This window comes from Manis pentadactyla, chromosome 13, assembly GCF_030020395.1.
Source record: "Manis pentadactyla isolate mManPen7 chromosome 13, mManPen7.hap1, whole genome shotgun sequence".
NCBI lineage: Eukaryota > Metazoa > Chordata > Mammalia > Pholidota > Manidae > Manis > Manis pentadactyla.
Genome location: NC_080031.1, coordinates 29,723,463 through 29,867,641, shown reverse-complemented (window position 1 = coordinate 29,867,641; position 144,179 = coordinate 29,723,463). Strand labels below are relative to the sequence as shown.

Here is a 144,179-nt window from a genome sequence, read left to right as displayed (position 1 = left end):
TTATGTCCTCTGGCGCCCAGCCTCCAGTGCCTGCTCACTGTTCTTGCTGCCCTGTTTTCCCAGTATCGAGGGCCCTGCACTCTGGCCCGGATGGCGGGGGCTGGGTGCTCGGCAGTCCTGGGCTCCGTCTCCCTCCCGCTCTGCCTGCTCTTCTCCCGCCGGGAGCTGGGGGGAGGGGCGCTCAGCTCCCGCGGGGCCGGGGCTTGTATCTCACCCCCTTCGCGAGGCGCTGGGTTCTCTCAGGTGCGGATGTGGTCTGGATATTGTCCTGTGTCCTCTGGTCTTTATTCTAGGAAGGGTTGTCTTTGTTATATTTTCATAGATATATGTTGTTTTGGGAGGAGATTTCCGCTGCTCTACTCACGCCATCTTCCGCCCCCTCCTCTCCTCTGCCTATTTTTAAATTGTGTTATTTGTTTTTTGTTTGTTGAGGCATGTGAGCTCTTTATATATTCTGGAAATCAAGCCTTTATCGGATGTGTCATTTTCAAATATATTCTCCCATGCTGTAGGGTTCCTTTTCACTCTATTGATGGTGTCTTTTGCTGTACAGAAGCTTTTCAGCTTAATATAGTCCCACTTGTTCATTTTTGCTGTTGTTTTCCTTGCCCGGGGAGATATGTTCAAGAAGAGGTCACTCATGTTTATGTCTAAGAGGTTTTTGCCTATGTTTTCTCCCAAGAGTTTAATGGTTTCATGTCTTACATTCAGGTCTTTCATCCATTTTGAGTTTACTTTTGTATATGAGGTTAGACAATGGTCCAGTTTCATTCTCCTACATGTAGCTGTCCAGTTTTGCCAGCACCACCTGTTGAAGAGACTGTCATTTCGCCATTGTATGTCCATGGCTCCTTTATCAAATATTAATTGACCATATATGTCTGGGTTAATGTCTGGATTCTCTAGTCTGTTCCATTGGTCTGTGGCTCTGCTCTTGTGGCAGTACCAAATTGTCTTGATTACTATGGCTTTATAGTAGAGCTTGAAGTTGGGGAGTGAGATTCCCCCTACTTTATTCTTCTTTCTCAGGATTGATTTGGCTATTCGGGGTCTTTGGTGTTTCCATATGAATTTTTGAATTATTTGTTCCAGTTCATTGAAGAATGTTGCTGGTAGTTTCATAGGGATTGCATCAAATCTGTATATTGCTTTGGGCAGGATGGCCATTTTAACGATATTAATTATTCCTAGCCACGAGCATGGGATGAGTTTCCATTTGTTAGTGTCCCCTTTAATTTCTCTTAAGAGTGACTTGTAGTTTTCAGAGTATAAGTCTTTCACTTCTTTGGTTAGGTTTGTTCCTAGGTCTTTTTTTTTTTTGATGCAATTGTGAATGGAGTTGTTTTCCTGATTTCTCTTTCTGTTGGTTCATTGTTAGTGTATAGGAAAGCCACAGATCGCTGTGTGTTGATTTTGTATCCTGCAACTTTGCTGTATTCTGATATCAGTTCTAGTAGTTTTGGGGTGGAGTCTTTAGGGTTTGTTATGTACAGTATCATGTCATCTGCAAATTGTGACAGTTTAACTTCTTCTTTACCAATCTGGATTCCTTGTATTTCTTTGTTTTGTCTGATTGCTGTGGCTAGGACCTCCAGTACTATGTTAAATAACAGTGGAGAGAGTGGGCATCCCTGTCTAGTTCCTGATCTCAGAGGAAATGCTTTCAGCTTCTCGCTGTTCAATATAATGTTGGCTGTGGGTTTATCACAGATGGCCTTTATTATGTTGAGGTACTTGCCCTCTATTCCCATTTTGCTGAGAGTTTTTATCATGAATGGATGTTGAACTTTGTCAAATGCTTTTTCAGCATCTATGGAGATGATCATGTGGTTTTTGTCTTTCTTTTTGTTGATGTGGTGGATGATGTTGATGGACTTTCGAATGTTGTACCATCCTTGCATCCCTGGGATGAATCCCACTTGGTCATGGTGTATGATCCTTTTGATGTATTTTTGAATTCGGTTTGCTAATATTTTGTTGAATATTTTTGCACCTACATTCATCAGGGATATTGGTCTGTAGTTTTCTTTTTTGGTGGGGTCTTTGCCTGGTTTTGGTGTTAGGGTGATGTTAGCTTCATAGAATGAGTTTGGGAGTATCCCCTCCTCCTCTATTTTTTGGAAAACTCTAAGGAGAATGGGTATTATATCTTCCTGTATGTCTGATAAAATTCCGAGGTAAATCCACCTGGCCTGGGAGTTTTGTTCTTTGGTAGTTTTTTTTATTACTGCTTCAATTTCGTTGCTGGTAATTGGTCTGTTTAGATTTTCTGTTTCTTTCTGGGTCAGTCTTGGAAGGTTGCATTTTTCTAGGAGGTTGTCCATTTCTCCTAGGTTTCCCAGCTTGTTAGCACATAGTTTTCATAGTATTCTCTAATAATTCTTTGTACTATTTCTGTGGGGTCCGTCGTGATTTTTCCTTTCTCGTTTCTGATACTGTTGATTTGTGTTGACTCTCTTTTCTTCTTAATAAGTCTGGCTAGAGGCTTATCTATTTTGTTTATTTTCTTGAAGAACCAGCTCTTGGTTTCATTGATTTTTGCTATTGTTTTATTCTTCTCAATTTTATTTATTTCTTCTCTGATCTTTATTATGTTCCTCCTTCTGCTGACCTTAGGCCTCATGTGTTCTTCTTTTTCCAATTTCGATAATTGTGACATTAGACCATTCATTTGGGATTGTTCTTCCTTTTTTAAATATGCTTGGATTGCTATATACTTTCCTCTTAAGACTGCTTTTGCTGCGTCCCACAGAAGTTGGGGCTTAGTGTTGTTGTTGTCATTTGTTTCCATATATTGCTGGATCTCCATTTTGATTTGGTCATTGATCCATTGATTATTTAGGAGCGTGTTGTTAAGCCTCCATGTGTTTGTGAGCCTCTTTGCTTTCTTTGTACAGTTTATTTCTAGTTTTATGCCTTTGTGGTCTGAAAAGTTGGTTGGTAGGATTTCAATCTTTTGGAATTTTCTGAGGCTCTTTTTGTGGCCTAGTATGTGGTCTATTCTGGAGAATGTTCCATGTGCACTTGAGAAGAATGTATATCCCGCTGCTTTTGGATGTAGAGTTCTATAGATGTCTATTAGGTCCATCTGCTCTACTGTGTTGTTCAGTGCTTCCGTGTCCTTACTTATTTTCTGCCCGGTGGATCTATCCTTTGGGGTGAATGGTGTGTTGAAGTCTCCTAGAATGAATGCATTGTAGTCTATATCCCCCTTTAGTTCTGTTAGTATTTGTTTCACATATGCTGGTGCTCCTGTGTTGGGTGCATATATATTTAGAATGGTTATACCCTGTTGTTGGACTGAGCCCTTTATCATTATGTAGTGTCCTTCTTTATCTCTTGTTACTTTCTTTGTTTTGAAGTCTATTTTGTCTGATATTAGTACTGCAACCCCTGCTTTCTTCTCGCTGTTGTTTGCTTGAAATATGTTTTTCCATCCCTTGACTTTTAGTCTGTGCATGTCTTTGGGTTTGAGGTGAGTTTCTTGTAAGCAGCATATAGATGGGTCTTACTTTTTTATCCATTCTATTACTCTGTGTCTTTTGATTGGTGCATTCAGCCCATTAACATTTGGGGTGACTATTGAAAGATATGTACTTATTGCCATTGCAGACTTTAAATTCGTGGTTACCAAAGGTTCAAGGTTAGCCTCTTTAGTATCTTACTGCCTAACTTAGCTCGCTTATTGAGCTGTTATATATACTGTCTGGAGATTCTTTTCTTCTCTCCCTTCTTATTCCTCCTCCTCGAATCTTCATGTTTTGGGTGTTTTGTGCTGTGCTCTTTCTAGGAGTGCTCCCATCTAGAGCAGTCCCTGTAAGATGTTCTGTAGAGGTGGTTTGTGGGAAGCAAATTCCCTCAGCTTTTGTTTGTCTGGGAATTGTTTAATCCCAGCGTCATATTTGAATGATAGTCATGCTGGATACAGTATCCTTGGTTCAAGGCCCTTCTGTTTCATTGTATTAAATATATCATGCCATTCTCTTCTGGCCTGTAGGGTTTCTGTTGAGAAATCTGATGTTAGCCTGATGGGTTTTCCTTTATAGGTGACCTTTTTCTCTCTAGCTGCCTTAAAACTCTTTCCTTGTCCTTGATCTTTGTCATTTTAATTATTATGTGTCTTGGTGTTGTCCTCCTTGGATCCTTTCTGTTGGGGGTTCTGTGTATTTCCGTGGTCTGTTCGATTATTTCCTCCCCCAGTTTGGGGAAGTTTTCAGCAATTATTTCTTCCAAGATACTTTCCATCTCTTTTCCTCTCTCTTCTTCTTCTGGAACCCCTATAATACGGATATTGTTCCTTTTGGATTGGTCACACAGTTCTCAATATTGTTTCCTTCCTGGAGATCCTTTTATCTCTCTCTATGTCAGCTTCTATGCGTTCCTGTTCTCTGGTTTCAATTCCATCAATGGCCTCTTGCATCCTATCCATTCTGCTTACAAACCCTTCCAGAATTTGTTTCATTTCTGTGATCTCCTTTCTGGCATCTGTGATCTCCCTCCGGACTTCATCCCATTTCTCTGCATCTCTGTCAGCATGTTTATGATTCTTATTTTGAATTCTTTGTCAGGAAGATTGGTTAGGTCTGTCTCCTTCTCTGTTGTTGTCTCTGTGATCTTTGCCTGCCTGTAGCTTTGCCTTTTCATGGTGATAGGAATAGTCTGCAGAACTGGGACGAGTGACGGCTGGAAGAACTTCCCTTCTTGTTGGTTTGTGGCCCTCCTCTCCTGGGAGAACAGCGACCTCTAGTGGCTTGTGCTGCGCAGCTGTGTGCAGACAGGGTTTCTGCTTCCTGCCCGGCTGCTATGGAGTTAATCTCCGCTGTTGCTGTGGGCGTGGCCTGGCTCGGGCAGCTACTCCAAAATGGTGGAGTCGCGTTGGAGGGGGAGTGGCCTGGAGGCTATTTATCTCTGTAAGGGGCCTCCCTGCTCCCTGCAGCCCAGGGGTTAGGGTGCCCAGAGAGCCCCGGATTCCCTACCTCTGGAATAAGTGTCCCGCCCTGCCCCTTTAAGACTTCTAGAAAGCACCCGCCAAAACAAAACAATGACCACAAAAAAAAAAAAAAATTTTTGAATTAAAAAAAAAAAGAAAAAACAAAAGGTGGTCGCTCGTTTTTCTTTATTCTCCGGCGCCAGCCTCAGGCATCTGCTCACCAGTCTTGCTGCCCTGTTTCCCTAGTATTGGGGTCCCTATCCCTTTAAGACTTCCAAAAAGCACTCGCCAAAACAAAACAGCAAAAAAAAAAAATTGGTCGCTCACTTTTCTTATGTCCTCTGGCACCCGGCCTCTGGTGCCCGCTTACTGTTCTTGCTGCCCTGTTTTCCTAGTATCCAGGGTCCCCTGCGCACGCACTGTGTCTGCATTCTGGCCCGGATGGCTGGGGCTGGTTGTTCGGCAGTCCTGGGCTCCGTCTCCCTCCCGCTCTGCCTATTCTTCTCCCGTCAGGAGTTGGGGGGGATGGGCGCTCGGCTCCCACCGGGCCGGGGCTTGTATCTAACCCCCTTCGCGAGGTGCTGGGTTCTCTCAGGTGCAGATGTGGTCTGGATATTGTCCTGTGTCCTCTGGTCATTATTCTAGGAAGAGTTGTCTTTGTTATATTTTCATAGATATATGTGGTTTTGGGAGGAGATTTCCACTGCTCTACTCATGCTGCCATCTTCCGATCCAGCCTCCTAAATTTTAACTATATGCAACAATATTGTGAATTTCACAGATAACATTTTGAGTGAAAGAAATCAGACACAAGATAGTACATATTATGATTCTATTTACATGTGAAGTTCAAAACCTGGCAAAATTAAAATATGCATTGATAGCAATCAGAATAGTAATTAATTACCTTTGGGGTGTTATTACCCCTATGGATGGAGGGAGAACAAGGAAGCCCAAGAAGCTGGACATAGTGGCAGTTGCACAGATAGTACAGATGTCAAAGCTCGTTGAGCTGGATGCTTAAGATTAGTGAATTTTACTGAATATGTTATATCCCAATTAAAAAGTTTCTTAAGAAGAAAATTTTACATGTTTACTACCTGTCTTTTCCAACTTTTCCCCATAAGGATTTTTGTCTTTGTTTAACTATTCTCAGGGTCTAAAACGTCCCTGTCACAGAGGAGGTGCTCAGTGTTGTGTGATCATTGCATTTATGGATGTGCGCCTGCTCAGTTTCCATACTGACAGAGCACCCTCTGGTAGCCACAAACCACACTCGGATGTTTTATCTACTTTCCTTCACTTAAAGATGCCTGTGAGAAGGGAAGCCACACTGGCATCATCCTGAGAGGCAGCAGACAGTTTGTAGCAGTCCCAGGATTTCGGGAACATCCCAGCTTATTTCCAATGAACATGGCTAGATGGCTGTAACTGAAACACACTCACTGTTACGGGAAGCTGAATAAACTTTGGACTGTAATCAAAACAGAGATTGTAATAAGAGTTTAAAAATTAATCTATAAAAAGGAATGAAAGATAAGAGGAAGGGCTGAGTGCATAAGGACCTTGGTGTAGGACAAAGGGGGCATTTTAATTCTGTTGGGGACTTGATGGTTAATTTGAAAAAAAGTACTGGGATAATTGGTTATGAGAGGAAAAATGTTAGTATCCTATTCACATTATGCATAAAAATAAATTCAGGATCAATTAATGATCCAGATATGAGAAAGAAAATGTTAAAGATGTCCGAAGAAAATCTAAGACAGTATACCAAGAACTTTAAGAGTGTGAGAGACATGCCTGAGCAGCATAAGAAATCTAAAAGCCAAAAGAGGAAAAAGGTGGACATATAGTATCATGTAAAAAATTTTTTTAATGTTTAGAATGGTAAAAGACACTATAACAAAGTCAAAATTGCAACCTGGGGGAAATATTGCAGTAAATATAATAGACAAAGACTCAATCTCCTTTGTAAACATAAAAGGGATTTTACAGATTGGTAAGATAATAACTTATTGAAAAATAACAGAAAATTTGAAATATAAAAATGAAAGAATATGGGCAAGATATTGAAAGACAGAGCATGTCTGTAAAGATGGTGAATCTCCCTAGTAGTCAGGAAAGTGTAGATCAAAGCAATTAAAACTATTATTTTATTGATAATATTTTCAAAAATGAATTCACTTTTTCATTTCTTTGGCCCTTAAGGTTTTTAAGGAATTCTCCTTAAACGCCTTTCAAAACATTTACTGAATATTCGGAGGCATAAACTGAAACTGAGTATTTCCTTTGGAAATTGGAGGATGCGTAGTTGAGAATTTCAGGTGAATACTGTAGTTCAGAAACTTCACAAAGAAAAAATATGCTTAAAATATGCTTAAAATATGAATACAATGCCTCACCCACACTCTAATCACTCCTAGCTCCTGGGGCAGAACCCTGTATCTTTGGCTGCTGCTTTTCAATTCTCCAAAATAGACCCCCAGCAACCCACACGCGTTCTTGCTTTTCAAATGTTCTGGTAACAGAATCTTACAGGGATACTCTTCTTCTTTACTTCTTGTTTAAGAAAATGTAGACAAAACTTGTAACTAAAACAAAGAGGACAGCATGTCCTTTCAATCTCCTATCAGAGTATTGTTTAACTAGTCCACCCAAGGATTATTTAATCCTATAGGAGAGTGTATTTTTGTTTGATTTGTAATTAATTCAATATTGATTAAAGGTCTAGACTTAGTGAAGCTACATGTTAATTTATAATTTCTAGCTTGTCACCATTATCAATGATATCTTCCTAGTAGAAAAGATAAGTCCAATAATTACGGTTTTATTGCCTTGTAGGATATTAACCAGTTTTGTGCTGAATTTAAACTTATCCTAACATTCTTTTTTCCAGGGCCTGTACATACGTAGCTTCTCAAATATTCTTTGGACTAGTTCTACCTTCCCTCTGATTCTCTCTCATTAGTGAGTTGCCTAAATCCATATATGAGTCATGATTTTTATTTTTTGAGAACTATACTTTGATACTCTCTTTCTTAACTTAATCCAACTTTCAAAGCATAACTTGATGCTCACTTTTTCCAAAGAAAACTTGCTTAACTGAAGATCTATACCTGCTCCTAACTACTATAGCAGTGTTTTTCAACTTGGAGCTGTAGGGTTTCTTGAAGGTGCCTGGGAAATTGGGAAAGGGAGAAAGATGAGAAGTAGGGAAAAAATATTAATGTTGGTTGAGAAAATACAGTCTACTTTCTGGGTTAAAAGAAATTTTCTTTATAATAAACTAACTTATAAACCTCTGTCCTACAGAAGATGTCAAAAAACTTTATTTGTAAAGGGCCAGATAATAACTAATGTTGGAGTTTGTAGGCTATATGATCTTTGTTGAAACTACTTAACCCTGCCATTGTAACAAGAAATCAACCACAGAGAAAATATAACTCAATGAATGTGATTGTGTTCCAATAAAACTTGATTTATATATGCACGGGCTGGAGTAGGCCTCCTCTAGCACAGGAATAGTCATTCATCTTTGCATTTTCTGTGCCTTAGGCAGTGGCTGGGACAGCATCAGTACTCAGTAACTTATTTTATTTTATTTTATTTTTTGCGTGGGCCTTTTCAGTAGAACCTCCTTTAACCCAGATATTCATAGGTCTCTGTTATGCCTTATTTTTATCTTCATTGCCAGGGAGCATGGGAAAGGGGAAGAATGAGAAGAAACTAAACTTAGATTTTAGTGCAAAGCCTTTGTAGATCCTCCCTTTAAACTCTAGAGCTGTGGTCCCCGGGGCATCATTGTCGGACCCCGCCCTGGAGTTTCTGGCTGAGAAGGTCAGAGGAAGGAGCCAGAGCTCTTCATGTCCAGAGGAGGCTGCTGCTCGTCTGGGGCCGCACTTTGAGAACCCGTGCTCCGGAAGAGGAGCTCCACTACCTCCCTGTATCGCTGAGAAGTTTGGACGCTTGTCTTCTGACTCGGTGGCTTCCATCCTTATTATCAATCCTCCCTCTCCAATCCCATAATTTTTTATCCCAGCCTCATCATCATCCTATCAAACCACTAAAAAAAGATCTGAGATTGTTTTAAACTGAAATAAAAATAAATGTTAAGAGCTTTGTTTTACATTAAGGAATTAGCCTTTAAGAGAGAGTATAGTTTTGTAAGCTAAAAAGTAACACTCTAGGTAGAATTTCAGGATTTACCTAGATGGAAAAGAAGCGATGTCCACTGGAAGTTACACAGTTTTCCAGCCACACCCACCACCTGTGGGTACATCCATCTCAGGGCAGGTATTAGGGTAGTAAAATCCTGCCTGGGTCCTGTTTTGAAATCACCATCGACTGAAATAAACAAGCCTGGAGTTCTGATTTATGTGTGTGGCTCTGTGGTGGTAACTGGGGCTGTAAGACACAAAGCAAAGTCCCATATCCAGGAGTGTGGTCCACAGACAGAGGAGGGGAGCTGAGACACTAGGTGGGGACACCCACGAGGAGGAGGGAGGCTAGGACTTGAAGAAATCAAGGGAGAAGAGAAACGGGAAGCTCCCTGTAGGGAAGAACTAACTGGCAGGAAAGCCAGAGGGACAGGAACAGAAAGAAGGGGAGTGTGGCGACGGAGAAGGGCCCCCTAATGAACTGTTGGAGAAAGCTGAGAAAGGAGGGAGGGATCAGATTGTTAGCCTTATTCTCATCAATGACAAAGAAATTTGACCTTGATTAACTGCACTACAACTTAGTCCTTATCTTGCACATTCTCTACATAGCTACTGGAACAATATTTTTAAATGAAAATGTGGCCATGTTTTGCCCCTGCTCAAATTCTTCAGTTCCTCCTACTGCCCTCACGACTGAATTGGAACCCCTTAGCATAATCCAGGCCCTGTGGTCCTCCGCAGTCCCATCTCGAGAGATAACTCCCTCCCCAACACACACGCACCCACGCACACACACCCCTCTGCTCTGCAGTCCCTTTGGGCTCTGCACATTCTCTGCCCGCTGCCCCCTCCTCACCCCTGGCTTCCTCACCCTCTGTCCTCTCCTCTGATTTAAGACTCCTCTTAGGATTCCTCTGGGAAGCCTGTCCGGACCCACCCCAGGCCCCAGGACTGCACAGTCATCGCTTGATCCCTGTTGGGCTGTTGGAGGCCTTCACAAGGCCCGACCCTTACTCCATTTTGGAGCAAGCTAATTCTCTTCCCTCCACCTGCTTACATATGGCTTTCTCTTGGCTTGCAAAACATTAACCAGACCTTTCTGAGTTTCTTTGAAACTGAAGATAAGGGCACTCTATTCCTGGAATTGAAGTCACCAAAAATAAGGAAGATAGCCTCCCTGAGGCCAGCAAATCGGCCTGCCCCTGACCACCCAGATATTGACTGACTGCTGATGCTTCAGTAGCTCCCTCCTGTGCCCATGAGGGCCCTTTGAGAATGCCCTCACTCTGAATGGCACTTCAGAAATGGTCTTGGATGCTGGTCCCCCATCTTCCTGGACTGCAGGCTTCCTGACTAAAGCAACTTCCCTTTCCACCAATGCTTGTCTCTCGAGTTTTGGCCTTTTGAGTGACGAGCAGCCCAACTTGGGTTTGGAACCAGGCCCTGGACTGGTTGCAGGGCCCAAGGGCAGCTAGCCCAGGACATACCTTTCTCAGTTGATTGTATTTCCCTAGTTTACTTCTTTCTCTCCCTTATGACACTATAGGCCCCTTGAGAACAAGCATTGTATCCCTAGAACCTAAAGATGCACTGAGCACACGTTCAGTATATACTTGTGGAATTAAGCGTTGAGAGAACACTATCTTTTAAAGAAATAACACTTATGGGAATTTATTAAAATTTTAAAACTAAAAATTTTATTCTAGAAATTTGAAAAAATACAGAAGAAAGTAGAAATCATTTGTAATCCCCCTTATCTGAGATAACTCCTTTGAGTTTATGAATTCATTTTTGAGAAAGGGAATACTGTGTCAAAAGTAGAAAGTAGGAAAAAATTGCTGGCAACAATGTGCTGTGCATCGTGCATAGAGAACAGAATTAAAAGATTTGTTAGAAGGGGATTTACATTCCAGGTATAAAGTGATCAATGCATGGATTAGATGAGACTAGACAAAGGAGAGCTAAGATGAAGGTGGTAAGTAATACATGAGATGACAGGACTTGGAAACTGACTCGAGGTGGTGGGGAGTAGATGGTCAGATGAGCTAAAGATTAATAAAATGCTTATTGAATAAATGAAAAATTTTGAGATTGCATGAATGGAGGGATCTTTCCATCACCTATTCCTTCATCAAATATTTTTTGGGCACCTATTTTATGCCAGGCACTGGTCTAGTTACTGGGGTACATTAGTGAACACTGTAAAAAAAACCCTGGGTCTCCTGTAGCTTCAGCTTGTGTGGTGCACACTGTGGTGCTATTGAGAGAAACAGGCAGATTTAGACTGGGAGGCCAATCAAGGAAAGTTAAAAAGTTTGTTAAAGAATTTTTAAAAAGCACATGCATTCTTCTACTTCCTTGAATATAAATATATATGTAATTACAGCAATAAAGCATATTCAGAGTTATCACACAGCAGTGAATGGGGTCTTTTTGGCCAGGGAAATAAGAAGACAGCTGTTTGAAAGACAGATGTAAAAACTCCTAACCATGTAATGCTGGCTTTCAGTTGGTGCCAGATGTGGACAGGCCAAATTCTTTCTTAACGAATATTGGGAATTAGCTTCTCTCCAAAGAGACATCCCCTAATAAAAATTCCATTAATAGTCAATCACTAGGAAAATCATAGAACATTTTAAGAAACTTCTGAAGAAAAGAAACTCTAAATGAATAAAATGACCCAATATGGCTACAGGAGTGGTTCACTTTGTGAATTTACTTTTGAGATCAACATTTATAATTTGTACACTTTTCTGTATATGTATGTTATATATCAGTAAAAATTTTATTCAAAAGCAAAATTGCTCCAGATACAGCTTCTTCTAAAAAGCAAGCATAAAATAAAGCGAACCAAAACAAGAAAATCCTTCTCTCACAAGAACAATTGCTGCCTTAGGGTATGATACTGGAGTAGGCCAGAGACATGCTTTCAAGGCTTTGGACTAAAGTCAGTGAATGTAGACATATCATATTCAAAAATCTATCTCCTTAACTAGGTAGTTGACCACAGGCAAGTTGCTTAAAACTCTCTGAGCTTCATGTAACTCATCTTCAAAGTGGGAATCATAATCAGTCACTATGAGCTTGAACAGGGTAATGTGTATAAAGTGGGTCAGTGCTTGCCATACAGAATGCCCTCCCTAATGCGAAGCTCTCATCTTCTCCAGCGATGTCCCACTTTTACGCCTTCATGAGTGTTCTTAGGTCTAAGATTCCAACAGTCAAAGGGAGATGCTACTCAGTCAGATCTGTCAAAGGATGAAGAGCAGAAGAGGCTGGAAGAGGGGCTAAGGCCAGCCAGGCCCTGGTACTCATGAGTAACGGGGAAATTCTGAAGGGATCCCTGTCATAAGGGAAGCCTAGCCAGACACAGCTGCTAAGATGCCAATGATAATAAGGAAACTTTCTGCTGAAATTACAGGATTTGCTCACTGTGCAGATTTTCCCCACAGAAAAATAGAGGGGTAAGTCAGAGAGCAATATGAAATATCAAAACAGCGGATTTTCCCATGGAATGATTATAGCAGGGAATTTGGGTTTACTTTTTGGTACCAGTCTTACAGGAATGATTGACTGACTCATTAAAATTCAATGAATGCCTGTTTTCAAGTGTGCCATCTTCTGACACAGGATTTTGGGGAATTGAGATATTCTGCTATCAGCAGTATGTGACATTAAATTACTTTTCTTAAAATGGTGTTACCAAGTTTTTCATTTTCATGAATTTGGTGCCTAAGGTAATAGTGATAGAATGTAAAAGGTCATTAGCCCTAAAGCTTCCCTGGTTCCTCTCGCCTTGTCTCAGAGACCCATTCTGGCTTTACCATCCTGACTTTTGGTGTCTTCTTCACTCCACATGTAGCCCAGGCCTAAGGCTATGCTTTGATGTGCTTGTTTGTTGACCTTTGAGATCCCTTCCTCATTACACATAATTGGGTCAGTGTTCCTCCATTAATATCTCATCAATTTGGGATGAGGAGGTTGTGGCTTCCATGAATACCATGTCACCTTAGTCCCATGAAGGTTGCGTTTTTTTCTTTACGTATTTCTTAAATTTAAAGTAATGATACCATCAACCTGTCACTTAAACAAGAGAAAATTTGTTATTTAAAACTACATATGGCATAAATACCAGTGGGATTTTTCATAGAACTAGAACAAATAGTCCTAAAATTTGTATGGATCCATAAAAGACCCAGAACAGTCACATAATCTTGAGAAAGAAGAACAAAGCTGAAGGTATTATGCTCCCTAATCTTAAACTATACCACAAAGGTGTAGTAATCATAACAGTACGGTACCAGACAAAAAGAGATGCATAGATCAATGAACAGAATAGAGAGTAGAGAAATAAACTCACACTTAAATGGTCAATTAACCTATGACAAAGGAGACAAGAATATACAGTGGGTAAAAGACAGTCTCTTCATCAAATAGTGTTGGGAAAAGTGCACAGCTATGTGCACAAGAATGGAACTGGATCACTTTCTTGTACCATATACAAAATAAACTGGAAGTGGATTAAAGAACTAAATGTACAATCTGAAATTATAAAACTCCTAGAAGAAAACATAAGGAGTAAATCTGACAGTGACCTTGCAATTTTTTTTTCTGGATATGTCTCCCCAAGCAAGGGAAACAAAAGCAAAAATAAACAGGGGGGTTTATATCAAACTAAAAAGCTTCCATGCAGAAATGGAAGCCATCAACAAGATGAAAAGACAACCTACTGAATGAAAGAAGACATTTGCAAATGATACATGCCATAAGGGGTTAATATCCAAAATACATGAAAAACTCATAAACAACGCAACACCAAAAAAACAACAAACCAACAACAAATAACCTGTTTAAAAATGAGCAGAGGACCTGAATAGACATTTTTCCAAAGAAGACATACAGATGGCCAACAGACACCTGAAAACATGTTCAACATCACTAATCATCAGGGGAATGCAAATCAAAACCACAAAGAGATATCACCTCACACCAGTCAGAATGGCTAGCATTAAAAAGACAAGAAATAAGTGTTGACAAGGATGTGGAGAAAAGCAATCTTGTGCACTGTTGGTGGGAAGGTAAACTGGTGCAAGCACTATGGAAAGCACCAAGAAGTTTCCTCAAAAAATTAAAAATAGAACTAACATACCATTTGGAAACTGTACTTATGGGTATTTACCCAAAGAAAACAAAAAAGTTATTTCAAAACTGATATATGCACCCCTATGCTTGTTGAAGCATATTTTCAATAGCCAAGATATGGAAGCAATCTAAGTGTCCATCGACATATGATGGGAAAGGAAACTCTGGTACACACACACACACACACACACACACACACACACACACACACTCACACACACACACACACACACACTCACACACTCACACACACTCACACACACACACACACTCACACACTCACACACACTCACACACACACTCACACACTCACACACACACTCACACACACACACACTCACACACACTCACACACACTCACACACACACTCACACACTCACACACACTCACACACAATGACTATTACTCAAGCCATAAAAAAGAATGCCATTTGCAGCAACATGGATGGACCTCATGAGTATTACACTAAGTGAAATAAGTCAGACAAAGCCAATTACTGTATGATTTCACTTATATGTGGAATCTAACAAAACAAATGAACAAACAAACAAACCAGAAAGAGATTCTGTTGGGGAGGAAGAAATTTCCTTTACCCTTCGAGGTGCCAGCTGGTTTAAGAATCAAATTGACATGAGACAGGTTAAAGAGAGAAAAAACAAAGTTTAATTACATTCACACAGGGAATCCAGAGACATTGATTTCAAAGACAATTAGGGGCAATGAGGTACATATACATCATCTTGAACCAAGTAGAAGCAGGTAGGAATCTAAGACTTCAAAGGAAAAGGGAAGCAATTCCAGGAATATGGAAGAGTAAATGCTTGATGAACAAATACTTGATGGGCCACTTGGAAGAAATGGAGCATAGAGAGGAGTGTTAGCCGACTTCCCACCATGCGCAGCCCACACTGTGATGCAGCTGTCTGTGACGAGGGCCCTCCGCCTCCAGTAGTTTCTCCACCTAAATACTTTGTATGCAGCTGTGGGTGGAGGGAAGTCAAAGGCTTTTTTTGAGTGTTTTGGGCCTTGATTGTTTTCAGCTCTGATGGAGTTGTATGCCACAAGGGCATATCCTGGAGCTGCCTGCCTTTGGCCCCTACAATTCATAAATACAGAGAAAAGAGCTGGGGATGACTGAGAGGAGGATTGCAAGGGGAGAGATGAAATAGGTGAGTGAGATTAAGAGGTACAAAGTTCCAGTTAATTTACCACGGGGATAGAAAGTTCAGCACAGGGCATAAAGTCAATAACATTGTAATAACTTTGTATGGTAACAAATAGTAACTACACTTATCTCGGTGAACATTTTGTAATGTATACAATTGCTGAATCAGTAGATTAATATAAACTAATATAAGATTGTGTTACCAATACTTTAATAAAAAAATTAAACTAACACTGAATATTCCTTAAAAACAGAAGATTCTCCAAATGAGATACCATATGTGTCATTGGGTGGTAAGGTTCCAGATTTGGTTCCATAGAACATCTGACCCTGTCTATCCCTGATGCCTTAGGGCCCTGGGATGGCCTATAACCTTAAGGAGACAGATCAGGAAGGGAAAACAGATACAGGAGAGGTGACCCTTAGACTCTGATTCCCTAACCTCAGCATCTCAAGCCCATATATATATATACTGTAGCTACAGAAACAGGTCTGGCACTCAAAAAGTCTTCTCTCTCATCAGTCAGTCTAAGCATATCAGACAATTGCTCTTCCTGTCCTATGGAGATGGGCACAGGGGAGTGAAAGCAGCTCTTGGCTGGAGTTTGGGACTGATTTCTGCCATTGAAACACTGCTTTAACAAACAAAAAAGGTGTAGGTAATTTTGACTGCATGCATAATTCAAAGATCTTGAGTTTGAGGAATCATTACACCCATTAGCTCTATAAGAATAACCAAGTCAACATTAACAGTGACACATGGCATGCTTATGAGAATAAAATGATAAGTGAATGAGAAGCCCTTAATAATTGGATTGCATGGAAGATAGCAATCAGCTCTGTAGTAGCTCCCAAGCTCACATGAGTCAGGATGTAAAGGAACACTTGCCCAGTGGTCTGTGAGGCACATTGTACTTTTGCAGAGAAAAGTGTGAACCCTGCCTTCTCAGCTGCCTACCTTTGCTGTGCTGTGAGTTTATCATCTGTCACAGGCCATCGCCAGGAAGAAGAGGTGTGGAGGTTTGGGGTATGAGTACAGCCATAAGGGAATCTGTTTTGTGCAGAAATTTTCTCAAATATGCGAATTATTCACCTGGGTCCAAGTCCACTCAAATTATAAGCAAGTTCTAAAAGTGTAAGCACATTTTTCTGGAGAGGTTTTAATCACGTTCGTCATGATATTTTTGAAAAGACCCATAATCTGTGAAAGGTTCTGACCCACTACTCCATGTACGTCACCAGAGAGTAGTGTAGAGAAGAAATAGAAAATCATTTTGACAAATCTGAAAAGGTGAGGGAAGAAAAGTGCTTCAGCAGAGTTAAGATCCCCTTCCACTGTCATGGAGGTAAGAAACCAGGAACGGACTATGTTTCTATTCCCATCCACAAGGAAAGCCTGGAAAGTTGTATATATATATAAACAGTGGCATATAATAAAGGGATTTTAAAAGAAGAACAAGTTAGGTCTATGTTGGATGATTTGGAGGCTTTCCTATGACATGCATTAAGTGAGAAAAATAATCAGTATAATTGTATTTTATAGAGGGAATCATGATGAGCTTCCTTCCCCCTCATATATATGTGTGTCTATGTGTATTCATGTGTGTGTGTCCGATACAATATGAGCAAGGAGGGGAAACATATAAGACTATATAGTGGATTATTAATGAAAAGGAACCAGAGAGCAGGATGGGTGAGTGCAGAGAGAGAAAGAGAAGGGGAAGGTACACAAAACTAATGAACAACAAACAACAATAAAAAGAACCTCCGTGTTGAAAAGGAAGGTGTTCATAATAAAAGCTGTATGCATGATGTGAACCTACTTAAAATAAAATTAGCTACCTGTGCAAATATGCAAAAGATATGTATAAAAGAATGTGACTATATAGCGGTTATCTCATAAGTAGAATATTAACTGCTATTTTATTGTATTCATCATATTTTACAAAGTTGATCCCTTTCTGTTTTTCTTATATCTTCTGTAGTTCAAATAATTTATGCTGTCATATATTATTTATATGATCAGAGGGAAAAATATTTCATTGTGATACAAAGAAAACATTTGCTTATTTTTATTTCAGGTGGTAGTTCTCATTCTCAGTGCAACTAATTCCAGTAGCCGTTTAATTAATTACCCTGAGAGATCAGATATAGAAAATCTATAAATTGTGGTTTCTATATCATGCCCTTTATCTGGGCAGATTCTACAAGGATATGATGTGGGTAGGTGTCCGTGTGGGTGGCACCAGTAGAGTGGCTTTGAAGTCAAAAGGAAAGAAACACACTAAATCCACTTCTGCATGTGATCTGTGCTGCAAAGGAGGCAAAACTTCAGCACTAACCATCTTAGGTTTTCAGCTGGAACTGCTTAACAAAAGACAGGCTAACAAGAGAAAAACAGTTTATTAAACATGTAGCACAGATCACATGGGAGAAACCTAAAGGAAAAGTAACTCAGAATGGCAGCTTAGAATTCCAGCTTATAAAGCATCTTGAACAAAGAACAATACATTTGTAGAGAAATGACAAGGCTGAGGAAAGCGGTGTTAGGCTTCCAAGGGTGGCCAGCTGTGGGAAGGAAGCTATTGGAGGAAACTAATGGACTAAGTTTGTAGATTCTTCTGGTGCCTTCCCTGGGCTAACAGTTTGTCTCCGGTTATGAAGAGAATTTCTATCTTCTTTCAGGCAGAAAGGGAGGAGTTTTTCTGCATTTGTTACTTTTTAATTGTCTTCAGATCAAAATGGTTTTTATGTCAAAGAGGCATATTTTAGGGTGACATACTCTGGTTTCCTTCAGTGGATTTAGGCTCTAGGAAAGATGTCAGAATGAGAACCATCTGCTCAGTCACAGATGCTGAAATAAGAAATACAGAGCCTGCTACAGGCTTGAAGAGGTCTTGAAGCCAAGGAGTGGGCTTCATGGGAGTTGTGTTACTGGGACTGGACATGGGAAGACAGGCTGCACTTGGATTAATGAAAAGCTGGACCAGAGTCTTTCCCAAAGCTGGCAAGAATGTGACTGAAAACATGAAGGACTTTGTGGGATTTCCTTGAATTATACCTAGAACGCGGTTGTTTAGACATTGTTGCCACTCACTGTGAGACAGTTATAAGAGGACTTCTAAGTATGATTCATGTGTCCTTTCAGAGCTTATTAATCATCTGATAGACTTGTTATTAAAAAGAAGGAAGTTCTTTGCTATCTCCATAGGGTGGATTTTTTTACGGCCGACTTGGGTGGGAAATCCCAAGAGCTTTTTATTCATAATGAAACTAAGATGTGAAACTTGATCTCATGAATTTCCTTAGTACTAAAGAATGGCCTCTCATCTTTATCTGTATTTGTTTGAAATATGTCAGGTAAACATCTTGTAGCAGATTTTGCAAAGCCACGCCCAAGTGGCTTCATTCCTCTTTGTGGGTGAGGGTGTGGGTGTGGGTGTGGGTTCTTCTTTTTGCCTTTCTTTCCTAGGACTGGCCTCCTTCTCTTCCTCAGGCCATGGGATTCTCCAGGAGGACTCTGCATGTTTGCCTTTTGGTTAAGACCTCAGCGTATCTCAACTTTGGATAAAAGGAGGGCTTCAAGTTGACAAGTCCTCACTCAAATTAAACATGATGTTTCAGTCTTCCAGTGGAGAATAGTCATGGCTCTGCCCAATTTTCTAGTAGAGAATCCTTACCTCCAAATTTTGAATTTCTTTATGTCTTTCAGAGTTCTCTATGGCAATGAAAATGTGGGGAGCTCTTTAGGAATCTACCAGATAATACCTTCTAGGAGTATTTGTTGAAAGTCACCAGAGGGCAAAAAAGGCTTCTTTTTTGTTTGGATAGGAATGGCTCAGGAATTGGTGTGGGAGCATTGAAATAGTTCATAAATTTGCCTGAGATCACCCCTCATTAGAGTACATGCAAAGAAAAGAGACTGCTGCAGAAACACAAACACATCCCTGTGCCAGGACCATGTGTCACTTCCATGTTTTAATTTCAATTCATTTAAAGTCAAATACCTATTTGTTGATCGCCTAGGAGTATTATCCTTTTATGTCCTTCAAAGGCTAAAAAAGGATCCACTATAATTGCTAATTCACAAAATATATATACAGTTGACTCTTGAACGACAACAGGGCTTGGGGTCTGACCCTCTGCACAGTCAAAAATCCACACGTAACTTTTTGACTCCTGCAAAGAGCTCCTGTTGATCAGAAGTGTTAACTGATAACAGTAAATTAACACATATTTTGCATGTAATATGTATCATATGCAGTATTCTTACACTAAAACACTTACGCTAGAGAAGAGAAAATGTTTTTCAAATTGTTGAACATCTCCAAAAGTTTTTCCAATATACTTATTGAAAAAAATCTGCATGTAAGTAGACTTGCACTGTTTAACCAGTGCTGTTCAAGGGTCAACTGTACTTTCTGGAAAAGTGAGACAAAACATTTAGAAAATTATACTTAAAATATATTAATAGTAACAGTAATAATGATGGTATGATAGCACACCTGCTATGTAGAAAAGACCATGTCCGGTAGCCTCATTATGTAGTGTAGGGGTCAAGGACAGACAGGCTGTCCTAAAATATCCCACTTTGGCATATTGATTACTTTGAATTAAAGTGACTGGAGAAATGGCTAGTGCAGGATATAGACACTGACCCTCCTCTGTAGCCTCCCTGAAACCAGGAAAGAAATTTCCTATGTAAAGGGTGCCCTCCCTGTACCAGGAGGTAGAGAGAGAACCTGCTCGCTAGAGGCAGGGAATTCAGAGCCTTAGAAGGCTGCATAAATGCATCTTGTTACTTTTTTACTAATTTACTACCCCAGCCCAAATGTTATTTAGAATTCCTTTCTAACTGAAGCTTCCAAACCTAAGTTTCCTTTGTCTTACCAACTTTTTTATTTGCAGATATATTGTCTCTCTCCCGAATATGTATAAAAACTTCCCACCTTGGTCATTTCTTTGGGTCTCAATTTCATTATTGGGCTCTGTATGTATGTAATGCAACTTGGGTATTTTAATTTTCTCCTGCTGATCTGTCTCATCTCAGTGTGATTCTTAGACTAGAAGAACCTTGAAGCATAGAGGAAAATTCTTCCTCCTTAACAGTAGCATGTATGAATTTCAGTGCAGCCATGCCAGGTATAATGTATTATTTAAAAATTTAACTTCTGAGTTGCGTGGATAGGACATTCAATTTCAGTCATTCTGGCCTTCTGTCTCCTCCAAAGGGATTCACCAGCCGGCTGTCTTCTCAGGTCTGCTGACTGTTGCTTCTGAGGCAAAACTGCTTCAGGGAAGCTAGAGGACCCAGCCCAGGATATCTCACTTCCTCGCTGCAGCCTGTGATGACTTCTGCGGTCCCACCACATCCTTACAGTGTTGCCATGGAGTGGGGCACAGTTTTTCATGGCCCCAAGATCTCATAAATGCTCCCACCCCGCCTGGCATTAGCTCAGTTTAAGGAAAAATCCATCTCTTCTCAAATCGTATCCACTTCAGTGGATTTAGGATCTTAGAAAGAAGTCAGAATGTGAATAATATGCTCAGGGTCACAAATGCCGAGGCAAGACACACAGAGTTGGCTACCTTCTTGAGGTGAGCTGAAGGCAAAGAGAGAAATACAGGGAAAAATAATTCTGTAATTTAAAAATTATCTTGCTTCAGTCTTGAGGAGAACTGGGCAGATTCTCTCTGATTTGTTCTCCTTTCTGCAGCCATTGATTTGTTTTCTCTCCCGGTTGCTCTAACCCACCAATACAGGTGCTCAGCCTTTTGTGAGAATGGCACTGCTTTTTGCTGACTGAGACTAGCCTTCAAGGATCTAAATAATGTCTCTGAAATCCATATCTCTTGGGTTTATGGACATCTTCCAGAAGCTGTGCCTTTTATCAACCCTCTAGTGGGATACCATGTCAGACCAGGCAGAACTGGTGTCATAAGTCACTTACTGATCCAGCAACATAAAGGATAGGCTAAGACAGGACACACATTCTCAGTGGATGTGGTGTCACCCTTGAGGGGAGGAAAATTGGTCATTGGGAGCAAAAATAATCTTACATTTTTAGGTATGATGGACATATATGTATACAGTACATAAACAGATATATAGTTTGTCTCTGGTATTAAAATTTTATGGAGAGACTGTATAGAATGCCTCCTCATGGGGGACAGTAATGAAGGAAATGTGGAGAAGCACAGCTCTAGGTGTCACAAAAGAATCAACATGAACTGACAGGATGCTAATGGGGCAGGCTGAGTGCTGAGCAGCATCACACACTGTCTTATTTAATCCTCCGAATAGTCATTTATGGATGCGGAAAATGAACTTAAGTAACCTGCCCAAAGCCACACAGCCCATAGACAGCATAGCTGAGGTTTGAGGCTAAGTCCGCTTCCCAAGCCTTGCTCTTCTCATCAAACCAGGCTGCAGTAAAAAATCACTTCAGAGATACTTGAGTCATTATCTCTACCCTTGTTGCTGGAGAGCAAAAATGGGAAAATAAACAATTGACTAACAATACCTATGTGTGTGTCATTACATTATCTTTACCTTGCAATATACACAGAGAACATCTGCTTTGCATTTTATGTCTTAGTTTATAGTTGCTTGAAGAGGAGCCATTTGCTGGGGGAAGAAAACAGACAAGAAAAAGAACCATGGCGACCTCTGCCCTTCCTGCTCCCTCCCTCTGCTCCCTCTGGGCCACACCCGGTGTGGCTGCCCTCACTCCCAGACCGGTCGCAGTCCAGGCTTTTTTGCCAATGTTCTGCACCTTCCCCCTTGAGAAGACTCTCTCGGGTTTAGGGAACTCACGGACACAGTTTTGAGCTTAGCACTGGGTTGGAGGGCAACTGGTTCCTGACCAGTTCCTCTGACACTCTCTGCCTCCACAGCCAAGAGGCCACTCCATGTGGGGTCAAGTTCCCATTCATTCAGGAAGCAGGTGGAGGGGACTCCATGATCTGGCTCCACAAAGAACAGCAGCTCCTCTTGATGCTGTTTATGATTCCTTGCTGGGTACAGAGGTACTTGCAGTTGAAAACTGTCATTTAGGTTCACATTTCTTCTGGGTGGAAGAAGTTAGTTGGTGTAACCCAACCAGGGCACGACCAATACACAGGGACAGAGGTAATGGGAGAAGGCAAAGGATGAACATTTATTGTGGACCTATCATATGAAGCTAGGTGCTTTTAATGGATTATGCCACTTATTCTTTACCAAACCTTACTATTATCTCCATTTTATATATGAGGAAAATGAGGTGTGGAAAAATTAACTTGTTTAGGTCCACACAACTGGGTAGGGTGATCCTAAACATTCAGAGGTGCTCTGGGCCAATTCCTGGGGAGACCCGGCAGAAAGGCTTCTTAACAGCAGGCCCAGGGCAAGCAGGGTGCTGGTGCGCAGAAGGTGATTCTCCAGAGAGCACGCTGGTGTCCCCCTAGGGATCTGGATTCACTGACAACGTTCCTAGGACTGTCTGGTGACTCCTGGGCCCCCATAGCAGTAAAGGGGACATGCTGGCTTTAAGTAAAAAGATGAAGGTGTCATAGTATCATTTTTGTAGTATTTGCAGTATTGAGATACCCATAGGGAGAGAGAAATCTGAGGAAAAACCAATGTGACACATGACAAAATGTTGTGTGTTGAAGCAACAAGTCAGGACAGAGTCAGAGACCTCTCCTATGTCTCAGGCAATTCACTTCCTTTTTCGGGGCTCCAATTTCTTTATCCTTAAAAGGAGAAGGTTAGCTAGCTGAAGTTTTCTTCCTGCATGAACACACTGTTGGTGAAAGGGTCAGCTAAGAGATTTCTTTGAATATTTCAGGAGAATTTCTCTTTCTTGGTCCTTGCCAACAACCACGCTTCACTTTGCTGCAGGATCCTCGGGGATGACACATAACTAGCTGGGGAATTATACCAGGCACGCGCCTCCCAATGTCCTAGCGTCTGTCTCAGCAAGGAAACAATGCAACAAAGAAGCTTTGGACTAGAAAATCTGCCTTTTACTTGGGAAACTCCTATCAGCCCAAGTTGTCCCTCTTAGGAGGAATTTTGATCTCAGCTGCTTTCTTTACTTTCACAGACTTTCTTTCCTTTCTTTCCTTTCTTTATCCTTAAAAGGAGAAGGTTAGCTAGCTGAAGTTTTCTTCCTGCATGAACACACGTTGGTGAAAGGGTCAGCTATGTTGTTCTTCACCTAGAGCATTGCTGATGACCCTTTGATTCTCAGCTCCCTCAGTGCATCCCCTGGAAGCTACGTCTCTGCTGGGTTCCTCAACTTCCACTCTGAGCTTAGATCATAATCTTTTTGCAGCTCCTTCTACCACCGGACAGAGGTCTGCCACCCATTCTCATTCCCAATCTCTTTGAAGTGTCTTATCTACGAGTGCAGTAAAGGAAGGAAGATAGCAAATCATTGAACTTTTAAGGAAGTCTGGCATTAAGTTTAATCATTATAACAACTCTTTTAGTTTAATCATTGTAACAACTCTTGAGGTAGTTCCTATTATAATTCCAATTTTGCAAATGAAGAAATTAAGTCTTTAAGAGGTAACATTGGCTGGCAAGCATCACAAAATGATGGGGCTAAAATTCTGACTTCATTCTGACTTGACCCCAGAACATTCTGACTTGACCTCAGAATTTGACCCCAGAAGGTTACAATCACTGCAATGTCCTATGGTTGCCCAAATGGTCCTTGTCTACTCAAACCTGACCTATTTGGGGTATTTGGTGAACCAAGACCCAGAGACCATTAAAATTTGGGCATAGTTTTCTACTTTTAGAAACCTTCCTGTGAGGACATTTTTTCACTTCCTTTGTATATTGGGCAGCTTTTAACGTTTTATATATATTGCATCCTACATTTTCTAGACTTCCCGAAAGTCTTTCAAGAACTGGATTCCTTCCTGCTGTGATTAAAACAGGATCTTTTGTGCTTTCAGGGAGGTTCAGGAGTGCACAGTTGTGTAGTGACGGCCCCCACAAAGGAAGTTCACTACTAATGCTTTGTGGGCCCTATTCTCTAACGCAATTCATTCACACATATTTATTGAGCACCTACTGACTTCGAGGTAGTTTTAGGCACCACATACAAGTGGTGGACAACACAGACAGACCCTGCCCTCAAGGAGCTACATTCTGCTAGTGGAAAGACAGCCCCTCCCACATTTTTTGTTAAATCCCATTCTTCCTGCTTTCTAGCCAAACTGTTATACTCCTGTTATGACTATTGAATTAAAATCAATATATGAATATATTTAACTTATAATTCTTCCATGATATCTTCCTCTTTGTGAACCCTAGAGCCATGCCTGGTTGCAAACTTAGGATGCATATGCCCTCCTGTCAGGCCAAGGGGAAGGGAATGATACCCAGAGTCTGTGCTGATATACATAACACATTGCCTCATTTAGTCATCACAAGGCACAAAGAGGAAAAGGTTATTATCCTCATTTTCAAATGAAATGCCTGAAGGTCCTAGAGGTCAATTCACAGGTCTTGGAAAAGGTAGAGTTTGAAGGTGGGTGCCAGGTACAGTGTGGAGTGCCTTCTTTCCTTCCTATTTAAGAAGGGGATCATAAGCCATAAAAATGCTAAAGGAATTCATGGGAGAACATTTTTAAAAAGATAATCTTAAAATGGGAAGACCTTTCTAAGTAGGCAACAACCTAGAAGCCATTAAAGACCAGTGAATTCTACCATGTGGAAATATTTGTAAAATGTGCATAGGAAATCAACCATAAGTAAAGTCAAAACACAAATAATAAAATTAGAAAAATATTTTTAACTAACATCAAACAAAAATCTAGTTTCCCAAGTATATAAAGGGCTGTTGCAAGTCAATTAAAAAAATATAAAAGGATTGAACCTACATTTCATGAGATGGAAAAATAAGTGGCTCACTTTCATTTTTAATAAGAAAAATGCAAATTAAAACAACACCGAGATGTCCATTTTTAACTTACCAGGTTGGTTAAGTACAAAAAGTTTAATAATACACTGCTGGAATGTGTGTGGAGTAGTAGGTACTCTGATTTATTGTTATTGAGAGTATATATTGGCCCAATTGTTCTGTGAAGTACAATCAGCAATATTTAATAAAATTACAAGCACAAATACAAAAGAAAAAGCAAGAAAGGAATCATTTTCCTGGAGCCCCTTCCTCAGGGAAATGCTGGGAAACAACTGGCATTTCCTAGGCGTGGGAGGTGGGGCAGAGCAATGACTAAATCATAACACACCGTTTTGTGGCCCCATCCCCCCAACTCCACCAGACTGTTCATACAGAATCAGGAGGAGATCCACTGCTTGCACGTCTACCTTTGTGGTTTATTCCTCTTAAATGCTTTAAGTCTTCAAACATTCTCTAGTGACTGAGAGGCAAATTCTGCATTAATGGGACAACCAGGTCATGGTGAAGGAAGCTGAGCTGATAGGAAGATAGAAATTCCAGAGGCAAACTTTTCTTATAATTTAATGTAAGTTAAAAGTCAAAGTGTTGACCTTCATGCTGCTAACTTCAAACAATTTGGAAGGTAGGGAAACCTGCTGCTGGAGTCTCTTTACCCAGCTACACAGTTGAAATTATTAGGCCTCAGATCCTATGGCTAAAGATCCCACATTGCAGGAACAACACATCTAAGTCTGTACAACACATAGAACAAACATCAATGCATCACGATGTTATGAACTTTTCCTTGCTAAACATGAAATCTCTATATCACAGTCCTCTAGAGAGCTAGATTCAGCTTAGAGAGGATTCTTCTATCCTATCAAAAGGACTGTATTTGTCTACCTTTTTAAATTTAATTTTTTTTAAATAGCTTATTTCACCTATAATGAATATAAAGAAATTATTAGGGTAAAAATTCAGGCATTGATCTTTTAAAAATACACTTTCAAGTTTTAAAAAATATTTTAGGTGCTTAGATTTTCCTGTGTAATGGCTTATTTTGTAAAGGCAGGTAGAAGTGGGAGCTTATTTATTTTGAAATAATATACTCCTAGCTGTCTGAGTGATGAGTTCAATGCTAATTGATCCATTGTTGGTCCTAGATAAGACCATGCTTGTGTTTGCATGTTTGTGAGATAAATCAAAGGATGATATCAGCTGTGAGTCACTCAAAGGAGTTAATATTCACAGAGCCTGCCCCAAGAGCTATAAAAAGAGGGACATTTAAGGAACTTGTACTGAAAAGGAACAGGGTAAACTGGGATCAGCCACTCAGAAGTTTAGAATGAAGTTTATTCTACTAATACTGGTCCTGCAAGTCACAGCTTCTGGAGCTGTTCCCCTGACTACCTATAAGAGCCCTGAAGAAAATGACGTAGTATTTGCTCAAGTAAGTATTGACACTGTAGTATTTATCTAGCCTGGTTTTCAAAATTTATTACATTGATCATTTTAATCTTGAAAAGCATTAGCTGAAAACTTGGTTTAAGGGGCCATTTGCTTTTAACCCTGAATTTTTCTTTGCAAAGGAGAATGTAAGAAAAAGGTGTTGGTTTGAAGGAGTATTATAAAATTGGTGAGTGAACCCATTCCTTCTACTAAAATGCTTTGGCCAAAGAGTTTTAGTTCAAAATAACTGGAGCTCTACTTCTGCTATGCTGTTTACCATTAATAATTTAAGGCTGCTAATAATCTGGGATTTGAACAATGGCTTGATTCATGTAACCACTTCACGCTGCCACGATAATTTAAGAATACGCTATACCTTCACTCTTCGCAGATTTTTTGTGAGCTTTCTTTTTTTTTTAAAAAAAAGATATTTTTCATGTCTTTTCTCTAATTATATGAGTTTGTATGACCTCCCCATTTCCTAAGTCTATCTTAACTTTGAATTTGTTGTAAGTTATCCACTGTTTTAAGCTTTGGATTTTTAAGCAAGAAATTTTTACCCAACTTATATTAATAATCTATCCTGACAATAAAGGTTTGCCATGATTTGTTAGATGTTGAAATAGATTTCAAAGAGTAGAAACAAGTTTGAAGAGGTAGAGACATAAAGGTGTTTTCAGTGGGCTTCTAGGAATCAAGTTTGTTATTAGTTTATGACACATATTTGACAGCACAGAAAATTAAGAATTTTTTTCATTATAGTTAATTGTCTGATATCTGATTCAAAAGCAGTAGTGTACAGTTGAGTCAGATATACAGAGTTCCAGCAGAAACCTTTCCATGTATAATAATGAATTACTAACTGATGCTTCCCAGAGGTACTTGGCAAACTTTTATGACCTTGAGATGGAGAAAATTCCAATGACAAGGATGAAAGACAATAGTAACGACATGGAGAATAAAATTCAGGAAATGCAGCAGTTCTTCAGGCTACAAGTGACTGGGAAACTGGACACACCTACTCTGGACGTGATGCACACACCTCGATGCGGAGTGCCTGATGTCCACCATTTCAAGAGAGTATCAGGGGGGCCAGTGTGGAAGAAACGTTTTATCACCTACAGGTAACATTCGAGCTATGGACTAGGTCTGACTTCTAGACACCTGAATTACTTACATATAGCCCTAAATCCAAGTCCTGTGTTAAAATTCATTTTCTTTAGAAGTGGGGATTCTCACTTAAGGGTGAGTTGTTTGGTTTGCCAGTCCAGAGCAGAGTAGGAAGACTGCAAATAAAAGGAGAATGAAGCTAAACCTACACTATATAAGAGACAGGAGAAAGTTATAGAATAGCCAAGATGGGTAAATGCAGAAGTCTGGGAGCAGGGACAAAGGTATAAGGTTCTATGAATGTACATTCTTCACAATGATGACCTATAAACCATGAATGAGAAGAAATCAAATTATATCTAAGGAATGATAAATGATAAATGTTTCTTTAGCTACTGAAGCATTTTTTCTTTATCTGGACTGTTGATTTATGAAATGATTCGTTCTCCACTGAAGCTAGCAGAAATGAAGTATAATAATAAGACAGTTAACACTTGGTTTCCATATATTTTTCTCTTTTTGATTTTGTTGGTAAAGAATCAATAATTACACTCCTGACATGAAGCGTGAAGATGTTGACTATTCCATCCAGAAAGCTTTTCAAGTATGGAGCAATGTGACACCCCTGAAATTCAAAAGAATTTATGCTGGCATTGCTGACATTATGATACGTTTTGCACTTGGAGGTAGAGAACTTGGGCTTACTTCATCTTTATCATTTGTCATGACCTATAGAATGTATCGAAGGGCTAATTTTCTTTCATTTTTAAAAAGCTCATGGAGACTCAAGTCCTTTTGATGGCAGAGGAGGAGTCATAGCCCACGCTTACGGGCCTGGACCAGGCATTGGAGGGGACGCACATTTTGATGAGGCTGAAATCTGGACTAAATACTACAAAGGTGGGCAAATAAACCAAACTACAAAAATACCCTAACAAATTCTAAATTATGTTCCAATTTTGAAAGGCTTCACTCTAAGAAAAGATTATAGGACAGGGAAATTTGTTCTGATTATAATTTCACCACTAAATAAAATGTAACAATTTGTCTGAATTTCACTCCCCAAAAATTGAGTATATTGGACTAGATTATCTCAAAGATCAGTTATAAGACTCCAAAGATGAGCCAGTTTGTCAGTATACACTCAGGAACCTTAAGAACCACAGTATGAGAAGGTAAAAGCTATTATTTAGGTGATCCGTTTTTGACAGTGCAATCCATAAACTCCAGCAAACACAGCTATTATTTCTGTGTATGCCAACAAACCTAAGATAGGGTGGCCATTTGCATGATCCAATGTATTCCTAGCTTCATAGTGACACAGAAAGATGAAATTTTATTACACAGAATTTATGAAGAAACACAAGGTTATATGGTCATGTCTCTTGTGATTCTGGGATAAAAATTTCAAAACACCCAATTTATTATTTAATAATACCTTGTTTGAATTTACAGATGGGCTATAAGTCATCATCCCTTTCAGATAGTTGAGTGATGGGGATAACTAGCTTTCCCTGTTTGGAAGAATGACTATTCACTGGACAATTCCAGCCATTGTATCAGAAGCCTTTCTGATCTTTCTATTTGAAAATTCTAGATTATATGACTGACTCACACAGAAAGTAAATGGAGAGAAAGTTATCAAGAACATGCTGTACTCAACATCCCCTCTGTCTGGCTGATGTTGCACACATTTGAAAACTATATTTTGTAGGCCAGACAGGCTGTTTGTTTTAATCTGGCCTAATGCTTATAAAATTGTTGATTCAGAAGAGAACTTCAGCATTGTCAAGATATAGGATTAAAACCTTGCTCAGTTGCAGTCCTCAACTAGACATGTTAAATTTGCCCAGATATCCAAAGTTATTTGGGACTTATAATCTTTTCATCTGACATGGGAAATTTAGTTGCCCTTAACAAAATGTTTTGGAACTCTAAAGAACCTTAGAAAAATCATTTAATACAGATCTTTATAAATAGAGGAAATTGATACCATGAAAAGTTTAGTAGCTAGCTGGTGGAAAAGGTGGGGCCAGCACATTTCCTAGCTCTTATCTTAACCCAGTGTGTACTTTCTACCTGTCCACGTTGCCTTATTTTTAATTGGCTCAATTCTATGCTTTCAAAAAGCTGAGTGACTTATGAAAATTACACTTAGCCTAAGTTTTACAGTAAACTAGATGAACAATTAGATGGTTACTGATCTCTATTATGGTGTTAGGTGATGGGGGTGTTTGGACAGAGATGAAAATGGCGCAGTCCTACCCTGGAAGAGTACACAATCTAGTGGGAACAGGACATAAACAAAAATCCATTATTTTGAGATGAGGGCCAGTGGTGGTCTTTGGTACAAAGTATTATAGGAAACAGGAATAGGATAAATTTAGGCTTAGGCCAAATTATAAAAGGCTTTGTTTATTCTTCCCTGTCTTAGGCAGAGTGTAGAGAATGCCAGTCTTTGCTTCTTTCTCATAATTTGAGAGAAGTGAAAGCATCTCTGAGTTAGTTGCTGAACCCTATTGTTAGAGGAGGTGCTTGGAGTGTCTCTGCTCCTAGACACCCACAAGGCAGAGAGGCAGACTTTGTTCACACTTGGGTACTGAGAGTATTTCAAGGCTGGGCTCTGTGGCTAAGTGATTTGTGAACTGGCCAAGTCTGTTCTTCTGAGATTCAGTTTTGCCATAGAAAAAGAGAGGCAGAAATGAAGGCATTAGACTAGAACACAGATTAAAAAAAAAGAACAGTCTGGAGTTATTCAAATCTTCCAAGAATTAAGAAATTTGAGAGAATAGATACATCCCCTCTCTGTTACCTACAAAAGTGCATCCTCCAGCACATACAGAAAAAAAATGAACAGGCATGATTATAACTTGATGATGTAACTGTGCAAATTATAAGCACAATCTCTTTGATTTCATTCAGAATCATGTATAGTAAAAGGTTTAGAGTCAAACTTGGATTTGAATCTTTGTTCAAGCACTTAATTTGATCAGTTAATTTTGCTGATACTGTGTCCACATCTGTCAATAGAGAGCATGGTGGCTTCCTTTCAGTTGTATAAGAAATTGACACAATGTGGTACATTTCTCAGTGACTCACAGTACCTGAAGCTTAATATGGCCTTATACTAGGATTTAGTAAAAGATTACCAGAGATTTTTCTATATCCACTGAAGCCCTGATCATGAGTAAATGCAGAATCAAGTGGGGTTGATTTAGAATCAGTGAGAGCTATTCAACATGGCTATGAGTTATTCTAGAAATTTTCACAACAGAATATATTTAATTTGTCTACTAATGCAATGATCCTTAACCAGAGAGAATTTTACCCCAAAAGGGATATGTGGCAATGTGTGGAGACACTTTTTGGTTGACAAAACTGTAGGGGGGTTTGCTTCTTGAATTTAATGTCAAAACCAGATATTTTTAAACATCTATAGTGCACAGGACAGCCCTGACAACAATTATCTGCCTATAATGTCAATAGTGCCAAGGTTGAAAACCCCTGTGCAAGAGGGAGAGGAAATAAGTAAAGGATTCCCAAATATTCCCTTCTGTTATATCAGATTTCAGTGGTGTCAGTGTCCTCTAGATGTTTCACTACTCTTTTCCCTACTTTGCTTGGTTTCCTCTTAGGCACAAACTTGTTCCTAGTTGCTGTTCACGAACTTGGCCATTCCTTGGGTCTTGGCCATTCCAATGACCCAAAAGCCATAATGTTCCCTACCTACCGTTACGTTAACCCCAACACATTTCGCCTCTCTGCGGATGACGTACGTGGCATTCAGTCTCTCTATGGTGAGTCAAATATTGTTACCGTTTTTGCCTTATAAAGATACTCTTCTCTTTTGTGAGTCCCATGAAAACCCTGTGAGGTAGGTAGCACAGATATTTTCTTCAACTTACAGATGAGCAAAAGAGACCTAGTATGTTAATGTCAGAGCATTAAGAAGTTTGTTCTTTCTATCCAACATGCCATTGTCTACTTGAGAAGGTGTGCAAAGAAATAACCTCACTGGAACAACCAGGGTGATCACATTTTTCTCTTCCATGATGTTGCAACCACATGGGGGAAAAAATCTTTATTATATGCTTCCTAAGAATATTATAGAAAGCTTAAATTGTTTTTAATGCATTTTTCATTAAGAAAAATTGAATGTTTAAAAAATGTTTCTTCCTCTTGGGCCATCATGTCATTATTTGTAAGAGTTCAAATTAGGTGGGAAACAAGCAATGAGGTTATTTCTATAATATATAATGGGAGCTAAAATACAGATTTTTTTTTCTAATGTTTCTTGAAATGTATTTTTCAGGGCATCCAGTAAAGAACCAACCCTTGTCAAATCCTGACAATACAGAATCAACTACCTGTGACTCCAGTTTGAGTTTTGATGCTGTCACTACAGTAGGAAATAAAATATATTTTTTTAAAGACAGGTAGGATCTTCTTCTTCATATCTTCATGTCTCACAATACTAAGGGTTCTGTCCTTAGACTTCTTTTTTTTTTGTCAGAGAATAGTGGAAAAGGAAGTAGACGAAAATTGTGAGTAGGAAGTTGGACATGAGTCTGAAGTGGAGAGAGCTTGTAGATTTTGAAGCAAGAGAGCAGTGTGATTATACTTGTGTTTTAACTAGAAAATCGGTGTGTAAAAGATGGATTTGCAGTAGGAATCCGGGTTGGTGAAAAATAAGACAGGAAGCAAAGAAGACAAACTATTTTAATCATAGATTAAAATGGTGAAGCCTGGAGTTGAAGCTCTGACAAAATACCTATTTAAAAGATTTGATCCTTGATTATAAAGAAGAGAATTCTAGGATGACTTATTGTATTTGTCTTAGAAAACAGATTGAAGCAGATATTAGAAGGATAGGGGAGTGGAGAAGATTAGCATTGGGTAGGGAAGACAAACACTCTCCATATTTTTAAACTAAAGTATAACTGACCTACAATATTGTATTAGCTTCATTTGTGCAACATAGTAATTCAGTATTTACATACATTATGAAACGGTCACCACAATAAGTCTAATTACCATCTGTCTCTATACAAAGTCGCTACAATATTATTGCCTATATTTCCTGTGTAGTACATGACATCTCCATGTCTTATTAATTTTAGAACTGGAAGACGGTACCTCTTAATTCCCTTCACCTATTTTGTCTGTCCCCCACACACCTTCCCTTATGACAACTACCAGTTTGTTCTCTGTATCTGTAAGTCTGTTTCTGTTGTTTGTTCATTTGTTTTGTTTTACGTTTTTTGATTCCACATATAAGTAAAATTATGCAGTATTTGTCTTTGTCTTGCTTTAATTAGTGTAATACCCTTGCGGTCCATCCATGTTGCTGCAAATGGCAAGATTTCATTATTTTTATGGCTGAGTAATATTCATTGTGTGTGAGTGTGTGTGTGTGTGTGTGTGTGTGTGTGTACCACAATTTCTTTTCCCATTATCTATCGATGGACACTTAGATTGCTTCCATATCTTGGCTATTGTAAATAATGCTTCAATAAGCATAGGGATGCATATATCTTTTTGAATTTTTTTTCCTTTGGGTAAATATCCAGAAGTATAATTTCCAAATTGTACGGTAGTTCTATTTTTAATTTTTTGAGGAACCTTCTAGTGCTTTCCATAGTGCCCAAACTAATTTACCTTCCCACCAACAGTGCGCAAGAATTGCCTTTTTTCCACATCCTTGTCAACATTTATTTCTTGTCTTTTTAACACTAGCCATTCTGACTGGTGTGAAGTGATATCTCACTGGGGTTTGATTTGCATTTCCCAGTTGATTAGTGATATTGAACATCTTTTTAGGTGTCTATTGGCCATTTGTATGTCTTCTTTGGAAAATGTCTATTCAGCCCTCTGCCCATTTTTAAATAAGATTATTTGTTGTTTTCATGTATTTTGGATATTAACCCCTTTTTGAATGGATCATTTGCAAATATCTTCTTTTATTCAGTAGGTTGCCTTTTCATCTTGTTAACAGCTTCCTTTTCCATGTAGAAGCTTTTTAGCTTGATATAGTCCCACTCATTTATTTTTGCTTTTGCTTCTCTTGCCTGAGGAGACATACCCAGAAAAAAAATTACAAGACCAGTGTCAAAGAGTTTACTGCTTATGTTTTCTTCTAGGAATTTTATGATTTTAGGTTGTGCATTTAGGTTTCTAATCCAGTTTATTTTTTAATGCACTGTTGAATTAGGCTTGCTAACATTTTGTTGAGGATTTTTGCATCTATTAGAGATATTGGTCTTCATCAGAGGTATTTGTCTGTAATTTTCTTTTTTGGTTGTGTCTTTGCCTGGTTTTGGCATCTGGGTAATACTGACCTCATAGAATGAGTTTGGGAGCACCCCTTCCACCTCAATATTTTGGAATAGTTTAAGAAGTATAGATATTAACTCTTCTTTATATGTTTGGTATAATTCTCTTGTGAAACCATCAGGCCTGGACTTTTGTTTTGAGGAGTGTTTTTATTACTGATTCAATTTCATTACTAGTTATTGGTCTGTTCAGATTTTCTATCACTTCCTAATGCAGACTTGGAACACTGTATGCTTCTAGAAATTTGCCCATTTCCTCTGGGTTGTCTTGTTTGCTGGCATATAATTGTTCATAGCAGTCTCTAATGATCCTTGCTATTCCTGTGGTATTGCTTGTGACCTCCCTTTTATTTCTCATTTTATTTGGGCTCTCTCTCTTTTTTTCTTGATGAATCTGACTAAAGATTTATAAATTTTGCTCATCTTTTCAAAGAATAAGCTCTGAATTTTACTAATATTTTCTCTTTGTCTTTATTTCATTTATTTCTGCTCTGATCTTTATTATTTCTTTCCTTGTACTAAATTTGTACTTTGTTATTCTCTTTCTAGTTCCTTTAAGTGTAAGATTAGATTGTTTACTTGAGATTTTTCTTGTTTCTTAAGATGGGCTTGTATCAGTATAAACCTCCCTCTTTGAAACTGCCTTGACTGCGGCCCATAGATTTTGGAACATTGTGTTTTCATTTTCACTTTCATTTGCATCAGGTATTTTTTCATTTCTGTTTGATTTTTTTTCCTTGATCTGTTGGTTGTTTAGTAGTATGTGGTTTAGTTTCCACATTTGTGGTTTTCTTTCAGTTTTCTTCTTGAAATTGATTTCTTGTTTCATTACTCTCAATTTCTGAGATTTAAAAACTGAGATACTTAAGCATAAGTGACTTCCTTTATTTAGATTGCAAAACTGGTGAATAGATTGTGGGGGCAGACTAGAATGTAATCCCTTCATTTAAGCACCAAGGCATTCCCATATATTGATTTGACTGTTAAAATTATTGTTATTATCAAAGAGTTGATTAAGACATTTTCTTGTGGTGCTCCTACAAAGACATCCATGGAACAGAATGTGAAGATAATAGAAGGAAATACTAAATCATTTTATAGATCCTTCTCACTCACAATTCATTGTTTTAAGTCTATAGTGATTTTTAACATGTGTTAAATGTTTTTCATCAGGTTCGTCTGGTGGAAGATTCCAGAGAGTCCAAAGAGCAATGTTAGTCTAATTTCTTCCTTGTGGCCAACATTACCATCTGGCATTCAAGCTGCTTATGAAATTAGAGCCAGAAATAAAGTTTTTGTTTTTAAAGGTAATTCCAATGTAAAGTTTTGGTACTGAGTCAACTTTAGGGAAGAAACTTAATAAGGAAATACTACTGATTTTTATAAACATAAACCAAAAAGGTACTCCAATTTTATTAATGGATCTGAACTATAAGCTCAAATAGGTAATAATAAAACTTTCAGGAAAAGTTTGAAAAATATGAGATAATAGTACTTGAAAAATACACAGAACCATAGGAGGTAGACCATGTTTAAGAAAACAAGAAGCTATACAGTTTGGAACTGTGGGTAAAGAATGAGGTTTGTAGTGAGTAACTATTTCTATTACTTTTTCTATATGATTTCATACAATCATCATTTTCTTTGTCTTCACAGATGATAAGTACTGGTTAATCAGCGATTTAAGACCACAGCCCAAGTATCCCAAGAGCATACATTCTCTGGGCTTTCCTGACTTTGTGAAAAAAATTGATGCAGCTGTTTTTAACCCACTTCACTATAAGACCTACTTCTTTGTAGATAATCAATATTGGAGGTGAGCTTTCATGATTGGCAATTTGACCCCTAAGATATGTGAAACAGTCAGAGAGTGGGGTTTCCAGAAGATAGTTTTTCTATGCATATTCTCAAAGATCCTTGACGTTCCTGGGAGAGAAAACAAGAGAATAAAGGACAGGAATAGTTATTGTCAAAGTAGTTCTTTATCTGGACTTTTAGGTTTTGATTTATGAGATAACACAATTTTTTAAAGGAATGCTTTAAATAAAATGTAATGCTATTAACAATAGTGGAAACACATAGAAAAATAGTGCTATAGATATTTGCACAGTCAGTGTGGAGGATATACAGATTTTCAGATCCTTTCCATAACCATTGGACCCAAGAAGACAAACTAAGGAAAGCATTCTTTGAGTGACAGCAAATCCTGCAGGGTCTTCAGTAACAGGAAGTGAGACAGTCAGACCCCAGACAGGGCTGGGCACTGGCTGAAGTGCTGTAGAGAGGTGAGAAAAGTGCTTGATTAGCAGTCAGGAAGCCTGGGGTTGAATCCTACAGGACCCCGAGTACATCTGTGAACTGTTTAGGTTTTTGGCTTTCTTATCAGCGCAGTTTAAACCCTCTCATGAAGAGCCTTTCAGGAGAGAATACGGTGGTTTCCCTGGTTCATGTAATGAAATATCAAGATTTATGTGATGAAATCCGTTTTCTGATGGAGTTCCTGCTGGTTATTTCCTTGCTTAGGTATGATGAAAAGAAACAATTAATGGACCCTGGTTATCCTAAACTGATTACCACACACTTGCCAGAAACTGGGCCTAAAATTGATGCAGCCTTCTATTATAACAGTAAGTAGATTAGGAAGTTGTGAAGATACTGGAAATTCCTTTGTAAAACACTGAACTGATTATAAAGCCTCCAAGATCAAAGAATAGGATCTGAGTTAGAAAAACAGGACTCTGAAGTTTTCCACAGGGCCACAGAGGGAAAACTCACAAATCTGTACTTGGCTCAAGTAGGTGGGCCAGAAGAATGAGCAAGGTAGGCCCGGTGGTGCTTCTGTAGGGTGGTCCAGCACGTGGGGGCATGTGACTGCTGCCACTTCCATGTGTCTTGAGTCTCTGGAATTTCCAGACACATCAAGCTGCAGAGTGTACGAATGAGCATATAGAAGCCCAGAGTCAAGCAAACTAGTTTCTCACGTGTTTTTGTACCTTGTGTTCACCTTCCTTTCAGCCCCTTCCATCCTTCACGGGCCTCTGTGGCCTGGGGCTGAGGGTGGGATAAGAGAAGCTTGAGTTTGTTTGAGTTTGTGATGCCTTCAAGCAAAGTCAGCCTACGCAGCATTGTTTGACTGGGCTAAGATACTTCATTTTTTATTCCTATCCCCATGTGTTTTTTTCACTTTTGAATCAAAGCCTCTGCATGCCCTACCTAGGCCTAAATCTCCTCTCTCCCCATCTACGTTCTCCACCTGGAGTGTTCCTTTCAAAAACATTTGCATCTTAATAGTCCCTTTAAGACCAAACAACCATATCAATAAAATTAATGAGGAAATTTAATGATGAAAGGATACAACAGACAGCTAGCTATCTGGGGATAGCATACCCAGTCAAAACACCCAATATTTATATTCTTGAATCAGACATTGTCTAATCTAGACCCTCAATAAAAATAGAGATCGATGCTCTCTCTCTCTCTCTCTTTTTTTAAGAGCTACAAGCAGAGATTTAAAGTATTCAATTTGTTTTCATTCTTAGGACACTACTATTTCTTCCAAGGATCGAACATACTTGAATATGATGCCGCATCCCTTCATGTCACCAGAAGGCTGAAAAGCAGTATCATGTTAGGTTGTTAGGAATGGAATAACAAGTGCTGTTTGTTAAATCACTTCGGTTTAATAAGTATTTATTACATACTTGCTATATGCCCAGTGTACCGTTACATAGATGTATCATAAAATCTATAAGCTATAGATGAATGATTCTATAGATAAATGATTATCCAAAACATGTAAGACTTTGCAATTTTGGAAATCATCATTTTTACTTGATTCAATAATTAAGTTTGAAAATGGATTCCTTCAAAGGCCAAGAGAACATCTTGGTTCCTAACATCCTTGGACTGAGGAATTATAATTACTTCTCTGGCTTAGTCAAAATTAAGAACCAATAAGTGTCTTTGACCATTAAATGTTTCAACAAGGGTATCACTAATTCTTTTGGAGTAAAAACAGAATATATCTAGAACTTTAAAAATTATAATTAATGTGAGTAATATGTAAGTAAATTATATAATCATGGTGGTAATTTTATTCTATTGTCAGTTTTGACATATTTAAAAAGTACATATATGTATTTTTTTGCTCAAATAAAACCTTTGAAAGAAAGTGCTTGGATTTTAAGATTTTTTTTATAAAGAAAGAATGTGTATTTTGAAAATAATTCTGGATCTACTACTAAGTAAAAGAGTCTGTATGTGATTAGAAAGGGGTGATTAGAAATATGGCATCTGGGAGAAGGAGAAGATTATATTTGCTTTGGCCACTTGTTTAAGGCCACCTAAACCCTTGGTCTCAAGTCAAGAAAACATTATCCAGGCTACATATGACCAGAAGGAGCACCTATAGTTTATGACCACAGGCTTGGAGAGAGAGAATGAAATGGAATTTCCTGTTCTAATGAAAATCTCCATTGCAGCTCAAGTCACATAACATCAGCCATGTAATTGCTATGTGACCTTGACATGATGTTAAATCTGAGATTCAGTAAATTCAGGAGTAAATATTAGTGGTATCCACTTCATAAATTTATTGTGAAAAAAATGATGCAGGATATATGATGAGCACACCATGCTGGTAGCTTGGCCAGCCTTGCATCAGTTTTCTCCACTACCTTGACGCACATTCTGCCAGTATTTTGGATTCTACAACATATTAAAGCTCTCACTAAAATCTTACAGCTTTGTGTAATGCACATAGTTTTCAATTTATTCACAGACCATCACTAATTGACATACTCAGGTTGCACTTTCAGTTCAGTTGATCCTTTTGACTCAGGGAACGAACTGAAATCAGGAAATCTGAAGATCAGACAGACTCTAGATGGGATAGAGCTCTCTCTGTCTTTCATAGTTTAGACCTACTTTCAAGAGTGTATTCATTCTTCAGTATAATAATCCTAGAGTTATCTTTACAAGCAATAGGGGCCAGTCATCCTTAGGAGAAATGCTTTTTCTCCAAAGGAAACTAGATGCTGGGACTTCCTTCAAAAGGAGAAACATCCGCACAGGGTGGTAATAAAAGAGAACTTAACAGTATCTGAACTGAGTTGTCTTTGCCTTAAGTAATTAAGGAGGAAGCAGTTTCTTTTAATGACTACACTGGAATAAGAGTCCAAAGCACATCCTTCTCTGACACATGAGTGTTCATGAGAAATGCCTTCAAAGGTGTAAAAATGAACCTTCCTCCCTCTACCTCCATATGTGTTATATTTTCAATTTTTTAAATGAATCTTTATAATGTTAACCATGTACAGATACTGTTATAAGTGCTACATACACACAAGAATAGCGTACTTAATCCTCATTACAAACATGAGATATTTTCTACTAGCCTAGAATAAAGACTATAGTAGAACCACCGTAAAAAAGCTTAAAATCAAATTTTGAAAAGATCAAGGTGATCTGCCAACTTAACTGTCTACCAAAACTAAAGTAAACACTTTTTTTAATACCTGAGATTGTATCTGTCACAAGCTCTAGTATCCAGTAAAATGTACCAGACATACCAAAGAAGTAGGAAAATGTGACCCATAATAAAGAGGACAATTAGTTAGTAGAAACCATGCAGAAATGACCAATGATGGAATCAGCAGAAAAAGGACTTTCAGAAGTTTCATTTTAAGAATTTAAAGAGCATAAAACATGGACATAATATGAATAGAAATGGAAGATATGAAAAAAGAAGCAAATGGAACTAGAGCTGAAAAACAAAAATTTCCATTTGATTCACATTCAGAATCGACCATTTCTCGCTTTCTTGCTTACTCATTTTTGTGACTTCATCTATTATTTCTTATACCTTAAGTTCCTTGTTATTACATAGTCTAGATCTGACCACTTAAATATCCAATGACCTTGTGGCTCTAAATCCATTATTTGCTGTTTCTATTGACTGTCAGTCCTAGAGCTGGTTTCCTTGTGTAATAGGTGAACTCTGAGGGCTCAATTTTTTAAAATCTTAATTTGCAGCGATCTTGAGTGTCTAAAGACAACATGCTTTTTTCTTAAGAATATTGGTTAGTGCTTCCATTAGAAGGCAAGGGTTTTTTCCTCATCTGGAGCTATTTTGGTCTCTTTCTAGGATTTGTGGCAGGAGCCTTTAGATGTAGATTCTCCATCTTGCAGATTACTCAAGATTTAATATTCTCAAGGTCCTTCTTAAATTTTTCTTGAAGTATAGTTAATATACAATATCATATTGATTTTAAGTATATAACATAGTGATTTTGACAGTTATTGAACAAAGCAGCAATAGACTCACAGACACTGGGTAGTGACTGCTGGAATCCACGGGCGAGGGGCTGGGGAGAGTGGGTGAAATAGGGGATAATGAGGCACAAAATCTCAAGCTCTTTCTGAGATAAGCATTTGACTTATTTCTCTGTGTGCGTGTGTGTGTGTGTGTTTGTACAGGAGCAGGAATGTCCTGGAGATTTCCATTATCTCATACAAGCTCAGAAAGGCATTTAAAAGCTTTTATTAAAACTGAAGTTGTTTTACAGTGAAAGAACACTTTGTAATACATCAGGAATTACACTGATAGGAGTAAAAGTGTGGCTGCAGAGAGTGAAGGTGTGGCTTGTCTCCTGACCTGTTTCAAATACCTTGGAAAACAGGGTCGTGAGCAGTGACTCATTGTACAGTCTATGATATTGATAAGTTAGACATTTGCACTGTGACACCCTGTGTGACCTTGAGTAAGTTAGTTGACCTCTTTGAATCTCGGGGAAAATAGTATCTGCCTCTTAGGTTTGTTCTGAGGATTAGCAAAAGTGAAGCTCCTGGAACTTCGTAGGTACTCAACTGAAACTTATACCCTCTCATCTCAGCCTCCCTTTGGCCCAGTATTCCCTGGTTTTGCTGCTGTCCTCCCCAATAAGTATGTTCGTACCCCAATAATCACTCTGACTTTCAGGGAAGGTAGAGAGCCCGTGCGGCCCCTCTTGCATTTTCTCCATATTTGCCTCATTCCCAACTACTAAAGACCACCCAAAGTTAGAGATACCGTTCCCTAATTTTTGTCATTACTCTACAGAACTAATTGTTATAAATAATAATGTTTATTACATGCCCGTAAATTTGTATATATTTTTGGTTCTATGAATCAGGCTTGTAGGATAAATATTTTCATTGCCATTATAAGAATGAAGAAGAAAATGCATGAGAAGATTAGCAATTTATTAAATGCCACAGAGCTAGTAAATGCAGACTAAGGTTCTAACTGAGGGTTGTTAAACCCAAACTGCTGTTTCTACTATGCCATTTTGATTCTTTTGGCTGATAATCTTTAACAAAAAGCATGATCTGATACTGTTTGGCCCAATTATTAGGGGCAAGGTAAAGTGGTTAATAAACAACAAGAAAAACCCTGTACCCATAATGTACTTTCTGGAAACAGTCAAGTTGACAGCAAAATATGTTAAGGGAGATGTGAATATAACAGGTCTGAGGAGAAGTTTTTCCACTTAGGCTCTAAGTTTCTGCCTTAGAACAGCATGTTCCCATCTCATAATTGAATAAAATATGGCTTTCAAAAGAAACAAGGATTGTGAAATGGGTTTTGGGCCACAAAGGTATTGGATTGTGTGTTTATGCTCAGTACCCCAGGATAAATTTTGGATTTTTTGACAAGCACTTAGGAATTCATGGTCAACAAGATTTTGCTGATTTTTTTTCAGGAATTGGAACATTGACTAACCTTCATCACAAGGAAGGCTTTGTGGATTTTTTTAATCTTAGGCACATAGTGACTGTTCACAGACATGTGTCTTAACTGGGTCACATCTGGGCAGCAGGAATGAAGGTTGATGGGCAGGAAAGACTTGGCTTAAAAAGGGGAGAGGGAAGTTAGAAGGTCAGAAATTGATGAGAGGTTCCTCCGAAACTGACTATCAGACATTGGGTTAAGAGACATATCCAGGTTAAGAGACATTTCACATTTTTTAAGATTGTGAAAATTTGTGGGAAGTGTTAAATCCAGGCTGAGAGGGTGTTATGGACACATGAAATGTGGGCATTGGAATTAGTCTGCAGAAACTTCATACTCTTGTTTTTGTTTGTTTGGGTTTTGATTGGACAAGATTTGGGTCATCTCCACTACTTACAGTGTATACAGACTTGAACAAATGTTTTAACTTGTCTAAACTTCAAGATTTTCATTGGTGAAATGCTGAAACTGATCTTTACCTTGCAGTGTGGGTATAGAGATTAGACATGCTATACATAACATGCTGACCATAAAGCAGATGACCAATCTAAGTAGTTTCCTCCTTTTTTAGAAGACAGTTCTATGTACATTTGTTGTCTGACTATATTAAATAAACACTATGAGAAGACTTAGAGACATTAATTAAAACTATACAAAATCATGAAAGTTCAGAAACTTGATTTCACTCTTCTCACAGTTTAGTTTTAATGATCTTAGGCATGATCAGAGTAGCTGTCATACCAACACCAGCTCTGTGGGCTTGTGTGAGTTAACTGTACCCTGGTATACATCCAACCCTAATTTTAGCTATTACTACAACATAAAATTTCATTCTGTCATTCTTACATAATGTGACTGAACCAAAGATGTGTCATCATTAATAAATCATGACTCAAAAGAAGATGAGGTGTCTCAGAGCCATGGCAAAGCAGGGCTTCGGACAGTTACCACAGACTTGTCAGAGTGATGAGCATTACTACTGCTTATATGTATTTGAGAAAAAGTAAAGAAACCTAACCCCCCATATAAAGCACTTATAACTCCAAAGTTTAAGTAAAGAATATGTGGATAGTAAAAGAAGGGTTCATTCAACCAAGGACAGATACTTGATACTTTCCTCTATTACAGAGGTGCACAAGCCATGTGTAGAGACAATTTTTCCAGTGAGAAACTATACAGACAATGGCAAGACCATATATAAAAATAGAACTTGGACCCACAGTTTGCAGCACCCTTCCCAGGAAACTAGCCGTATTACCTAGAATAAACAGCCCAGAAAGCCAGCCTGCTCTAAGTCAGGCTTACAGGAAGCCCGAGTATTATCTCTAGTGACAATCCAGGAAGCTAAATGATAACTTCTGTGACAACCAGTCCAAAATGTCCAGGAATTGATTAACAACTGACAGCTTCCCTAATTTTCGTCCTTGTTTCCAACTTAGGGCCAGTCAGAAAAAGCCAAATATACACTCAGGCCAATAGCACAGGGTGCCCTGCTTCTTAGTTCAGAGTTCTTCAAGGTTAGCCCACCTACAGCTTCCCCACACTAACAGCCTCCAAACAGAATCAACAGGAAGGCATCCCTTTGCTCCACTATAAAGTTGTCCACTCCTCTGCCTGCTGCTGAGCCTCTTGCAAAACACAAGTGATGGTGGCTAACTCCCTTGCTACACAGTAAGCTTTGAATAAATAGCTGTTGCTTGTCCCCATTTGGTTGGCCTTCTCTTACTTCCATACCAGGCACAGATCTGCCAGACCACTAAGAAAGGAACTCAACTTTAACTGAAGATTGGTTAGTTTCAGTTTTCCACAATTTCCATGACTCAGTGCCATGCTATGCCTTTTACATCCTGCCTCCCCTTTTCCTGTCTGTAACATCTCTCTCCTCTCTCGATTCTTTTTATTTATATCTTCACTTCTTCAGGTTCCCCTTGCAGTTCAGTTGGATAATTATAATAGCCCTTAAGCCCTCAACTTCACTTCATATTCTAATCCACCTCAATCACTGCTACCAGATACATTTCATAGAAGCATAATTCTGATGTTGTCACTTATCTGACCAAGGACATTAAAAACTGGAAGTTTTGATGGGCACATGCAGGCAATGGAATATATTATTCAGCACTAAAAGGAAATGTACTATTGAGCCATGAAAAGACACAAAGTAAACTTAAATGCATATTATTAAGTAGAAGAAGCCAATCTGAAAAGGCTACATATTGTATGATTAATTACAACCAGACAATATTCTGGAATGGCAACACTATGGAGACAATAAAAAGATCAGTGGTTGCTAGGGGTTGGGGATTTAGAGAGGTAAAGTGACAACTGGTCTTGAGCAAAATCTCAGCAAGTTATTTTGTGGATGTCAACAAATTGATTCTAAAGTTTATATGGAGAAATAATAGATCCAGAATAGCAAACACAATATTGAAGAACAAAACTGGAGGGCAATACCTAACTTCAAGACTTACTATAAAGCTATAGTAATCAAATTAGTGTGGCATTGGCAAAAGAACAGTAGAACAGAATAGAGAGCCCAGAAATAGACCCATGTAAGTAGAGTCAACTGATCTTTGACAAAGGAGGAGAGGCCGTACAATGGAGGGAAGAGAAAATATTGAAGAAATCATGCTGGAACAACTGGAAATGCACATGCAAAAAAATGAATTGAGACATAGACCTTACACTCTTTACAAAAATTTACTGAAAATGATCAGAGATCTCAATGTAAAATGTAAAACTATAAAACTCTTAGAAGGTAACATATGAGAAAACCTACATGACCTTGGATATGGAATGTCTTTTTAGATACAACATTCAAAGGCACCATTCATGAAAGAATTGATATGCTAGATTTCATTAAAATTAAACACTTCTGCTTTGTGAGAGACAATGTCAAAGAGAACAAAAAGACAAATCATAAACTGGGAGAAAATATTGGCAGAAGACACATCTGATAAAGGACTGTTATCTAAAATATACAAAGAACTCTTAAAACTTAACAATAAAGAAAAATACCAATTAAAAAATGGGCCAAAGACGTGAATAGACCCTTCACAAATGAATTTACACAGGTGGCAAATAAGCATATAAAAAGATGTTCCATATCACATGTGGTCAGGGAAATGCCACAAGGTATCCCTACACACCTGTCAGAATGGCCAAAATCTGCAACACAGCCAAAAACAAATGCTGGTGAGTATGTGGAGCAAGAGGAACTGTCATTTGTTGCTGGTGAGAGTGCAATATGGTGCAAAACTAAACATTCTCTTATATAATCCAGCAGTCATGCTCCTTGGTATTTACCCAAAAAAGCCAAAAACTTATGTCCACATGAAAAACTGCACATGGATGTTTATAGCAGCTTTATTCATAACGGGCGAAGCTTGGAAGCATTCAAGATATCCTTCCTCAGGTAAATGAATAAATAAATTGTGGTACATGCAGTCAATAGAATATTATTTAGCACTAAAAAGAAATGAACTTTCAAGCCTTGTAAAGGCACAGAGGAAACTTACATGTATATTACTCAGTGAAAGAAGCAATGGGAGAAAGCTACATACTGTATGCTTCCATCATTATGATATTTGGGAAAAGGCAAAACTGTGGAGACAGTGAACAGATCAGTGGTTGCCAGGGGCTGGGGGAGGGATGGGTGAATAAGAAGAGCACCAAGGATCTTCAGGGCAGTGAAAACACTGTATGATACCATGATGACATACACACATCATTGCACATTTGTCCAAACCCACAGGAAGTACACCACCAAAAGTGAACACAATGTAAACTATGGACTTTGGGTGACTATGATATGTCAATCTAGGTTCACCAGTTGTGACAAATGAATCACTCTGGTGGGGAATGTTGATAATGTGGGAAGCTAAGCATATGTTGGGGCAGTGAGTATCTGGGAATTTACTGCACCTTCCCCTCAATTATGCTATGAAACCAAAACTTCTCTAAACTAGTAGTCTTTTAAAAAGTTAAATGTGAAAAAATGAAGTGCTCCCACTCCCAAAATCCTAGTATCCCAGGGATAGAATATATTGAAGGGAAGCAGTTCAAATATGTTTTAATTTGCACTCCACAGTATAGATATAGGTAATCTATATCTGTGTCTATCTATCATCTATCTATCATTATCTATCTTTCTATCTATCATCATCTGTCTTTTATCTATGATCTATCTATGATCTATCTATCATCATCTATCTATCTATGTATCATCTATCTATCTATCATCTATGTAACATCGATCTGTCATCGTCTATCTACCTACCTACCTATCTGTCATTAATCTATCATCATCTATCTATCTACCTATCTATCTATCTATTATCTATCATCTATCATCTATCATAATCTATCATCTATCTATCTATCTATCATCTGTCATCTATCATCTATCTACCTATCATCCATCTATCTATCTATCTATCTATCTATCATCATCTATCATCTATTTATCATCATCTATCATCTATCTATATCTATCTATCTATCTATCTATCATCTGTCATCTATCTACCTATCATCCATCTATCTATCTATCTATCTATCTATCTATCTATCTATCATCTATCATCATCAATCTATCTATCATCTATCATCTATCTATGTATCATCTATCATCAATCTATCTATCATCTATCTATCTATTATCTATCTATCATCTATCACCATCCATCTATCTACCTATCTATCTATCTATCTATCATCATCTATCATCTATTTATCATCATCTATCTATCATCTATCTATATCTATCTATCTATCTGTCTATCTATCTGTCTATCTATCTATCCTGTAGTTATGTTTTTAAAGATGCTGGCTGGTAGTCACTGAAACAGGCTTTCCCAAACTTGCACTACAGCAAATAAAATGAAAAGAAGAAGAAAGGTTATAACATTGAGAGCAAGGCTGCTTATTTTAGAATGAATTTTTCCAGTTTATAGGGACACTGAAATTTTATGGAAAAAATAATTTAGAAGCCTATCTATATCTTGGGAAACCTGAGGAACTCTGGTCTAAAAGAACTAGAAAGATACTTTGCTTCTCACATGTCTGCTCAGGGGCCAGGACATTTATTTTTCTATCAACTAGAAAATATTGAAAACATATTTCTACCAAATGGGTGTTGATTTGGGAAGAAAGAAATAAAATTGTGACCCTAGATACCCATGCAATATATCTCCCATAAGAGAGATTAACAGAAAAGATGCTCAGACATGCTACGATCAATAAATTTCACTCCTGAACCACCCTTGCAAAAAAATTACATAAAGACACATACAATTGCCAACTGACTCAAAATGAACAATTCCAGGATGTATAAGTCAGGCTCTCAAAAGCTTAACAGAGCTGTCTTTACAGTTTGTCTGGCAAAGTCAGTTTTCTAATTGAAAGACGGCTGTCAGGTGGACTTGGCAATTGGGAGTTATGCTTTGTCCATGCTGTTTCTCACCCCTGCTCCCCTTCTGCTGCCACTCTAATCCTCATCTGAGAAAGAGTTTCTCAAGAAACATTTTTAACCCAATAATCAGAGGGAATATAGTGCCTGTCAGAGTACCACTAAAAACTTTATGTTATTCTGCTTATGCAATTGGAGTACTTATGCCAAGAATATTACAAAATGCTATCCTTCTTTCCATAAAATCAGAGTTGCCTAGAGCTACATAATGGCCATCATCATTGCCAAGGAATTTGCAAGATGAATTTCAACATTTTTACCACTCATGTTGAGTGATCTGAGTTATTATGCTTTTATAAATGAAAAAAGACTGAGCCATCCACGTGCAGATATCGTCAGCTCCTAATTCCCTTCTCTAGTCTAGTTTACCTTCCAAATAAAATGTTTGAAAGTTCCTGTGGCAAACAGTCATGAAAATCAGCATATATGGTCTGATTTCAACCATGAAAAACATACATTAGAAAACTTGTAAGCAATATGTTTTATCCTACAATTTATCCTACGATTCCAAGGGAATATATTGCCTTTTTAGTACTTCTTTCTGGTTGATGAGATTCAGAATTGTGGGGAAAAAAAATAAATGAAAGTTTCTAAATTTCCCTCATGAGTATGATGTGAAAAAATATACAGGTATTAAAATTTATTAGAAAATACAGCATTTTTCTCCTTGGGCATTACTATACATGATTTATTTTCTACTTTCTATATTTATATATTATAAATTTTCTACAATAAAAGTATAAAACCTTATGGAACTATATAAAATTTTATTTAAAATATTTTGTGGAAACGTGGCTGTCCATCACTAATAAAATAAACCAAACATCTTACCTGGAGATCAATGGCCTTCCACAGACAGGCTTCAACCTATCTTTCCACATCTTTATTTTTCATTTTCATCACTACCCTTCATACACTTTTTACTACAGTAAAAATTAACTCCATCATTCTCTGTCAGACTCTTTCTTGACTCTGCATAGTTGTTTATTCTGTCCTAGGATTTTCCTCCATGTCCACACATCTGTGGCTTTTCCTGCAGGCTTTTGCTAAAGCAAACACCTTCCCCTTTGCATAATTCCTGCATGACTTCCTTCTTTATTCCTTATGGAGTCACTTAAGCAAGGGTCACCTCCTCTACTAGATTTATATCCTTCTTTCCTTCCTTCATTCCTTCATTTCATTCTTCCTTCCTTCAGTCCTATTTTTCAATCACTAGTCTGACCACCTTTTCTCTTAATTTCCCCTTGAAATATTATGTCCAAATCTGCACTCGCAGTTTGGGTATTCTGAGACATTTAAGACTAAGACTCAGACACTTGATAAATGAATATATAGTTGAAACAGTGATTTATCAGCTGGTTGTGGCAAGGATCATGTCACGTCTTGTCTGATTAGTCAGAGAGAAGCATGATAAATTGGGAGACAAACGTGAAAAGTTATTATCAGAATGCTCCTTGGATGAGCTGGTGGCTTTTGAATTCAACTTTGGATCTGATTGAATTTAAATTTAATTTCTGTGGAGGTCAGGTTTATATGTCAGATTATATTATAAGGTCAACCATTATCCTACCCTTGTATATATTTTAGCTACATAACAAATGATTGTTCTGTGAAATAATCACTTCCATTTCTATGAGGAAAAAGAATTATCTTACCAGTGTTTGCAGCTCCCCTCTGCATCGTTTACTCTTTCTCTTCCTTCTCTTCCCTTCTCTTCCCCTGCCCTGCTCTCTTCTTCCTTCTTCCCTCCCTTTTCCTTTCCTCCTTCCTTCTTTCACACAGTTACTCTTTATTCTACCTGCTTCTTCTCATTGCATTGCCTTTTAAAATGTAATCTACAAAAGGCAAATCAACTACTTCCATGTATTGTCAGGAAACTCCCTGATTCTACAGTCTTAGTTTGGGAATCCAACAGACATAGGGATGAGGATTTTGAGCATATATGTCTTTAATTATTCTCTTATTAGAGAGACTTAAGATGATGGTTTGAATCTTCAAAGAAAATAAAACTTAAAAAAATTCAGTTGTTGGGATATTTGTCAATCTGACAAATGTAAATTCCCAGATGTAAGATCCAGGGATTTAGAAACATCTGCAAGGATTGTTAATTTTTTACTTCCTTCATCTATTTGACTTTTGCTGAGACTTTCATTCATAATTCGTATATTAATTAATTCTCCAAGCAATTTTGGGGTACCTGTCAAGTGCAAGACACCATTCTAAATATTAGGAGTAGAAAAATAAATGAAACACAGTCCCTGCTTCTAGAACTCACAGTAATACAGAGGAGGCAGGTAGGTGAACCATTGCACCATACGTCAGTGTGAAAATCAGCAACGGAGACAAGCACAAGGTTCCATTAAGAAATAAGTAACGAACTCTTCCTACAGGTCAAGGAAGGTCTTTCAGAAAGGTCTTTGAAGCTGTTTTAAAAGATGACAAAGGTCTGCATTAGCAGACTTTTGAATTTCTTTCAGGAACATGAGCCATTTTGCCAATCACATTTGAACAGCTGAGAAAATAAACCTATCTGTCAGACTTCCCTCTAAACTTTAAATATATTTTTATAAGTTATGATACCAGAGAAAATTTATGAAGGTAAAACCTTAACTTAGAAGGAATTGACAATCGTAGCTGCCACAGCAATTCTGCTTTTACTCTCTAAGTCCCTCCTCTGTCTGACTCCATAGTTCCTTTCAGGAATTCATTTTTGTTCAACCCCTGTTAGCACTCCAACCCCTTAGCCATGCTGACATGAATATAGACAAATATTTCCGCCTTAGACCAATCAAGAGAAGACACAGATTTTTTCCCCCCAAATGAATGTAGAGCACTAGTTTTGAAGGGTCTTTAGACAGAATCTAGTCTAGAAATGGATGTTTCAATTTGACGTATAGTCCCCTGCCAAGTCATTAGGCATCTGTACACCTGCGGTTGCAGAGATCTTACTACCACTGAGCAATCCTCTCACATCTTTTATACATATTGGGTGACATCTGTCTAATGTTTGTAAAGAATGATACAAACAAATAAAGCAAAATGAGAAAATGCAAAAGGGACTGTAAGTCCAGGGAGATGAAATCCAGGGGCAAAATACCTCTAAAAACCTAAATCAGTCAAAGGAGAAATGAAGTTTAAAACCCGTTTATTGCTTACAAACTGCAGTCCAGCGCCGTCTCTCTCCCCTGCTCCAGAAGTAAGCAAACCAGCAAGCACGCCAGCCCCTCCCCTTAACCTCTCAGGTTCAGACACGCCCTCAGTTTCCCAGGTAATTACCCACTGACACGGGGATGAACTTCACCCCTGAGGATATGCAAATGCACTAAAGCCAGGCGAGGTTCTCTGGAAATGTTACAGTTTTACCAACAGGACACAAAGGGGAGCGAGCAAAACTTACATTTATTAACTTCCACTGAGTGCACAGCATTTTTATTCAACACTTTACTTAATTCTCACAGGATGTTCTACTCTTTAGTAAACAAATACACAAGCAAACAAAGGAAAAAAGAAGTGTGGTGTATATAAAGGAAAAACAAAGTGTGGTGAATAAAACTGTTGTGCACTTCACAAATATTTAGTAAGTGTAAATTTTTCTCCTTGGCATTTGGACTTCTTTCGAATTTTCCTTTTTGGCTTTGTTTCTGTAAGGTAAGGGGGGGTAGGTTGGTGGGGGATATTGGGAGGGTGGCAGGTGGCAAGATGACTTACTAGGTCTAACAAAGTTTTGTCCTCTGGGAACGTCCGGGGTCTCTCCTTAAAGCATGTATTATACTTTTGATGAGAGCCGTATATACATGTATTATACGCAATTGATGAGAGCCGTGCTTTGCCCGACAGAGAAGGAAGGAAAGGGAAGGGAAGGCAGCAAAGGAGAGAAGAAAAATGAACTGCATGGGAAGATAATTTAGGGTGGCTTTTTTTAAAACTTCAAAGTGCTGTATCTACTCATTTGAATTGAGGGAGGAGGGAAAGAGATTGAAAGAAAGTAAGAAAAATGTGGAAGATTAACATGGAGGCGAATTTCAGTCCAATGAGCAAAGTTCACTTCAATTCTCCTAGTTTCCATGGAGCAGCTGTTACAGGTCTGTCATCCATTGATGAATTGGGGACAGAATTAAAACCAACCAAAAGAGAATGGATGCACTTCCTTCTTCACAGTCTTTTTTCTGTCCTGCGCATGAGCTTTCCCTCCTCAAGGACTAAGGTATTTCAAATCAGAGACTCAAAGAATGAACTCTTTTACAGTTTAATTCTTGATATTATTTCCTCTGTTTCATAAAATCTAGTAGTTCAGACTATAGCCAAGTATGCACAGCTTTTCACTCATTCACATCTTATTACGTTTGATTTTAAATAAGTTCTCCTTAAAAGAAAACTACATCTAAAAGTTCTGCACAATTCTGACTTATTTACCAGGTCAGCCTACTTCTCCTCTCAAACATACAAACATAAATTGCCTAGTCACTTTTTTTTTCCAGAGTACGGAAAAAAAAAAAGCTGGTTTTCTCCTTACCAGGAGACAGGAAGCATTTCCTGGAGATTAATCACTGTTTTGATTTCCAAAATTGAGAAGGTTGAGAGAAATTAGTAAAGTCGGTTGTATCATCTTACTTTGGATTTGGAATTTTTGGAAATGGTCCTGCCTCCAGTTCAGATGAAAGCAATCATGAGTCAAGCAGCGGGTGATCTGAACATTGTCACCCTATAAAAGTTGGGCTCTAGAGGGTGGACTTAGAAGGTTGGCAGAGAGCAAGGCATTAAGACAACGCAGAACTGAATGAATTCAGTGGCAATGAAGAATCTTCCTATTGCACTGCTGCTGTGTGTGGCAGTGTGCTCAGCCTACCCCTTGGACAGAGGAGCAAAGGACAAGGATGACAGCCTGGACCTTGTTCAGGTAATGAACCCAAACAGCCCTCACATTCACAGGCAGGGTTGGCGGGGAAAGCCAACTCTGCTTTCCATTTGTAAGACTCACCTAGAGTGGTTTAAGTGTACCATGTAGGAATAGTTCAAGGCAGGGCTATAAAGTACTGGATGTTTTCCTAAGATCACAAATGCCCTAGCAGCAGCTGCACTGGCGCTTGAGGTACTTGAATAGCAAGTGGAGAAAATGAGATATATCTTGATTTGGAACCTCTTTAATGCACTGTTAGCCTACTTATATATTTATATTGGTAATGTCATGTTTAGACACAAGGATTTGTCCAGTTTTTTTTCTTAAGCCAGGTTCTGTGGGAGGCATAAAGTGGAAAGCTGAGGGAATTGAAAGATGTTCCTGAAATACACAATTATGCCCAAAGAAATGTTTTGTTTTTCTCTTTTCACGTCACTAGGTATTCTCAATTTTCCACTTTTCATGGCTTTGGTAGTAAACTAAGCCGCAGACATACAAAGATAAAACAAAAGTGAAGGGGAGTCTGTAACTGAAGAGTTAAACAGAATGTGACACTTATTTTAATTTCAGCAAGTTAGAGAAATACCTGAGGTTAACCGAGCAACTGCAATTTACTATAAAAGGCTACAAAATCACAAGAATGACCTAAAAACTATACTTATTACTTCATTAGCAATACCTAGAAAACTATTACAACCTTCCAAAAGATGTGAAGCAGTTTTTTAGAAGAAAGGACAGTAGTCCTGTTGTTAAAAAAATCCAAGAAATGCAGACGTTCCTTGGGCTGGAGGTGACAGGGAAGCTGGACACCGACACTTTGGAAATGATGCGCAAGCCCAGGTGTGGGGTTCCAGATGTCGGTTACTTCAGCATCTTTCCCGGCATGCCGAAGTGGAGGAAATCTCAACTCACTTACAGGTAATGGGGCCAAAGAGGCTTTCGCATAGTACCAAGATTTCGTAAATTACTATCAGAAGAGAAAATTGTTTCTTCTTCAATTTTTCTCTTAAAGGATTGTAGGTTATACACTGGATCTGCCAAAAGATGCTGTTGATTCTGCTATTGAGAAAGCTCTGAAAGTCTGGGAGGAGGTGACTCCACTTACATTCTCCCGGATTTACGAAGGAGAGGCTGACATTATGATCACCTTTGCGGTTAGAGGTAAAAAATACTGCAACAATTACAACACAAAGCATGAAACGCGTCCATCTATCTGGTGGTGTTTTATTAGAAAAGGTTCCAAAGAGATCTTATTACCTACCTCTTTCAAGTGAAACATTTTCTCTCTTAGAACATGGAGACTTTATCCCTTTTGATGGACCTGGGAAAGTTTTGGCTCATGCCTATGCACCTGGGCCAGGGATTTATGGAGATGCTCATTTTGATGATGATGAACAATGGACAGAAGACACATTAGGTGAGTCACACATCTCTCAGAATGATTTTGGTGTTTGTTGTTTTTATATTTGGTAAAGTCTTAACAAAGATTAGTCAAGAAATGGGGTGTTCTGGATTTCCCCATGGGTCAAGGATCAGCAGCATATATGTTTGTTTTAGTCATTATTGAAAATGTTTTCAGTTGTCTAAAGCTTATTCTCTGTCTTGATAAACTCAATGTAGGAAGCATCATAAAGTATTTCTCTGATGAGTTTAGTTCTAAGGTAATCTTAGGACCATAATTAGGAATGATCTCTTATTACATCAAATTGCAGGTATCCATGGGATAGAGTATTGCCTTAAGTCTACATGCTCTGCCCTGGATATTGCTTATACCCAACTAGGGGAAATTTCTCCCAATTACTTCTTTACTCTTCAAAACAGAAATGAGAATTAAATTTCAGATATTTATGTACCTCCTTAGGTTTTTCGGGTAAAATCAACATTTTACTAAGTTAAGACTTTTTATGGACTTGTTCTGAAAGAAAGGACTAAACCCCAGATACAATGTCCAGACATTTTTAGGTAGAAGAATATTTCTCAGTTCATAACTGTATATTTTGAGGAATGGCTTCCAAAGTTTTCAAATAACTGGCTGAAACAAATAATGCTACTTCTGAAATTGAATCGGGATTTATAACCAAAATGCAAACAGAATCTCTGTAGACAGTACACACATGAGGTTTTTAGGTTTTAGGGCTGGATAAAAATCTTTGGATTGATTGAATTAACATATTTCAGGAAAAGTCTCAAATGAGAACTTTACTAGGATCACAAGCTACACTGATATCACTTATAAATTAAAACTGACTTACTTGGTATGTCAAATATAATTACCAAATGACTTCCAATTTCAGCACTTTGTTTTTTTCCTTTTAATAATTGAAGGAAAAAAATCCGAATACAGCTAGTATTTGTGCAGCAAAAATCTCCTTAGTGACACATTTTAATCCAATCTCGCAAATCCTATGATATTATTAATATTTCAGACCCAATATGTACTTAAGAATAATCATGAGGCTAAAAGGTTATGCATGCAATAGTCCAATGTAAAATAACAGGAGTATGATTAAGGATTTCAGAATTGAAATGAATAAACTGTGATTCATTTAACTGATACTGTTACTGGCAAATGTTAATACACTGAAATGTGTTTAGCTTTTCACTGACCAATGAAGAGAAATGTTTACTAATGTGCTAAACAAGTGGGTTCATTCTACTCGAGTACAAGAAAAGGGACCTTGTTTTCATGGGTTAAGAAGCCCGAAGTTAATAGGCTCCTGAGGCTGGAGAAGGGAGGGAGTGCATATGGCTAGACACTGTCTCAAAGATGGATTTCAAGAATAAGTCTTGAAAAATGCTAGTTCTTCATTAAGTGATGGATTAAGTTAATTGATCAATTAACCAAAAAACAAGGCAAAAAAGCCCTATTTGGTCTTGTGAAGTAAACAAATATAATACACAGTTGACCTGTGCAATGTACATATATTTAAGGAATAAGTAACTAGCATTTATGGTTTCTTTAAACAGGGACCAATTTATTCCTCGTTGCTGCCCATGAACTTGGCCATTCCTTGGGTCTCTTTCACTCCTCTGACCCTGAAGCTTTGATGTACCCAGTCTACAACAAATTCACAGACCTGACACAGTTCCATCTTTCTCAAGATGATGTGAATGGCATTCAGTCCCTGTATGGTGAGTGATGCTGGAAAAATGAGGCATTGTAGCCTTGCAGGGCTGGTCTTAGAGAATATTTAAAATGCTGCATAAAGCAATTGCAGTTCAACTCAAAGCAGTTTGAGAATGTTTGGAAAGCATATAAATTGACAGAAGCATCACATTTCTCCTAATGTTTGCATCTGCACATCTATCCCCTTTAGGATCTCCCCCTGATTCCCATGATAACCCGGAAGTACCCACAGAATCTGGGACTCCAGGATCTGCGACACCGGCCATGTGTGATCCTGCTCTGTCCTTCGATGCAATCAGCACTCTGAGGGGGGAAATCCTGTTCTTTAAAGACAGGTCAGACCAGATTATATTGTCCTATCTTTTCTTTTGATATGCAAGGCTTAGAAAGGAAAATGAACAGAAGTGTGACAGATTTTTTAACATTTAAAGCAAACATGCTTTCTCTGAACTTGAAATCATTCAAATCTGGCCCTCCATTTTTCACATTTTCCTAAAATCGCCAAGTTCATTTTCAAAGACTTAAGATGATTTGATTCTTGTCTTCTAATTGTTGTTCCTAAATATCAGAAGCCATGGTTGCTTTTCAAAAGGCACAAGTAGAACTTGAGAATCATTTTATCTTTACCTCCTTTAAAAATGCCACCAGGATAGTTTTACATTTAATCAATTTATTCACTGCTAGATAAATATGCATGTGATAAAACATTCAATAGGAAGAAAGTTAAAAGCAAGTCTCCCTCACATGACTGACCCTTGATTTCTCAGTTCTCCCCAAATTCATCCCCAGTCAAGGATTCTTGTATGTGCTTCCAGGATTGTCATGTGCATATATAACAACATACTTACATAGTATATATACATGCGGACACTTCTGCCTACCTTTTTGAAAATATATGTGATGGCATAACAATATACACAGTTTTGCATGAATTGTAGGGTTTTTTGCACTGCATTGTAAGATAACTTTTCTGTCATAGAAGATGTTACTCTGGAATCTTATGGCAGGAAGTCCAGTGCAGGAAGTCTGAAGATAAAGGAAAGATACTTTCCCAGTGGTGATATACTTGATTTCTGTCTGTCATGGAGCCTAGAGGATGACGGAATGGGGGAATGAGTGAGGCAGGACAATGAGAAAAAATGCTGGAAAAAAGTGAAAACATTTCACTAAAGGTGAAAGATTGCTTCCAACTTCATTTATTTTCATATTTATTTCAGACATTTTTGGCGCAAAACACTCAGGACACCTGAAACTGGATTTTATTTGATCTCTTCATTTTGGCCAAATCTTCCTTCAGGAGTGGATGCTGCATATGAAGTTATTAGCAAGGATACTGTTTTCATTTTTAAAGGTAATTATTATATAATTTCCTTAATTTGTTGACATAAACTCTTTACCTGGAAAATTGAATAGGACTTTAATTTTCTCTACCATGGCACATTTTGTCTACACTATTACTCTGTAATGAAGAAATAACCAGGACTGGTATTATTTTATTTATATTTTATAGATGATAAAAATGAACACAGGAATATAAATTGCTCAGAGTTGTAAATTCCCTTATTTGGTTTATGTTCATTCATTCAATCTGCAAATTTTTGTTAAATGTTTGCCTTGAGATAGTGATTAAATGTAAAATATTGACTTCCCTTGTACTATGAAAATCAAAGGTGCTAAAAAGTATTTCTAAAACCAAAAGACTTAACTGTTAAAAATTTAATGTGACTCTGAATTATTTATTTTAACAGGAAACCAATTCTGGGCCATCAGAGGAAATGAGGTACAAGCAGGGTACCCAAGAAATATCCAAACCCTGGGTTTTCCTCCAACAGTAAGGAAAATAGATGCAGCCACTTCTGATAAGGAAAAGAAGAAAACATACTTCTTTGTCGAGGACAAATACTGGAAGTAAGATGAGTTTGGGATGACTTTGACCCTAATTAGAGAAATTAATTTCTTGCTCTAAGGAAATCCCCTACCTCACTCTTAGCCCTGCTTGCTTCTCAGTAGGAAGAACTGGGCTTTAGACAACTGTGGGGAAGGGTTTACTCTCAAATGCAGCAGTGCCCGAAATCAGGTGCTCCTTAAGCATTCCTGCTTTGGGTGCCACGTGTAACAGGCTGGAGCTTCCCTTGCTGTTGTCCCCCCTGCCCGGACTGCCATCTTCTCTCCCCAAGCTGCCCAAACCCCACCCAACCTTCAAGTCCTGATTAGAGGCTCGCCACCTCCAGAAAGCTCTCCGTGCTGGACTCCAAACCCAACTGCATTTTTCTTTTTTGAAAGAAGCCCTGAGAATCCAGGCCACAATGTAGCATTCTTTCCTCTTTCCTGCTGTCTCCTAGGTCTTCTCATTGTCCCACTGGGCACTTGTCCTCTCTTCCCAATCTTATGATTTTCAAGGGCTTCCCCACTCTTTACCGCAGCTTATTTAAGATGATGAGCAACAGCAGGATGGTTTTATGGTTAGAACCCAGAACTCACTGAGAAGCTGATTCTTGGGCCATCTGCCTGGATTCTGAGTCATCTGGGCAGACTGACTGAGGTCCAGCAGTAAGTCCCAAATGCATGTCCTGTGCTTTGTTTCCCATCCCAACCCCATTTCCTGGGTGGCCGCCATAGGAGATCCGGGTGTGCAGGGTTGGGAAAGCATGTGTGAGCCAAGTATGGTAGAGAACTTGAAATCTGTATTTGAGATGAATGATTGAATTTATTACAAGCATTTGTTCACACTTTCATATCTCTGTAATAGAAAGATGATTAAGACTCTTTCTGTCCAGCCTTAAGAAATATAACAAACAGCGTCTGCTAGATCAGGATGTTGCCTCTGTTCCTGGTGAAGATACAGTGGCGAGAGCTAAGTTTACAGTACTATTAAAGTCGCATATTTCTGTGGTGCTCAACATGTTTGACATGTATCTGCAGCACTTGGAAAGTTTACTAGAACTCCACATTAAGCCCAACATGATTTATGCATTTTGGTAACATGGTCTCTGTACAATTTTGAGTTTTGTTTCTTTAACTTGGTGCAGATTTGATGAAAAGAGATGGTCCATGGAGCCAGGCTTTCCCAAGGAAACAGCAGATGACTTCCCAGGGATTGACACAAAGGTTGATGCCGTTTTTGAAACATTTGGTAAGAAGATACTTATCCTGTCGGCAGTGGGGCACATCAAAGCATTCTATGGTATCACAGGGAAGAGGAGAATTGAAATAATTTTTAATAACAAAATTATTTTAGCCTATTCCCTCCTCTCACCCCCTGCTAAAATTTCAACTTAATTTTATACCAATTATCTGACCACTTCATACAATAAGTGGTGTTGAATCATAAAGATAATTAATTTATCTATATTTTGTTTAATACATGCAGATAAAACCAAAATGCTCATGTCACTACCTTACATCCAGAGCTATTACCTCTCAGATTGCCGTCAGTACAAAAACCCGCACAGGTGGTGGGGCCCAGTTTAATACTGGCTGGCGGGCTTTCTCCTCCACTCCACCCTATTGTGACTCCTAATTTCCAGGGAGATTTTCTCTGTCTTTCCCAAGTAGTCATCCCCAGCGTTGCTCAGTTGCAAATATTTATCTTTCCATGGGCCCAAAGTTAAAAAAAAATGTTGTTTTTTCCCCTACTCAAGGAGAGATGAGTAGAGGCTGATTTTTATTGAAAGATAAACTGAGCACCACAATGGCTGAGCCAGGAAGGATCTGTGGTGTCCTGAAAGAGTCGCTGTGCTTCTCTGAGGCCAGACATGCCCCTCAGGCTGCAATGTGAGGAAGGGGAAGTAGGAGTATGGAAGGGGAAGTAGGAAGAAAAGAAAGAGATCACAGTTGCCAAAGAAGCAGAGAATTTCATCTGACTGGAAGCAAAACAACCTAGTAACTCAGAGTCTGGCTTTGCTATCAGACACAGCAGGCATGGAGCACTGCTTCCAACCCTTTTCTCACTGAGTGACCTTGGACAAGCATCGGAATTGGTCTGAACCTCAACTTGCTCCTCTGTAAAATGGAGTAAGAAATACTTAATCATAGGATTGTTGCAGAAATAAATGGGGAAAAATTCATGTAAAACCCTTAGCATGGTCCCTAGTACATAGTAAAGCTTTATAAACACTTTCTAGATAGGTTTTACTATTGGTCTGAGTTTTGTTGCCAAATTTATTTATTTGAAACAATACCTATTTCCCTTGTCTGTATTTGCAGGTTTTTTCTATTTCTTCAGTGGATCTTCACAGTTGGAGTTTGATCCAAATGCAAAGAAAGTGACACATGTCTTGAAGAGTAACAGCTGGTTTAATTGTTAGAAGAGATGCTTGCTTACATGGCAAAACCTGGGCATTTTAAATGAAGCTGATAATTCTTCACCTAAGGCTTCTGGAATTGAAATGGTTCATTTTCTCCTGCATATGCATGACTGAGAACACACGTGTGCCCTGTACGTCTTGCCAGTCAGCTGCACGTTTCATAGGTATTTAAACGCACTGCTGAGCTTGCCCTTTGGTCACATGGTGTGACCTTCCACAGGAGAAGGGGGAACTCCTCAGGTGCAACAGACAAGTGACTGTACATAGATGATTTGTTTCTTATTTAATAAAGAGGATTTACCAGTTATTTTTTGTTTGCTTCTTTCAAGAACAAGTTGTTCTCACAATCTCAGGCACATTGTGGACCAAGAAAAAGACAGTTTGAGATCCTCAGCCAGTGGTGTTAGGATTAGGGTCTCCATGGCTGGGGCCTCACAATAATCTCATCTAGAATCAAACACAATCTACCACTTGCCCTTCCCAGGTGCCCAACAAACAGAATCCTTAATTCTACCATCCAGACACTATATGTGTTTCTGACCCACCCTGGGAGAAAGGAAAGTTGTCACCATGTAGGGCAGGCTCTGGAAAAATTGTGAAGCAGAATTATAGCAAATCATCTGAGGAAATCAAACCTGTTCCTCATCTTTTCCTTTTACTTATGTATTCCCTCAGTGGAGCCCCTTGGCCTGCCCTAGCAAACAAAATTGATCATATCCACCTATTCACACATGGAAATATCCTCTTGTACTCATTTCCTATCTGTCCATGCTACAAGTCCATGGGCAAATGCTATCCTAAAACAGATTTATTGTCCTTAAGTCACATGTGTACCACAATATCTGCTACACAGAAAGAGTTTATCACACTTTAACTTACTCATTCACTTGAGAATAATTTATTAATCATATTCCATGTGCCAGGCATTTGCTGGGTTGTAGGCATAAGAGCCTGAGAATGTGGACACTCTCTCGCCCTCACTGAGATTATAATCCAGCAAGAAAGAATGCACGTATGCAGATAACAACACACCTGTACATGTCATTGTAAATTTAAGAAGACCTACAGGAAAAAATAGAGTGAGTGGTTTGATAGAACAACAGGAGGATCTATTTTGAAGTAGGTGACTTTGGAAGACCATTTGAGAGAATGGCATTGGAGAGAGATTTGGAGGGGAGGCGTAGAAATTAGGTGAGGAGATGATTGCTTGGACTAAAGGGGTTGCACTGGAGAGACAAGAATAGAATATACATATTATGTATTATATATAATACACACATATTTATGATAGACAACAGGGCTCTATGATATGGAATTAGTGGCTAGAATAATTCCTAGATGGCGTCCTTGAGCTTAAGGACAAATGTCACAAATGGTGACAGCATTTACTGAGATGAGGGAGGCCTGGGAAGCAGTTTTGTGAGGAAATGGTAAATTAGGAAGAACTGCTTAGTTTTGCCAATTTTTGAAATATCTGTGAGCTATCCACATAGGTCATGAGGTAAATGAGTCAGTAACTCAGAAGATAGAGTAGCTAAGTGGCAATGGATGTTAACTAAACTATTGTGGTACTCATTTTGCAATATGCACATATATCAGATTATCAGGTTCTACACCTAAAATTAATACAATTTTGTATGTCAACTATATCTCAATTTTTAAAAAAGAGAAAGATATAAATATGTGGAATTTTTCAGCATTTAGATTATTCTTAAAACCATTAATATGAGAGAGACCACAGAGGAACTGTTAAGATGGAACTGTAACAAACAGCAATATTTTGCCAGGAATTTCTTTACTTTGAAAATTACCTAAATTTATTTGGCTTACTTTTTTAGAAAAGTACTCTATAGCCGTAACACAAATTCAAAAGGTTAAAAAAAAATGCAACGAAAATTTTCCCCTCCCGTTACTACCATCTAATTCCTTTTCTCAGAATCAACCAAATAGATTCTTATAGATTCTTTTAGAGCTATTTTATATACATACAAAGATTAATATCATTTTTTAAAGTAAAACAGTACCATGCAATTTTACATTGCTCTGTTCTTTGCTGTCTCCATTTAATATATCTTGGCAACTATTCTACATTAGTACACGTAGAATTGCTTCAGTCTTTTACTGGCTGATTTTATGAAACAAATGTGTAATATGTTTATTCAATTTTCTATTGATGACTAAATTAATGATGAAGTAAATACATAATCAAAGAAATAAAATTTTTAAATAAAAATGATTAAAATAAATAGAAATGCTATATAAAGATAACAGTAATTTAATAATCTATGAAATATGCATTTGAAAAATATACATATTTAAAATAAAAATAGTAAAAATAAATTGAATAAAATCATGTGCATCAGATTAATTTCAATATCCAGTATATCAGTAGGTTATTTTCAAAATTTTGTTATTTTTCCCAGTGCTATAATGAATGTGTTTGAGCATAATTGCAGATCTGATGAAAATTTTAAACTTCAAAGGCTGAGCAGAAGTGGGGAGCAGGGCGCCTTGTCTATTGGGGTCTCCAACATGTGGGCTATTGGATGTTCTTTTTTTTTGTGAGGGCATCTCTCATATTTATTGATCAAACGGTTGTTAACAACAATAAAATTCTGTATAGGGGACTCAATCCTCAATGCACAATCATTAATCCACCCCAAGCCTAATTTTCGTCAGTCTCCAATCTTCTGAGGCATAACAAACAAGTTCTTACATGGAGAACAAATTCTTACATAGTGAATAAGTTCTTACATGGTGAACAGTACAAGGGCAGCCATCACAGAAACCTTCGGTTTTGCTCATGCATTATGAACTATAAACAGTCAGTTCAAATATGAATACTCATTTGGTTTTTATACTTGATTTATATGTGGATACCACATTTCTCTCTTTATTATTATTATTTTTAATAAAATGCTGAAGTGGTAGGTAGATACAAGATAAAGGTAGAAAACATAGTTTAGTGTTGTAAGAGAGCAAATGTAGATGATCAGGTGTGTGCCTGTAGACTATGTGTTAATCCAAGCTAGACCAGGGCAATAAGACATCCACGTATGCAGAAGATTTCTCTCAGAACAGGGGGGGTGAGGTTCTAAGCCTCACCTCTGTTGATCCCCAATTTCTCACCTGATGACCCCCCCTGCGACTGTGCCTGTCTTAGGTTGTTCCTCCCTTGAGGAATCTTACCCGTCTCTGGCTAACCAGTCATCTTCCGGGGCCATACAGGGAAATGTAAAGTTGGTAAGTGAGAGAGAGGCCTTATTGTTTGAAATAGTTAGCTTTTTATTTCTTTGCATATTTATGTCCTGTAGCTTCTATGCCCAGCATTTGTCTTGAGGTATCTTTACCACTTGGAAGAATTATGATACTCGGTAAATTTGATACGAGGCACGAATTCTATTTAAGGGTTGTAATTAGGAAGGAAGAAGAAAAGCTATAGAAGTAGCAGGCGGCAGAAAACATGGGAAGATTGATTATTTCTTTGACATATCTTCTTGTAGAGTAACTTCAGCATGTATAGGTTTTAAGCTACTACTTGAATTGCGCACACACATTAACATAATAGGAGTATAGTTACATAACCAAAGCATACCTGTAATTACCAGCCATCTCCAGTGAAACCAAGAAAACCAGTTAGGCACCTTAGGCATTTGTGAAAACTTATCTATGATATGGTGGATATTGTCCAACTGAACTTGAACAGTCTGAGAGAAATCAGACAAATTAAAACAACCCATTCCTGGGGAATGTTCACATCCCTTATGTTCTTTTAACAGTAAATAGACTGTAGTTGTAAGATTTTGGAGTGCTACAATTTGCACTTCTCCTAATTCTTGATTGAGTTCCAACAGTATAGATCCAGTCAAATTTGTTGTTTTACTGTATGCACAGGCCAGCTTAGATATCTCCTTCCTCATTACCAAGGCAAGTCCAGGAACTGGTGGGATGAGTGCATCTACAGCTATAGCAGTGCGTGGATCTTTGTTGGGGTTTTTTGATGATCCTCTTCTGGCATGAGTCTTCCCGAGAGTGCTGATGTTGGAAGTTCTTTTTCATAGCGTATCTTAGTTCATTTTCGGGGTAGCCAAATTAGGCTTTGATCCTCTTTATAAACACAAACAGACCCTTTGCCTACACTTTTATATGCCCTTTATACCCTTGTGTAGAACTCATTGGAGGTTACCACACAGGAACTGCCTTTTTTTTTTTTTTGGTATCACTAATCCACACTTACATGACGAATATTATGTTTACTAGGCTCTCCCCTATACCAGGTCTCCCCTATAAACCCCTTTACAGTCACTGTCCATCAGCATAGCAAAATGTTGTAGAATCACTACTTGCCTTCTCTGTGTTGTACAGCCCTCCCTTTTCTCCTACCCCACCATGCATGTTAATCTTAATACCCCCCTACTTCTCCCCCACCCTTATCCCTCCCTACCCACCCATCCTCCCCAGTACCTATCCCTTTGGTACCTGTTAGTTCATTCTTGAGTTCTGTGATTCTGCTGCTGTTTTGTTCCTTCAGTTTTTCCTTTGTTCTTATATTCCACAGATGAGTGAAATCATTTGGTATTTCTCTTTCTCTGCTTGGCTTGTTTCACTGAGCAAAATACCCTCCAGCTCCATCCATGTTGCTGCAAATGGTTGGATTTGCCCTTTTCTTATGGCTGAGTAGTATTCCATTGTGTATATGTACCACATCTTCTTTATCCATTCATCTATCGATGGACATTTAGGTTGCTTCCAATTCTTGGCTATTGTAAATAGTGCTGCGATAAACATAGGGGTGCACTGATCTTTCTCATACTTGATTGCTGCATTCTTAGGGTAAATTCCTAGGAGTGCAATTCCTGGGTCAAATGGTAAGTCTGTTTTGAGCATTTTGATGTACCTCCATACTGCTTTCCACAATGGTTGAACAAGTTTACATTCCCACCAGCAGTGTAGGAGGGTTCCCCTTTCTCCACAGCCTCGCCAACATTTGTTGTTGTTTGTCTTTTGGATGGCAGCCATCCTTACTGGTGTGAGGTGATACCTCATTGTAGTATTAATTTGCATTTCTCTGATAATTAGCGATGTGGAGCATCTTTTCATGTGTCTGTTGGCCATCTGTATTTCTTTTTTGGAGAACCGTCTGTTCAGTTCCTTTGCCCATTTTTTAATTGGGTTATTTGTTTTTTGTTTGTTGAGGCGTGTGAGCTCTTTATATATTCTGGACGTCAAGCCTTTATCGGATGTGTCATTTTCAAAGATATTCTCCCATACTGTAGGGTTTCTTTTTGTTCTATTGATGGTGTCTTTTGCTGTACAGAAGCTTTTCAGCTTAATATAGTCCCACTTGTTCATTTTTGCTGTTGTTTTCCTTGCCCGGGGAGATATGTTCAAGAAGAGGTCACTCATGTTTATGTCTAAGAGGTTTGTGCCTATGTTTTCTTCCAAGAGTTTAATGGTTTCATGACTTACATTCAGGTCTTTGATCCATTTTGAGTTTACTTTTGTATATGGGGTTAGACGATGGTCCAGTTTCATTCTCCTACATGTAGCTGTCCAGTTTTGCCAGCACCATCTGTTGAAGAGACTGTCATTTCGCCATTGTATGTCCATGGCTCCTTTATCAAATATTAATTGACCATATATGTCTGAGATAATGTCTGGATTCTCTAGTCTGTTCCATTGGTCTGTGGCTCTGTTCTTGTGCCAGTACCAAATTGTCTTGATTACTATGGCTTTATAATAGAGCTTGAAGTTGGGGAGTGAGATCCCCCCTACTTTATTCTTCTTTCTCAGGATTGCTTTAGCTATTCGGGGTCTTTGGTGGTTCCATATGAATTTTTGAATTATTTGATCCAGTTCATTGAAGAATGTTGCTGGTAGTTTCATAGGGATTGCATCAAATCTGTATATTGCTTTGGGCAGGATGGCCATTTTGACGATATTAATTCTTCCTAGCCATGAGCATGGGATGCGTTTCCATCTGTTAGTGTCCCCTTTAATTTCTTTTAAGAGTGACTTGTAGTTTTCAGAATATAAGTCTTTCACTTCTTTGGTTAGGTTTATTCCTAGGTATTTTATTTTTTTTGATGCAATTGTGAATGGAGTTGTTTTCCTGATTTCTCTTTCTGTTGGTTCATTGTTGGTATATAGGAAAGCCACAGATTTCTGTGTGTTGATTTTGTATCCTGCAACTTTGCTGTATTCCGATATCAGTTCTAGTAGTTCTGGGGTGGAGTCTTTAGGGTTTTTTATGTACAGTATCATGTCATCTGCAAATAGTGACAGTTTGACTTCTTCTTTGCCAATCTGGATTCCTTGTATTTTTTTGTTTTGTCTGATTGCCGTGGCTAGGACCTCTAGTACAATGTTAAATAACAGTGGGGAGAGTGGGCATCCCTGTCTAGTTCCCGATCTCAGCGGAAATGCTTTCAGCTTCTCGCTATTCAATATAATGTTGGCTGTGGGTTTTTCATAGATGGCCTTTATTATGTTGAGGTACTTGCCCTCTATTCCCATTTTGCTGAGAGTTTTTATCATGAATGGATGTTGAACTTTGTCAAATGCTTTTTCAGCATCTATGGAGATGATCATGTGGTTTTTGTCTTTCTTTTTGTTGATGTGGTGGATGATATTGATGGACTTTCGAATGTTGTGCCATCCTTGCATCCCTGGGATGAATCCCACTTGGTCATGGTGTACGATGGTTTTGATGTATTTTTGAATTCGGTTTGCTAAAATTTTGTTGAGTATTTTTGCGTCTACGTTCATCAGGGATATTGGTCTATAGTTTTCTTTTTTGGTGGTGTCTTTGCCTGGTTTTGGTATTAGGGTGATGTTAGCTTCATAGAATGAGTGTGGGAGTATCCCCTCCTCTTCTATTTCTTGGAAAACTTTAAGGAGAATGGGTATTATGTCTTCCCTGTATGTCTGATAAAATTCCGAGGTAAATCCATCTGGCCCGGGGGTTTTGTTCTTTGGTAGTTTTTTGATTACCGCTTCAATTTCGTTGCTGGTAATTGGTCTGTTTAGATTTTCTGTTTCTTTTTGGGTCAGTCTTGGAAGGTTGTATTTTTCTAGGAAGTTGTCCATTTCTCCTAGGTTTCCCAGCTTGTTAGCATATAGGTTTTCATAGTAGTCTCTAATAATTCTTTGTATTTCTGCGGGATCTGTTGTGATTTTTCCTTTCTCATTTCTGATACTGTTGATTTGTGTTGACTCTCTTTTCCTCTTAATAAGTCTGGCTAGAGGCTTATCTATTTTGTTTATTTTCTCGAAGAACCAGCTCTTGGTTTCATTGATTTTTGCTATTGTTTTATTCTTCTCAATTTTATTTAGTTCTTCTCTGATCTTTATTATGTCCCTCCTTCTGCTGACCTTAGGCCTCATTTGTTCTTCTTTTTCCAATTTTGATAGTTGTGACATTAGACCGTTCATTTGGGATTGCTCTTCCTTTTTTAAATATGCTTGGAGTGCTATATACTTTCCTCTTAAGACTGCTTTTGCTGCGTCCCACAGAAGTTGGGGCTTAGTGTTGTTGTTGTCATTTGTTTCCATATATTGCTGGATCTCCATTTTGATTTGGTCATTGATCCATTGATTATTTAGGAGCGTGTTGTTTAGCCTCCATGTGTTTGTGAGCCTTTTTGCTTTCTTTGAACAGTTTATTTCTAGTTTAATGCCTTTGTGGTCTGAAAAGTTGGTTGGTAGGATTTCAATCTTTTGGAATTTACTGAGGCTCTTTTTGTGTCCTAGTATGTGGTCTATTCTGGAGAATGTTCCATGTGCACTTGAGAAGAACGTGTATCCTGTTGCTTTTGGATGTAGAGTTCTGTAGATGTCTATTAGGTCCATCTGTTCTAGTGTGTTGTTCAGTGCCTCTGTGTCCTTACTTATTTTCTGTCTGGTGGATCTGTCCTTTGGAGTGAGTGGTGTGTTGAAGTCTCCTAAAATGAATGCATTGCATTCTATTTCCTCCTTTAGTTCTGTTAATATTTGTTTCAGGTATGTTGGTGCTCCTGTATTGGGTGCATATATATTTATAATGGTTATATCCTCTTGATGGACTGAGCCCTTTATCATTATGTAATGTCCTTCTTTGTCTTTTGTTACTCTCTTTATTTTGAAGTCTGTTTTGTCTGATACCAGAATTGCAACACCTGCTTTCTTCTCTCTGTTGTTTGCTTGAAATATCTTTTTCCATCCCTTGCCTTTAAGTCTGTGCGCGTCTTTGGGTTTGAGGTGAGTCTCTTGTAAGCAGCATATGGATGGATCTTGCTTTTTTATCCATTCTATTACTCTGTGTCTTTTGATTGGTGCATTCAGTCCATTTACATTTAGGGTGATTATTGAAAGGTATGAATTTATTGCCATTGCAGGCTTTAAGTTTGTGGTTACCAAAGGTTTAGGATTAGCTTCTTTACTGTCTTACTGTCTAACTTAACTCGCTTGTTGAGCTATTATAAACACAATCTGATGATTCTTTATTTCTCTCCCTTCTTATTCCTCCTCCTCCCTTCTTCATATGTTGGGTGTTTTGTTGTGTGCTCTTTTTAGGAGTGCTCCCATCTAGAGCAGTCCCTGTAGGATGCCCTGTAGAGGTGGTTTGTGGGAGGCAAATTCCCTCAACTTTTGCTTGTCTGGGAATTGTTTAATCCCTCCTTCATATTTAAATGATATTCGTGCTGGATACAGTAGTCTTGGTTCGAGGCCCTTCTGTTGCATTGCATTAAGTATATCATGCCATTCTCTTCTGGCCTGTAGGGTTTCTGTTGAGAAGTCTGATGATAGCCTGATGGGTTTTCCTTTGTAGGTAACCTTTTTTTTCTCTCTGGCTGCTTGTAATACTTTGTCCTTGTCTTTGATCTTTGCCATTTTAATTATTATGTGTCTTGGTGTTGCCCTCCTTGGATCCCTTGTCATGGGAGTTCTGTGTACCTCTGTGGTCTGAGAGGCCATTTCTTCCCCTAGTTTGGGGAAATTTTCAGCAATTATTTCTTCAAAGACATTTTCTATCCCCTTTTCTCTCTCTACTTCTTCTGGAATGCCTATGATTCTTATATTATTTCTTTTATATTGATCACTCAGCTCTATTAAAATTCTTTCATTCCTGGAGATCCTTTTATCTCTCTCTGCATCAGCTTCTCTGCGTTCCTGTTCTCTGTTTTCTAGTCCATTAATGGTCTCTTGCATCTCGTCCATTCTGTTTTGAAGTCCTTCCAGAGCTTGTTTTATTTCTGAATTCTCCTTCCTTAGTTCTTGCATATTTCTCTGCAAGTCCATCAGCATGGTTATGACTTTTGTTTTGAATTCTTTTTCAGGTAGACTGGCTAAATCTATCTCCCCAGATTCCTTCTCAGGGGAAGATGTAGCAGATGCCGAAGCTGTCTGGGTTAGTCTTGTCTGGATCATATTTTTTTGCCTTTTCATGTTGACAGGTGCTATTGACTGTCAGCTGGGAGGGCCAAAATTTTCACTTACTACTGGCCTTTCTTTACTGGGGCAACTGCGACCCCTAGTGGCTTGTGTTGGGTAATTGCGTGTAGAGTGGGTCTTTGTGTCTTGCCTGGCCGGGAGGGAGAAATTTCCCTTTCTGTGGGCGGAATTTGTCTCAGGCTGCTTCTCTGCTTTCGCAGCGCCCGGTGGGGTGATGGATGGGGGGGCTGCTTGACTGTTTGCCTCCGTGAGGGGTCTCAGAGCTGTTGCCCAGGGGGTTAGTGCACCCGGTTTTCCCTGTAATTTCCAGCTGCTGTACTGTGACCTGGGTTTTTTCCGTCAAGCTGTTAAGTCCCTGTCCCTTTAAGACTTTCAAAAAGCCCCCGCTTTTCTTTGTCACAGGGGCATCAGCTTCAGCACCCGCTCAGAGGTCTTACTCCCTGTTCTCCCAGTATCCAGGGCCCCCTGGGCATATACTGTGTCTGCGCTCTGGCCCGGATGGCTGGGGCTGGGTGTTCGGCAGTCCTGGGCTCTGTCTCCCTCCCGCTCTGCCTATTGTTCTCCCGCCGGGAGCTGGGGGGAGGGGCGCTCGGGTCCCGCCGGGCCGGGGCTTGTATCTTACCCCTTTCACCAGTCGCTGGGTTCTCGCTGGTGTAGCTGCAGTCTGGCCACTGTCCTGCGTCTTCTGGTCTCTCTTTTAGGGCTAGTTGCGTTTGTTGTATTTTCAAAAGTATATATGTTTTTGGAAGGAGATTCCCACTGTCCTACTCACGCCGCCATGTTGGCTCCGCCTCTCATTGTAGTTTTAATTTGCATTTCTCTGATAATTAGCGATGTGGAGCATCTTTTCATGTGTCTGTTGGCCATCTGTATTTCTTTTTTGGAGAACTGTCTGTTCAGTTCCTCTGCCCATTTTTTAATTGGGTTATTTGTTTTTTGTTTGTTGAGGCATGTGAGCTCTTTATATATTCTGGACGTCAAGCCTTTATCGGATGTGTCATTTTCAAATATATTCTCCCATGCTGTAGGGTTCCTTTTTGTTCTATTGATGGTGTCTTTTGCTGTACAGAAGCTTTTCAGCTTAATATAGTCCCACTTGTTCATTTTTGCTGTTGTTTTCCTTGCCCGGGGAGATATGTTCAAGAAGAGGTCACTCATGTTTATGTCTAAGAGATTTTTGCCTATGTTTTCTTCCAAGAGTTTAATGGTTTCATGACTTACATTCAGGTCTTTGATCCATTTTGAGTTTACTTTTGTATATGGGGTTAGACAATGGTCCAGTTTCATTCTCCTACATGTAGCTGTCCAGTTTTGCCAGCACCATCTGTTGAACAGACTGTCATTTCGCCATTGTATGTCCATGGCTCCTTTATCAAATATTAATTGACCATATATGTCTGGGTTAATGTCTGGATTCTCTAGTCTGTTCCATTGGTCTGTGGCTCTGCTCTTGTGGCAGTACCAAATTGTCTTGATTACTATGGCTTTATAGTAGAGCTTGAAGTTGGGGACTGAGATTCCCCCTACTTTATTCTTCTTTCTCAGGATTGATTTGGCTATTCGGGGTCTTTGGTGTTTCCATATGAATTTTTGAATTATTTGTTCCAGTTCATTGAAGAATGTTGCTGGTAGTTTCATAGGGATTGCATCAAATCTGTATATTGCTTTGGGCAGGATGGCCATTTTGACGATATTAATTCTTCCTAGCCACGAGCATGGGATGAGTTTCCATTTGTTAGTGTCCCCTTTAATTTCTATTAAGAGTGACTTGTAGTTTTCAGAGTATAAGTCTTTCACTTCTTTGGTTAGCTTTGTTCCTAGGTATTTTATTTTTTTTGATGCAATTGTGAATGGAGTTGTTTTACTGATTTCTCTTTCTGTTGGTTCATTGTTAGTGTATAGGAAAGCCACAGATTTCTGTGTGTTGATTTTGTATCCTGCAACTTTGCAGTATTCTGATATCAGTTCTAGTAGTTTTGGGATGGAGTCTTTAGGGTTTGTTATGTACAGTATCATGTCATCTGCAAATTGTGACAGTTTAACTTCTTCTTTACCAATCTGGATTCCTTGTATTTCTTTGTTTTGTCTGATTGCCGTGGCTAGGACCTCCAGTACTATGTTAAATAACAGTGGGGAGAGTGGGCATCCCTTTCTAGTTCCCGATCTCAGAGGAAATTCTTTCAGCTTCTCGCTGTTCAATATAATGTTGGCTGTGGGTTTATCATAGATGGCCTTTATTATGTTGAGTTACTTGCCCTCTATTCCCATTTTGCTGAGAGTTTTTATCATAAATGGATGTTGAACTTTGTCAAATGCTTTTTCAGCATCTATGGAGATGATCATGTGGTTTTTGTCTTTCTTTTTGTTGATGTGGTGGATGATGTTGATGGACTTTCGAATGTTGTACCATCCTCGCATCCCTGGGATGAATCCCACTTGGTCATGGTGTACGATCCTTTTGATGTATTTTTGAATTCGGTTTGCTAATATTTTGTTGAGTATTTTTGCATCTACGTTCATCAGGGATATTGGTCTGTAGTTTTCTTTTTTGGTGGTGTCTTTGCCTGGTTTTGGTATTAGGGTGATGTTAGCTTCATAGAATGAGTTTGGGAGTATCCCCTCCTCCTCTATTTTTTGGAAAACTTTAAGGAGAATGGGTATTATGTCTTCCCTATATGTTTGATAAAATTCCGAGGTAAATCCATCTGGCCCGGGGGTCTTTTTCTTTGGTAGTTTTTTGATTACCGCTTCAATTTCGTTGCGGGTAATTGGTCTGTTTAGATTTTCTGTTTCTTTCTGGGTCAATCTTGGAAGGTTGTATTTTTCTAGGAAGTTGTCCATTTCTCCTAGGTTTCCCAGCTTGTTAGCATATAGGTTTTCATAGTATTCTCTAATAATTCTTTGTATTTCTGCGGGGTCCGTCGTGATTTTTCCTTTCTCGTTTCTGATACTGTTGATTTGTGTTGACTCTCTTTTCTTCTTAATAAGTCTGGCTAGAGGCTTATGTATTTTGTTTATTTTCTCGAAGAACCAGCTCTTGGTTTCATTGATTTTTCTATTGTTTTATTCTTCTCAATTTTATTTATTTCTTCTCTGATCTTTATTATGTCCCTCCTTCTGCTGACTTTAGGCCTCATCTGTTCTTCTTTTTCCAGTTTCGATAATTGTGACATTAGACCATTCATTTGGGATTGTTCTTCCTTTTTTAAATATGCTTGGATTGCTATATACTTTCCTCTTAAGACTGCTTTTGCTGTGTCCCACAGAAGTTGGGGCTTAGTGTTGTTGTTGTCATTTGTTTCCATATATTGCTGGATCTCCATTTGATTTGGTTATTGATCCATTGATTATTTAGGAGCGTGTTGTTAAGCCTCCATGTGTTTGTGAGCCTCTTTGCTTTCTTTGTACAGTTTATTTCTAGTTTTATGCCTTTGTGGTCTGAAAAGTTAGTTGGTAGGATTTCTATCTTTTGGAATTTTCTGAGGCTCTTTTTGTGGCCTATTATGTGGTCTATTCTGGAGAATGTTCCATGTGCACTTGAGAAGAATGTATATCCTGTTGCTTTTGGATGTAGAGTTCTATAGATGTCTATTAGGTCCATCTGCTCTACTGAGTTGTTCAGTGCTTCCGTCAAAAAAGAAAAAAAAAGGCAAAGGCCTTTTGCTCAGCCCTGCATCTTTGCATGTAGACTTGTTGATCATCAAAAGGAATTTTGCTTATGGTGTGATATTTCTGCAAATAGCTCCTCACTGGAAGCTTGCCTCCCATGAGCAGACAGAGAAATACGTATGAGCATAATGCTTGCCCTGTCAGAAACAGAGGATCATGGTGACCAGGCTCAGGTTGACAAGTGCCAACTAACTGAGGACATGGAGTGTCTCAGCTCTCCTCGGACCCTCGCTGGCACCCAGATGCCTGCAGCCTCAGTCACCCCCTAACCTGCTCCTCCTTCTGCTCCCCTTTCCCTAGTGTAAAAGAAGGTTGCAGTCAACCCTGAGGTAACACAGTGCTTTAGGACATCAGTCCACCATCTTCTCATTCTGTTGAATTTCCAGATAAAAGTCACTTTCCTTGCCCCAACACCTCAGGGTAAGTCCCTCGACTTACCGGCATGTCATGCAGTGCGTGGCACAAGCTTGGACTCAGAAACATTACCATATGATCCAGCAATTCCACTTCTGGGCATTCATCCAAAGGAATGAAATCAGTATCTTGAAGAGATCTCTGCACTGCCATGTTCACTGCAACATTATGCACGATAGCCAAGACACAGAAGCAACCAACCTAAGAGTCCACCAACAGACATACATTAAGAAAATGTGGTGTAATACATGGAAATCCCATCATCTGCAACAACATGGATGAACACTGAGGTCATTATGCTAAATGAAATCAACCAGACACAGGAAGTCAAATAGGGCATGATCTCACATGTAAAATGTTTAAAAGTCAAACTCATAAAACGGAGAGTTGGATGGTGGTGGCCACAAGCTTTTGGGGGTGTATTGCCCACTTGAAAGTTGCTGAGGGCAGATCTTAAATGGTCTCAGCAAACACACACACACACACACAAAGGTAACTATGTGAGGTGGCGGACTGGTAATTGGTTTGATTCTAGTAATTATTCCACAATGTATATGTCTACCAAGACATCAAGTTGTACATCTTAAATATATACAATTTTTATTTGTCAATTATGCCTCAATAATGCTGGAAAAAATGTTTTTAAAAAGTAAACAATAAAAATAAGGGCGTTATTGATGCATATTACTTAGAAGTATCACAGGCAGGCAGGCAGGCCTCAGTTTCCGTGCGATCACAGTTCCGGCTCCTGCACTCTGCTCGTGTCTTGCCTCTGTCCTCTGGGCCAGTCTCACCTTCAGGCTGGCTTTCCTCACGGTAGCATGACACCTGCAGCAGTTCCAAGCATCACACTTACATACGGCACCACCCTGACCACCACTCCGCCCTTCCGAGCCTCCCCTCGTTTGGATCATCTCTGATCGTGTGGCCATCCCAGAACAGGCCCCGTGGCCAGGAGGATGGGTCCGTATCACCACAGCCGGGCTGCTCTTCCACAGCAGGGTGCAGGAAATGAGACTGAGGCAGCACTCTGCCCATCCACCACAAAGAGAAGGTGGGAGGTAAAAAAGTAGAAATAAGGCATAGGTACAGATAATTCTCAGTGAAGTTGGGCTGGGAAGAAAGTGAAGCATATTTTTTTGTACTGGAAGACCTGATTCATAGTTTTTATGCATGTCTTTGCCCGTTTGGGAAAAGGAGCTAAACAAGTTTTTATCTATTGAATACCAGTTTTTTGCCTAATCCTCATAATGATTTGGTGGTTTACTGGAGAAATACTAACTTTGCAATAGTCATGTAGCAAACAGCACAGTCAGGATTTCATTTCATACCTTCCTGGTTTCAAAGATCATGTTCTTATTTTGTCTAGGGTAACAGATAATAAATCAGCCTGGATGGCCTTATTAGTTTTGACTCTGTTCTGAAGCAGACGTTCTGTTATGTCATATTGCACCACTGCAAAGGGAGGGGGCTGATCTTCCTTAACCCTGAAATTTAAAATCTCTACAGCCCAAGAGCTAGGGTTTTTCTATTTGCATCTGACATCTGGTCTCTCTAAATTCCCCTGTGCTTTTCCAAATTATAATGGGTGATGAGGAATCTCACACCTGCTACTGTTTCCCTCTGTAAATTTCCCTGAGCAATCTCATTCCAGGACTGGAGTGTGTTTGTGTACTGTCAAACCATTCACCCATTTCTTCACACCAACCAGAGGCTAAGCCAGAGAACAGACCTGTAGCCCATGTCAGTGCTACTCCAGCCCTAATGGTGATGTGATGCTGAATCCCAGAATGATGTTCAAGAACAGTTCAGTTCCTCTTTCCTTGGAAGTGTAGAGTATGTTTGTCTTTACAGGGAGTGATCCAGGACACAAGACTGGGTGGGGGCAGGGGGAGAAGGAAAGCAGAACCCGGGGATCAGACTGCAACTTGGCAATAAACCAACAGAATGGTGGATTTAACTCAGATGAGAAATAAAAAATAAAGAAGTCATTGAACAGATGCATTATAATCCTGGAAGTATTTAAGAAGTCCATCTCCCAAAATCAAGCGACATAGAGATTTGTGATCCCATTGGAAAGAGAAACAGTAGCAAAAGCATCTGAATCTACTCAAATCCATTAGGAAGGATTTGTAAAACAACTTTCTATACAATTGAAGAAGTTGGCATTGATTAATTATGAAAAAGTGTTCTGCTTGCTAACCTGGGATTTGAGTAGAATCATTCAGTCTGCTGTCTCCCTAGTCTTAGTGTTGACATGAATTGATCTATAAGTGCCATAAATAGTAAAAGAGAGCAAAGAAAAGACTGGCAGAGGTAACGGAACAAGATACAGGAAAGAGGAGGAAGGGGTTGGCTCTTTGCAGTGGGTTTAATCAAAAGGTGCAAACTGGAGTGACCTAAGAATGGATGTAACTCGAAATTCATAACTCAAAATTCCTTTAGTTGCTGCTTTATATTATTTTTCCATTTAGATTATGAATGTTAAGTCATGTAATAAAATAGTTCATGTGCATCTGAGTGCATAGGAATATGGTCTATATTAATAAATAATGTAGCCATTTCACAATTCAAGAATATCTGATGACTTGTCCATTAAGTCGTCATTAAGAAATAACTGCAAAAATAAAATAAAATAAACAAAGAAATAACTGCAAAATCTGATACCACTGGGAGGGACATGGGTGACTCATGGAAGAACAGTGTGGAGAACCTCCACACTCCTGGAACAACATGTGATGTGTGAGACCACAGAGAGATCTTGAAAGGCACAGAAGTGTTTTATAGATGTCACAGAATACCAAATCAATATCCCTGACAAGTCCTACATCTGAAAATGACAATTTAAATTACATTTTTCTGTACTTAACCTTGTTTTGGATGTCTTTTCCCACAAGACCTCACAGGTTACCATTTGACTTTGAGGCAGATGAAAAAGTCTTTTTCTCAGTGCTCTCAACCTACATCAGACTTGTGATTAATCGGATTCAGTTTACCTCCTGAGTGATTGATAAACTTATTACAAGAGTTACAACCACAAGACTACAGCTTGCAGAAATTTAAGTCAAAATTGTGCTCTGCTAAGAGCCATTGAAAATCTGTGTGTAACTTTTGACTCCCCAAAAACTTACTAATAGCCTGCTATAGTTACCAAGAATATAAACAGTTGATGAACACATATTTTGTATATGTATTTTATACTGCATTCTTACAATAAAGCTAGAGAAAAAATTTTTTCATCAAATTGTCACAGATCTATAAAAAAAATTTCCAATATACTTACTGAAAAAAATCCACATGTAAATGGACCTGAGCAGTACAAAGCCCTGTTGATCAAAGGTCAACTGTACTGCTGAAACAGTGACTTAATAAAGAGACTAATGGATATCTCCTACCCCACTGCCCTTGAGGTTTATCTCCATGTCAGAGGTATCATCGCCAAACTGTGAGCTCCGCATGGGCAGGATTGCTGGTGGTAGGACGGTTTGGGGCAGGTATCTGCAAACCCTGAGAGATGATCCAATGGTGAGCAGATGACAAGCAGAGAACATAATCTAGATTGGTCATGCAGGAAGTGGGTAGAGAACAAAGAGAAGAGAGGTGCCTGGGGAGAATTCCCATCCAGAGTCCCAGGATTGAGACCAGAGAAGCTGCAGGAGGGCTCACAGGTTAGGGGCCAGCCAAGAGAGCTCCAGCTGGTCTACCTCAGAGGCAAAACCACACTTAACCTTCAGGCAAAGAAAGAGGTGCTGCTGTCGTCTGACTTACCTCCTCACTTAAACACTGACTGATTCGTTCCTTAGATGTTTATTGGATGTTTAAGACTGCTGAACCCTCTGCTAGTAACAAAGATGCTGAAATTCTAGCAGAAGAGAGAAAAGTGAACAGGTAATCAGAATGCAGAGTGGGATATGGGCACTGCTCAGAGCAATCACACAGAGCCAGGGAAATGCAGCAGCTCACCCAGTTTGGGGAGGTTGGGAGGGGTGGGTATTTCAGAGGAAGTACATCTAAGCCAAAACCCACAGGGCAAACCCACAGTGAGTGAGGGAAAGGAGGGATGGTGCTCCCTCCGGGCAGAAAGTGCGCCACACAGAAAGGTCTGAAGGGGCCAGAGTTTGGCATTTCATCTCCTTCACTCCTTGGCATGGCGTCAAGGCCCTTCATCATCCCTACGTGTGCTGAACTCTCTACCTCCTCCACCTCTCATGCTCATGCTGTGGAGGACATATTTGGTACACCAGCTCAGATCATTTTCCCGTCACTAGACATAGCCTCCCAAAGTCCCACTGGATGTGGTGGGCCTACGCACTGTATTTTTACCAGCAGTCCCAAAGTTGTGCCCACAGCTTACTGGATCAGAGAAGAGCACGAGAGTAAGACAGGGTCCATACTCTCTGGAATTAGAAACAACAGATCCAGAAAACATGGTCAAACCATGTGGGGGCCAGGATCTACAAGATCACCTAAGGTTGGAACTGGAATTAAGACCATAGCATGCCAAAGCCCCTCACGGGCCGATTTATGGGGAAGCATCACCCCTGAAGCAAACTAGTTTACAGAAAGAGAAAACAGCAAATATTCAGGCTAAGGCTGAGAACATGAAGGAGACAGAGACACAGAGAGAGCCTATAGTCTTCTCATATCTCAGGAAGGCTGTCCTGAGACTGGATTCCATGAGATCCCCCAAATTCTTCTTTATAAACCCACTTTAATTAACCTCCCAACAAAATGATACTTGGGAGTGGGTTGGCAAGCTACAGGCCTTAGGAGGATATGTGGAATTGGCTGTGGGGTCCCAGCAGGGTAAAGGAAAATTCCATGTCAAGGTGAAGCCAGTAGTCCATGGAGAGAGGAGAAAAAGCAGCTGGTTCAGTTGCTCTCTGTGTTAACCTGTGTCCCGAAACTCAAGCCATCGGCTCCCTGATGGCTAAGTTCTAGGGTCTTGAAAGGAAAAGTAAATGTGTCTGAAGGTGTTTTCTCCTTGTCAGCTACAGTCTACCAGAAGAGGGACATACTACAGTCCAGGTTTCCTTACTGAAAATAAGGGAAAACAGCAAATAACTCTGTTGGCACACACCATTACTGCCCGTTTTTCACATTCAGACTATGAAAATGCTTCCAGAAATTAATCGTGTACCTGGCTGAACTGCAACAGTTCAATGCTCTGCCCTACTCGGTGCTAACAGGAATGGTGATCTTCTGAGTGGTGAGAAACAGGATAGGGGCAGTTGAGAAAAGCTGGTGGAGGAGGTGGTGGAATCTAACTCTACCTGCCCCACGCATCCCTTCAAACCACTTCTCGTTATTGGATTCTGTGAGATTCTTCAGTTTCTTTAAAATAAACTTCTCTTTAACTCAATTTGTCATTCTTTCCAATCAAATGGTTCCTAACAAAAGCAAACAGGCCTTTCTCCCAGTTGAATTTGCTCTGGAAGACTGAACTCGGGCTACTTCCTCTGGGACACATTCTTTGACCTCTGCACCCTGCCCCTTGGCTGCATTCAACCTCCCTCTTGTGGGCACCCATTAATACGCAACACACTGTAACTATCCTTGTAAATATGTCCCACATTGGACTGTTCCCAGTGCCCAGCACTGTGTCTGCCACTTAATCATTGCTTATTAAGCTTTTATTGGATGAATGAATGAATGAATGAATGGTCTGGGAAGGAAGCAATGCCTGATCCTAGAAGTGAAGGACCAGTATGAGTCTAGCAGGCTCAGGACAGAGAGGAGGGAATAGTACATGGAATGGCATGAAAACATGAGAGAATGTATCATATATGGGGAGGCACAAAGAGTTGATTTGACTACAGTGAAGAAAAGATTTTTTTTCTGAGTTATATTGTGGTAGGAAGAATATTAAGTATTCAGTTTGTTAACTCTATAATGAAGAACCTTAACTTTCATTTAATAAATGTAGCAACTGAAGAAACAATCCCCAAGCATATTTATGAATTCAGTTAGTCCACGAGTAACTCAGCAATAATTCATTTTGGAAGTAGGCAGGTTAAAAACAATACATGAAATGATAAACTTACTCAACTAGCAGGCATTACTTGCTGCACACAAATTTCTTAAACATCTCTGAAGTAGATTAAAAGTGCTTCAGAGAGGGGCAAAGAATATAGAAGATCCAGATCTGTTGTTTAATCCCTGTTGGTCAGTAGAAAAAAGCTGCTTTGGAGGAAAATTCCACCTTGATATATGGTCCTGGTAAATGACAGGCCACAGAATAACAGCTGATTCTTAACATAACAAAATTTATCAATAAAAGCTCCCAGCATGATTAACAGGAAAATGGGTTCCACTTCCCTAAGATAAAACTAAAGGTGAGTATGTATGACACATGACTTCTTGGCCATAATTTATGCAACTAAGAAATTTGCCACCTTCACATTTATTCTTAGAATCACATTTAGCTCGTGGCAATGAAGGTGATGATGATGACACAACACCTCACTGCATGGCTGCTTTTTGGACCAGTTTCCAAAATTAATAAAGGAGGTAACTCACTTTGTTGATTCATGATGTGCATTTATCCAAAAATTATACTCCCATTGATCTGCTTTGCTTCATCACTTAATAACAATTTCCTCAAGAATTATACTTAATTTACCTTATAGGTATTATTTACTGTCAGTATTTAGAATATTGATACATTTTCATTGGGACTCATAATTCCAATAGTTCCAAAAATTTTGCTTCTAATAAAGTAACACAAATGAAAATTTACAGGCTTGATTTCCTCATCTTCAATTTAAGAAGGTTAAAGTAGGTGATTTGGGGTCTTTTCACTCCAAGAGGAATTAATACTCATTAAACAGCTTTTAGGAGGCAAACGTGATGCATATTGTATTTGGGGATTTAACTATCCCCAAAACTGTCATGGCAGATTTTAATATTATTTTTTCTATTTTACATGTGAGAAAATGAAATATCACAGGGGTGAACATGCCTAACGTTACAGGTCTAAAAAGTTACAAAATTGAGTTTCAAATAAAAATCTGCTTACACAAAAGTTAGGCTTCTTTCACATCAGAATGCAATTTCTGGTTCTATATTCTGTTTCTTTGTACAAATAATAATTCTACTGTTGCAATCAAGCTTCCTGGAGTATCAATCAATGGATGTAGATTAAATCTGCATGCATGTATACTATTTTGGTTAATATTCTAGGGAAAAATTTATCACTTTGAGAAAATACTAAGTATATATCCAAAAAGATGGGTCTCATGTCTATGAACCCTTGCTTATCTTGTATTTTTATGTAGTTATTGATTATGGAGACAGTCTTAAAGGTCAGGAGGTAATGATAATATGCAGTCATTCAGTTTACAAAGTGCCTGTCAGTCCAATTATATCATAAACAAACAGGCTAGACATTAGTATTTCCTCTTTGCAGATGATAACATCCAAGAGTGTGATAACATCTGAGATTGCTCAGCTATGATTCAAACATACTTCATTTAATTCAGAATTATGGACTTTCTACTATTCCCTTTGGAGGGTACTTGAAAGAAAATTCTCCTACACATCTGCTTCCAAAGTAAAGCACAAGGCAACTATTCTCACTCACAGTCATTAGAAGGCCACTGTTTGGGGCTTAAATCTCCACTCTGCCATCTACTGGTGTCTTGGAAAAGGTAATGTCTGAGTTTCCATTTTTCCTCGCCTACACTGCGGAAGGATCCAGCCTCCCTAGGCCCACCTCACAGTCACCCCAGGAACTTCCAGGTCGCTGGAAGTGGAGCATGGGTGCATGTCTGGTGGGAACTGCCCAAATGCTCCTCTTCCCAGTTTAGGAAACTGCTCCTCTCTCATGCTTCCCTCAAATTTTCTTCCTTCCCTCTCTTAGTTTAAGGCACCTAGCATAACCTCCTCAGGTGATCTTAGGTTTTCCCAGGGGTTGGGAAGAAATAAAGCCTTTCATCAAGTATTGAGTGTAGTCCTGAACACAATTCTGAAACTAGGGAACACAGAGTTCTTGGAAATGTCAGGAGAAATTATGGAGCAAAAAACACAGTTTTACATCTCAATAATATTATCCTATGACATATACTTTGAATAGAATTGTATGTATATTTTCTTTTACAGGCACTACATTAAGTATATTTATGTAGTGTAGTTATATAGATAGGTATATTTACAGATATTGAATCATGAGTGTATCTATAGAAAAATAATATGCAATAGACACAGGTGCCTTTTTATACAGAGTCTGTGCTAACCCCTCAGCAAAAACCAGTATATAAATTTGTTCTTACACCTTTGAAGGCAGGGCCCTGAGGGAGATGAGAAACAGAGGACTCTGGGGGATTTGAGGCACTTTATGACCTTAGGGTAAGCTCTAGGGAGGAAAACGGCCCAAACTCTAGTTATACAGCTTTTAGGACAGAGCTCTCTAAGAGGTTCTGGCTCTTATCCCTGGAGATTCCTCTAAAAATCATTATTTCCAATTTATTCTCTGTGTACACATTCTCCTACTTCTTTTGAAAGTTGTTTGGCTTGGGAATCTGGTTTCCTTTCCTAAACCATGGAGGGAAACCAGGCTTATGCCTAGGGGGAGGGCACTGTCTTTTGTGAGCTTCTATACGAAATCCATGCCCAGCACAGGCCTCCATAGAATCTGGTGGGATATGATAGGTTATGGCTCTCTCTGTAATTCACCTTACACTGAATTTAGTTGGTAGAAGGCAAATAAAAATAAAAACAATAAAGTTAACTCTACTTTTAACACTTTGTGCCAGAAACTGTTCTAATTCCATATGATTTATTTGGAAAATAATAATACATATAATAATAATAATAACCCCAACTTCAAAGACCACTCATATGAAATAGGGAAAGATAAGTTGGCTTCCTTTTCAACAGATCTTTAAATTATTTCATGAGGCAATTCAAAGACTTGGTAACTTAGCCCCCTTTCTGCAATGGAATGAATCTCCTGAAGTCTCTACACTGTAATGCATGATTCTGAAATTGACTAGCTGCATATCCTTACAACCATGCCAAATCCCTACTAATACTCATGGTTTGGTGTACAGAATGGTTTGAGAGACCTTCACTTCCATTGGCTCCTACAACCGAACAAAACACTCGCCAAGGGGGGCTTATTGAAGGACTGTCCAAACAATTGTCCACACAGCTCCTCCAGTCCCTCTCCTCTTACTTCCCCAAGGATGCCCAGCTGACGTCACTCATGCCAATATGACAAGATCTGAACCGGAAATAAAAGAGGCATGCTTATATGAATAGCAAAAGGAGACTTTGATTAAATCTGTTTTGGTCATGAGTAGATTGCTTGATTAATTGGCAGGAAAGTACATACTTGTATTTTGAATCTTAATTTTCCTTCTTGTCTTCTTTAATAATTTTGGAAATACGTGCCTCTATAAATATTCATTGGTATAATATAAATTATGCCTAAGATTTCAACAGCTACCTGAAGAAATGATAATTTATACAAGAATCAGGCTGCATTCATTTCATGAGAGAATCGTCTTTCAAGAGCAAAACTGGTCTGATTATTTTATTTCCTAGCAATTAGACAGATGCTTTGTATATCGTACCTGTAAAGTCTGTGGGAATGAGTTAAGTCTACATGTATTCAATTTTTTATACAAAATTTAGGGGACTTGTTAACTAATATGTCCTTGTCCATATATACTATGGCAACCTGATCATTTAAATTTCTTTAGGAGGTCACTATGATTCCTTCATTTCAGGAATTCAGTGCTCATAGTGGCTATGTTTCCTTCTGTGCTTGCCAATTGAAAGAACTCTCTCTAAAAGAAGAAACATTTACCCTAAAAAATGTGCCACTTTCTCTACTCTACTGAATTTAACCTAATATTTTCCATATCAAGCAAATTTGTACAAAGCTGGTCAGTCCTGGAATATGGACAGTGACACAACACAAATGAAACACCAGCCCTCCTTCCAGCAAATTACATTTCATTAGGAGAGTAAAGTCGAGGTAAAGGAAATATGAAAAGTGCTTTAAGAAAGTGTAATGTTCTATGAAAATTCAGAGTAGAACTATCTCACATATGGAAGAAAGCAAAAAGTTTGTGAATGAAGTAACATTGAAACTGGACCTTGAAGAATGAGTAGAATTGTATTAAGTAGAAACAGAGAGGATTAAAAAGTATGACAAAGTAGGGGAACACGTGCAAGTCACATTTCGGAAATAATGTAATCTTTGTTTGGAAGGGTAGGGAGTGGAACTTGGAAGTCTTATTTAGGCCTGATGAGGCAGTTCTTGAGTGCTACAATTAGTTTATATTTGCTCTGGTGGATAATGGAAAGCACTAAAGGATTTTATTGAGAAAGAAAATTAAAAACATTTTTTGTCTGTGCGCCAGTTATGCATTAATATATTGTACATGTATAATTTTATTTCAGTCTCAGAAAAACCACCTAACACAGGTGCTATATTATTTCCATATTTTAGATGAGAAAAATCAAGATATAAAAATATTGAGCAATTGACAGAGTGGGCATTTGAACCCAAGCCTGTGATTTAGGAAGCACTGTGCTCAGGAAGAAGTAGGAAGGTGAGGAGTAAAAGTCCTGATTCAGGAGCTAAGATGGCAGTGTGAGTACGGCAGCAGAAATCTCCTCCCAAAACCATATATATTTTTGAAAATACAACAAATACAACTATTCCTAAAAGAGAGACCAGAAGATACAGTACAACAGCCAGGCGACATCTACATCTGCGAGAACCCAGTGCCTCATGAAGGGGGTAAGATACAAGCCACGGCCCGGTGGGACCTGAGCGCCCCCCATCCCCAGCTCACCAGTGGGAGGAGAGGAGTCGGAGCAAGGAGGGAGAGGGAGCCCAGGACTGCTAAATACCCAGCCCCAGCCATCTGCACCGGGAGCGCAGACATACACTGCATGGTGTGCTGGATATTAGACAAACGGAAAAGTAAAATCTGTGAGTGGGTCCCCGCAGCCGGCTCCCCTGGGACAAAAGAAAAGCGAGTGTTTTTGAAAGTCTTAAAGGGACAGGAGCCTCACAGCAGGATGGAAGTGTTCCGGCACACTCAGCCCAGCAGGCTGGGAACCCTGAGGAACTCCAGGTGCCCCAGCCCCCTGGGAGGCAGCGCAGCTCTGAAGCCCCTCACAGCAATAAACAGGCTCCCATTCATTCCCCCTCTGGTACAGCCCCTCCATAGCAGGGGAGCAGCCTGGGAGCAGCTGCACCCACAGTAGCTGCCCAGAGCCTCCTCCACAGCTGCCCAGGCCAGACTCAGAGGCCCCGTTGGCAGGTAGCTGCCCAGCACAGACACAGGAAGCCGGAACAAGGTGCGAAGGGTTGCCGTTCTCGCAGGAGAGCACACCTGGTGCGCCTGCCACTCCCTGCAGGGCTCTGGGCTGCCCTGACCACAGCGGCTCAGGAAATAAAACCGGAAGCTGCTTCGGGTGTACGGGTAACTGACAGAGGCAGTGGACAAGGGCAAGCCGACCAGCAAGCAGGAAGAGAATTTTTTCTCCCAGCTGACACACGTGCCAACTGCCTACGACTAACTCTATCACCACGAAACGGCAAAAAAATTTGGTCCAGTCCAGAATTACCAGATAACCCTCAAGAGGCGGCCTGGGGAAATAGATTTAACCAATCTTCCTGAAAAAGAATTCAAAATAAAGGTCATAACCATGCTGATGGACCTGCAGAGAAATATGCAAGAGCTAAAGGATCAAGTTAGGAGGGAGAATACAGAAATAAAACAATCTCTGGAAGAACTTAAGAGCAGATTGGATGAGGTGCAAGAGGCCGTTAATGGAATAGAAATCAGAGAACAGGAACACAGAGAAGCTGACACAGAGAGAGATAAAAGGATCTCCAGGAATGAAACAATATTAAGAGAACTGTGTGACCAATCCAAACAGAACAATATTCGCATTATAGGGGTACTAGAAGAAGAAGAGAGAGAAAAAGGGATAGAAAGTGTCTTTGAAGAAATAATTGCTGAAAACTTCTCCAAACTGGGGAAGGAAATAGTCTCTCACACCATGGAAATCCACAGATCTCCCAACACAAGGGACCCAAGGAGGACAACACCAAGACATATAATAATTGAAATGGCAAAAGATCAAAAGCAAGGACAGAGTACTAAAGGCAGCCAGAGAGAGAAAAAAGGTCACCTACAAAGGAAAACCCATCAGGCTATCATCAGACTTCTCAACAGAAACCTTATAGGCCAGAAGAGAATGGCATGATATATTTAATGCAATGAAATAGAAGGGCCTTGAACCAAGAATATCCAGCACGATTATCATTTCAATATGAAGGAAGGATTAAACAATTCCCAGACAAGCAAAAGTTGAGGGAATTTGCCTCCTACAAACCACGTCTACAGGGTATTTTAGAGGGACTGCCCTAGATGGAAGCACTCCTAAGGCTACATAGATGTCACCAGAGAAAATAAAATCACAGCAAAGGAAGCAAAGCAGACCAACCAAATACTAACTAAAGGCAAAAAATAAAAACAACTACTCACAAAAGCAGTCAAAGGAAACACAAAAGAGCACAGAATAAAACACCTAACATATAAAGAATGGAGGAGGAAGAATAAGGAGGGAGAGAAATAAAGAATCATCAGACTGTGTTTATAATAGCTTAATAAGTGAGTTAAATTAGATGGTTAGATAGTAAAGAAGCTACCCTTGAACCTTTGGTAACCACGAATCTAAAGCTTGCAATAGCAATAAGTACATATCTTTCAATAATCACTGTAATGTAAATGGACTGAGTGCACCAATCAAAAGATACAGAGTAATAGAATGGATAAAAAAGCAAAACCCATCTATATGCTGCTTACAAGAGACTCACATCAAACTCAAAGACATATACAGAATGAAAGTCAAGGGCTGAAAAAGATATTTCATGCAACAATAGGAAGAAAAAAGGAGGTGTTTCAGTATAGTGTCAGACAAAATAAGACTTCAAAACAAAGAAAGTAACAAGAGATAAAGAAGGACATTACATAATGATAAATGGGTCAGTGCAACAAGAGGATATAACTATTATAAATATCTATGCACCCAGTACAGAAGCACCAACATATGTGAACAAATACTAACAGAATTAAAGGAGGAAATAGAATGCAATGCATTCATTTTAGGAGACTTCAACACACCACTCACTCCAAAGGACAGACCCACCAGAAAAAATAAGTAAGGACACAGAGGCACTGAAAAACACACTAGAACAGATGGACCTAACAGACATCTACAGAACTCTACACCCAAAAGCAGCAGGATACACATTCTTCTCAAATGCACATGGAACATTTTCCAAAATAGACCACATACTAGGCCACAAGAAGAGCCTCAGTAAATTCAAAAAAATTGAAATTCTACCAACCAACTTATCAGACCACAAAGGTATAAAACTAGAAATAAATCATACAAAGAAAACAAAAAGGCTCACAAACACATGGAGGCTTAACAACATGCTCCTAAGTAATCAATGGATCAATGACCAAATTAAAATAGAGATCAAGCAATATATGGAGACAAATGACAATAGCACAAAGCCCCAAATTCTGTGGGACACAGCGAAGGCAGTTCTAAGAGGAAAGTTTATAGCAATTCAGACCTATTTAAAGAAGGAAGAACAGTCCCAAATGAATAGTCTAAAGTCACAATTATTGAAATTGGAAAAAGAAGAACAAATTAGGCCCAAAGCAAGCAGAAGGAGGGACATAGTAAAGATCAGAGAAGAAATAAATAAAACCTAGAAGAATAAAACAATAGAAAAAATCAATGAAACCAAGAGCTGGTTCTTTAAGAAAATAAACAAAATAGATAAGCCCTGAGCCAGACTTATTAGGAGAAAAAGAGAATCTATACACATCAACAGAATCAGAAATGAGAAAGGAAAAATCATGATGGACCCCACAGAAATACAAAGAATCATTAAAGAATACTATGAGAATCTATATGCTAACAAGCTGGAAAACATAGAAGAAATGGACAACTTCCTAGAAAAATACAACCTTCCAAGACTGACCAAGAAGAAACAGAAAATCTAAACAAACCAATTACCAGCAATGAAATTGAATCAGTAATAAAAAAACTACCCAAGAGCAAAACCCCCGGGCCAGATGGATTTACCACGGAATTTTATCAGACATACAGAGAAGACATAATACCCATTCACCCTAAAGTTTTCCAAAAAATAGAGGAGGAGGGGATACTCCCAAACTCATTCTATGAAGCTAACATCACCCTAATACCAAAACCAGGCAAAGACCCCACCAAAAAAGAAAACTACAGACCAATATCCCTGATGAACACAGATGCAAAAATACTCAACAAAATATTAGCAAACTGAATTCAAAAATACATCAAGAGGACCATACACCATGACCAAGTGGGATTTATCTCAGGTATGCAAGGATGGTACAACATTCGAAAGTCCATCAACATCATCCACCACATCAACAAAAAGGACAAAAACCACATGATCATCTCCATAGATGCTGGAAAAGCATTCGACAAAATTCAACATCCATTCATGATAAAAACTCTCAACAAAATGGGTATAGAGGGCAAGTACCTCAACATAATAAAGGCCATATATGACAAACCCACAGCCAACATCATACTTAACAGTGAGAAGCTGAAAGCTTTTCCTCTAAGATCGGGAACAATACAGGGCTGCCCACTCTCTCCACTGTTATTCAACATAGTACTGGAGGTCCTAGCCATGGCAATTAGACAGAACAAAGAAATACAAGGCATCCAGATTGGTAAAGAAGTCAAACTGTCACTATTTGCAGATGACATGATATTGTACATAAAAAACCCTAAAGACTCCACTCCAAAACTACTAGAACTAATACTGGAATTCAGCAAAGTATCAGGATACAAAATTAATACACATAAGTCTGTTGCTTTCCTATACACTAACAATGAACTAGCAGAAAGAGAAATCAGGAAAACAATTCATTCACAATTGCATCAAAAAGAATAAAATACCTAGGAATAAACCTAACCAAGGAAGTAAACAACCTATGCCCTGAAAACTACAAGATGCTCTTGAGAGAAATTAAAGAAGATACCAATAAATGGAAATACATCCTGTGCTCATGGATAGAAAGAATTAATACTGCCAAAATGGCCATCCTGCCTACAGCAATCTACAGATTCAATGCAATTCCTATCAAAATACCTATAGCATTCTTCAGTGAACTAGAGAAAATCATTCTAAAATTCATATGGAACCACAAAAGACCCTGAATAGCCAAAGCAATCCTGAGAAGGAAGAATAAAGCATGGGGGATTACACTCCCCAACTTCTAGTTCTACTACAAAGCCACAGTAATCAAGACCATTTGGTACTGGCACAAGAACAGAGCCACAGATCAGTGGAACAGAATAGAGAGCCTTGATATAAACACAACCATATATGGTCAATTAATATATGATCAAGGAGCCATGGACATACAATGGGGAAATGACAGCCTCTTCCACAACTGATGTTGGCAAAACTGGACAGCTACATGCAAGAGAATGAAACTGGATTATTGTTTAACCCCATACACAAAAGTAAATTCGAAATGGATCAAAGACCTGAATGTAATTCATGAAACCATAAAACTCTTAGAAGACAATGTAGGCAAAAATCTCCTGAAAATAAACATGAGCAACTTCTTCCTGAACACATCTCCTCGAGCAAGGGAAACAAAAAATCAACACGTGGGACTACATCAAACTAAAAAGTTTCTGTACGGCAAAGGACACCATCAACAGAACAAGAAGGCATCCTACAGTATGGGAGAATATATTTGCAAATGACATATCCCACAAAGGGTTAACATCCAAAATATATAAAGAACTCACATGCTTCAACATCCAAAAAGCAAATAATCTGATTAAAAAATGGGCAGAGGGTCTGAACAGACAACTGTCCAAAGAAGAAATTTAGATGGCCAACAGGCACATGAAAAGATGGTCTGCATCACTAATCATCAGGGAAATGCAAATTAAAACCACAATGAGATATCATCTCACACCAGTAAGGATGGCCAGCATCGAAAAGACTAAGAACAACAAATGCTGGCGAGGATACGGAGAAAGGGGCACCCTCCTACACTGATGGTGGGAAGGTAAGCTAGTTCAACCATTTTGGAAAGCAGTATGGTGGTTCCTCAAAAAACTAAAAATAGAAATACCATTTGACCCGGAAATCCCACTCCTTGGAATTTACCCAAAGAATACAAGTTCTCAGATTTAAAAGGACATATACACCCCTATGTTTATCGCAGCACTATTTACAATAGCCAAGATATGGAAGCAACCTAAGTGTCCATCAGTAGATGAATGGATAAAGAAGATGTGGTACATATACACAATGGAATACTATCAGCCATAAGAAAGAAACAAATCCTACCATTTGCAACAACATGGATGGAGCTGGAGGATATTATGCTCAGCGAAATAAGCCTGGAGGAGAAGGACAAGTGCCAAATAATTTCCCTCATTTGTGGAGTATAAGAACAAAGCAAAACTGAAGGAACAAAAAAGCAGCAGACTCACAGACTCCAAGAAGGAACTAGTGGTTACCAAAGGGGAGGCGTGTGGGAGGGCGGGTCAGGAGGGAGAAGGGGATTGAAGGATATTAGTTTAGTACACATGGTGTGGGGAAATCATGAGGAAAACAGTGCAGCACAGAGAAGTGGATCTGTGGTATCTTGCTGCACTGATGGACAGTGACTGCTTTGGGGTATGGGTGGGGACTTGATAATAAGGGTAAATAAAGTAACCACATTGTTTTTTCATGAGAAACCTTCATAAGAGTATATATCAATCATACCTTAAATTTAAAAAAAAGTAAAAGTCATGGTGGAAAAGTTCCTTCTCAGAAAAAAAATAAAAGAACAAATTAAAACAAACAAATTTCCCTTGATCCACTAAGCTGTCACCTCATTTCTTAGGTCCCCTACTCAGAAGCTCTCCTACGAGTCACCAGCAATTTCTGTTTCCTTGGTCTCACCTCCTGCTCACCGCTCAACCTGGTCTGATGCGGCTTTTACCTAAATTATTGTTGGCTCTGAGCAAGTTCAACAATTTCTGCGCACCAGCGTCCAATAAACACGTCACTGTGACCACCTCAGCCTCTCGGCAACACTGGAGCTGCTTTTCTTCTTTGGGAACGGCAGTTAAGAACCAGGGCTGACTAGCTGAGTGCCCGTGAGCAGATCATTTAAGCTCGCTTTGCCTTGGTTTTCTCGAATCCTGCCCCTGGGTGGCTGTGAGAAGGAAATTCGGGGTATGTGTAATCCTCTTCGCAGACCCTCCCTTTATTTAGCTCCTGTTTAACGCGATCTTGTGGTTTCCCTCCTACCTCACTGGTTATTTTTCTCAGTTGGTTTGCTGTCTCATCCTCCTGTTCCCAGCCTCTTTATGCTGGAATGGCCCAGGCTTTGCCCAAGAGCCAACTTGAGAGCTTCAGTTTAATGTCCAAATCATGGCTCCCCGTTTCCACCCCTGAGAAGCTAGTGTCTTCCTAGGATTCCCCCCTCAGGACACTGCATCACAACATGCCCGGGTGGTCACTGTTACAAAGTCCAGACTAGACCTGATTTCTTCCATTTCGCTTCACCTCCACTACTGCCACTTAGTCCCAGCCACCATCTCTTGCTACTATAGCAGCCTTCTACCTTGCTTCCTGCTTCCTGACTTGCCTTTCACAGTCCATCCAGTTTTAAAAACAAACCACATCACATCACTCCCTGATTACAGCCACTATCGCTGTGTAGCAGCCACACGAGCCTGCTCTGTTCTGAACCCATCCCCACCTTTGATCTTTGCAGGGAGCCTCTGTCAGGAACAGTCTTTTCTCAGCTCTCCTAAGCTGGTTTGTTTTTATTCTTCAGGTCCCAATTCAAATGACACATCCCCAGAGTGGTTCTCCCTAACTACTTTAAAGTTGGCCTCTTTTATTTCAACTTTTTTATTTCCTTCAGACCTGCACACCTCTCACACTGTGCAGACATGGAGTTCGCCTCTTTGTGATCTCTTTCTCTCAACATAATGCCAGCTTCCTGAGAGCAGGGCTCTCTTTCACTGCTCCATCCCTGTCACCTGGCACAGTGCCTAGTGCTCATAATCCTCTCAGTAAGTGATAAAATCACAGTAGTCAGGACACTGAACACAGGGCATAATAAACATGTGCTGAATGAACACAACCAGGTAAGTCTGATCTGCCTATCACAACCCCCTTTGCAGGATGGCTCAGCTGCACCACCAGCTCTGCAGCCCTCAGCTGACCAAGCCAGGCAGAGGGAGGCACGCCCGCCTCAGCTTGCACAGCACCCTGTGCACAGTCTGATTTTCCCAGAATACACAATTTTGTAACCCTCAGTGACCTGTCTCCCCTCTAGACTGAATTCCAAGAACAGATTGATTCTATCAGCTTTCTACACTAATGATGGCAGGAGATGCTAAATAAACATTTGAGCAAAGTCTGATGCTCTCAAACAACTCTGAAAAACATTTCAGGTAGGTTAAACACATTATGAAGCCAGCAAAATGGATAATGAGCTAGAGAGTTAAGGCCTATTTTACATGGGATGGTCAAGAAGGACTCCCTGGGTCCCTGGAGCCTCAGAATGAATATGATGAGTCGCCCTTGGGAAGATCCATGGAAAGAGCATTTGAGGTAATGGGGAGCCAAGGCCTGGAATCAGGAATGAGCTCAGCGCGTGATAAGTGCAGACAGAAGAGCAGACGAGCAGACTGCGGGGCTGGAATAGAAAAAAGGAAGATCAGGCAAGAGCTCAGGTGGCCGGGGAGGTGACAGAGGGGCAGGTACAGATGGGCCTGGAGTGTGGGGTAGAGGTGGAATCAGCCAGCAGGTACTAGCGTTCATATTTTACAGCTCAAGACAACTAAAGCAAGCAGCCCAGAACCACACAGCCAGTCAGGGGCAGAGCTGGGGCTTCAAATCCAAGCAGTCTGACTATCCCATATACTTGTATGTTTTTTACATACTGTACATATGTACATATGACAGTGTATCTTGGTGTGGAGGGTTCAGCAGTCAGTTCTCAAAACACTCTGTGTTTATGTATATTATTGTCTGTATAAAGAAAGCAAAATTCCCTTACATAAAACTGTGATCCCAAATCTGCATTTCTTCAGGCCTTTATAAAGCTCTCCAAGTATTAAATAATTATGCAAATTTCAGTCAACACTTTCCATTTTATGTATATGTTCATTTTATGTAGTTCATTTATATAATTCCTTTGTTAAAATCTTCCATAACCACTTAGAACCTCACCCCCCTCCCCGTTTTGAGAGAAATCTTCTGCATCCGTGTTTTGTTGCCCTTGTCTAGCTTGGATTAATACTTAGTCTATAGGCACAGACCTGATCATCTACATTTGCCCTCTTACAGCACTAAATTAGGTTTTCTACCTTTATCTTTCATCTACCTACCACTTCAGCATTTTATTTAAAAATAATAGTAATAATAATAAGGGCCACCCGGCAGCAGCGGAAGCCAAAGAAGGTGTGACATGGCCATGAACACCACCTGAGGCAGAGGGAGAGGTCATCCCTACTTCTCCCCTCCTGCTATTCGCCGACCTCCCAGCAGGATCTGAACCCAGCCAGAAGCCAGCTGACAAACAGACGTCAGACACTGCCGCCTGTCACGGTCACAGCCTGGCCACAACAAAAACAGCGGAGACAAGAGAAAGGAATCTGGGAGCAAAGAGGCACAACGTAGAAAACTGTTTAAACATGTGAGTACTGAAAGAATAAGTTTGGATCAAAGCAGGAGTTTCAAGGAGGGGATGGTCATTACTACTACATATAGGATAAAGGTCAAAAGGAGGAGCAAACACACAGAAAATCACTGGTATTCTTCACTTGAGTGGCACAGAAAGCTAAATGGAGGTTTAAAGAGAAGTGCACGTATATGGAGGTGGTGGGCAGAACTGGACCTCTGGCCGCAAGAAAAAAATGATCAGCACTGTGAAAAGGCTACTGTGGGTAAGCTGGGGTTCCTATGGCCAGGATCCTCACTGAACTGAAACCACCTGATGATGTAACTGCCCTGTTGTTAGCCCACACTTTAGGCAAAAAGCTATTACTGCTCTATATAGAGAGCTCAGCCTAGTGCTCTGGGTGGAGGCAGAGACGCTAGTGCTCCACCTACCGCAGGAGAACAAGCGGGTAATAGACTCTTTCACCCCAAAGAAAGTTTAGCGTTCAATTTCTTTGGTCACATTGAATCCATAGCAGGCCCAAAGAGGACAGGAAAACAGATCTCTTGACAGCAGCGCTCGGTACCAGATGTTGCGAAAAGCTCGCAAGCAGTCTCCCGGCGCTGGGACAGGCGCGTCTGTGCAGTCCCCGTAGGAGGCCAGGGGCCGATCCCGGGCCTTCCTGCGGCCCGAGGGGCCTCGGTGGCAGAGGCCTGGGCCGGGCGCCCGTCGGCTTCCCAGAGGCCTACCCTGCAGGCCCGGAGGGTCGCAGGCGGGAACGTGCACCCTCCCAGCTCACCTGCAGCAGCCTGCGCAGCAGGGGGCGGGCACCGCGCCGCAGGGCCGCCTGGGCAGCCAAGGTCGCCGAGCGCGGACTCCGCCTTCCTGCGTAGAGACGCGGGCGGCCAGCGGCCCCTGCGCCCCGCCCACGCCACAGGCCGTCCCGGCCTCCTCCAATCGCAGCCTCGGAGGGCGGAGCGGGGCGGGGCCTGGCGCAGGGCCTCCGAACAGCGCCGGGCAGGTGCCGAGCTGGCCGGGGACGGACGTGGCGGTGGGAGCTGGCGCCGAAGCAGGCGAGCGCCTGACTCGCTGGCTGGTTCCCGTTTCCCATCACCTTTGACCTTCCGAGGCTGGTGGTTTATGTGTAACCGGAGCCGCTTCTGGTCACTGATGTTGCTTCGCTCACTTAGACTCACCGCACTACGAAGGAAACTTGTTAAAGTACTTGTATACAATCCAATTTCCTTTTTAATTTATGATGAGGTAGTTCTGAGACGGGGACCGTGGGTGTAGTCAGAGTAGGGTGAGGGCCTCCGCGAAAAGACCAAAGACCCCTACCAAAACTCCGTATTAAACAATTAAACAGAGTCACATTAATTCTCTAAGGTAAAATACCAAACTAAGAATGTAAGCATTCTTCAATAAAGATTAGTTAAAACTAAAAAGCCAGGAGTAATCTGGCCTGCAATGTTTGAACATCCCCCAGATAAGAAAGTACCTCAGCATAGCCCATGTCTCCATTGTGTCAATTAAATGAGGCTATTGTAAAATTTACTTTAACCTGCTAAAAGGCCCAATTTATCTTTAACTTTACTCAGATGCTGCTTTTCCTCCTCCAGCCCTAATCAAGTCAATAACTCAGCTCACCTTGAAAGCAAAACAAGCAGCCTTGACTAATATACTCCCAAACCAAGAAACTGCTATTCTGAGAAAGGATTAAAGCAGTAAATTTATGTTAACTCTGCAAAAGAGTCCGGAAAACTGGTAAGAAACTTAGTGTCTCTTCAAAGATAAACCTTAAGAGGCCATCTGGTGGGTCTGCATCCCTAGCTCTTTGTCTCTCAACTGCCTATAAGTCCCCTAGACAAGCACCACCCCGAGCTCTCTTGTCCCCTCCTGGCGTGAGCCAGGCGCTCTGTCTGTCCTCTCACTGTATCTCTCAATAAAAGTCTCCCTGGCTCTCCTGCCTTGACTGTTTGCTAAGTTCATTCTTCGACTCCGCAAACAAGAACCCTGGCATCAATGTGAACAGAAGTTCTTTACCATCAGTAATTACAGAAATGCAAATTAAGATGACAATTCAATGTCTAATCAGTAGGTAAATATCCAAATATGACAAAACCAAGTGTCATGAAAGTGTTTGAAGCAGGAGAAGCTAATATGCTAATCAGAGATGAATAATTCCATCAAATCCAAAATAACCTCTATTTAATATACCCCATTACTTTAAATACAATACACACACACGCACACAAATTCCCACCAACACAATGTGTTTATGGCTTGTAATTTTTATGTTATATATATATATGTAGAAAGATCTATTTTAGACTTATTAGAGAAAAATTTTGAGCATATATCACATCTTATTTTGTGCACACAAAAGCAAAGAAAACCAAATATATTCCTTGAGGCATTTCTAAATACTTTTACATGGGTGGCAGTCTGAATTCTGGAAACACGTTGCCCATGTTTTTCCATGAAGGAGATGGAAACCATTCCCCCAACCTTAACCCTCTCTTAATTTCTGCTCCACAGAACCTGTGAGCATATAACATGGTTCTGTTTTATGTCACTGACTTTGGGATGGTTCAATACTCAGTAGTAGATAAATGGAATGTCCCTCATTCGGACAGAACACTGGCAGGCTTGCACAACCTTTTTTTCTAGATCCTTCTGTCCCTTGGGTGACTTGTGTTCACATGAATGACCTTTATAGCACTCCAGTATCCCATTTACTGTCTCTCCTCACACACAGTGATGTCCTTATTTAAGCCACCTGAGCTGCCCTCTTTCAGTTTGCCAAAAAAGTCAGGGTTCCTCTGGGATTTAAAAGGCTGCCTATGAGGGCTTGAGATAAGGGACCCATGGAGGCCTTATCTTACTGCCCCTAAAAGGACCCTATGACTCCACCGTAGGATTACCAATAGGCATAACTCTGAGCTGAGCCACAGGTCACGAAGTCACCATGCCAACCTCCCATACATCATAAGGGACAACACAAGTAATAGTGTCTGCAGGTTGGGGTAAGGGCCACTCAGGGAGTGGAGCTCCTTGCCTTTGGCTAGTGTTCTCCCCCCGCCAAACGCTTACCTCTTCTGCCACAGCAGGTACAGGTGGATGTTCGCAAGGGCAGGGAGCCTCGGTGAAAGGGCGGGAGGAGCTGAGGCCCCTGGGCACTGGCAGAGGAGGCAGGGGCTGGGGCAGAGGGGAACAGGTGCTGACTGCTCTGATCCCTCCCCGCCTCAGGAAAGAGGAGAGTGACAGAGGAGACGATGGAAGTGAGGAGCAGGCGCCCCTGGGTGCTGGGCCCTCACCTGTTTCTGCTGCTCCTGCTGCCACATGTGCTGCTGAGCACAGGACAATCCTCGTACAGCCCCTCAGGCTGGAGGAATGTCTATGAGGACACAAGGCAGCCCAAGGAGGAGAGGCTGAAACCCTGTGAGGCTGCCTTCGACATGTATATCATCCTCGACGCGAGTGGCCCTCTCACCCTGGCCCCAGGTGCCCCTCAGGGTATGCCTATCCCAGGGTCACAGCTCTATGAAGTGGCCCAAGGGGACCCCTGCCTCAGAGAGGGGGAAGCAGGGACAGTTATCACTGGGTTGTTCTGGAAATAGCAATCATTCATGGAATGCACCTGGTTTATACATACTCTAAGAATGATAATCCTGACATCTTTAGAATTCTCAACCCCTAGTTTTCTCACCTTCTGTTGACAGTTTTAGATGCAGCCTAGAAAAGCAGAAGGAATGGTAAAGAGAAGGATGCCCTTGTGTCTGTGGGAATCTCACATGTATACGTGACATTCAGAATGTTTATGGGCATCAGGGAAGGACCTCCTTGCAGGCTTTTCTAAATCGTATGATATACAAAGGACATCAACCATCACAGCTCCAGGGAAAGAGCCCAAGGACACCACCCTTAGTTACTCCCCTTTCCATCCATGGAATCTTGACCAGAATCCTCAGTCAGGGAGCTTGCCCTCCATAACCTGGAAAGAGCAGATCTACACAGAGGAGCGTTTGCTAAGTCCTCTGGACCTTGGGCAAGTAGGGCTTGTGGACACACTTCCCACCTAGACAGAAGAGGCCATGAGGCCCCCACCCCCTTCAGCATCCTCACTCTCCATCAGGTGGGAGCTGATAGGAGGGAAAATCTGACAGTAGGGACAGGAAGGGCCTGTGGCTTCCCTGCCAGTCACCGCATGGTGATAGCAGAGCAGTGGCCCCTGCCTGCTCTTGCCTGTCCCTGGCAGTGCTGCTGAAAAAACCTTCCATGTCCAGAAGAGCTCTGCTCTGTAGACTGATAAGAAGGGAAATAGCCTGAGTAGCACATCCTCCCTGGCCTGAGGAGCAGGCACCTTTGGAGAATGACTCTCAGTGCCTCTGTGGGTGCTGGGAAAATGGTGGAGGGAGCAGAATTTGGGTGCATCAGGAGGAAGTACTGCCATGTCACATATGGACTTCCAAATGGACTCCCAAGCTAAGGGGGCATGCCGACATAGTGTGATGCCCAAGAACTGAGATCCAGCAGGGGATTATTGGACAGGACTGGGTTAGCCTCTGAGCCTGAGGCTTCTGAGTTTCTAAAAGGCTCATAATGGAGGATGGTGCCAAATGTCCTGCCCCCCTCAAACCCCTGAAAAGCGCAGGACTGGAGCAGACGGCTGGGGATGGACAGTCCAAGGGGAAGCGCAGACCAGGAGAGCCAAGAGAATCAGAATCAGAACGAGTTTTCCAACCGACACATCCTCTCTCAATCCTTGCATAATAGTCTCACCTACCCATGATCAAGCATCCTGGTTTGCCACGAAAAGCCCATCATCCCTGAGGACAAGTATCTGATTTGCCACCCTGCCTCCCCTCACACTGATCAGTCACCACCAGGGGAACCAGATGTTGCTGAGTGTGCATGACCAGCTTCACCTCTGTGGACGGGGAGGAGCTTGGCAGAGCCTGCTTTAGAATTCTCAACCCCTCGGACTCACATCTCCTTTGTTTTCAGGTCACACAACGCAGAGAGAAATTGGAAGGCTATACACCAGTTTACAGAGGAGTTGGTGCAGAAGTTCCAAAAGTATGGGCCTCTTCATGCTGTAGGGGGTCTGCCTGTGCCAAGCAGCAACACAGCTGCTTAGGCTTGATGGACATGGGAGGCCCTCGGGTCAGGAACACAGAATCCTTAAGTGGGAAAGAAGGAAGATCACACTGGGCCCATTGGGTTTTGGCAGCTTCTTTGGCTCCTGCCTGGGAGTTAGGCCACTTTGCAGGGAACACAGTCTGCCCATGAGGTCCTTACAGGGTGGGAAAGGAAGTCAAGTCAGGCTGACCAGTAACTCAGTAACCCAACACTTGGTTAAATGGTGGTGAGGGCAAAAATGAAGGGACAGAGTCTTGCCATGGTAACAAAGGACAAAGCAAGAATACCTAGGGAAAGAAATCAAGGATGGCCTCCCACAGCATGTGGAAACTTGAACTAGTTTTTGAAGGATGGGGAAGACAGAGTAACAGGCATCATCAAGGAGACTTCTTGTGTAGTGAATGATCCAGATCACAGGGTTGACTCTGGAGGGCTGGGAGGTGATGGTTCACAGGTGAGCCTGGGTCCAAGGCAATAGAGGCTCATAATGCCCGGCTGAGGGGTTTGGATATCTTCTGTGAGCATCAGAGAGCTACGGATGATTCTTGAACAGAGGTCTGACGTGACCAAACCTGTGCTTCAAGAAAAAAATCTCCATAGTTGAGGGTGAAATGTACAGGGACAAAAGCCAGGACCCCTAGGAAGCTCAGCTAGGGATCTATGGTAGCAATTTAAGTAAGGGATAATGAGGGTGAGGGCACCAGAGGAGACTGGCCATGGATAGAAAATGGAGGGATGTGATATGAGTGGCCACCAAGAGGGAGAATGATTTCTTGGAGATGAGAGGGAGGAGAAAAAGTAGGTGGGGAGGAAGGAAGGGTGGTGAGTGTGTCAAGACTTTTGCAGTAGAAAAGAAGCCAGTGGGGAACACTCATGCAGGGGTGTGTAGGCATCCATTTCCTTGTGAATGCATGGTGTGCGTGCATGTCACTTTTGAACAGGATAGGGATGGAGCAGGATGTGATCCTGGTACTCCTTGCTAGGGAGGAAATACATCTTACAAGGCTCAGAACTTCTCACTAAAGTTATGGGAAGTTCCAGAGCTTGGAGGAAAATAGGCCCCCAAACAGAGGAGTTCATGGGGAGCAGGGAAATGGGCATGCACACCTCTCCTCTCCAGCTAGTCTTTAGCATCTTTTTGCCTGTCGCTATGGCCTCACACTAGCCTGTGCTTCCTCCCCAGCCCAAAACTGAGGATATCTTTTATAACCTTTGGAACAGATGCCAACACCCTCATGCCTCTCACCTCAGACAGGTAAGTGATGCTTCAATTCCCTAAGGCAGCGCCAGCAGGCCAGGCCACAGGACAGCCAGAGGACTGAGGGGCTCCCTGAGGCTGCAGTGGGGGGCCCAGCTGGGCTGCCTGGGCTGCACTCAGCGCCCACAGTGACAGCCCTAGTTCCCTGGCTCCCAGGGACCCTTCCAGGCCTGACACTGGCTGAATCCTGTCCTGCTAGACACTCTCCTCTTCTCAGCCCAGCCCTCCATCTGCCCTCAGTCCTTCCCTCCACGCTCGACCCTTTCACTAGAACAGCCTGTGAGGATTCCCGGGATCGGGTGGAACAGAGGTGAGGTCCTTTATATTCACTGCTGGGCACCATCTGTTGTGTGTCATTCTCTGCCCTGTGCCACTGGGTAAAGAAGGAGACAGAATCAGAAAGAGGAAGGAAGGGATGGATGGTGTCCAAGTGTTGGTGCTTCATTGGAGGGGAGCATGTTCCCAGTGGTCAGTTGATCTGAAGAACTGGATTCTGAATGCCAGGCTGGGACAGGGTGCTGGAAAAAGGCAAGATGGGCCCATATCCTAGGTGGGTCACAGGTGGGAGGTGGTAAGTCTGTGGAGCTTCTGAGTGCTGGGAGGTTAAGATTCTCATGGAGACAAATGCCTAGAACCCACCTGAGAGTGGGTGGATTACCAGAGTCCCAGGACCTGTGGCACTGGGAAGAAGCCAGGAGCAGAATGAGCAGGGATGGCCGGCCAGCGGGGGAAGGAGCCTGGTGGCACCAGGGCATCGGGACAGCACTCCCAGGTCTGACCCTGAGGAGCAGGGAGCACAGGTGCACTCTGTGGGCTGGGTGACCATGCTCACACATGGTTGGCAGGTAGGGGAGACAGATCTGTGTGGGTTTGAGGTAGTAGAAATCTGCTCCACTGGAGGGACTCTGGCAGAGGGGGGAGAGAAACAGAGAGACAGAGAGAGGCAAGGGTGCTCGGCCTGGGCTTCCAGAGGAGCAAGTACCAGATAGGGGGAGGAGGACACTGCCACCGAGGCCCCATGAAACTAGAGAAGCTATGGGTAGGCTCATGGAGGACCTCCGTGACCCTCTCTGGGACGTGAGGTTGAAGCGCACTTCCTGGATAGTGTTCAGGACAGGAGTGGGCCCAGGAATGGGAACGATGTGAAACCCCGTGTCTTTGGGAGAGTGTTATTTTAAGAGGAGGTGGTCCTAATAGGGCATCAGGATCCTGGTGTCCCTTTCATGAACAACACTGGGAGCAGGGCTGGAGGGGCAGCTCTCCCAGGGGAGAGCCAGCTCAGACAAGAGATGCCAGGGGAGGGGGTTCCTGGGCAGGGACTGGGGTGGGCTCAGAGGGGCGGCACATTGGGGAGTGCAGGTGGCCAGTGGAAGATCTCCCTGCGGATCTTCCAAACTGTGGGGAGAGGAGGAGAGGGTGTTTGCATTGGGCTGGACAGGGCAGTGCTGGACCTGGGGCCCTCAGATCTCACTGCTGGGCAGCAACTCTCCTGCCATGGCGTGAACCCAGTCTTTAGGGCCCATGTTGTCCTTAGTCTTGCTGTGCCAGCGCACCTCATAACACAGGGTCAGCCTGACATAGGCCCCCCACGCCCTCCCAAGTCCCAGTGCCAACCTGAGCTGTGTGCACTAACAGGGCTCAGTCTGGGGGTCTCCATGCCTTCACGTGCATGGACAGCCCACAGGGCCACTTCCCCAGCCTCTGCTCTGCTCTTTGGGAGCAGCTGATGTCCAGCAGCCTTAGGCCTGTAATTCCACAGCTTCTTACCTCCTAAGCACCCATCCAGAAGGGGAGTGCCTTGGGGGGACTGAGTCACCTCAGCGGACAGAGGCACGGGAGGGTGGGACAGGCCAGTGGTATGAGAAGGATGACCTTCCCAAACTCAGCCTGGCATGTGGGAGGACAGTGTCCTCCCCAGGGGCCCTTGGGGCCGAGCCGTGCTGCCAGTCACACTGTGATGGGATTAGTCGGGATGTCCCCATGCTCACCATGCACAGTCAAGGCATTTCCATGAGTGAGACAGTGCTGAGCACAGAGAAAGCCTGGCCATAACCCTGGGACCAGCAAAGCAGTGTCCCCTCCCCAGCCTGCTCATGAGATGGGGCACTGGGAAGGTGGCAACTAGGTTGGCCAATGCCAGAGACACAGGGCAGAAGGGCAGGAACAGGGCTACTTGGCCCTCTCCCATCTGGGTGGGTCTGCAGGTGCAGGTGGGCCAGGACAGCCTGGGACTCTCTGTAAAAGGCAAGTCCTCATTCCAGCTCCCACCTGCTCTGATCTTTTTCAGCAATAAAATCCAAACCGGCTTGAGGCAACTTGAGTCTACAGTGCCTGGAGGAGTCCCAAATATTCACAAGGGATTTCGAAAGGTATAAACTCTAGAGCTCAGAGAACTGGCTCTGCTTTATCAAGCTCTTAGAGGATCATGGGATCTTCTCACACACCCCACACCTCCATTTTCCTTCTTTGTGTTTCAGGCAAGAGAGGAGATGCGGAGGGTCTACTACCAGGAAGGTAAGCTGCCTGGTGACTTCTTTGCAGTCAGGTCTGGGGACAGAGCCAGGCCTCGGCCTCAGTGAGGTATGGGGCTGGCCCTTTCCGGCCACACCCAGGCACTGACTCCTGGAGCTAGTTGCTTGCCCTGAGCAGTGAGGCTGAAAAACACCCCAAGTGATGTTTCTCGGCACAACATGGGGTCATGTGTGCACCTTCTTGGCTCATAAGAAATATGAGGTGCTGGCCCTGGAGTAGGGCTGCACGAAGAGGAAACGGGAAAACCCAAAGGGGCTCCGGTTTAAGACGAGAGCTTGATCTTCTCCCTTGCCGCCCACACATTCTGGCCCTGACCCTGACTCCTCCTCTCTTCACCTCCTTGCCTTTCATTGATGCTCCTGCTCAGTGTTTCCCACCGTGGAAAAGTCTGTGCCCAGCCCAGAGCCATCTTCCCCTTGACTGTAGGCTCTAGGAACATGTGTGGGCCCAAGGAAAGGCATTGAGCTGGGTGGGGAGTCTGCTGCTCAAGTGCCTCTGACCTCGTGCCCTGAACCTGGGTCTGCAGATGGCCACAGGAGTGCCGCAGCTGAGGTCTGGAGCTGGGCCGGGCCTGCACGGACCTGTAGGAATCTTGCATGGTGGGTGTGGTGTGCCTGCTCCTGCCTTTGCTCATCTGGAAGGCTATGCTCGTCCAGTGAAATTGCTGGAGTTGCCTTTCAGGGCAAAGGTTGTATCATCTGGTAGAAGTGACAGTTCTGTAGGAATAACCCTGAGCTGGGCTCAGTCTCCTCATTTTTAAAGTGGGTCCTGGGCTAGGGCCCCTTCTTGTCCCAGGAATAAGCTACGCAGCCTTCCAGGGATGTGGATGGCAGATGTTCGGGTCTGGGCATCCGCTCCTCAAGAGGGTGAGTGTGGGGAGCAGTACCGGGACCCTGGCAGCCTGTGGCGGCTGACCCCCGGTCCTTCAACCAGCGTGGCCACTCTTCCTCCTGCAGATTACAACATCATCAGCCTGGTTGTTGCTTTGTCGGCTGGGAAGCTGTCACCAGCAGCCCTTCAGGAGACTAAAAATGAAGTGAATCCAATCTGTCCTACCAGCACTGTGCTCCCTGTGTTTGGTGTTTGAGTATTTTATACTCAAGGTCTTCTTTCTCTTAGGCTAAGGCGGCTGGGAATTATGGGGCCAAGATATACCTCATCGGAATAAAAGATTATTCTAAAGACCACGTAATTCTGAACAAGTAACCAGGTGCCATATGTGAGTCTAGCTGGCAAAAGGTTTCAAAGGTGGCTTTCACAGGGTTGCCCAGAAGATGGGCCTGTTACCCTCCCCAAGTGTCTGCACAGCAGACGGTCCTGCAGAAAAAATAAAAGTGTTATGTAAAACACACACAACAGAGGTGACGGTGGAAGAACTTTCCATTCTCTGAGGGTGAGCCACTGGCAGATGCCCTTGGTGCCTAACATGGCATGAAGCAAGATACTGTCCCCTGGAATGGCCACCTCTGAGTCACCATTCCCTGGCTGTGGGCCCATGAAATCTTCTCTCCCTTGCAGCTGGATAGTATCGTGGAGAGGAAGAACCAAGTATACGGAACCAAAGGCTATGCATCCCTGCAGGACATTGTTTTCCCAGTGAGTGTGCACCTAAACTGAGCAGGGGAAAGGGGTGTCTTTAATCCATGCCCCTGCCAATCACTATCCCTGAACCTGCCATCCCTCTCTCTTCCAGCTCGTGCTGAATGCCTGTAATGAGATTACGGGTGAGGATGCTTACACGTACTGTGTGGGAGGTAAGGGCTGGAGCCACTGTTCTAGACAGAAGGGTGTGTGTGTGTGTGTGTGTGTGTGTGTGTGTGTGTGTGTGTGTTTGGAGGTGTATGAGTATGTGTTATGTTTACGTTTGCAGGGGAAGAGTTTGTGTTGAAGTGTGCAAGTGTGTTGTGTTGGGGTGGTATATGGGTGTTATTAGGGCTGGTGTGGGGATGCTCCCATGTGTGGTAGGAGTATATGGTCTGCATGCATGTGTGCGGTGTGGGCTGCATGTGGGGTGGTGTGAGTGGACTGTGCAGTCTATGTGTGTGGTGTAGATAGGAGGGGTACTTGCATGGAAGTTTGTAGGGCAAATGGGTGTGCTTTGGGTGTATATTAACATGTGTTAGTTTGCAGGGTATATGTCAAGGGTTGTGGTGTGTGTGTGCGTGTGTGTGTGTGTAATGACTTTTTCCCCAATACTACTGAGACATAATCGACATGCAGCTCTGGATAAACTGAGGTATACCACATAATGATTTGACACACATGTATTGCAAAAGAAGTAGCACAGTAAGTACAGTGTAATTAGTTTTTAAAAAACCAGAAAGAATGTATTATAAAAGCCCTCCAACCTTCTCCATGAGACTGAAGCTGGCCAGATCCCCTCTCGGGCCTCTCAAGCTCAGGACTCACAGCCCCGTGAGCTGAAGACCAGAGTCCAGAGTGTCACAGAGGCTTATCCCCCAGAGGAGCTGCATGATAGCTATGCAGATGGGTGTAGAGCAGAGGTGGCATCCTATGTGGTCATGGGTTGGGCACTTGAGATCAGATCCTGGCCCTATGCCTGCCAGGAGTTGGGTGTAAGCCACCTGCCCCATCCTGACCCCATAGTCCATCTCTGTAATGTTGGGGTAGTAATGCCTAGCTCATGGGTGTTTGTAGGTTTAAGTGAGAAAGTGTACAGAATGGCACGGAGTAGATGGTCTGTTAGAGGGAAATGTCCTTTTAGATGAACACACAAGTTGAAGCAATTGGCTTGTGGTTCCTTCTGGCTCCTGGCTGTGGCGGCAAAGACATACTTGTTTTTGTTTCTCACGCAGAGCCTGATCACTCCACGTGCAGGCAGCTGAACCTTCCCTTCCCTGTTCATACGAATATGACTCATTAGTTTACATCTCTGTCTTGCAGAGAATTTGTAAGCTTCATTTTGATCTGATGGCTAGGTGAGGAAGCCCCAAAGCAGGAGGAATTAGGTCTGCCGGTCCAAGGTTGCACGGGCACCTGAGGAATTGTTCCTCGAGTTAACTAACCTTGGGCAAATAGGCATCAGGTTGGAACTAGCCAGGCCTGGGCTGAGAGGGATTGGTGGAGTCTAAGGCCCTTGATTTTGTAGCAGGAAGGCCTGCATAGTATCCTGCTTCACTCCCTGGGGCTGGGCCACTAGTTGTCCTTTCTGTATCCTCTGGTGTCTGCTCAGAGACCGGGAGTCACTTGGGGGTCCGAGCACCCTGGTGAAGGGCTAGAGCCCCAAACTGCACCTTCGCATATCAGTGTCTTCCACCCTGGCTGAAGGAAGTATTGTGAATCTTAGCTAAGTTGATGCGGTCCACAAAGGGTCAGGAAGAGTCAGGGGGAAGAGCAGTCAGCTGCAGACTTCTGGAACTACCACTAAGATGGGACATGTCCTCCCATTTGGGCTTCTCCAGTGCAGGGTCCTGGGCCCCTTGAGGGCCTCACTCCAGTCTGGCCTTGCTTCTCAGGTCTCCAGTCTGCCACAGACACAGAGAAACCTGGGGAGGAGGGAACAGGTGCCCCGGTGGAAGTTCCACAGGGGACACACCGGGCGAGGGTCCTCACGTAGGCCTGAGGCAGAGTCTGGGTGTCTGACTCCGCTCTCATTTATAAGGCTGGGCCTGCCCCCTTTAGGTCTTTCAGGTCAGAAACACATGGTGGGCTTTGCCCCATGTACAGGATGAGGCTGGGTGCCTTTAATGGGTTCCATGGGTCATGGGCAGTGAGGAGGGGCCCCTCGAGGGCTCAAGGCCCAGCCCAGGCTCCTGAGAGGAGACCCTCAGTGGCACCAGGTGGACAGCTGGCCCGGAGGGTTATACAGACGTTAGTTCAAATACAGCTGCTTCCTCATAGGGGTCCCTTGGGAATTCTGTTCTTGGGGTGGCCTGCCATAATTGAGATCTGAGGGAAGACAGCACTGAGCCCTTCCTCACACAGACCTTTGCATGTTCCCTTTGCAGACCCCTTCATTGCTGATTTTTATGGGCCGGGTTTAAGTGATAAGAAAGATGACATCATCTGTCGAATCTCAGGGGACACTGGTGTCATGGGTAAGTGGCCCCCTTGGTGCATCCAGTGACAGCAGCCCCACAGCAGGCTTACTGGCCCTCAGGGAGCCAAACCTTCAAAGCCCTTGCTGACCATTCCCTGTGGCCCCTGTAGGGTAGAGGCCACATGGACAAGTAGAAGGAGGGAAGGTTGGGAGCCTGGACACCTGCCACGCATACCAGGAAGTAATCCATCCCCAGCACCACCATGCACCTGGAAGCAGCCTTCCCTGAGCCCCAGCTGGGTGTGGGGCGGGGTCTGCCCTCAGAGCTGCCATCCCCCTGCCTTTCCTGGGCTCTCACTTCCCTTGAGAGACAAGGACCCAAATCCAAGTGTCTGCTGGAGGGGAGTAGAGGCAGCCCCAGTTCTCCTGAGTCTCTGCCAGGAAGAGTGACACAGTTTGAAAGGTCATAGCTAGTCTGACAACTGAGTCAGTGCCAAAGCTGGTCCTCATGGAAACGAACCATCTGTAGGGAACAGCCCTGACCAGTGGTCACAGATCAGGAAGTAAATGGTGCTCAGCGGTGAGACAATGCCGTAGCTACTAGTTATGGAACCTCAAGTGTCCTGAGTGTCACCTCCTGCCTTCCTGCAAAATAACAGAAATACCAGGAAGTAATCCATCCCCGGAGGCTGATGTCTGTCAGAGACGCAGCTCTGCTTGCCAAAGGCAGACAGGAGGGGAGACATGGCTGTGGGGACATGCCCACTCACATAATTCTCTCTGGTTTTCTCCTAGAAAAAGAACCCATCGAGGTGAACTCAGAGTTCATAATTTGACCTGCCCATATACTTCAGAAGGAAGGAGAGTAAGTGCCCTGGGTGGGCGGCCACGTGGTTAGATTTATGCACCACGATGTGTCCAGCATGGTGGATGCCACCTCTGCTGGAGCTGCACTTGCCTGTTCTGGGAGGGCTCAGGACATCCTTTGCACGAACCTGTGCCTGTGGTCCCAAGGGGCTCAGTGATGCCCTGTCTCCCAGGCTCTACCAAGGAGGGCAGGATGCAGGAGATGATGGGCCCCAGGGATGGTACCTATGGTCCAGGCAGTCTTCTCAGAGCTAAGCCAACATAGTCATATGGAAGAGTTTGGATGGTGACACCAAGCAGCCAGCCTGGTCACATAGCCCATAGCCACCACGGCATTTGCCCATGCAGGGCTCCTCACGGCCTAGTCAGCCTTCATTGCAGAAGTTGACCTCATCTCGCTTGGGGAGAGCTCTCCTGTCCCATGCCATCTGCTTTTGGTGGACCACATGCCTGATGTTCAGTTATTACATTGAGGACAGCAATGCAGTACAAGTGGAGTAGGTGCAAGAACTGCGTCTCTCCGGGCGAGCAGTCACCATCTGCCATTTCTGTGCTTTAGGATGGTCGAGATCCAGTATAGCCTGGACAAGGGCATCACCTTTGTCAATGGAAGCCTTAAAGTCATAGGCCTGAATTGTGTGAGTACCGGGGTGGGGATGCCTCCATGCATATTAGAGTCCCTGTACTGGAGGGAGAGAGGGTCTCAGAGGCAAGAGATGAAAACAATGTCCCAGGCAGGCCCAGGATGTAGTGTGGGCAGACAGGCAGCTAAGAGGCATCTTAGAGCCAGCTCCAGGCCCTTAGCCCTTCCCCAGGGAGCTGTGCCCCTGCTCAGGCTTGGGAAGTACCCTGGGAGTGCCTCCACGAGATCATCTCGGGTGCAGCCAGCTGTCCAGGCCCTGCAGGACCTCTGCTCTTCAGATGACTGCTTTTCATAGCTCCACATCATCCAGATGCCTAGCCCAGGGCAGCAAGATGTGTGCCACTGAGAGCATCAGGATGCAGAAGAGGTGTGCCAGGAAGGAGGGACACCTGGGTCTACCAGCACCACCGTTGTGGCCAGTACCAGCTTCTGAGACTATCAACAGTGCTGATGCTGCTGTGTGTGTCTGTTTATACTTGTCCCTGGATGTCCACTCACGGATCAGCAGACTGGAACTGAACTGACCCATTTGCCTGCCAGGTGCCCCAACTGGTGGCAGCTGCCCTTCTACAGGCACATTCAGAGTAGAACTTAGGAGCTGCCTGTGGCTGCAGGCCCAGCACAGTTTCTTCTCCCTCAACCCTGTGCTGGCCTCTCCTTTCAACTGCCCTGTTTCCAGGGCACTGAATCTCTCCCCTCGTGTTCCTCTCCCACGTCTGAAGCATTTCACTTGGTCTCGGGGGCATGGCTTGCAGCAGCTGGGTGCACAGGGGCAGTGCACTTGTTGTTGGCTGTGAGAATCAAGTCAGTCGCCCCATTCCTTATGGGCCTGGGACTTGCTATGAACACTCTAAACCTCACAGGGACCTGCTCATTGGCTCCTACAGATGTGGAACATGAGGTGCACTGGGAATGAGTCCAGTGAGCTTTGTGGAAGGGTGAGGGTTGGGTGGTGCTATGGGGAGATGGCCCAGTGGCCCTGCTGCTGTTCCTGCCACCCCCATTCACTCTGTTCCCCAGCAGCCCCTTCCACAGCCATCTGTGCACCTTAAATTCTGTGCTCACCAGTCTCCTGTGCTGTCAGCCCAGGTGTGCAGTGGGCCTGCCTGTGGCCCTGCAGAGGATTCTGGACTCCCTGACAGGGCTCTGGGGTAGAGCCTCTTAGCAGGGTCTGTGGCCCACGACTTCACAGGGCCTCCCTGTGTACCAACCCCAGCCTCCCGTCCAGGTGTGGCAACTCAACATGGAGCCACCTGAGGACATAGTGCTTGGACAGAAGGGGAGGTCCAGTGTGTAATGGCCAGTAGGGGTTGGGTGCCTGGGAAGAGGCCACCCAAACCTCCTCAGGTCTCTGCCTGATGTGCTTTTGCAAGATAAGCCTCCAGAGGAGCAGCCCACAGAGCCTGTGGTAACTCAGGAGGAGCCCACGGAGCCAACAGTGCCTGAGGCTGCCCCAACACCTGTCAGCCCTTACCTGATACTGTGCCTTGTCCCAGCGCTCTTTGTGTTACTGTTGCTGATCTTAAGCATCTGGTGCTGCAAGAAGGTGAGGGAGCCCTACCCACACAGCCCTGTGCCCAATTCTCCAGCACCCTCTCAGGCACCCTGGCACCTGCCTGCCCCAGGACCCTGTTCTAAGGTCATCACCTGACCAAATGCTTATGTACAGATGCTGCCCCCCCCATCCCTGGGCCCACATAGCCAGATACTGAGGGGCTCTGCACCTCAGACTTGCCTCAAGGAAATGGCCTATGAGATGCCATGGCCACTGGGGAGAAGTGACCCAGGCTCTGAGATGGGGCTGCCTCACAGGAGCCAGTACTCTGCGGGACTCAGGTAGACAAAGTCTGGGGAGAGACCTCTACTGTGGATGGGAAAAGGGATCCTGAAGGGGCAAAAATGGCCACAAAGGGAGAAGCAGGTGCCCCAAGATTCCTGTCCTCTGGGGCAGCTGTGCCTTTCAAACCTGATGCAGCCTCTGTCCATCCCTAGAGACTTGTCATTCCTTCCCAGTCAGTACTCTGGGCCAGGTTGTGCAGGGACCTGCACTGCGCACGGGACAGAAATAGAGCAGCTGCATTCCTGCCATAGCAGCTCCAGGTCATGTCTGCACTGCTGTTGGTCCCTGGGGTGCCGAGGGTAAAATGTCACCTTCACAGTGTGTGGCAAGTGCCCTACCTGAGCAGGGCAGCAGCAAAGGCCAGAGGCAGGTCCAGGGCGGGGCGGGTGCAGAGGCGCTGGCCAGCCAGCCCCGCAGGGCGTGCGGGGCTCTGGGAGAGGGAGGACCTGGAAGAGGTGGGAGAGGGTGGCTCCAGCAAGAAGTCAGCAGGTCCCAGGCGGGTCAAGGGGACCGCGAGGGCAGCAAGCCAGGCTGTGGGGTGGCCTTCCCTGAGGGTGGGGCAGTGGGGATGGGGGCTCATGAGCTGGCGAGTGGAGGGGAGAGCAGGAAGGGAAGGGGGGGCAACTGCTGGGTTCATACAACATGAGGGCTGTCGAACACCCTGAGTGGGACAACTCTACCGGGAGCAGCCGCCCGAGCCTGGCTGTCTCCCCACGGACCCCCAGGAAGGTGTGAACTCTGCTCAGGCAGGTAGAGCAAACTGGGCACAGGCCCACAGGCGATGGGCACTCAGACTGACATTCAAAGCCCTGTTGGGGCCCTCTGCTGCAACGTAGGGTCCCCCCGCTTTCTGCATGGCTAAATCAGAGCCCTCCACACCCCTTCCTGAATGTTTATCTCTTTATCCTGCTGTTTTCCAAAAGCCACCACCGAAACCAGACAAGGTTAGTCCTGTTTGGTTGTCATGGTGTCAGATCCTGATGGGCACACTGGCCTTCCCAGAGGCCTCCTGCAGCCTAGGGATATTTCTTCCCACCCTCCACCTCTCACCACCTGGGCAGAGAGAGCTGACAGAAGAAGAGGGTGACAGAGGGGTAGGGTGGGCCCCCTAGAGGAGGTGGGATTCACACAATGTCACCCAGATGACACCCTTATTGTGCTCCCATCAAAGCCTAAGGGTTTTCTCTGTCATGGAATAAGCAACCTGGGGGCCTGTTTCAGCCCTGGTATGATGCCCCTGAAACAAAGGGGCTTTTGATCAGTCCCCAAAGGACTGTTGTAGGAGGCTCTTCTGCAGGTCTCAGGCAAGTTTTGGGAAAAAAGCTCATCAGGTTTCAGGACCTGGTCCCTACTCTGGGCTCTGATGTATTTTGGGCTCCATTTCACAGGTGTTCATCCCTGAATCCCAGCTGAGACAGGGGCTAGGCTAGGGCTGACCATTAGGGGCAGCAGGGCTGGGGAGGGTGGAGGGCATCTTACCTGGCACTAGGCTGTGAGGGAGGCTCAGCCCAGGTGAGCACAGAGCCCATGGACCAGGGAAGCAGGCATGGCTCACCTGCTGTGGGGCCCCAACCAGGGCCCATAGCTGGGGCACAGCATCCAGAGGCAGGGAACGAGTGTCTGGGATTAGTGGGAGACAGGCCCCCCTGCCCAGGGCTATACTCTGCATGGGTGCAGTGCAACCTGGGGAGACCAATTTGCCAGTGTCAAGTGAACACAGCCCTGTGCTTGCAAATGCTCACATCCCTGACAGCCCTGCTTCAAGTCACAGAGCCCCAGGACCAGGTTTCTCTAATGAGCGCTGCCTCAGGGAATAAAAGGGACATGGTAGAGTTTCTTGTCCTTTTGGGGAAGAGCCATATTGCAAATTAAAAGGAGCTTGCTGGTTTTTCCCCTGGAGGACTCTCCCCTAAGGTACAGGGCACTACTCCTTTGTCCTTGAGTTCTCCCAGTAAACATTTGCTGAGTGGCCAGTACATGACTGGTGCAGGGCAACAGATACCGTATCACTGCACCAGGAGCTGCCCTGCTAGGAAGCAGACACTGTTTTCTCCTCCTAGGACCCACAATTGGGTGACCGGATATGCCCCACGGTGATTGTGTCATGTTGTGGGTGCCCAGACAGGGTAAAAGCTATAGAGGTGAGAAGGGCCCTAGGGAGAAGCTGAGATGCTGAGGGGGGCTGAGTGAGGACGGGGGCAGCCGCCTCATGCCCCACAGACATGCGTCCAGAAGGCACGGCCTGGGCAGAAGCCCTTGCAGAAGGCCCTTCAGCAGACTGAGGGCCAGAGCCGGCTGCAGGGCCCTGGAGGCCCACTGAGAGGAGGGTTGACGGGGTGTGTGTGGAGGGGTCTGAAAGAATCCTGCCCCCAAGGAAGAGCTAGGGCCGCACCCAGTGGGTCTAGCAAAGAACCCAATGGGACTCTCTCTCTCCCCTCCTTTGGAGGCAGCAACCAAGCTGCAGGCTTCCTGACAGTCATGTCTGCTTTTCAGGGCAAACAGGACACCTTGGGTGACTTTGCCCAGAGCTGCACGCAGGGCCCACTGATGTGCTGTCAGTGCAGGAACATGCTAAGCTGGGCATAGGGATGCTCCCCCTGCACTAGGGGCCTTTGCTTTTTGCCCCTGTCCATTTCACTCAGGGACTGATGGTCAGAGAGTCCTGTCCAGGCATCTGCCAAGGAAGATGCCCAAGACATGGAGGCATGGTGCTCATGAGCCCCCCAGCTGTCCCTGGGCATGGCACCCATGCAATCCCTTGCACTGTGGACTCATGGGTGTCAGGAAACTTCCCTATCTAGAGCATTACCCAGCTCTTCAAAACTTAGCTAAAAAGGGCTACAGGGAGGCAGGCCAGCTAGGTCTTGACCTCCCAGGTATCATCCCTCTCCTCTGAGCCCCCACCCTGGAGCTGTGCTGGGTCCCCCCACCCCACCCACTGAGACTCCGGACTCAGGAGTGAGTGGGAACATGGCGATGCCCCTTCAGTACTGCCTGGATGACAATGACTGGTTTTTCCAGGTAGTAAATATTCACTCCTTGTATCATTGCCTGTGACAATGGGGGGAAGCCCAAATACACAATTGTTGCCTGGGAATTCAGTTAACAGTGACAATTAATTTTTACTGAGTTCTCCCTCATGGGACAGATGCTAGCCTTAGAAATGTACATATTTCCCAGTTTCAATCCTCCAAGTAACTCCACATATAGGTACTAATACCGTGCCCCATTTACCAAGACAGCCCTGACACACAGACAGAACAAACGCCTTGCCCTAGGTCACAAGGCCTGGAGGTGGCAGAGCTGGACTGGAACCTCGAGGGCTGGCTCCTCCCTTCTCACTCTCCTGCCCCACTTTCGGGGCTGCACTCATCACTTACAGTGGCTTTACCCCCAAACCAACAGAGGACTGCCCTACTCAGATCCTGGGGCCAAGGACAGCAGTGGTCCTGGCTCACCTGGGAGGCATGTCCGAGATTCCTCATGTGTAGACTCCTTTCACTGACCAGGCCAGGGGACCCAGAGGCCATTACTCTGCCAACATCTATCTGAGGGCTGCATGGCCACATTCAGGGAACCCCAACTCTCAGCAGCTGGACAGGTGAACATTTAGAGGCTGTGAGCATTATCATTCTCTTTCTATACCAAGAGGTCCTTGGAAGTGGCTGCCTCCACAGCCTGTCACCCATCTGGAGGTGCCCCACTCCCCTCGCACTAGTGGCCTCCATCTCATCCCTGCAGCACAGTCACAGACAGGCCCTGCACAGGGCTTGGGCTGCAGTCGCAGTCAGATCTTGTTGTCTTCCCTGCCCTCAAATGGCAGCAAGGGAAGTCATAACAAGATCTGATGAAAGGGAGTCCAGAGCCAGAACAAGGGGCTGCCTAGGGAAGGTAGGGCAGATTTTGATGCCTGGACGGAGTCTCAGAGGAGGAGCCCAGGCTGGAGGCCAGCATCCAGGGACAGAAGGGCATCCATAAAGGCCCACCCTGCCAGTCCTGCTGGGTCCTGAACTCGACTCCTTTGAGCCAAGGAAACCAAAGCCTTCTGCTCCGAATTCCAGTGGCATCTCAGTGAACTTCTCTGTCTTCTCTTCCCTATAGAAGAGGTACACCAACTACACTCCAGTGGATCCTCTCTGTGGGTAGTTACACTGCAGCCCAAATATCTGCCTTCAATGCAGAGAAGAGTGCTACCTCCCAAACAGCTGCTACTCAAGGTGCCAATGTCCTATACCCTCCCTGCCTCCCACCTGGATGCTGCCGCCAAACCCTCCTTCTCCTCAGCACTGTGTGGAACCAGACTGACACTCCCACCCCCACACCACAGCACCACAAACCCCAAATCATTAAGAATCTTTTATTGAGCAAGCACACAATTCAAGATGGTGGCATGAGAGGTGAGACAAGAGAACTCCTCTCAAAAACCACACATAACTAATCCTAAAAGAGCAACAGGAAAGAAGGCTTCACCAGACTGCATACACCTGGAGAACAAAGCAGACCTCATCAAACAGGGTAATGTACCAAAGCCTTGATTCAGTGGGACCCCAGATCACCAGCAGGAAGAAGAGAAATGGAGCAGGGAGGGGGTGGAAGCCTAGGACTGCTGAACACCCAGCCCTGGAGATCTGCTTTGGGAGCACAAACCTACATTGCATGGTGCTCTGGATGTTAGTGGGGTTGGAAAGCTAAGACAGGTGTAATATTTGGAGACAGTGAAATTCCAGCCATTTGTGGAGGACAAGAATCCACATCCAGCCACTATGGGACAATGGAAAGGCAGGCAGTCTGAGAGGCTTCCTAGAAGTGAGAGGACTGCTGAAGGGGTGGGGCTTGCACAGAGCTTGCTGCACAGGAGAAGGGATAGGTGGACAAAGAGGGATATTACACAATGATAAAGGGGTCAGCTCAAAAAGAGGATATAACTATTATAAATATCTATGCACCCAATACAGGATCACCTACATGTGTGAAACAAATACAGAATTAAAGGGGAAAATTGAATGCAATGCATTCATTTTGAGAGACTTCAACATATTACTTACTCCAAAGGACAGATCAACCAGACATAAAATAACTAAGGACACAGAGGCACTGAACAACACATGAGAACAGATGGACCTAACAGACATCTACAGAACTCTACACCCAAAAGCAGCAAGATACACATTCTTCTCAAGTGCACATGGAACATTCTCCAGAACAGGCCACAAAAAGAGCCTCAGTAAATTCAAAAAGATTGAAATTGTACCAACCAGCCTCTCAGATGACAAAGGTACAAAACTAGAAATAAACCACACAAAAAAAATGAAAAAGCCCACAAACACATGAAGGCTTAACAACATGTTCCTAAATAATCAGTGGATCAATGACCAAATAAAAAAGGGGATCAGGCAACATATGGAGACCAATGACAACAATAATTCAACACTGCAAAATCTGTTGGATGCAGCAAAGGCTGTGCTAAGTGGGAAATATATTGCAATACAGGCCTACTTCAGGAAGGAACAAACCCATATGAACAGTCTAAACTCATGAGGCCCAAAGTGAACAAAAGGACAGACATAATAACGATTAGAGCAGAAATAAATAAAATTGAGAAGAACCTAATGAAACAGAAAAATTAAATGAAAGCAGGAGCTGGTTCTTTGAGAAAATAAACAAAATAGATAAACCCTAGCCAGACTTATCAAGAAAAAAAGAGAGTCTATACACATAAACAGAATCAGAAATGAGAAATGAAAAATCACAGGATAATCTAGAAGAAACAGACAACTTTCTAGAAAAATACAACCTTCCAAGGCTGGCCCAGGAAGAAACAAAAAATCTGAAAGGACCAATTATCAGCCACAAAATTGAATTGGTAATCAAAAAACTACCTAAGAACAAACATCCTGAACCAGATGGATTCACTGCTGAATTTTACCAAACATTTAGTGAAGACATAATACTCATCCTCCTTAAAGTTTTCCAAAAAGTAGAACAGGAGGGACTCCCAAACTCATTCTATGAGGCCAGCATCACTCTAATACCAAAACCAGGCAAAGACCCCACAAAAAAAGAAAATTACAGACCAATATCCCTGATGAATATGGATACAAAAATACTCAACAAAATATTAGCAAACTCAATTCAAAAATACATCAAAAGATCACCCATCATGATCAAGCAGGATTCATCCCAGGGATGCAAGCATGATACAACATTCAAAAATCCATCAACATCATTCACATTAACAAAATGAAGAACAAAACCACACGATCATCTCCATAGATGCTGAAAAAGTATTCAACAAAATTCAACATCCATTCATGATAAAATCTCTCAATAAAATGGGTATAGAGGGAAAGTACCTCTACATAATAAAGGCCATATATGACAAACCCACAGACAACATCATACTTAACAGTGAGAAGCTGAAAGCTTTTCCTTTAAAATCAGGCACAAGACAAGGATGACCACTCTCCCCACTATTATTCAACATAGTTCTGGAGGTCCTAGCCATGGCAATCAGGCAAAACAAAGAAATAAAAGGCATCCAGACTGGTAAGGAAGAAGTTAAACTGTTCCTACTTGCAGATGACATGATACTGTACATAAAAAACCCTAAAGAATGCACTCCAGAACTACTAGATCTAATATGTGAATTCAGCAAAGTTGTAGGATACAAAATTAATACACAGAAATCTGTTGCATTCCTGTACACTAAAGATGAGCTAACAGAAAGAGAAATCAGGAAAACAATCCCATTTACAATTCAATCATAAAGAATAAAATACATAGGAATAAACCTAACCAAGGAAGTGAAAGATGTATACTCTGAAAACTACAAGACACTCGAAAGAAATTAAAGAAGATAGCAATAAATGCAAGTACATCCTGTGATCATGGATAGGAAGAATTAACATTGTCAAAATGAGACCATCCTGCCTAAAGCAATCCACAGATTCAATGCAATCCCCATCAAAATACCAATACCATTCATCAACAAACTATAGCAAATAGTTCTAAAATTCATATGGAATGACAAAAGACCCCAAATAGCCAAAGCAATCATGAGAAGGAAGAATAAAGCTGGGGAGATTATGCTCCCCGACTTCAAGCTCTACAAAGCCACAGTAATCAAGACAATTTGGTACTGGCACAGGAACAGAACCATACACCAATGGAACAGAATAGAGAGCCCAGATATAAACCCAACCATCTATGGTCAATTAATATATGATAATAAGGAGCCATGGACATACAATGGGGAAATTACAGTCTCTTCAACAACTGATATTGGCAAAACTGGACAGCTACATGCCAGAGAATGAAACTGGATTGTCTAACCCCATACACAAAAGTAAACTTGAAATGGATCAAAGACCTAAATGTACGTCATGAAACCATAAAACTCTTGGAAGACAACATAGGCAAACATCTCTTGAATATAAACATGAGCAACTTTTTCCTGAATGCATCTTCTTGAGCAAGGGAAACAAAAGCAAAAATGAACACATGGGAGAACATCAAACTAAAAAGCTTCTGTACGGCAAAGGACACCATCAATAGAACAAAAAGGCATCCTACAGTATGGGAGAATAGATTTCTAAATGACATATCCGACAAGGGGTTAACATCCAAAATATATTTAAAAACTTACATGCCTCAACAACCCAAAAGCAAATAACCCAATTAAAAAATTGGCAGAGGATATGAAGAGACAATTCTCCAAAGGAGAAACTCATATGGCCAACAGCACTTGAAAAGATGCTCCACATTACTAATTATCAGGGAAATGTAAATAAAAACCACAATGAGATATCACCTCACACCAGTTAGGATGGCCAGCATCGAAAAGATGGAGAAAGGTAAACTCTCCTACACTGCTGGTGGGAATGTAAGCTAGTTCAACCATTGCAGAAAGCAATATGGAGGTTCCTCAAAAAACTAAAAGAAGAAATACCAATTCACCCAAAAAATGTAATTTCTCAGATTCAAAAGACATATGCACCCCTATGTTTATCGCAGCACTATTTACAATAGCCAAGAAATGGAAGCTATCTAAGTGTCCATTAGTAGATGAATAGATAAAGATGTGGTACATATACACGATGGAACACTATTCAGCCATAAGAAAGAAACAAATCCTACCATTTGCAACAACATGGATGGAGCTAGATGAGATTATGCTCAGTGAAGTAGGCCAAGCAGAGAAAGATAAGTACCAAATGATTTCCCTCATGTGTGGAGTATAATGACGAAGCAAAACTGAAGGAACAAAACAGCAGCAGACTCACAGACTCCAAGAAGGAACCAGCGGTCACCAAAGGAGAGGGGTGGAGAAGGGAATTCAGGGGTTTTATGATTGGCACACATGGTGTGAGGGGTCACAGGGAAGACAGTGTAGCACAGAGAAGGCAGTAGTGAATCTGTGACATCTTACCACACTGATGGAAAGTGATGCAATGGAGTATGGGTGAGGACTTGATAATATGGGTGAATGTAGTAACCATATTGTTTTTCATGTGAAACCTTCATAATAGTATATATCAATAATACCTTAATAAAATAAATTAAAAAATTAAAATACATAGAGAGGTTTCCTGTTGGGTAGGCCTGTCACCATTAGAACACCTGAGTGGATGAGGGACTGCCTCTAGGGTTGTTAAGGTCCCCATATTCCACTGGGCCTTCCTGGGAGACACCAGACTCTGGAGACAGGGGACGACCTGAAGGGCTGCTGCCTGAGCCTCCCTGGGACCTTTGGCCAGTGGTTCCCCTGAAGGAGTCAGTTTCCTTTAATGTCAGGTCTAGGTTGAATCAGATGGGAGATTTTCAACATTTATTCTGCAACAGTAGGTCTCTGCCCAAAGGAAACAGACACAGCCTGAAGGAGAGCTGCCCAGGAGAAATGGGAATGGAGGCCATTCAACATGCAGACCCCCTGCCCAGGCCACAGAGACCCAAGGGCTCATGGACATGGTGGAAACCCAGGCTGATGGGTCTTCTGGGTTCTCAAATAAAAGGGATCGGCCCCAAACCCTCCAACTTAGTCCCACATTTTCCCCTCCTTCTCTCCCCTCCCCTCAAGAGGAGCTCAGGATAGGGTGTGCAATGAGGGGATTCTGGGTGTGAGGTCTCTGACATGGTCTGGCTCAGCCTGGGGGCAGAGCCTTTTGGGGGCTGTGGTGGGCAGGGATGCCCCACCAGGTCCATGAGATGTCCCATTTCTCTCCATCCGTGACTCCACCTGGCTGGTGGCCTGACACCAACTGAGAACCAAGAGGAGGGGCCCCTGGTCACAGCAGGGCTGATGTGGGAGGGCAGCAGTGACATCTGGGAGGGGTTCAGCCTCTCCTCTGAGGCTCTTGATCCAGTCACTGCCACTTGGTGGCCTCGGCTCCTCATCTGGACATGGAGGGTGGCCAATCTTTGGGGAAGCCTCCCAGGCAAGCAGGTCCCAAGAAGCTTTGTGTCCACTCCACTTAGAGGTGGATGGTAGCCATGGTGGCAGCGAGGTGACTCTGAGTCCTCACTGGACCCTGGGAGGCAGAGGGAGTTCCTGTACACTCAGATGAAGAAGAGTCTCATACTGGGTGCTGGGACTGTTCTAGAATGAGAGCCTGCTGCAGGTGGGGCAGCATAGAGACCAGGTGACTGGCCAGATGCCCAGGGACCAAATTCTGGTTCCTGAAGGGACACTGAGAGGGGAGCATGAACTTTCTGACCTGTCCTTGACCCTGGAGGAGGTGACCTTCATTTTGGACCAATGGGAGAGGGGCCCCCAGGACCCCAGGACAGGCATTAGCAGGTGATAGGGGAGGGGCTGGTGCCAGCATGGTGGGTGCACCCCCCGAACACCTGCTCCTGGTGTAGCAGTCCTTGAGCTGCCTGTACTGGAGTGATCAGGAGGAGGGCTGAAAACAAGGAGGATTTTTTTTTTGCAGTGGGGGACAGGGACACAGACCTTGGGATTTGCAAAAAGCCAGTCCTGGGAGAAGCCACGAGGGGAGGGGAGTGGGAGCAAGGTGCAGAGAGACAACTCAGGATACTGGCCTCCTTCATGTGGAAGCCTTGGGGGGCTGGAGGCTGAGAATGAGGGGTGCAGGGGAAGTTCTGAGGGGCCTGTGAAGAGTGGTGGGGCTCATCACCACCCCACCCTGATGGCACGGGACATGGTCCCCTTCCTGGGCATGTTTCTTTCTGACCTGCTGCTTCTGGACACCCTGGTGGATGACTATTTGGAGGTGAGAGTGCCCCAGAACAGGAGGCCAGGATCCTGAGGTGTGGAGGTGAGAATCCCCACTGAGCCTGGAGCTCTCTGCACCTGGCCAGCTCCCCTCCAGAGAGCCTCCCCTCTGCCCCTGGAGCTGGGCTTCTTAGGGAGGAGTAAACAGGAGGAACCATCTAGGCCTCAGTCTTTCTTTGTCCCAGGGCAGGTGGAGCTCAGGGCTGCAGGGGGCAGGGTCTGAGCTGCACTGGCTGTCCCTCAGGCCCTGCCCAAGGGGAGGGATGTTGCCCCTTCAAGGCAGAAAGCACATCAGGAGGCTGCCAGTGTCTTCCTGAGGCCTCAGCCTCCCCACCTGTCATCAGAGAGGGTTGTACAGGAAGGCTGGCCTCACCTCCCCTGTCCCCCCTTTTCTGGACCCCTGAGTCTGGCTTTAGGTCCTGGGAGAGGAAATCCCAGGGCAAAACACCTCTAAAACAGAACTCAGTCAAAGGAAAAAATAAAGTTTAAAATCTGTTAATTGTTTACAAACTGGTCTGGGGCCATTTCCCTTGCCTACTCTGGCAGAAGCAAGCAAGCAAAAACCTCCCCCTAACCTCTCAGGTTCAGATAAGCCCTTGGTTGCCAAGGTAATTACCCACTGATATGGAGATGGACTTCTCTCCACCCCTGAGGGTATGCAAATGTACTAAAGCCAGGGGAGATATTCTGTAACTACTATAATTTTACCCATACCCCCCCACCAGAAATCTCATCTTACAATCTACTCGTTCCCCCTCTTCTGCAATGGTCCATGGGGGAGAAAACAGGAGCATTGTGACCAGACTGACACACAACAGCTCCAGAGGCCACAGCTATCACAAAGGAGAAGACCACAGAGCTCACGATCATCCCACAGGAAGAGACCACAGCCTAGAAATGTCCCACAGGAAGGGAACACAGAGCCCATGACCGACCCACAGGAGGAGACCACAGACCAATGACAGTTCCACAGAAAGAGACCAGGGAGCCCACAACCATTTTACAGGAGACCACAGAGCCCACGAGCCTCCCAAAGAAGAAGACTACAGAGCCCATGACGGTCCCACAGCAGGAGACCACAGAGCCAAGGACTGTTCCACAGGAGAACACGAAGTCCATGATCGTTCCACAGGAAGAAACCACAGAGCCTATGACTGTCCCACAGGAGACCACAGAGCCCATGACTGTCCCATAGGAGGAGACCACAGAGCCCATGACTGTTCCATAGAAAGAGACCACAGAGCCCACGACTGTTCCACAGGATAAAACAGAGCCCATGCCCCCTCCCACAGAAATAAACCACAGAGCCAATGACTGTTCCCCAGGAAGAGACCATGGAGCCCAGGACCCTCCCATAGGATGGCTACATGACCACATCTGGGGAACACCACCTCTCAGAGGCTGGGCAGGTGGGCATTTAGGCGCTGTGAGTATAATCACTCTCATTCTATCCAAAGAGGCCTCCACAGCCTGTCACCCATCTGGAGGTGCCCCACTTCTCTTGTACTAAGGGCCAGCAGCTCATCCCTGCAGCACACAGTCCCTGACAGACCCTGCACAATGCTTAGGCTGCAGTCACAGTCAGACCTAGTTATGACTTCCCTTACTACCATTTGAGAAGACAAGTTCAACACCAGAGGAATGGGGCTGCAAAGCCAGGACAAGGGGCTGCCTAGGGAAGGTAGGGAAGATTTTGATGTCCTGACAGAGTCTCAAAGGAGCAGCCCAGGTTGGAGGTCAGCAACCAGGGACAGGAGCACATTCCCAAAGGCCCACCCTGCCGGTCCTGCTGGGTCCTGAACTTGATCCCTTTGAGCCAAGGAAACCACAACCTTCGGCTTCCAATTCCTGTGGTAGGGAGCCTTGGTAAAAGGGTGGGAGGGGCTGAGGCCCCTAGGCCCAGGCAGAGGTGGTGGATGTAGAGACTGAGGTGGCCAGGTGTGACATGCTCTGATCACCCTCCCTCCCCAGGAAACAGGAGGTCATCAGAGGCCAGCCAGAAAAATGGGGAACAACAGCCCCTGGGTGGCTGGCCCTCCCCTCTTCCCACTTACAGGGAACTTCCTGGATAGCCTCCCCCATGGGGAACCCATGTACGAGGAGTCAAAGCACTCTGGGAACGCGCCCACACAGACCAACTCCTGGGACGGTAAATTCCGCTTCTACTTCACCGTGGATGCGAGTGGCCCTCCCACCCTGGCCCCAGGTGCCCCTCAGGGTGTGCCTGTCCCCAGGGACACGGCTGCATGAAGCAGACCAAGGGGACTCCTGTCTTTGAGAGATGGGAAAGCAGGGACACAGCTGGTCAGACACAAGGAGACCTTGTGTGGCCTCCTTGTTCCTGGGGTGGAAAGAAAGCCCCAGTCGTGTTCCCTGGGACATTTCCCTTTGGGAAGGAGGAAGGGCCACCCTCTGATCTGGATGGCTCTCAGCCCCTCCCCCCACATGGATCTGTGGCCTGCGTACCCCTTAGCCAGCCGAAGGGGCAGGGCATTACTGGGAGCAGCTTCTCAGCAGGTGTTAGAAGCTCACTGTGGGGTTGGGTTGGTCTGTTTGCTGTTTTCAGTTGACTTCTTCTCACCCAAATGACTTGTTCAAATGTGCCCCAGCCAGATGGCCATGTCACTTCTGTTGGGGGTGATTATTATAAGAAAAAAGGTGACTACAAAACCCTAAATAATCCCTCTGGATCTCCTTCTTCTGTAAGGCTGAATAATGATTCCAGTGTATGTTTACACCACATTTTTCTTATCTGTTCCTCTGTCACTGGACATTTGGTTTGCTGTACAACTTAGCTATTGTAGAACAACTATTGCAAGAAACACGGGAGTACAGATGTCTCTTTCCAATCCTGATTTCAATTCTGTTCTTTTGGGTACATACCCAGTAGTGGATTGCTAGATTACATGTTAGTTGTATTTTTAAGTTTTTGAGGATCAAGAAACTTTTCCCTAGTGGTGGCATCACTTCCATTGCCATCATGTAGAAGGATTCCAATCTCTCCACATCCCTACCAACACTTATTATTATTCCTTTTTTATAATGGCCATGCTAACTGATGTGTGATTATATCTTTTGGTTTTGATTTATATTTCTCTGATTTGTCATGTTAAACATGTCTTCATGTGTGTGTTGCCCATTTTTCTGTCTTTAAAGTAGTACCTATTTAAGTTTTTGACTCATTTTTCTATTCTTTTTTCTACCGAGCTGTAGAAGTTACTTATTTTGGATATTAACCCCTCATCAGATATATGATTCTCAAATATTTATCCCATACTGTAGGTTGCCTTTTCATTTGATTATTATCTTTGTGGTACAGAAGCTTTTTAGTTTTATGCAGCCCCACTTGTTTATTTTTCCTTTTTGTTACTTATTCTTTTGGCATCTGACAAAAAGTGATCTGCAGTTTCAGTGCTATTCCCATAAATATCCCAATGGTGTCTTTTTTTAACAAAACTAGAAAAAAAATCCTAAGATTCATATGGAGCCACAAAAGACCCAGAATAGCTAAACAATCAAGAGAGAACATGGTAGGAGGCATCACACTTCCTGATTTCTAACTAGACTACAAAGCTACAGTAATTAAATCAGCATGGTACTGGCATGACAGACATACACCACAATAGAAGAGTGAGCACAGAAATAAACATATATGATCATCTGATTAAGGAGCCAAGGATAACAAAAGGAAAAGGAGAGTCTCTTCAACAAACCGTATTGTGAAAACTGGATAACCACATGGGAAAGCATGACATTGGAGCCCCATCTCACACCATACACAAAAATATACTCCAGTGGATTAAAGTCTAAATGTTAAGACATGAAACTATGAAACTCCAAGATGAAAATAATAGGAGGAAATCTTCTTGACGTTAGTCTTGGCAATGAATTCTTGATACCCTTTTAATGAGGGCTTGGAGAGGCATACCATTAAAGAGCTCCCATGCTCTCTCTCTCTCTCTCTTTCTCACAACACACACACACACACAGTCATTCCATATCAAAGATCCTTTGCTATATCTGGAAGTACAAAACCCTATATTTTCACACACACCCATTTTAAGTGGAGCTGTTTCTGGCAGAAAGGTAGAGGACAAAAAAACAACAACAACAGGATCTGGAAACCTCAAGCTGGTCAGTGGAGCTGGAAGTTGAGGTAACCTCAGGGCTGTGCAGTCCTGACAGGTGAAGTTAAGAGAACTGTGCCTGGGTCCTGGCCAGGGCGGGGGACAGGCATCCCTGTCCCTGTAACCATCAGCCCCAGCCCAGCCCAACTGTGGCTGCAAGGGCAGTCACAAGAGGCCTTCCAGCAGCCGAGGAGAGGGTGAGCAGCCTAGATAGAGTTCATCTCTCCCTCTGAGCATCGGGGAGAGGCCTACGGCAAGCAGTAACTACACAGCAGTGGGGGTGGACCAAGTCATCACCCAATTCAGGGAAAGGGAGAAGTGAATTTGTTATGTTAATAAGCTCTAGGGTTTACCCAGCGGTATTTTGTAAAACACCAAGAAAACTACAAGAGCATCTTCTTTATTCCTTTTAAAGCCTCTACAAACCTCTTGTCAGAGAGGTCACGTGATGAAGCCCAGCGGTAACCTGGCCGCCGTGGGCACAGGCAAAGCTGTTCACTGCCCGAGCACCCTTTGCAGGAGTCGCACTGGACTCCTCTGGGCTCTGGCCTTGCCCCTGTTGTTCCTCTTCAATGTGACCCACCTTCATGCCTCAGATGAGGGGCCACCCCACCCTGCACCAGGCTCAAGCTACTCAGGCCCATGGCAACACCAGCTCCTTCTGCCTTCCCTCCTGCATCTTAGCTCAGGTGCAGGATGGAGCTAAACAGCTTCTGTGCTATTGTATTGGTGAGGACGAGTCCAGGGAAGCAAGAATTCAGGGAAGAAGGCAGTAAAGGAGCAAGAAAGAAAAGTAATAGGGAGGGCATTTTATTGCAGTCCACTCCCTGGTCTGCAAACACGGATTCCTTAACAGCAAAACGATCATGCTGTCACACCCGTACATCTCATGTAGCATTTATACAACAGAACAATAGTACCAATGCAAATAGGCCTGGCATTTGGAGAGGCCAGTGTGTGCTGGGCACAGATTTACAGTGATAACTCATGTGACCTATAAAGTCATTACAAACACTTGTATATTGGTTCAGTTTGTCAACAGATCTTATCACCCATGTTTCTCCCAGTGATAAAACTCCAGTTTACAGGCTGCCATGCAACCTTGCCCGGTTGCAAAAGCAGAGATGGTCTTGTCTAACACATAGTTTCGCTCTCTTGGACAGCTGGTATGCTTTGGCTAAGAACTGTGCCTGGGAGATATGTTATTCTCTTGGTCTGAGCCTCTCTCAAGGTAATAATAAAATGTGGATTTCTCTCGGTGCATAAGCCACTTATCTATCCCTTTTATCCTAAGCTATAGTTTATCCCTCTGTCCATTTGTCATGTATCTTTATCCCGACTTTTCCACCTGTGAAGGGGACATAAGCATGGCTACTGTGCTGGTCCAGATACTGGCACAATACCAGTCTCACAAGTGCCTCCCCTCAGTCCACTCACACTCACGGAAGGTAGGGTTACCCAGGTGCAGATCCAGCTGGCTGTCCTGGCCTCTAGGCAGCACGGCTCTGCTGTCAGCCCTGACCTGGACACATGGGGTGAGGGCACAGTCCACCCCATCAGGCCCTTAAGAATTGTGGCATAAATATTTAGGGTGTGGTTACACTTTCTTGCTTTTATAAATATTCCCTGCTTCTGGCACCCGGAGAGGAAGCCCTGGACCTGGAACCACTGCATCAGGTAGGAAAAAAGGAAGTGGCAGTGACGTGGGGAAGAACTGTATGGTGGCACTAACATCCTCCCCCACCACAGCTTCACCAGGACCCCTGGAAAAGCAGAGGAATCTACCCTGTCTTAGCACCCCTCATGTTCAGTGTGAGCAGCACACTTCTGAAGGTGTGTAAGCCAACCCCCTCATGCCTTTATCTCTCCTCGTTTTAGACAGCCAATGTTTGAACTGCCCATTCCAATTTCCTATTAAAGCACTGCTCTGCAGATGGCATGCTAAGTGGTACATCCATCTTATGGTATGTCTCTTCACCCACCATGGGACACCATGGGCTGTAAAGTGTGTCCCTTGGTCTGAGATGTAACTTGGTGGTTCAAAGTGGTGCAGAATCTTCTGTTCCAATCCTTTAATGGTATCTTGCGCATGTGCATCTACCACTGGGTGTCTCTTCTGCTCAGGACCCACGTATAGCCTCCAGGAGCTACTAGCATTGCTCCAAAGTAATCCACTGGCCAGCTACAAGCAGGGCATGCCCCCTGGGGAATTTTCCCCCCACACAACAGCCTCCTCAGTAGACAGTCGGAATAGTTCTTGTTGGCATTCTGTGCCTCACAGGGTGCAAAAGGAGAATGTGTAGGTTCATCCCATGTCTGCACTGCTGCAGCTCCCCCATGTCCACTCATTTCATTGGCCCAGGCAGCCACTTCTAAGGACAGCACCTGACAGGTCCATCTGGTGGATCCAGTCACCTTCCGCTCTTGGAAGGGGCGTCTTCTGATGGGAATCTACATCTCCTACTTTAGTGAGTGCCTTAAATTCCCAGAGTGATTTCCATATGGCTGCAGCTCACAAGGGCATTCCTTTCATAGTCATTTTCCATTGCTCCTCTACCTGACCATACAGCCAGGCCACTGGCTACAGCCCATGAATCTGTAAAAATCCCAACATTATGGGCTTTCATCACTGTTCAATTCTTCCATCGCTGCAAGGAAAACAGCTTGCATTTCATCCCACTGAGCTGATTTGCTCCTCCTTCCTCACAACCAGAGTCTTGCCACCTGCGGTCTTAAGGCAGCAGCTTTCCAAACAGGGTATTGTCCTTTCCACCTGGAACTACCATCCGCAAACCAAGCAACTCTTTGTCATTCAGCCGAGAGCTTTTCCTACGGCACAGCCCGTGCAGCTGTGGGTTCCGGCACCTCATCGGGGGGCTCCAGTGTCCATCTGAGAGGAAACGCGACCTGCTCACGGGTATCGTGTGGGCCTCCTCGCATTCTCTGGGCAGGCTGCTCCTGCACAAACCATTTCAGTTTGGTTACAGAACTCTTCTGGGTGCTGCCTTCCCTATTAGCATGTTTCTCTGACATCACCCATGACATTATGGGTATCTCAGGCTTCAAAAATATTTCATGTCCTCTGTCATGGAGACAGCCTTAATTAAGGCCCAAGAGCATCCTAATAATTGTCTTTCAAATGGTGTATACCAGGCAGCAGCAACTGGGGATTTTCTGATCCAAAATCCAGTCACAGCTGGGAGGCACTCATGGGCTTTAGCCACAAGCTCCAGTGTGCAGGGCTGTGGGGGTCAGACACTTCCAAAGCCATGTCTGAGTGGGGGTCATAAGGGCCCAAAGGAGTCAAGAGCGAAACTGCCATTTCTAATTCTAGTCCCCTGCCTCTCTCTTTTGTCCCTATTTTCTTAACTATCGTAATGTTTTTGGTATTATAAGACCCAAAGGGAAGCTGAGAAAACAAATTTCATAAGGCTCCTCAAACTGTTGTTTGACATTATAGTGGTAACATTACATGGGGTACCCACATAACAGGGGCCCCTTCACCACAGCATTCAACATAACATGTAACAGGAATATTCAGTGGGGGAGTATCTCGGTCATCCTAAAGCCAGTCCCACGTGGCCTGCATATGAAGCCTATCAGCTGTTTCTTCTGGGGTATTCCATCTGGCATTTACAGGGGCAGTTGGGCAGCCCCCTTCTCAGGATAACCACACCTCACAGGGGCTCTTATCCAGTCCACCAGGTTGCCTGTCCCCTAGGGAAAAATCTTCTGTGTGTCTGCATCACGTAACAGCCCTCTGGGATTGTCCAAGAATGAGTGGAGGGACCTGCATCAGCCCAAACACGCCCTTCCACTCCGAAGCATTCAAAACCGGACACAGCCCCAAACTGGTGGCTCTCCCAACGCACTTTACTAAAGATTCATCAGGAAGCTGGTATGCTGATCTACACAATGACTGGTTCCTTTACACTGTATCCCCTCATTCCACACATTTCCTGGTTTTCTCCACCCCCTACATTTGCTATCTCCTTGGTGACTAGAGGTCTTAGAGGTACTTCCTGTTGCTCTGACATAATTTTCCCTTTCTGGGTAGCTTTGAGGCTAATGGCTGAAGCTCAGGTTGAACCAAATCTCAGCCTGGTTCAGCATCAAGCCCTGACCCACCATTTTCATTTGTTTTCTTTTTGGCTGGTCCAGCTAAGAACCACCATAGAATGGAATATTTAGCCTGCTTCTTACCAGTCTGCATTTCCTTACCTACCCAAGAAGCCAACTCCATAGGAGCTGGGGCCACTGCCATTTCTAAATTCCACTGGTAACTTGTACCGATAGCAGTGCAGCTGTGCCTTCCTGTGAAGGGTGTGTGCACAGCCATCCAGGCATCAAAGGCTCCTCATCCCCTGCCTTTCATTCTTTCTCTTCAAAACCCACATATTTCTGAGAGCCTGGGCCATTCTTACAAATCCCAGTACCTACCCTAAAACCAAATCTGTTTTCTCATAGACATCATAGTACAAACTCCATTTGAGTTTGCAGGCATGATTCCAACAAGGCACATGTGTGTGTGTGTGTGTGTGTGTGTGTGTGTGTGTGTGAGAGAGAGAGAGAGAGAGAGAGAGAGAGAGAGAGAGAGAGATATTGAGGTAGAGAGAACAGGTCACCTCACACACACCAAGCAATTCTTAAACACCAGCAGCATGTCTGAGAACTCAACAATTTTGATGCTATCTGCCCAGAGACAGCACTAGATTCCCCAGGTTAAGGGCTCCATCCCACAATACTCCCCACCACCCCCAACTCCAGAAGCCTGTCCCAGGCCCCAGGCAGTTCCCTGTGCTGCTGAAGAACCAGCTACAGATTTGAGGGTCCAATGAACTCCCGCTTAGATTCAATTAGTTTGCTAGAGCAGCTCACAGAATTTCTAACACATTTGCCAGTTTAATAAAGGGTACTATAAAGGATACAAGTTAACAGACAAATAAAGAGGTACATAGGGCAAGCTCCCAAATAAAGGAGCTTCTATCCTTGTGGAGCTTGGAACTCGAGGACTGGCTCTGTGGGGCATGGAATTCTTTGGTTCCACAGTGTGGAAGCTCTCTGACAGAGAAGCTGGATCCAAGGGAGAGAAATGTGCCCTTCTCATGTGTTTTGCTGAGGGCTTCATTGTCTGTATCACTGGCCATTGGCTGATTCAACCTCCAGCCCCAACCACTGGGTCGGGTCCAAAAGTCTCTCATTAACATGACAAGACACCCATTCAACCTTTAAGGTTCTGCAGTGATTTCAGGAAGTGTGGACGAGGATCAAGTATACCTGGGAAATATATATTTGGGTCACTGAATGCCCAAGTATATATTTCATATAACTCATGGTATCACAATACTCAAAACAATGTTCATTACTTGCACTACGCTCACTGCTGTGCTAGGACCTGGGGATAGAATCATGCAAGCAAGATCAGTGTTCAGCATGGAGAGACCACCAATGATAAGTAAGCAAACAGATAAGTAAACTAGGCAGACGCTGGTTGTAACCAGTTACAGTAAGTCACTAAATAGGGCACTGAGATAGCAATTCATTAGGGAAGGGATGACCAGGCTGACGGAAGCCATTTCCAGGAGGTCGCACACAGGCCGAGACCAGACGGGGGACTTTAACAATACAATAAAAGTCATCTGTCATGTCCAAGTGGGATTTACTCTGGGGATGCAAGGTTAGTTCAATATCCACAAATTAATCCATTTGACATGTTACATTAACAAAATGAAAGGTAAAAATCATGATAATCTCAACAAATGCAGAAAACTTATTTGACAAAATTCAACATCCACTTATAAAAATTCTAAACAAAGTCTGTAGAGAGAGAACACACCTAAACATAAAAACAGCCTATATGACACACCCACACCTATCAGACTCCACAGTGTAAAGCAGAAAGCTTTTCCTCTAAGAATAGGAACAAGACAAGGATGCCCATCCTTGCCACTTTTCTTCAGCATTATACTCAAAGTCCCAGTGTTAGCAATTAGGAAAGAAAAATAAAATATATCCAAATTGGAAAGGATGTAGTAAAACTGTCACATCTGCAGACGACTTGATACTATATACAGAAAACTCTAAAGCCTTCACTACAAACATAATAGAATAAGTGAATTCAGTTGAGGTGAAGGATACAAAAGCAATATTCAAGTCCATTACATTTTTATAGACTAATAATGAATTACAAGAAAGAGAAACTATGAAATCATTCCTACTTACAACTGCACCAAAAAGAACAAAATACCTAGGTATCAACTGAACCACCAAAGTCAAAGGACTAAATGCTCAAAACCACAAAATATAGATGAAAGAAATTGAAAACTACACAAGTAAATGGAAAGAAACTACCCTTATGGACTGGAAGAATAGTTATAATGTAAACACTACAAAAAGCAATCTAGAGATTCATTGCAATCTCTATCAAAGTACTAACAGCATACAAAGCTACTACAAGGTTATAAGCTACATTACCTATGCTATAATTCCATCCCTTTGACTGAATTACATTATAATTTGATGTTTATACCACATCATCCCCTTTACCAAAAAAGAATAAAGATTAGAACCCTGAAAAAAACCTACCAATCACATTTTTCACAGAACTAAAACAAATCATTCCCAAATTTGTGTGGAACTACAAAAGACCCCAAACAGCCAGAGCAATACTAAGAAACAAGTATTGTGGAAGTATTAGGCTCCCAGATTTCTAGGTATACTACAAAGTATAGTAATCAAAACAATATCGTATTGGCACAAAAACAGATCCTTACATCAATGGAACAAAATATAGAGAGCCCAGAATTAAACCCACACTTACATGGTCAATTAAAAATGGAGATAAAAATAATGAGAAAAGTCTCTTCAGTAAACTGTATTGGTTATACAGGACAGCTACATGCAAAACATGGGCCACTTCCCTAAAGAATATATATAAATTCAAAGTGAATTAAAGACTTAAATGCAGGACTTGAACCATAGAATTTCCAGAAGAAAACACAGGCAGCAAGCTCTCTGACTCTGGCCTTAGCGATATTTTTTTAATCTCTCTCCTCAGTCAAGGACAACAAAGGCTAAAACAAACATATGGCACCTACATCAAACTAAAATGTTCTGTACAGCGAAGGAAACCATCAACCATACAGAAGAATAACCTACTGAATGGTAGATGTTCAAACACGACATACTCAATATGGGGTTAACATCCAAAACATGCAAAGTACTCATACAACTCTATCAAAAAGACAATCCAGTTTTAAAAAATGGACAGAGGACCTGAATAGATATTTTTCCATAAAGGACATATAGATGGCCAACAGACACATGCAAAGATTCTCAGTATCACTAACCATCAGGAAAATGCAAATCAAAACCACAATGAGATCTCAATTCAAATGTTAGAATGGCAAGTTCAAATTGAAGACAAAAAGTAACAACAGTTGGAAGTGGAGAGAGGAAACCCACATATACTATTGCTGGGTATGTGAACTGGTGTATCCACTATGGAAAACAGTTAAAAATAATATAATACCATATAATCCAGCAATTCTGCTTTAGGAATTTACCCAAGGAAAATGAAAATACTAATCTGAAAAGACATATGTGATCTCTGTGTTCATTGCAGCATCACTTACAATAGCCAAGATACAACCTAAAGCAGCTTAAATGTCCATAGATACATGAATGGATAAAGATATGTAACACACATACACACACCGTGGCATATTACTCAGCCGTAAGAAAGAAAACAAATCCTGCCATTTGGGCCATCAACAATCTGAGCCTATGGGGCACGTGCCATTGACAGGAGGTACTGTGAACAGTACTTGCCCTCTGTGGTCTTCTTCCCCCGGAAAACACAACTCCAAGTAATCACAAGAGAAACATCAGGTTAAATCCAACTGGAGAGAAATTCAAAATTGATGACAAAGAATCATGAAAATGGTAAAGATCATCCAAAACAAAGAATGTCTCAGAAACTCTAACAAAGAGTGTCTTAGGGAAGACGAGATCACTAAATATAATGAGGTATCCTGAGTGGGATCTTAGGGAAGAAAGGGAACAACTAGGGAAATCTGAGAAAAAGAAAGGATGGTGGATGGTTACAAGGCAGCAACACTGCTTCATTAATTATAACAAGGAACTATAATGATGTGAGATGGTAGTAAGAGGGGAAGTGGTGGGAGTAAATGGTGAAATCCTGCACTACCTTTGCAAATTTTCTGCAAACCTGAAACTGTCTTAAAAGTAAAGTGTATTAAAATCCATCAACACCATCCACCACATCAACAAAAAAGACAAGAACCACATGATCATCTCCATAGATGCTGAAAAAGCATTCAACAAAATTCCACATCCATTCATGATAAAAACTCTCAACAAAATGGGTATAGAGGGCAAGTATCTCAACATAATAAAGGACATATATGACAAAACCACAGCCAACATTTACTTAAGAGCGTGAAGCTGAAAGCTTTTCCTTTAGGATCGGGAACAAGACAAAGATGCCCACTCTCCCCACTTCTATTCAACACAGTACTGGAGGTCCTAGCCATGGCAATCAGACAACACAAAGAAATAAAAGGCATCCAGATTGGCAAGGTACAAATCAAACTGCCCCTTTTTGCAGATGACATGATATTGTACATAAAAAACCCACAAGAACCCACTCCAAACTACTAGATCTACTATCTGAATTCAGCAAAGTTGCAGGACACAAAATTAATAGACAGAAATCCATGGCATCCCTATACATTAACAATGAACTAGCAGAGAGAGAAATCAGGAAAACAATTCCATTCACAGTTGCATCAAAAAGAATAAAATACCTAGGAATAAACCTAACTAAGGAAGTGAAAGACCTATACCCCAAAAACTACAAGACACTCATGAGAGAAATTAAAGATAACAATAAATGGAAACACATCCCATGCTCATGGATAGGAAGAATTAATATTGTCAAAATGGCCATCCTGCCTAAAGCAATCTACAGATTCAAAGCAATCCCAATAAAAATACCAACAGCATTCTTCAATGAACTAGAGCAAATCATTCTAAAATTCATATGGAACCACAAAAGACCCTGAATAGCCAAAACAATACTGAGAAGGAAGAATAAAGCATGGTGATTACACTCCCCAACTTCAAGCTCTACCACAAAGCCACAGTAATAAAACAATTTTGTACTGGCACAATAACAGACCCATAGACCAATGGAACAAACTAGAGAGCCCAGATATAAACCCAACTATATATGGTCAATTAATACATGATAAAGGAGCCATGGACATACAATGGGGAAATGACAGTCTCTTCAACAACTGGTGTTGTCGAAACTGGACAGCTACATGCAAGAGAATGAAACTGGATTATTGTTTAACCCCATACAGAAAAGTAAACTCCAAATGGATCAAAGACCTGAATGTAAGTCATGAAACCACAAAACTCTTAGAAGACAACATAGGCAAAAGTCTCCTGAATATAAGCATAAGCAACTTCTTCCTGAACTCATCTCCTTGAGCAAGGGAAACAAAAGCAAAAACAAACACATGGGACTACATCAAACTAAAAAGTTTCTGTACGGCAAAGGACACCATCAACAGAATAAGAAGGCATCCTACAGTATGGGAGAATATATTTGTAAATGAATTATCCAACAAGGGGTTAACATCCAAAATACATAAAGAACTCACATGCCTCAACACCCAAAAAGCAAATAACCCAATTTAAAAATGGGCAGAGGATATGAAGAGACACTTCTCCAAAGAAGAAATTCAGATGGCCAACAGACACATGAAAAGATGCTCCACATCACTAACCATCAGGGAAATCCCAACTAAAACCACAATGAGGTAGTATCACCTCACACCAGTAAGGACGGCCAACATCCAAAAGACAAACAACAACAAATGCTGGGAAGGATGTGGAGAAAGGGGAACCCTCCTACACTGTTGGCAAGAATGTAACCTAGTTCAACGATTATGAAAAGCTGTATGGAGGTTCCTCAAAAAACTCAAAATAGGAATACCACTTGATCCAGGAATTCCACTCCTAGGAATTTACCATAAGAATGCAAGAGCCCAGTTTGGAAAAGACATATGCACCCATATGTTTATCTCAGCACTATTTACAATAGCCAAGAAATGGAAGCAACCTAAGTGTCCATCAGTAAATGAATGGATAAAGAAGATGTGGTATATATATATACAATGGAATACTACTCAGCCATAAGAAAAAACAAATTGTACCATTTGCAACAACATGGATGGAGCTGGAGGATATTATGCTCAGTGAAATAAGCTAGACAGAGAAAGACAAGTGCCAAATGATTTCCCTCATCTATGGAGTATAACAACAAAGCAAAACTGAAAGAACAAAATAGCAGCATACTTAGACTCCAAGAAGAGACTAGTGGTTACCAAAGGGGAGGGTAGTAGGAGGGTGCGGGGAGGGAGGGAGAAAGGGATTGAGGAGTATTATGTTTAGTACACATGGTGTGGGGGAGTCACAGGGAAAACAGTGTAGCACAGAGAAGGTAAACAGTGAATCTGTGGCATCTTACTACACTGATGGACAGTGACTGCATTGGGGTATGGGTGGGAGCTTGATAATATGGGCAAATGTAGTAACCACATTGTTTTTTCATGTGAAACCTTCATAAGAGTTTATATCAATAATACCTCAATAAAAATTAAAAAAACAAAAACAAAAACAAAAAATGTATTAAGTAACTTTTCATATTTTAACACATAGTATTTCTAAACTACTAGAAATTACTATTAATTTTGATTCTCACCTAGTTCTACTGTTTTCTTTCTCAAAGGTAGAATTTATTATACTGAGAAATAAATAACCTAGAAAGATACACAATTTCCAAACAACTATGTTACAGTTTCCATTCTGAGTGGATAATGCATGTGCATCATAAATGTATGTAGATTCAGATACTATGGTGTCTATTTCACTTCATGGTTGAACACATGTAAGAGACTGCAGTAGAAACAAAATATAAAATGCCTCAGTGTGACTGGCTCACATGTATTCCAAGAATACTTGTATATTTCAGCAGTAATGGAACAAAATAAAAATCTCTGACTCAAATATACAGATTACAACTATGAGAACAGAAGGTAAGACCATGAAGAGATTCAATGTTTTGTCATGATATTTTCTGAGCAGAAAATGTCTAAAAAGTATTCAAACATCATTTCCCAGGTGACAGCAATGACAAAATCAAAGAATTAAAAGTGGCCGACTATACTGCAAGTGATGGTAGATGTTGCTATGTTGTGTGCCAGACGTGATACTAAGAGATCATACAGAATTATTCAAAGCTAAAATGCTGGTAAGCTCCCTAATTTAGAGCAACTTACATGTTGATAGAATTCCTTATAGCTAATGATGTAGGTAAACATAAAAATTGATCTGTTCCCCTGTGCTTACAATTCAAAAGGAATATATAATGCACCTAAGAAATCAGGTTAGACCCAAAATACAACTGAGAATATAATATAAAGAGCTAATACTTTTCATACTCTTCTGATTGCACAAGAGAAATAGCCCAGGATGAATACGTCAGAGGACAAGGTATGTTCACGTAAGAACACTGCCATCACCACAGAAGCTGTACTAACTGCACTGAAAGGAAAGAAACAGTGACAGGGTGTACCTGCAGTAATTATTAGTAAATAGTAAAAGGTTAATGCTGACAGAAAATACTCACAGTCACAGTTATTATACATGAGGAACTATGCAGTTTGCACTAAAAGTCAGAAGCCATTATTCCTCTACTGTATATGTCATCATGCCCAATTTGTACCTTTTTCAGCTGACCATCTGAAGACACAAACTATGATAAACTTAAAAATAGTACACAATGGATAAAGATGTTTTGTGAATTGAATCACCAGATGGGATATTTTCAGCTCTGTCCTGGAAAATACTTTAAGTATACTCACAAACACCCAATGGTCATCAAGATCAAATGCATCAGCCATCACCCAATGCAAAATATACACTGAACAGATACTAAAAGTGTACATATATATAAGCATATGTGAATCGAGAGCACACGTTTTTAAATTCAAATATTGTAAGTTGAAAATAATATGGAATTGAAAACCAAACTGGAAAATACACAATACCGACATCAGAAGGATCTCAGTGCACAGGGACAGCACCATTTTAGGCAGTTGTCATGAAGGGATGATACTGTGAACCAAGCAGAGAGTGTTAATGAGGTTCTCCAACAAAGCATTCTGACTTTACATAAAGATGCCTACTTTTAGAAGGCCGCCTACCTTGCTTACAACTCAAGCAATAAGGTAATTTTTATATTGGAGGAACAGAAAACTTTTAACAGGACACGGAATTACACTTGGATTTAGAAATAAATGGAAAGTACAGAAGTGACAAATGAAAAACCTCGCACTAAACATATCAATTCTCAATAGAAAGAGGATCATAACCAACAGCAAAGAGACTACAGATACCATCATGTTATCACTTGAATGGAAACATACAAAATTCAACTAAATGCCACCAAGTTTTCATTTTTAATAGGAAAAAATTGCATGTGCAACAAATCTATCTCATTGATAAAAAGCAGTCATGGTCTTGGTTCTTCACTATACTGAATGTTTACGTTTTCAGGTATTCCATCCTTAGTGGTTTGCAGCAGTAGGCAATGGTTGGTATTTTAAGAATAACCATTGGGTTTTTTTTATCATCTCAATCTAACTGTGGGTATTATCTTATTACACTCAAAAAAATTGGATAGCAGCTTGGGTTGACCAGTTTTTAACAATACTAATCACACTGGAATCCAGAAAGAAATGTTCAATGAGCCAGTACTTTTCACTATTTTATATTGTCACCATATTATTGGAAAGATATACATATTTTAAAGACATTAAAGATCACTTATTTTCTTTGAAAGCCAGGAAAGTGAAATTATAATAAATTGTGCATTTCAGAAACTTAGAATATTGGAGCTTAAAATAATGTATTTTACTACATTCCTCTTTGTCCATAGTTTTTCAAACACTTTCACATTGTAGCAAATACCAACTATTAAAAATTAATCAGAGGAGGCAGAGCCAAGATGGTGGCATGAGTAGAGCCATGGAAATCTCCTCCCAAAACCATACATATTTTTGAAAATACAACAAAGACAACTCTTCCTAAAAGAGAGACCAGAAGACACGGACAACAGCCAGACTAAATCCACACCTGCAAGAACCCAGTGCCTTGCGAAGGGGGTAAGATACAAGCCGCGGTCCAGCAGGACCCGAGCGCCCCTCACCCCAGCGCTGGGCGGGAGGAGAGGAGTCAGAGCAGGGAGGGAGAGGGAGCCCAGGACTGCTAAATAGCCAGCCCTACCCATCCACACCAGAGCACAGACACAGTGCATGCGTGGGGTCCTGGATACTAGGGAAACAGGACAGTAAGACTTGTGAGCAGGTCCCTGCAGACAGTGCCCCAGGGACAAAGAAGAGTGAGTGCTTTTTGGAAGTCTTAAAGGGACAGGGACCCCACAGTCGGACGGAAGCATCCTGGGACACTTAGTCCAGCAGCAGGGAACTTCAGGCACCCTAAAACCCTGGATAGCAGGGCAGCTCAGAGGCCCCTCACAGAGATAAACACCCTCCCGGCCACTCCTCCTCCAACACGGCTCCACCACATCGGAGCACCAGCCTGAGGCAGGCCACGCCCACAGCAAGAGCGGAGATAAACTCCACAGCGGCCGGGCAAGAAACAGAAGCCCCGTCTGCGCGCAGCTGCCCAGCACAAGCCACTAGAGGTTGCTGTTCTCCCAGGAAAGGAAGGCTACAAACCAACAAGAAGGGAAGTTCTTCCAGCCATCACTAGTGCCAGCTCTGCAAACTATTTCTATCACCATGAAAAGGCAAAATTTGAGGCAGACAAAGATCACAGAGACAATGCCTGAGAAGGAGACTGACCTAACCAGTCTTCCTGAAAAAGAATTCAAAATAAAAATCATAAACATGCTGATGGAGATGCAGAGAAATATACAAGAGATAAGGGATGAAGTCCAGAGGGAGATTACAGATGTCCTGAAGGAGATTACAGAAGTGAAACAAACTCTGGAAGGATTTTAAAGCAGAATGGATAATATGCAAGAGGCCATGGATGGAATAGAAACCAGGGAACAGGAACACATAGAAGCTGACACAGAGAGAGATAAAAGGATCTCCAGGAATGAAACAATATTAAGAGAACTGTGTGACCAATCCAAAAGGAACAATATCCATATTATAGGGGTACCAGAAGAAGAAGAGAGAGAAAAATGGATAGAAAGTGTCTTTGAAGAAATACTTGCTGAAAACTTCCCCAAACTAGGGGAGGAAATAATCGAACAGACCACAGAAATATACAGAACACCCAACAGAAAGGACCCAAGGAGGACAACACCAAGACACATAATAAATAAAATGGCAAAGATCGAGGACAAGGACAGAGTTTCAAAGGCAGCTAGAGAGAAAAAGGTCACCTGTAAAGGAAAACCCATCAGGCTATCATCAGACTTCTCAACAGAAACCTTACAGGCCAGAAAAGAATGGCATGATATGTTTAATGCAATGAAACAGAAGGGCCTTGAACCAAGGATACTGTATCCAGCACGATTATCATTTAAATATGAAGGAGAGATTAAACAATTTCAAGACAAGCAAAACTTGAGAGAATTTGCCTCCCACAAACCACCTCTACAGGGCATCTTACAGGGACTTCTCTAGATGGGAGCAGTCCTAAAAAGAGCACAGAACAAAACACCCAACATATGAGGAATGGAGGAGGATGAATAAGAAGGGAGAGAAGAAAAGAATCTCCAGACAGTGTATATAACAGCTCAATAAGCGAGCTAAGTTAGGCAGTAAGATACTAAAGAGGCTAACCTTGAACCTTTGGTAACCACGAATTTAAAGCCTGCAATGGCAATAAGTACATATCTTTCAATAGTCACCCCAAATGTAAATGGACTTAATGCACCAATCAAAAGACACAGAGTAATAGAATGGATAAAAAAGCAAGATCCATCTATATGCTGCTTACAAGAAACTCAACTCAAACCCAAAGACATGCACAGACTAAAAGTCAAGGGATGGAAAAACATATTTCAGGCAAACAACAGACAGAAGAAAGCAGGGGTTGCAGTACTAATATCAGACAAAATAGACTTCAAAACAAAGAAAGTAACAAGAGATAAAGAAGAACACTATATAAAGAAAAAAGGACTCAGTCCAACAAGGGGATATAATCATTCTAAATATATATGCACCCAACACAGGAGGACCAGCATATGTGAAACAAATACTAACAGAACTAAAGGGGGAAATAGACTGCAGTGCATTCATTTTAGGAGACTTCAACATGCCACTCACCCCAAAGAATAGATCCACCGGGCAGAAAATAAGTAAGGACAAGGAGGCACTGAACAACACACTAGAACAGATGGACCTAATAGACATCTATAGAACTCTACATCCAAAAGCAACAGGATATACATTCTTCTCAAGTGCACATGGAACAATCTCCAGAATAGACCACATACTACGCCACAAAAAGAGCCTCAGTAAATTCCAAAATATTGAAATTCTACCATCCAACTTTTCAGACCACAAAGGTATAAAACTAGAAATAAATTCTACAAAGAAAACAAAAAGGCTCACAAACACATGGAGGCTTAACAACATGCTCATAAATAATCAATGGATCAATAAACAAATTAAAATAGAGATCAAGCAATATATGGAAACAAATGACAACAACAACACAAAGCCCCAACTTCTGTGGAACGCAGCGAAAGCAGTCTTAAGAGTAAAGTATATAGCGATCCAGGCACACTTGAAGAAGGAAGAACAATCCCAAATGAATAGTCTAACATCACAATTATCGAAACTGGAAAAGGAAGAACAAATGAGGCCTAAAGTCAGCAGAAGTAGGGACATAATAAAGATCAGAGAAGAAATAAACAAAATTGAGAAGAATAAAACAATAGAAAAAAATCAGTGAAACCAAGAGCTGGTTCTTTGAGAAAATAAACAAAATAGATAAGCCTCTAGTCAAACTTATTAAGAGAAAAAGAGAATCAACACAAATCAACAGAATTAGAAATGAGAATGGAAAAATCACGACAGACCCCACAGAAATACAAAGAATTATTAAAGACTACTATGAAAACCTATATGCCAACAAGCTGGAAAACCTAGAAGAAATGGACAACTTCCTAGAAAAATACAACCTTCCAAGACTTAACAAGGAAGAAACACAAAAGTTAAACAAACCAATTATGAGCAAAGAAATTGAAACAGTAATCAAAAAACTACCCAAGAACAAAACCTCCGGGCTGGACGGATTTACCTCGGAATTTTATCAGACACACAGAGAAGGCATAATACCCATTCTCCTTAAAGTTTTCCAAAAAATAGAAGAGGAGGGAATACTCCCAAACTCATTCTATGAAGCCAAAATCACCCTAATACCAAAACAAGGCAAAGACCCCACCAATAAAGAAAATTACAGACCAATATCCCTGATGAATGTAGATGCAAAAATACTTAATAAAATAATAGCAAACCGAATTCAAAAATATATCAAAAGGATCATACACCATGACCAACTGGGATTAATCCCAGGGATGCAAGGATGGTACAACATTCAAAAATCCATCAACATCATCCACCACATAAACAAAAAGACAAAAACCACATGATCATCTCCATAGATGCTGAAAAAGTATTTGCCAAAATTCAACATCCATTCATGATAAAAACTCTCAGCAAAATGGAGAGAAGTCTTCTGCATACATGGATGCTTTATTGCCCTTGTCTAGCTTGGATTAACACATAGTCTACAGGCACACACCTGATCATCTACATTTGCTCTCTTACAATACTAAACTATGTTTTCTACCTTTATCTTGTATCTACCTACCACTTCAGCATTTTATTAAAAATAATAATAATAAAGAGAGAAATGTGGTATCCACATATAAATCAAGTATAAAAATCAAATAAGTATTCATATTTGAACTGACTGTTTATAGTTCACAATGCATGAGCAAAACCGAAAGCTTCTGTGATGACTGCCCTTGTACTGCTCACCATGTAACTTATTCACTATGTAAGAATTTGTTCTCCATGTAAGAACTTGTTTGTTATGCCTCAGAAGATTGGAGACTGATGAAAATTAGGCTTGGGGTGGATTAATGATTGTGCATTGAGCATTGACTCCCCTATACAGAATTTTGTTATTGTTAACAACCATTTGATCAATAAATATGAGAGATGCCCTCAGAAACAAACAAACAAAAAAAAGTACACACTTCCAATTGTAAAATAAAAAAGTAACCGGGATGTAATGTATAGCATAAGGAATATAGTCAAAATATTGTAACAGCTTGGTATGGTGATAGCTGGTACCTAGAATTATCATGTATATAAATGTTGAATCACTATGTTGTACACCTGAAACTAACGTAATGTAATACTGTGTGTCAACTACCCTTCAATAAAAAATAATTATCTACAAAAAAAAAAAAGATTTTATAAAATGGACAGATATGTATTGTGGCTTATATTACTATATATGACATATTCTTATGCCTTTCCTTCTAAAGATTTGATATTTTTTAAATGGGCATCAAACCTTGGTGTTAGAGGGCAAAGAAGCTGCATAATACAGTATTATTTTCAAAGAAATATTTGTGCATAAAAAAACATCAACATGTGAAAAGAAAAAAAAAACTCTCAGCAAAATGGGAATAGAGGGCAAGTACCTCAACATAATAAAGGCCATATATCATAAACCCGCAGCCAACATTATACTGAATAGCGAGAAGCTGAAAGCTTTTCCTCTGAGATTGGGAACTAGACAGGGATGCCCACTCTCCCCACTGTTATTTAACATAGTACTGGAGGTCCTAGCCACGGCAATCACACAAAACAAAGAAATACAAGGAATCCAGATTGGTAAAGAAGAAGTTAAACTGTCACTATTTGCAGATGACATGATATTGTACATAAAAAACCCTAAAGATTCCACTCCAAAACTACTAGAACTGATATCGGAATACAGCAAAGTTGCAGGATACAAAATCAACACACAGAAATCTGTGGCTTTCCTATATACTAAAAATGAACCAAAAGAAAGAGAAATCAGGGAAACAACTCCATTCACAATTGCATCAAAAAGAATAAAATACCTAGGAATAAACCTAACCAAAGAAGTGAAAGACTTATACTTTGAAAACTACAAGTCACTCTTAAGAGAAATTAAAGGGGACACTAACAAATGGAAACTCATCCCATGCGATTGGCTAGGAATAATTAATATCATCAAAATTGCCATCCTGCCCAAAGCAATATACAGATCTGATGCAATCCCTATCAAATTACCAGCAACATTCTTCAACGAACTGGAACAAACAGTTCAAAAATTCATATGGAAACACCAAAGACTCCGAATAGCCAAAGCAATCCTGAGAAAGAAGAATAAAGTAGGGGGAATCTCACTCCCCAACTTCAAGCTCCACTACAAAGCCATAGTAATCAAGACAATTTGGTACTGGTGCAAGAACGGAGCCACAGACCAGTGGAACAGAATAGAGACTCCAGACATTAACCCAAACATATATGGTCAATTAATATTTGATAAAGGAGCCATGGACATACAATGGTGAAATGACAGTCTCTTCAACAGATGGTGCTAGCAAAGCTGGACAGGTACATGTAGGAGAATGAAACTATACCATTGTCTAACACCATACACAAAAGTAAATTTGAAATGGATCAAAGACCTGAATGTAAGTCATAAAACCATGAAACTCTTAGAAAAAAACATAGGCAAAAATCTCTTAGACATAAACATGAGTGACCTCTTCTTGAACATATCTCCCTGGGCAAGGAAAACAACAGCAAAAATGAACAAGTGGGACTATATTAAGCTGAAAAGCTTCTGTACAGCAAAAGACACCATCAATAGAACAAAAAGGTACCCTACAGTATGGGAGAATATATTTGTAAATGACAGATCCAATAAAGGCTTGACGTCCAAAATATATAAAGAGTTCACCCAACTCAACAAACAAAAAATGAATAATCCAATTAAGAAATGGGCAGAGGAACTGAACAGACAGTTCTCCAAAAAAGAAATACAGATGGCCAACAGACACATGAAAAGATGCTCCACATAGCTGGTTATCAGAGAAATGCAAATTAAAACCACAATGAGTTATCACCCTACCATCCAAAAGACAAACAACAACAAATGTTGGCGCGGCTGTGGAGAAAGGGGAACCCTCCTACACTGCTGGTGGGAATATAAATTAGTTCAACCATTGTGGAAAGCAGTATGGAGGTTCCTCAAAATGCTCAAAATAGACTTACCATTTGACCCAGGAATTCCACTCCTAGGAATTTACCCTAAGAAGGCAGCAATCAAGTTTGAGAAAGACAGATGCACCCCTATGTTTCTCGCAGCACTATTTACAATAGCGAAGAACTGGAAGCGACATAAGTGTCCATCAGTAGATGAATGGATAAAGAAGATGTGGTACATATACACAATGGAATATTAGTCAGCCATAAGAAGAAAACAAATCCTACCATTTGCAACATGGATGGAGCTAGAGGGTATTATGCTCAGTGAAGTAAGCCAAGCAGAGAAAGAGAAATACCAAATGATTTCACTCATCTGTGGAGTATAAGAACAAAGGAAAAACTGAAGGAGCAAAACAGCAGCAGAACCACAGAACCCAACAATGGACTAACAGGTATCAAAGGGAAAGGGACTGGGGAGGATGGGTGGGTAGGGAGGGATGGGGGGGAAGAAGAAAGGGGGTATTATGATTAGCATGCATAATGGGGGATGGGGTGGGAGAAAGGGGAGGGCTTTACAACACAGAGAAGACAAGTAGTGATTATACAACATTTTGCTATGCTGATGGACAGTGACTGTAAGGTGGTTTGTGGGAGGGACCTGGTATAGGGAGGAGCCTAGTAAACATAATATTCTTCATGTAATTGTAGATTAATGATAACAAAAAAAAAAAAGAAAGAAAAGGGGTTTACTCCCTGATAGGATAAAACTAACTGTAAATCAATGATTAATGCATGCTTTAAATATCCTTAATTTTGATCATTTAAAGGGTGTCAGATGATCAGCTATGGAAATACATTTTTCTGATAATATTCCTTTCTCTTAAAAAAAAAAGCAGTTTCTGTGCTGTGATCTCCAATAAGTTCCTCACAATGGTATAAAGGGCATATCAAAGTGTGGACAAAGGGTTTGTTTGTGTTTATACAGAGGATCAAAGCCTAATTTGGCTACCCAGAAAACGAATTAAGATACGATATGAAGAAGAACTTCCAACATCAACATTCTCTGGAAGAGTCATTCCAGAATATGATCATCAAAAAACTGCAATAAAGATCCTGGCGCTGTTGCAGTTGTAGCTGCATTCATCCCACCGGTTCCTGGACTTGTTCCTAGAAGGAGATATCGAA

The 144,179-nt window shown here is 41.9% G+C and overlaps 2 protein-coding genes and 1 long non-coding RNA gene across 3 annotated transcripts; 2 read left to right on the top strand and 1 right to left on the bottom strand.

The window, feature by feature from the left end:
- Nucleotides 1–26,585: 26,585 nt before the first annotated feature.
- Nucleotides 26,586–38,330, top strand: LOC118921146 (macrophage metalloelastase-like). The gene is made up of 10 exons (XM_036902773.2): nt 26,586–26,747; nt 27,623–27,870; nt 28,394–28,542; nt 28,631–28,756; nt 31,492–31,653; nt 32,169–32,292; nt 35,362–35,495; nt 35,845–36,004; nt 36,712–36,815; nt 37,728–38,330. Exons 1-10 carry the CDS (start codon nt 26,643–26,645, stop codon nt 37,826–37,828), a joined length of 1,413 nt encoding a protein of 470 aa, XP_036758668.2. The 5' UTR covers nt 26,586–26,642; the 3' UTR covers nt 37,829–38,330.
- Nucleotides 38,331–52,143: 13,813 nt separating this feature from the next.
- LOC118921147 (stromelysin-1-like) lies at nt 52,144–60,067 on the top strand. The gene is made up of 10 exons (XM_036902774.2): nt 52,144–52,326; nt 53,000–53,244; nt 53,339–53,487; nt 53,618–53,743; nt 55,294–55,458; nt 55,644–55,788; nt 56,671–56,804; nt 57,202–57,361; nt 58,483–58,586; nt 59,660–60,067. Exons 1-10 carry the CDS (start codon nt 52,207–52,209, stop codon nt 59,758–59,760), a joined length of 1,449 nt encoding a protein of 482 aa, XP_036758669.2. The 5' UTR covers nt 52,144–52,206; the 3' UTR covers nt 59,761–60,067.
- On the bottom strand, nt 58,516–93,938 carry LOC130680153 (uncharacterized). Its single transcript, XR_008993201.1, has 3 exons — nt 93,811–93,938; nt 73,300–74,103; nt 58,516–58,632 (listed from the first exon to the last, which is right to left on the bottom strand). It is a non-coding gene; the product is annotated as an uncharacterized LOC130680153 (long non-coding RNA).
- Between the last annotated feature and the right edge of the window lie 50,241 nt (nt 93,939–144,179).

Coding starts and splice junctions, on each gene's coding strand:
- LOC118921146 (XM_036902773.2), top strand. CDS start 26,643: ATGAAGTTTATTCTACTAATACTGGTCCTGCAAGTCACAGCTTCTGGA. Junction 27,871..28,393: donor AAACGTTTTATCACCTACAG/GTAACATTCGAG, acceptor TTGTTGGTAAAG/AATCAATAATTACACTCCTG. Junction 31,654..32,168: donor TGGCATTCAGTCTCTCTATG/GTGAGTCAAATA, acceptor TGTATTTTTCAG/GGCATCCAGTAAAGAACCAA.
- LOC118921147 (XM_036902774.2), top strand. CDS start 52,207: ATGAATTCAGTGGCAATGAAGAATCTTCCTATTGCACTGCTGCTGTGT. Junction 53,245..53,338: donor AAATCTCAACTCACTTACAG/GTAATGGGGCCA, acceptor TTTCTCTTAAAG/GATTGTAGGTTATACACTGG. Junction 57,362..58,482: donor GTCGAGGACAAATACTGGAA/GTAAGATGAGTT, acceptor AACTTGGTGCAG/ATTTGATGAAAAGAGATGGT.